At 39.2% G+C, this 122,705-nt stretch overlaps 1 protein-coding gene across 1 annotated transcript; it reads left to right on the forward strand.

The window, feature by feature from the left end:
- Window positions 1-19,650: 19,650 nt before the first annotated feature.
- DLGAP2 (discs, large (Drosophila) homolog-associated protein 2) lies at window positions 19,651-120,812 on the forward strand. Its single transcript, XM_010566733.1, has 11 exons — window positions 19,651-19,711; window positions 35,253-36,322; window positions 51,656-51,867; window positions 67,939-68,086; window positions 71,677-71,896; window positions 90,431-90,780; window positions 101,579-101,664; window positions 102,902-103,317; window positions 111,562-111,653; window positions 116,097-116,249; window positions 118,600-120,812. The coding sequence occupies exons 2-11, from the start codon at window positions 35,321-35,323 to the stop codon at window positions 118,816-118,818; spliced, it is 2,898 nt and encodes a 965-aa protein (XP_010565035.1). The 5' UTR covers window positions 19,651-19,711; window positions 35,253-35,320; the 3' UTR covers window positions 118,819-120,812.
- Window positions 120,813-122,705: the final 1,893 nt, after the last annotated feature.

A 122,705-nucleotide genomic window follows, 5' to 3' on the forward strand; every position in this document is an offset into this window, starting at 1 on the left:
TTTTTCTTTCTTTTTTTTTCAGAAAGTTAACTGCAATTGTGAATTTTAAGTCATCTCTCTTTGAAAGACTAGGGCTTGAGAGCCTTGACATGCACTGGAAAGCATGGCTGGTGGTGCTAACCTGTCTCTTGAAAATTGAGAATAGGATATTGAACTCAGTGTTGTGTATTAAAATGAAATATTTATCACAAGAAATTTAAGGAAAAGGATGCTGAAAGGTCAAATTTTCCATTATGGTCTAGCAGCAGAAAGGACAGCACAAATCTTCAGAGAATAGCTGAGGTAAAAATATTACTTTATTCTTAACCTTGCCGTGTGGACTCTTAATTTATTTCAGCAAACTGTGTCCTATCGCTGTTCAACCCCTCAGCCCCATTGACATTCACCTACAAGAGCAATGCTTCACAATTCCTACTTATTGTTTTTCCTTTCGTTACTTCTTCCACACTTGTAGGTGCGCTTTTTTGCATGCTCAAAAGCAGTTCTGTGAAAGTAAAATCTTTGCAGAAGGAATTGGCATGTAGCTTTTTCCATTCTCTGATTCATTGTAAACAGGTGATTTCCTTTTAAAAAAAGCGTGAATCTTCCACTCATTCCTACCTGATAAAAGTTAAAACTTTTCTGCAACTTCCAGGTGCCCTATCTGCAGCCTATGGTCTGGGTAAAACTGGAAATATATTTTTTGCAGCTTTCTGGTTGCTCAGCCATACATAGCTTAAGCCTTCATATTTTGTAATCATTTCAGACTTTCAGTCAATGCTGTGTTTGACTCCTGTCCATCCTTTCCTTGCATTTTGGTCATTGTCATCAACTCATATTTGGTTTTAGGAATGAAGGAGCCCCTCACCGTGAAGAAAGAGGTCTTTTATCATGAGATTCTCTTCTAGTAACTAAAGCAATGTTCTCCTTCTCTTGGGTTTCCCTTCACATATTTCTATACCTTACAGAGCACGATTAACCTTTTTTTTTTTCATTTTGCCTTTAAGGCTTTGTAATTTGCCTTGTCCTTGTTGCTGTTATCCATAGAGACGTAACACCCCAAGTCTGGCATCTTGTCCTTTTTGCACTAAACACTCTACAAATGCAGAAAATCAGCTCCCTGCTACAAACATATCACTCTCCAAATATAAGACTCAGAGAGAGACAGGAGACGGTATGCACTGCAAACAGAGTGATGTTCAGAAAGCAAAAAAACAAGTTCCAGTTTTTTTAGTACGGTGCAGCCTGTATGAATCATGAAGAGAAGTTATCAATAGGAAACAGTAGGGAAAAGAGAGTACTAAAATGAAGAAATGAAAAGGAGAGATGAATAAAAAAAGGTTTGTAAATTGACCACATTTCATCTCATTTAGGTTTTATTTTGATGCACAGTGATGGAAAGTTGGACGTTAACATTTTGTTACAGCAGAAATAGGCCCCAAATAAGTAGTGACTCAGATTAAGGGATACTCTGAAAAATACTCTGAGATCTAAGAAAGCAGCAATAGAAAAGACCTATTATTTGTCTGGTGAGTCATTTCTAATGCAGAATATTATCTCCATAATATATTTTTCCATTGTCTTAGTTACTTGGAAAACAATTTAAACAAATTTTTAAGTTTTGAAAAGCTGTCTTCTGGGCTTTGTTTTATGTTGTTTTGTTGTTCTCACAAAGTTGGCTTTGCCTAGACAAAATAAGAGGGTTGGCATATCTGAAGACAGAAGTCTCAGGACTCCAGCAATGTAGTAAACTAAATCCTATTTTTATTGCTAATGATTAAAAGCAGAAAAACAAAAAGCAGGTGGTAGCACCACCTACTGCAACTTTGTAACCCACACAGAGCCACCAAAATTCACATTAATTCAGCAAGCAGAAGTCATTGCCAATTGAAAAAAAAATGATAGGTTTGTTTTGGCCAAAAGTGTTATTTTATATACCAGGTAGAATATTGATACTAAAAGATATGTGAAACTTAAAAATAATGGGAAAAATACCCCCCCACTTTTCTGTAAGTTTTTAAAAAGTTACATTTTTACCTTCAGATTTTTAACTGATTATTGAGTTGGAAAGTCTTTCCAATTGTCTTCAGTTAGACTTTTAATAATTAAGGGGGAAGGGTAATACCCAGTCTTCAAGCAGTTATCTAGACAAATAAAATAGAACATAAAAATAACACCGTCTGTTCCATTCATCAAACTAGATTCAGTTATACATACTTCTTTCATGTCCTAGATGCCAGACTGTCCATTTGCATTTAGTTCTTGACTCTGGGGAAGGAGATGGACACCATTGCATTGTCTTGTGGTACAGGGATATTATTATTTTGAGTAGAGGTAAACTGATGTCTCACTCAAGCACTGAGTTATCAGTCATCAGATTCTGTTGATTAATATCTAAAGAATTATTTAAAGCTTCTTTGGTTTTCAAAATTACACTTTTAAAAGATGTCCTCACTTGGATTCAGCATTATTCTCCACCTTCTTTTTATAGGAATATTTTTTTTCTGTTTCCTTTCAGAAAAAACTCTGCTTTTTTTTTTTTTTGTTTTCCTAGGAGGGGATTTTTCTTCCCTTTTTTTTCCAACACAACACATTTTTTAGCCAAGTAAAAGGTGTAACTGGACCTCGGGATTAAAATTTACTTCATGCAGGGTATTGAAATTCTGTTTAATTCTTACTCAACAAAAAAATCCCCAAATTTTAAATTCTTCAGCCAGAAGAATTCTACTAGATTGGGTAGTTCCCACGGTGAGCCTGTTTCAGAGTGGCAAATGCTGCCTGGCTGGGTCTCCAGGCTGCAGCCATGCTCCTAAGGAACAGAGGGAGGGATCCAAGGGAAAAATGAATTTGTTTCCCCTGCTGAGTTCTGGTGAAGCTTTGTTGGGATCAAAACATCTTCATAAAACATCTTGACTCCAGTGAACAGGAGCCAGAAAATGCTGTATATTTTTCTGAGCAGCACTGGTGTTAGCAAGATTTCTTTTAGGTTTTGCCATGAAGGCTTCGCTTTATGCAAGTGCTTGATTGGTGTGAACTATTTCATCTGCTCATGAACTGTCTTTTACCTGTCTTATACCATATGCTATACTTTTAAAATACTTTTCAAACAAATGTTGGCCTTTCACCCATTTCCACAAATCCAGACAAAATAATATTCCATTTAATTTTGCTGGTATTAACATTTTTCTCACCAGTGGTATGTGCATAAGCAACTGTTGTAATAAACGTACTGAATTTTGGAGTATATTGATATATCGTGCTCTTGGACATTCAGAATAATGAACCAGATGTAAGATTAATGGAAAGAAACAATGCAGTATTCATAGCTGATGAGAAAATCTTGAACATGTTTAGATAAATAATCTCTGATATAAAAAATGTAGTTTAAATGCCAGGGAATTTTAATTACTTACAGTTTAATGAGGAAATTAATTAAGGCACAGCACAAGTACAGAGTAAGAATGCCTGTTGCTTTTCTCAGCAGATAATTGGTAGCTTTGAAATACTGAGAAAAGCCAAGCTTGAGACATACAAGGCTGTTATAGGGCCTATTATTTCACGTAGAGGTGAGTTGTGGGCACATATTGAAAAGAAAGTTAACTTCATAAAGGAACCACCAAGAAGAATCTGGAGCCATAAGAAGAATGATACATGCTTAAAAAAAAGTAATCTAAGAGGGCAGTCAGTCCCAGCAATCAAAGTAGGCGAGACATGTAATTAGGATGATTAAAGATCCTTCCCATTATCTTCTGAGAGGTTACCCCCCTATTTTTTGACTTCATAGCCATGGAAAATGGAGAAGATTGAACAAAATATGTAATTTCTTAATGTGAATTATCAACAATAGGAGAACTATATTCTTGGCTAAAAAAATTTGGGCTAGTTGTGGGAAAGGCTGTTAGGATCTGGGAGACTGTAACAGCGTCACATATATAGTCCTATAGTGGGATGTCTTAAACATTTCAGACAGGAAGGCTTCTAGTAATCTGTTATCATTGTGACACTCCTGCTTAGTATGCTGGCTAGAGATTTTTCCAGTTTGCACTTGGCAAGCAGGCAGTAGGTTTCTACCACCATACGTGTAAAATTTATGTCTGATAATCCGATGAATCATGACGTAAGGAAGTTTTATGTTTCAGTCTGATGTTTTCCTTTCTATAGATGTATCATATTCCTCCTAATTATGGTCAAATGGATAGAAGAAAGGCAAGAAGAGTGGAAGCAGCCAAGGGAAGCATCAGTGGCTACTTGTGAAAGATTCCCAGAGATTCTTTCAGGGAGGTTATAACACACTACAGAATATAAACAGCAAAATAAAAAATCTACAGCACTTTTCATAACTACAGACTGAAACATTGAAATTACTTTTATTCATACTTCCACATGTGCTGTTTAGTCTTAGATGCATCTCCAGGGGAAGTCTGATTCCTGTAAATGGAAATAAATATATATGCCAATTAATGATAGCTTTTGGATTCAATATATATTGACAATGCAGTCCTACATTGCCACTCCATTTACATGTCCATTTATTTACTATTAGTAGTAGGTTAGTGAGTTCTTTCCCAGAAGTCTTACTTGTATATTGTCACAATATTTATTTGCCAGTTACATGAATTGAGTCATTATCTATGCAAGAGCTATCTATTTCTTCCTACTTACAGCACCCAAATGTTTGTTTCTTCGTTGCTTTTATTAACTTTTCTAATGCTGTTGCTCATCCTTGAAGTTATTGTTTTTCATTAAAAAAGACCAGGATGAAAAATTCTACGGCTGTAATGTTTCCAAGCTACATCAGGCTGTCCTAACTTTCATTTGAGAGCCTTGCTGTCCCAGATTGTGCACTTTCTTCATGAACTATTTGCAATAGTAATAATTCTTCTGCTGAGTATTAGAAACACTAATGCTATCATACTACTAGGAGTAACTAGTAGATTAAGTCTAGTATTAATTAGTTAATTAAATCTAGCATTGTAGCATCAGGAAATCATGAGCTGATCGATGCACACATATAGAGATGTTGTAAATTTAGAAGACTAGTATTTATAATCCATAATCTCAAAATGAGCAAACAACAGGAGAAATTACTACATTTCATTTCTTGTTGCATGACTACAACACGCAGACTGAGCAGCAATTTACAGATAGCATGTTAGTTCTGTGTTTGGGAGTTCTTTTAATGGAGTTTTGCTCATTATTTATAACTTTTAATTGGAGTTTTGAGAAGAAGACTGTTGTTGCCAAGTGAGAAACCAGACAAAGGAAAACAGCTGGGGATGTTTTAGAGGCTCCTCGGTCTACTTGGGGCTGGTTCCGTGTGTCCAGAACAGTAGTAGCATAATTTAGCAAATGGCAAAGCAAGCCCTGTCATGCTGTCCTGGGCAACATTATCCATGGACATATTTACACTGCCATCAAGTGTGATCTCCATTAATTAGTTCTCAGGTTAGTTGATGTAGTTAGCTCCAGTACTGATGGCAACAAAGCTGCTGCTGTTCAGGCTTCAGTGAAGGTTTTACCAGGACCCTGTCTATATTCTTGGTGGCTAAAGCCTGAGTTGCTATTGCTTAGCAACTGGTGATTTCTGACCAGATTAAAGTTACACATGCTGTAATCATTCTTAATAGAAAGGCATATGATATCGAGCAAATGTGTGTATGTCTATGAGAACAGAGGGCTGAAGATTGATGTAAGCAGTTAATCAGCATGTGGAAGATGGAAAACTACAGAAGTGAGCTTGATAGCATAGGGGGCCCTGCCTTCACTACCTAGATGATGCAGTAGAATTCGGGGGGGGGGTGGGGGGGGATTTGAGTGTAACATTTAGTGTCTTTTTGTACCAGTGAAAGCACTCCAACAAAATATGTTCTGTTGCATTTCTTTAAAAGGTGGCAAGTTTTAGTCACTGATAATCCCCCTTTTATCCATAAATCTGAAAACTTTAGTGAAGTTCCCTCGAGAAAAAAAAACCTTCTCCCTTCCTTTTACGAAATAAGCTGTAAAATAATATCCTCATATTTTTGCATTTGGGTGGTGCAAATGATAGTAGTTTCAAAGTAAGTGTGGAGGATATTCAAACAGGTACTGGTCTTATTTGGAGGATTGAACATGTGCTTTGGACCAATCTGAACAGAAAACAGTTTTTCACTATCTCAGGACTTGTCAGGATTGCAAGTTTTCGGAACTGAACAAAACCGTGTGGTGGGTTGACCCCAGCCAGCAGCCAAACACCCACACAGCTGCCTTCTCACTCCCCTCTCCCACGGGACAGGGAGAAAATAGAAGGAAGATGAGAAGACTCGTGGACCAAGATAATGGCAGTTTAACAGAGAAAGCAAGAGCTGCATGTGCAAGCAAAGAAAACAGAGGAATTCATTGACTACCTCCAATCAGCAGGCGGGTGTCCAGCCACTCCCTGGGAAGCAGGGACTCAGCACCCATAACGAATTCATGGGAAGACAAATGCTATAACCACAAACATCCCCCTTTCCTCCTCCTCTCTGTGGACTGGCTTGAAGAAATCTAGCTCCATCCCAGCCAGACCCAGCAGAAACTGAAACTTTGCTTTTTTTTCTTTTTTCTTTTTTTTAATGAAAGGCTAAAGAGGTGTATGGCTGATGGTGGCAATATGAGAAACCCAAACACAGTCTTCTGCTTTTTCTATTCTACTTGACATTACTTGATTTTTGGCATGCTGAATCAGCCTCCGTCTTAATGAATATTTTCTCATTTAAATTAATTTAAATAGCTCCAACAGAGCAAACTAGGAAAGATCAAGGCCAGAACATCAAGATACTTTACGTGCTTGATCAGAGTGTGAGGGATTTGCTTTCTAACCCCAAACCTGACCCAGATAAAGTAACAGCTGACAGCTGCTTCTCCTAGGCTGAATCAACATCAAAATTAGCAAGTTCTTCTAAGGCAGATTTCCTTCTCTCTTTGACTGGAAGAGGAAACCTTCATCAAAATTGATACCTTCCTGCAAAAAAACTTAGGTCTCAATGAATTGAAATTTTCTAAGAACAGAAGAAAAAGAAAAGCAACAACAACAAAAAACCAGCTTTATTTATCCACCAAGGAGTAAGTCATGTAAAAATTCCTCAGGAAATCCAAAAGGAAGGGATGCATACAATAAGGCATGTTCAGAGGTTATGTTTTGAGTAAGAAATTGCAGTTGTGTGTACAGCACAGAGTACAGCCATCAGTGCTCCCATAGGTGATCATCCACACTGATGTCCTGTGTGAGATGATTCCACATATAAGAACTGAGGGCGCAGCGGCCAACTTTTACCCATTAAATGCTTTCAATGCTAGCAGCTGAAGGCTAGAAAGTCATTGATATATGCTGCTTATCAGGATGATATCTTTGTGCTGTATTTAGTTTTAGCTGCCACTTTCACACAGGCATGTTCTTCCTGCTATGTGTAAATACATAGTGTGTTTTCAGTGCCTTTGCCATTTTCCTTTGGTCTGACTCAAAATGAAGTTTAACCAACTGAAGGTCCTGTGTGAACAGACTGCATAATTCAACTCAAATTAGCTTTTTGCTCAGAGTCCAGAGAATGACTACAAAAAGTTATATTACTTTCAAAATAAAGTCATTAGTAATCATTAAAGCAGCAGTCAAATGCAGACGGCGTTACAGCTGCATAAAAAAATGGAACTGGAAGTCAAACATTACTACTAATCACTACCATTGTCCTGAAAGAGCAGAAATTAAGCACTGATTTAAACTCATTTTAAATCCCATTACTGGGAGACCAAATTGCTAAAAATGTGAAAGCCTTACTCATGGATTTCTGTAGAACAAAACCAGCTTTGCATTCTGAAACACTCACAAATGTCCTTAAGAGGTACCAGAATGACAACCTAGGAACAATATCCAATTGCATGGGTGAATAATGGGTGCGTGGAGGCAAGATTCCCATTACTGTCTTGCTGATGTGACTTGACTGATGGGGTGAGAAGCTGACAGGTTATTTTATTCCCCTTGCCCTTTCATGCTGAGACAACAAAAGAGAGGTGAAAGTTTTGTAGTGATGGACACCTCTCCTGTGGGAATTGACAGAATTTGCTAATTCATTTTCAGCCAATGAGTTTGTCACTACTAGCCTGGGCTTGATTTGAGCAGTGCATCAGAAATGAAAATCTCAATATTCCATTTGCAGCTCTCTGGCCTTTCTGGTGGCCCTATTTATGGCCTTGAATAAACAAAGGTATAGAGAAGCAAAATGGGCCCAACAGTAATAATTTGTTTTCCATTTGTAATGTGAGCTTGAAGATTCTTATACAAGCCTTTCTCCTCCCTCCCCTGAAAATGCAGCCGTGGCTGAAATACTGCACAACCCTGTGTAACATCCCAGCAAACAGCAAATGTTTATGGACGTCCTAAACAGTTAGTAAAGTAAGACTGTGGAAAAAACAGATTGCAATTGAAAGATACTGTGTTCGAGGTAATGATACTGCCCAAATGTAACTGTAAATTCAATGTTGTGTTAGTTCCCTCTATATTTTGTGTCTGTGATTACCAGATCAAAGTGAGGGCCCTGCCGCACCACTGGGTTGCTGTAGCTTAGCAAGTGATCATGTGTCTGCTGAGCCTTGGTAACTGAACTTGTTTACACCATTATACTATTAGCAAATATGAGCTAAGTCCAGGTTCTTTTACCCCCAGGCTATGGCTTAACTAATTCAACTTACCTTACAGGCAGATGGATAGTTACACCAATGGAGCTGATATGCTTAGGCACATTAAACCATCAAAATTTGATCAGGTATCTAAGCAGTTATTATTAAACACTTTTTTTTGTTGAATTTGTCAGCTGTGTGCATTGCTCCTAAGAACAAGCTGGATGTATTCCTGACCATGCCAGAGCAGGAAAAGGCTGGCCTGATATCTGTCCAAAGTACCTTTGGTGTATTCCAGGTACAGGAGTAGAAAGAGCCCACATGCATAATGTCAGTGACCTTGGCTCTACATGGGTATTTGCCCACGTACAGACCTCAATGAGAAGTTCTTCCAGTGAACAAGGTCTGGAAACTATTTTACTTGTGTAGCCCAAGTAGGATTAGTAACACCTAAATTTGAAAGAATTTAGGCTCTCCCCCTCCCAGTGTAGCAGCTACAAACATAAATGCAGATAGCGAGGTGACCTGAACAGATAGCATCTTTGCCGAGAGAGCAAATATTGGTGTTCAGTTTCTCAATTCCTTTTTAACTAATCGTGACAATCTGGATTAATGTCATTTTGCTTTAAGCCCTCAACTGAGGAACAGAGGTGAAGAGCCCAGCCCCCAGCACTCCCCTTAGTCCCTGGAGGGGTGGGCTGGACATGACCAATCCGGAGCTGCCCGCTCCTCTCCATTAACAGTAGAAGACAAGGGTGCCCAGGCTCCAAAGTGCTTCAGTGAAAAGCCTGTGCTTGGGAAATGAAATGAAAAATTCATCTCTTTTGGTGAGATCAGTCCAGCGAACTTCAGGATTTGGAACTGGCCAAGCATTTGCACACCTTTTTGCAACATCCTAAATATTGATTCTGCTCACCCTGCAATGCACAACTTATCAGTTTGTGTGGCCAGTGAAACTGGAAAGCAGAGAATTGATTCTCCCTCACCTCCATTGCTGTTTGTTTCATAGGGAAAGTCCAAATAACCCAGCAGCCGCACAGGTTGTAGTTGAATGTCAAAACCAACAAGCAGAAAGGTCCACCTCAGCCCTGGTGTAAATTGGTTTTAAAATGTAACGTCGATGTGTCTGTGTATCCTAAGCAATCACAGAAATACGTGCAATATATTACATGGTTTCTAGAGCAACCAGAGAGGACCTGAGGAGGGTTGTACCCACTGTGCAGAGTGCTAAACAAATGCATTAGTGAGAAAGCTCTCTGCGGTGAGGTAGCTGGCAGAAGCCTTTTCTTTGTAAAGCACAACCTTCCTGAAGCTGAAATTGTTTATAGGCCAGTTCCAAACTAATTTCTTCTTTAAGTAAAAATTCAGGGAAAAAAAAAAAAATTTTCAGTTGTTGAAACACCCTGTTTTGACATTTTTAGAAATGTCAGTTTTCCAGCTTGAACATGCGTTCCTTCAGATCTCTTTTAACTTGTGAAAAAGGACAAAACTATATGGAATTATTGTGAAAATATAGAAGTTTCTTTCATTTTAGACTCTCACTTAACAATTTTATTAATTTTTAGTTAATTCTAAGTTGGTACTTTTTAATTTGTAGTTGAAAATTGCTATGGGAAGGGAAAACAGTTTCTTTGCTGTTTCTAATTACTTGCATTCCTTCATTAAAGACCTTGTGGTATAAATAACTCAGTAGAGCACATAGTTGAGAATACACATGCATGCACAAAATCTTCAGGTGAGCTTTAACCTGTAACGTATTTCTTGCACCTCAGTAGTATTACGGCTGAAGTTGGAAAAGGAGGAGGAAGAAAAGAAAGGAAAGACTAGTTGGGGAGGGTTTTAGAGAAAAAGAAGAAAAAATAAAGCAGATCTCTGAAGGAGATGGAAAAAAAAGAGGGATATGGAACAAGGGAACTGGTTAAAGCTGCTCCAGACCTGTGATTCTTTCTAGGAAGAAACCTTGTTGTGGTTATTGCTATTTTTGAGAGGGGAAAATGGCTCATTTAAAAGGTACTGTCATTCCATATCTGCTTAAATTGCCAAAAGGAAGCTACGTATTATATTTTATGTAATCATATTTACTAAATAAAAAAAGCCATCAGCTGTCAATCATACCACCCCAGCATTTAAGTGTTCACAGAAATCCTCACGAAAATTGGCTTGTGTAGGAATGAATATATTTGAGCTCTCCTTCCAACCTTTCACATACAGAAACACCCATACGCATCCTGTCTCTGGTAATATGGAGCTTCATCATCTAATGTCAAAAGGCCTTATTGAGGGTTTTCACGGCTGCAGCTACTAATAGCTAATTTCAGATTTCAGTGGAACTGCTGACTTTGCCCTCACATCCCAGCAGGGTCAAAGGTTTTTCATGCTAAATGTCTCCTACCATGGTAGTTCAGTGTAACAAATGCAGTTGGTCTCTAATGTTAAAGGACTTATTTACTGGACATTTGAAAGACGGGGAGAGTGCTCAGACCTTTTGGCCTACCGTAAAACAAAGCTGTAAAAACAGAATTACATGACCAGCTAGTAATAATTGTTGTAGATCTGATTGTGGTTTTTACCAAACAGTAAAGTAAATATAGTGTGAGCATATCTAGTTTTAACCTGAAAATGGAAAGGTTACAAAACCCGTTTTCTGTCAAACATAGTTTAACATTAGAGATCTAGCACATTTTTAAGGAGAGTCTTAAAGAAATGCTTTTCCTCAAAGTGCATTTGAAATATATTGAAAAGACTAATTTCATCTACAGTTTATTTTTTCTAAGTGTCTGTCCCATTTTCCATGCATATGCAGAAGACAGAAAGAAGATCATTAAATATCTACACACATCCAGTAAGGCAAAGATCCTGTGTTTTCTCTTCACAAACCAGGGAAAATGTCCAGGGACATTTTCTGTGTACTTTTAGGAGAGGAGTAAGCCAAGTTTTCTGACTTCTATACTCCTCTCACTACTGGACTTTGTCCTACGCTTTGTCCTAGCATTATTCCTCACTTTGGTCTCTTGTAAGTATGTTTTCATGTAGTTTCTTCAGGTATTTTAATAGACTCAGTAAGCATTTTGCTTCTCTGACACCACAGTTAAGCCTTTGCAGCTGTGCAAAATCATTCTAACTGTGTTTCTGACCTGCATTTTCTGTTTACTCTCTGCCAAGGCCCGAGATAGCTTTCTTGGACCTCCTCAGGTGTCCACTGTGGAGGGAGCTGCAAGTTCGTCCAAGAGCTGTCACAGCAGGTGGAAGATGAATGCGTACAAAAGGCAGTTGTTGCATTTTACCTGGGGGGAGGAAAAACGATGGATTCTGAAGAGCTGTAGGAGAGGAGAACTAAAGGTTTTTCTAGGGTATCCAGAAGTCTTGGACTCACAGAATAAGGGTCATTATTCACAATAATTAGCTAATATATTCTTTAATAGTCCCACTTTTTAATATAGCAGATTTGGGATTCCTCTCACAGCTCCTGAAAAGCAATAAAAGGTAAATGGCTCATTCAGGAGCTTGACACAATCATTCAGCTGTGAAAAATCGAGGAAGAAAGGGCTTTTAGGAATTTCCTAGGCTGTTTGAAGCACACGATCACACAGAGCCATGTCTGAACACAATGGGTTATCACTGGCTCACTCTTTTTGCTTGCAGTCATTTGTTAGTTTTGATAAGGAGTGATCGAGTTATTTAACTGAATTAGTCATTTAAATTCTAGAATGACTGAGAAGTGAATCTGCTTTAACACTCCATAGCATTAGCCAGCACCTTTTTACATTTATTCCTTGAAGAGGGGCAGGGAAGAGGAACTTGCAGATCTCTGGGGTAAAAGGAATAAGGCAGCTCAGAAAGGCTTCCAAGGAGCATAAATGAGCCTGGCTGGCTCAGAAAAGGCTGCTGTGTGGAACCAAAGTCTTTCAGGGTGATCACCACAATATTGCTAAGGCAACCCGTGTTTTGTGGATGACTTTTAGCTGCCAAAAGCTGGGAGGCGGGAGTTGGTGCTGCCAAGACCAAGATGACCCCTGACAGCTCCTGTGATCCCCTGTAATATATTTCATTTTACGCTTTTTCCAAGATAGGACCTGAGGGATGCAGCCAGCTTCCTCTCCTTCATTTAATAGGCTGTGTGCCTGGCTACTCTCTCTGACAGCTGAAGCCTGGTTTCACAGTCCTGCTATCTGGATCTATGCTATATAAGAGTGGACAGGCTGGATAAAAGCAAGAGACCAGGAATTCCTCAATCCTGCTCTTTGGCAGGTGACGAGGGTGATTGTTTAGTTTTAGCAGTCTTGGTAGTAACCTGAGCTAAGTAAAATGCTGGGATTCTTCAATATTTATTAGAGTAATATATAAGAGAAATGTGTTTATGATTGGAAAGCCAAACAAACTGTCTCTCTTGGGCACAACTTAATATGAATAATGAATTCTCTGAGTTATGAAATGGGCAGATGAAAATATAAAAAAAATAGAAAAAAAAGCAGAGAACATCATCATGCCACTGGAAAAACCCATTCCTAAAGCCATTTGAATTTCTGGCTGCTGCGTCTGGAAATGAGAAAGCGGAGTAACAAAAATGTACAGAGAAGAGTGAGAAGGATGATGAAAGATTTAAAACAGCTTTTCCATAATAAAATAAACAGATTGATTCCTCCATTTGGAAAAGAGAGGACTGAGGCAGGGATATGGTAGAAGTCTACACAATTATAAATGATATAGACATAGCGAATAGGGATCGATGATCCATTATTTTTCACAGCCAAAGAACTAGGGCCACCTAATTGAATTATCAGGCATCCTGATAAACAAACAAAAAGGAAATTATTTTTCAAATAATGCATAATTAAATTGCGAGGTGCATTGGCACAGGATGCGGTAGAGGCTATCAGTATAAATGGGCTCAAAGAAGATTAGATGAATTCATAGAGGATAGATCCATTGGTGGCTATTAAAAACAATGGTCTAGATAAAACTTCCATCTCAGGAAGTCCCTTAAGTGCTGATTGCTGGAAGTTGGAAAGGTATTCTAAGCAATCTAAGTATTTGCCGTTTCCAGCAGCATCCACTTTGGGCCAGTGCTGGAGCCAACATACTGGGATGAACACATCTTTGCCGGATCCATCTGGAACACTTTCATGTGTGTGTGTGTGTGTGAGAAAAAATAAGAACAAAAAAAAAAGAGAGGGCGTGATGAGAAAAACAAAAGCAACTTATTTAAAAATGACTTCCTCTTTTCACACAGGCCTCTTGCAAAGGAAACCTCAATAACCTTAAATCTCCTACTATCATCCTTAATTTTTACTTCAATCAGAATTTTCCCAGCCCTGCTGTGCTTATGTATTTTTGTTGCTTACCAGCATGCTATCAAAACAACGGACAAGAATATTGTATTTGACAATACTGCCACCTGGGCTACATCTGTAGTAGTAAATTAAACACTACCAGGACAAAGGCCCAACAAATAGGAATTTGATTTTTTAGAATGTTGGTTAGAGAGGTCCCTGTCTTAGTTTTAAGCTTGGCCGACTAATTTTCACTGTCCCAAATAATTCCCAGGCTTGACTAGAGAGTTAGCATGGGCAACGGACCATTCCCAATAACATTTTGGATGGAGCCAGCCTGTTCTTGAAGATATGGCTAGACCACACCGGTTGGCCTCATGGCCAGAGAATGGGCCTTCACCATGCCTAATTTACTATATAGATGTTGTAATATTGATTGGATATAACCTCTTGGAGATTGCATGAGAAAAGAAATAGGTTTGCCACAAGTGATTTTGGCCGATTAGCTTTGGTCATTTCCCTTAGGTCAGGATCAGCCTAATGACAGTTCTCAGTGATACACACCTTGTAGCAGACTGGGGATATCTTTGGCTAGGGTCAAAGGCCACCTGCAAGAAATGCTTTAATCGGATCGCAGGCTAGTGGACTTTGAGGTACAGGAGATATCTCTTCTAGATCTCTAAGTATCTCTAGGCTGGAAGAGGCTATTTGGTTTTCTCAGATCATGGAGTAATATGGTGAGAGTCCTGTATTCATACTCCGGACACATTTTATGCTCTGTAATTATGTGATCAAATGAAGTTGCACCTGCTGTTTAATCCAGACATTTTAAGGCCCATGTTTTCTTTCATCTGTTGTCAAAGTTAATATGCCAGGTGCTACATAAGACAGAACTAAAAGAACAACAGCTACCAACGGGAGCTTACAGGCCAAAAGAAAAGCACACATAGAAAAAAATCGGTGGGAGATCCAGAACAGGCCAATAATAAATAAATTAAAATCCAATGAACTGAGAAGTTCAATATCAGTTGTAGTTCAGTCTCACTCTTGTATTGTGATGGAGAAGGAAGTTAATTGATTGTAAGTCTTGCTGATGCGAGCCTTTTAAAGTATGCGAGCAACAAGTCCACTGAGACTGGGGCCTATTTTGTGGATGGAGAGGTTATGGAAGAACTATGATTAGGAGATGGAAACAACATGTCTCATTATTAAGGGCAGAATGAATGCATAAAAAATGAGGGCCAACATAGAGGCACATCTTGGTGCAAGACTTTGCAGGTGAAGAAAGGGAATTTAAACTGATACGTCAGGCTCAGAGAGTAGATCAAAAGGTTAAAACTGAGATGATAAAATTTGAAGGATGGGTAAAGTGATTATCGAACTGAGAAGAAGCAGTGATATCAGATGTTTTCTGTGCAGTGACTGTCAAAATCTCACTTAGACCATGGGCAGACAGGAACAGGATAGAAGACAGCATGTGTCCATTAGCTCATACAGAAACTTCACTGCCGTGACCCAGAACACAAAGAAACAACCTACTGACCCGCAATCCAGTACCAAGTGCAACTCAGGCAAGATTCAGAATTAACCCTTAAGAGACTCTTATCTCTCCTTTGGTTTGCAGTCTTCTACAGTGGTTTAATATTTCATCCAGTGGCAAATCCATTCTGTTCTGCCTAATTTCTGACTCCTTAGCGCTCGTAAAGTCCATTTTCCACGGCTGCAGAATCACTCAATGTCCATGATTAACTCTGGCTATCTAAGTTGTATTTAAGCTGTATCACCTTATCACACAATGACATTTCAAGGCCCTTTACACAGGATGCTTGTTCATTGAATACTGTGGTATCTAGTGCTGATCAAAAAACCAGCACTTCCTTCCCAAGGTAACGTCTCCTTAGCAGGGTAAGCAACAGCACAAGGCAGGGCGCGCTCCTGACAGACATCAGCCTGTTCTGAGGACAAAAGCTGTGCCGTGCCAGCTTGATCTCGGGTGCTGGCCCATGTCATTTCCCACTCTACATGTAGTAGCTTCAGGGTTGAATGAGCCGTCTGGATCTGTCAAGCTGGTTCCAGCTCAGCAATGTCTCCTGACGTTTTCAAGCTTAAGTCTGGAGAACTTCGGCTGTGAAAGGTTCCTATCACAGTCTTGAGTGTCGTCTGTGCTGCGTTGCACTGGAATGGATGACAGATCCATCACATTTTTAAAAAAGAAAATGAGATACTAGATGTAAATGACAGTTTGTGCTCTCCTATTTATGCAGATCACAGCAACATTTTACTATACATTCAGCTTTCACAGGAGCAGACATCTCTGCACTTTTAAAGCCTATCATTTTTTTGTCACTATTTTGAGCCCTGTTGAGTGAAGACTTCTCCTATTTTTTAGTTTCAGTTTCAGAGGCAGGTTTTTGCTTTCTGTTTAGACCAGTCTGTGATGCAGTAGTTTGTATACTGAGAAGGGATTTTAACTAGTAATTGTGTCCCTTGTCTGTGGACTGTGTGTTCCGTACATTGTTTAAAACCTTAAATTGTAAATAATCCTATTTTCTTAATCTCATCTTTGTTTGCCCATCAAACATTCCATGCTAAGACTACCATTTGTAGAACGTTGTGTAGAACATTCTACCAGTAGGCCCACCTTGAGCAAAGGGCAGGCTGAAATACTATGGATATATGAAATAGAGGAGATGAATGACATAAAATGATTGCATGCATTTTATGACACTTGAATTTCAGCATACACGACAATTCTGCCATAATCTGCCTGACTTGATTACCATGAGATATGAAGGTTGCTGCTGTGCTCATGAATGAAGGATATGCTTTTCATTTCTATGGTTAATAATAAACCCAGTAATTTCTAGGAAAAATGTAAACTGAATAAACAAAGACCATGTATGTCTTTTGCTGAAGGAGTAATATGACTTTGAAGTACAGTTCAACCTCACACAAAGATTGTCTTCATAATACTGCAAGAGCCACTGAGACTTTAGATTAATTCATGCTTCATAAGTGCAGAATACAAAAACTGAATCTCTTCAAGGGCTGAAGGAACTGAGAGTAGCCTTTTGAAAAGACAGTCTAAACAATGAATTAGTGATGTGAATAGGTATAGTCATAAAATATAAAGAAATAAGAAGTCCTTATGCTTAGGAAGTAAACTAATCACTAAGAGCTACTCATATCCCTCATACAGATTCATAAAACTAAGGGAATCACAAAGGAATTCTAAGTTCCTTTGAAACATTTGCAATTGACCCTATTCAAAACAGAATACAGCTCTTTTGCAGGATGGAAATTCTAACTTTTTTGTGCTCTCTGTAGGCTCTTCTAGACAACAGGCTCACTGATGCTAACAAATGTATTCATATAGGACAGCTATGAGAAGGAAATGAATTTGAATCCTAATTCTTTTGGATAATTGAGGCAGAAAGAAATTAACTGAATTGTCCAAATTTGCACAGGAATTCTATCGGCAAAGTCAGAATCTGACTTATGGATCCCATTCCTTGACCTTTCCCTTTCATTTTAAAAGGAAATTTATTTTCTTCTTTTTTTCTAAAACACACCAAACCCATAAACATTTAGTCCAGTTTAGCCTACCCCTACAATTTTAGTCTAGTTTTGGGCAGAGCTTGTGAGAATAATGCTGACTTCTTGCAAGGGAGGAATAATGTTATGCATTTTATTTTCTTTGGATCATTCTGTAAGTGTTTCTGAATATATGTACATGATATAACTTTGGAATAAATTAATTGCTTCTTTTTCAAAAATATAAACCCACTATTTCAATGTAAAGCTCCTTTATTATGAAGTTAACAGTAAGATCTCCTAGTTACTTACCTGAATGTAAAGGATCCTTCAGAATATTTTTGTTATAACTTTTATTTGATTCGTTAGTCCTGTGCAGCCAAATTAGAGGACAGGCGTATGAGTTATACAACATAGGCAGAGCATGTGAACAAAGTCTCCATGGAAACTGCCTAATTTGTGCTTTTATTTAATTAAAGTTGTCCATTATCTCTCCAAATGAAATTTAATTTAAATTCATATGCCAGTCATTTTTTAAATTGTGTATGAGTTTTTATCCGCCACTTAAAGAGATCTCTAGTAGGCTGTATTTTAGCAGAGTGAGTTTATTTAACAGTTGAGTTTATACACAAGACGTTTATTTGACAGCTCAGCTTATCCAACATTCTTAACATCCTTGGGACTTATTTTCTATGCTGTATCTGTGCTCTACTGCCCATTATTATCAATTGTATATTCTTGACCTCACGAATTGTCAAAACCAGGAACAATTGTTTGAGAGTTGGATACTTCCAATGAGTATCTATGAGCATGTTCACTCATTTTGTTTGCTGTGAGATAATTGGGAAAAAAATCTTAGTACAAATAAAAAGTGCAACCAAGACCAAGAAATATACAAAATGCATGTATTCGTTAAATGGAGTATTGAAACAGGCAAAGCAGTGTGTCTGTTGTAAGCTGAACCACAATACGGGGATTGAGGTACTCTTCAGAAAAGTCTGAGCTGGATCAAACTTACAGCAATATCTGCCTGAGGATATGAGGAGCATGAACTGATGTGAGTTATTTAGAAGTCATCAGTCCTCGGTTGTGCACTACAGAAACATGATCTGCAATACCTGATTTTGTCTTTCTCTGAAGAATTGCTGGTTGAACTCATAGTGGGAGGCTATGGAGTACTCCATTCTTTTGCTGTTCTTTTGAGGTGTCTGTGCTTGTAACACACACAGATGGTAAGAAAGAGTACAGTGAAAGGCTGTATATACTCAAACAACTTCCACTCAGCTGAGACACCAGCAAATGTGGATAATAGGGCAAAAACATTAAAAAAAAAAATTAAAAGCTAGTATTGCGTACTTACATGAAACACTTTACTGTGATATTTTGTATCCTAATCTACATATTCTCAAGCCAATCTTGCACCTTAAGGAAGTGTTACTGACCCAATTTTCCATATGTGGCTCCATGTTAGAAATACTTGAGCTAGGTACCAGGTGCAAATGAATTTGTATGCCAGCATGACAAGAGCGCAATGCAGTGGCAACCAGCTGCAATTCTGAAAGTGATATAGGCAGGGTAGCTGAGAGCTGCACTCCGGCCATTCAGCAGGTTTCTGTGTACCTCACTGCATTCATACAGCATAGACATGTCATCTGAGCTTAAGTACTTTTCCAGAACTAAAGGAGTTGTCTCTGGCACAAAAGTAAATGTTATTGATAGAAGAAACTCACCATCACAGCATTGTCAGAGTTCAGAACTGCAGAATTAAAATGGTTGTGAATAAAAGGAAAAGAAAGCGGCCTGAGAATCATGAGTGGCATTATTATCATCAGAGGTGGGAAGTGCCAAAGGTACAACTGGAGGACTGACAATAATGATTCTTCCTGGAATAAATACATTAAGGCTAAACGGCAGTAGAATTCAATGTGACTAAACAAAGCTGAAAAGAACAATGTAAAAGATGTTAAAAAAAAGAAGGCATTTATGAATATTATGACACTAGTGATGTGAAAACGTCTGGCAAAATTAAAAAAAATAAAATGGAAGAACACTAGTACAACTGGCAAAGAGGAGTAGATACTGCACGTAATAGCACCTCAACAGCTTCACGGTATCAGAGATACTGAATGGTAATAGGTATCACGGAGTGGATTTAAAAACTAGAGGAGGGTGTATGTCTGGGTATACCAAATTATCAGAGTTGTTAAATAGCTACTTTGTTTCTGTCTTTTCAGAAGAAGAGGGTGGCGATCTGCTCAAGTCGGGCTTCAGTTTTCCAGGGACGCCAGAGGAGGAGCTAGGTACAGACACCATCTCTCAGATAACTCGTACTGCTTGTACATCCAGGGGCTGAGTGCAGCCGTGGGGGCGAGGAGGCAGGAGGCTGCTCTGGGGCACAGCCTTTCTCCGGCCGCAAAGCCCACGGCAGGCATGGCACCAGGCCGTGGTAATGAGAGCTGCCAAAAAACTCTCAGTCCAGGCCTCCCGGGAATTTCTCACCTGCTCTATAAGGTTAGAGAATCAAAAGCAGAAAAACATCAGGTTTGGGTAACATCCAGGCAACCGAGAATTCAAAAGAAGGTGTTCGAGGAAATTATCAACTTTCCTGCCTTTGTCTTTTTCTTTTTGTCTTATCCCTTAGAGGACATAATAATTGCAGAAAGAGTTTTCAATGTTACCTTTTAAACGTAAAAAAAATAACAGAAGCAAGAAGACATGAGAAACTCATAGAACTCATTTCATGTGTGAAATCTTGATACCTCTGTCTCACAAAGCTAGTAGTAAAATGTCCCACTGGCTTCAGCGTAACCAGATTTATACTTTTTAGATTGTGCAAAATTGAGTTTCTCTTCCCGGAATTTCATATTCAGATTGTCACTGTTTTATGTGAAATCCATCAAAATTTTGATTTATGTGTGATTACTTCATGTGGTTATTTTTGGAAGAGAAATATAGAAAGTGGTTTCTGTGTGTTTGCTAGTTAAAGCTCCCTTTATTCAAAGTGAGCATACTTACATTTCAGAAGTTAGTGTAACAATAATTTTTCTTCTTTTCTGCATATGCTTACATTAATACATTGCAACAGTTTATTTTGTGTTATTAGGATATGTCCTGGTTTCAGCTGGGATAGAGTGAACTGTCTTCCTAGTAGCTGGTACAGTGCTATGTTTTGAGTTCAGTATGTGAAGAATGTTGATAACACTGATGTTTTCAGTTGTTGCTCAGTAGTGTTTAGACTAGAGTCAAGGATTTTTCAGCTTCTCGTGCCCAGCCAGGGCACCTGACCCAAACTGGCCAACAGTGTATTCCATACCATGTGATGTCCCATCTAGTTTAGGAACTAGGAAGTGGGGGGCAGGGATTCGCTGCTCGGGAACTGGCTGGGTGTCGGTCGGCAGGGGGTGAGCAATTGCCCTGCGCATCATTTGTACATTCCAATCCTTTATTACTACTGTTGTCATTTTATTAGTGTTATCATTATCATTATTAGTTTCTTCTTTTCTGTTCTATTAAACCGTTCTTATCTCAACCCAGGAGTTTTACTTCTTTTCCTGATTTTCTCCCCCATCCCACTGGATGGGGGGGAGTGAGTGAGCGGCTGCGTGGTGCTTAGTTGCTGGCTGGGGGTAAACCACGACAGGAAATTTTTTTATTTGACAAGAATATTATAAACTCTCACCCTGACCTTATTGTTGCACACTGATAGGAAGATAAATCATAGTTGCTATATTAAGGAAAAAAAAAAACCCAAACAGTTTGAACAAGGAACATGAATTCAGGCAGTGGATGGCATTATGTTTAAATAATCTCTTAGAACAGGATTTTCTAAAACAAGTAGTGTTGCCACTCAGTTACACTTAAGTCAGGGATTTCCCTAAATATTCAGTGTAGAAATATATGTATTGGACTAGTTTGTCCACTAAATATTAAAAAACAAGTAAAAAAAAAGCTATGGGGTAAGTTCCAAAGATTGGACAGGAGGATGTGTTAAGGAAGACACTGAAGAACCTTCAGGCAGTTTCTGCTTTAATTAAAATAGTGTAAGAGGGAAGACACGGTTAAATATGAGGCTCCCTAGGAATCTCACGAGTGAATCCTATGGAGGAATCATGGAATGAGCACATCTCTCAGCCTTCTTGGACATCTGGGGTTTTTTTCACCCTGCTGCCCCACTTCACAGCACACAGGAAGGAGTTCAGATGCCCCGGGATAGAGTTCATCTCATCTAACAGTTGGAAAGTAATTCAGATGTAGGTGTCTAAACTGTGGGTAGCTGGACTTCCTTTAGAGTCAATGAAGAGTGATAGACTTTTCTAGGTCATAGCAGTTTTGGCCTACTTTAGAAGCTTAACCTAGGGTGAGATGAATCATGCCCTAGGAGTATGTCAGAATTGTTCTCCTTCCCATTTGGTTGAGAAAGAACTGCAGGATTTCTGAAGCCAGAGTAAATGATGTATAAGTAAGTCAATAGTATTAAATGTCAGGAGTCTACAGGAGTAAGGACCCTCATATGAAACAGGCAATCAAAGATTAACACAAAGATATGCGCTAGACTGATCAATCATACAGCACCCTGATTAGGAAGAAGATGGGGGATTAGTCAACAGAAATGAGGAACTAGAAAGTAAAAAACAAGAATAAAATCACAACCAGACTACAAAGAAACTAAGCTGCTTTCAAAAACTTCAGCTATTTATGGCCAGAGGACTAGAAAAAAAAAATAAGCTAAAAGCAAGGAAAGATCTGTCCTTGCTCCTAAATTTTGGGTGCCTATTGGAGTCCTCTGAAAGTAAGTACCAAAGATCACTAGGCAACGAATGGAGAGAGGTGGATGGCTTTAATATTTTGAGAAGGAAATCCTGTCCTCCTGACTTAGTTGCCAAACTGTAGATGGCCAAAATGGGTTGACTGGATACCATCAGTAATGTAAAACCATATGATGTCCCATTCTCCCTTAGAGAGAATCACTTTAAACCAAGAAGGAGCATACTATGGAAGATAGAAATTAGGAAGACGTTTATAAAAGTTTTGAGATAGTCAGTGAAGTTCAGTGTAGACAAGCTCTGTAGTTACAGCTGTGCTCATGATTAATGCCTCTACAGACAGCTGGGACATATCTGTCTGTCTGTCCCCTGGTGTTGTGTTCCATTACTTGAAGATTTGAGTTCAAATCCATGGACTGAACATAACATTAGTGAAAAAGCTACAAACTATTAAATCTTTCTCAATTGTCATTTTTTCTTGCTGTTGCACATGTATAAAGTTAAATATTCATTGGAGAGAAATCTGAATCTGGGTAGATACTCTAATCACTGGGCTATGGTGATGAGCTCTCTCTGTGTATATATATACCACAATGACTATGTAATTATTTTGTATGAACAGCCTCAGTCTAAAGGAATGCTACAGGCATTCATTCCTGAAAAAGACACAGGAAGGGCTTTTCTTGAGAAGTAAAATAATTGCCCCAAGTCAAGGCAGAGTAGAGATGATGATATCCTTTAAGGTAGCTCTAACTGCAGGGTCATTCATTATTCTAGACTCTCGTACCTGCTCACTGTCCCAAGGAGCTTCAAGTTACAATCTCTCTGGTACTGAAAAATCTCTGGCTCCAGGCCCTTATTTGTAAAATGGGTTTAATATTTCCTAGTGAGGTTTCAGAGCTTTGGTGGGGATTAATTAATGTTTGCACAGTATCTCACCAGAATGAAAATGCTGAATAGTCACTAAAGAATATTAATACAATGATCCACTGCTTTAATTGGGAAAAGGTATCAGGGGATGGGACTGATCTCAACTCTTTTACATTATTGATTCTATAAAAGACCTCATTAGTTAAAACAGGCAGAAATGCAATAGATTCCTTCAAAAAAAGCTTATCCAAGCATTCATAGTCTGTCCTCAAGAGCAATATTTCATAGCTTTTCCATTACCATTTATTTGTTAACAGAGTTCAGGGTGATAAGTATTGTCATGGTTACAAGAGTCACACTCACACCAAAAGCTCCTATTTTGTTCACTAGGAATATCTCAAATAACCTGATAAAGGTAGCAGGGTGTGGTGGTAGGAGCAGGAGATCAGACATGCATGATCTTAGGCAGCTCACTCTAAGCCTCATGGAAACTGGAATTCTTCCAATTCCAAGCTTACTTCTAGCTGGTGGTTATAAAATCTGAACAATGTTAATGTATGAGAAAATAAACATTTGATGAAACTACTCTTTTCTATGCAAACTGGAAACTTCTCACAGTCTTATTTACTTTAGGCATGCATAGGGTAAAGCAACAATTTGCTTTGTGCATCAAAACCAAATAGTACAATCTTAATAAGAAACATATGCAAAATATGCCATCTTTAAATGGCATTCAAGTAGTAAATGAAACACGTGAACAGGGAAGATGGGATGAACTTTTCTTTAAACATAGATTTTAATATGTAGTACATGTACAGAGTAAAGGGGGAAAAATAGATTACTGAAAAATTATTTCAAATCCTTTTTATAGGTAAGGAAAACATTTATTTTAGACAAGTTTGACACAGCTTCTAATGTTAAGCAAAGAAAAAGAACTCACACTAAAGGCTTTTGTTTCAGTAAATTACTGTTTTCTCTTCAGGAAAGGATATTGAGTTGATGTTAAAAAAAAAAAGGTTAAAACCTATAAAACAGGTTGCAGTTACTAATAATGCTGTTAACCTGCCCCACTTGCAAAGTAAACTGTAAGGGAGTTTAAGGGCAGGTTACAAAACTGCATTTTTATTTCACAGTTGTTGCAGTTGTGCTTTTGATTAATTGGTACGGTTCAAGTGTCAGACAGTAACTCATGGTTATTCAATCACTGTTGATTGCATGATCATGCCTTTGGGACCTTCTGTGTTGAAAGGAAGAAAGGATGTAGCCATTCTTGAAATTAAAAAAAAAGGCCTGACTTTCCCGTCTGTCTGTCTTTCTACCTAATTATTCAGCCTTCTTCAGTGCAGTCAGTGTCTGAACACTTTGCACTTTTCATGGGTTTTAGCTTCATACAACAGGCACGACAGGAAATTTTCCCAAGGACAGACAAGGGGTTGGCAGTGGGCGCTTGGCTCTCCTCTGTGCCAGCTCCATGCCTCGGTCCACCTTCCCCCAGAGCATCCAGGGACGGTTAAATAGCTGTAGACTTTGACTGGAGCTGGTGGGACTTCAGTCAGACACAGAATAAACTGCTACAGTGACACTGTAATTAGCAGGCACAGTAACAAATACTTTATTTTAAATTCTTAGATGGGCATTATCCCAGAGGCTGAATGTTTTCCGTGCGTTCTGACACTAGCCCTCAGAGGTACAGCAGTTACTTTTATTCTTGTGCTATGGGGAACTGAGGTAGGGAGTCTACAAGAGATATTCACGAAGGTTAACTTGAACCCAGCAAGGCAAGATCAAGCCTCTCAGTGGCCACTGTCATCACTTCCCATGGCCTTATCCTGGACCACACAAAAAATTTGTGGCTGGACAGGAAATCTTGACTGCAGATTTCCCAAGTTAATCCTCTATGCACAGGACTATCTTCCTTCCATATAATAAAAATATGTAGACACGTGGTTTGGTATGGAGAGATAAAAGTCTTTTTAAACTTACAGGAGGTTTTTAAATACCAGATGCCCTGGTATGTCTGTGTGTCACCATCTTACTTGCTTATTTTGACTAGCTGAACAGATACTGCAAAAGATAACCTTTTTTTTTAAGATTCTGTCATACCTCTAAATAATTCTACTTCAAATCCTTCCTTTTCCTGTACCCATAAACTGTAGTATAGAAGTTTACTGATGTGATAATCGAGACCACAGAAGATGTTAATGAAATAATGGGGAATGTTTTTCAGAAAATAAATTTTGAATTTTAAATTCCTTTTAGTTATGCTTTCAGTCATAGGACAAAATCATATCATATGGCCTGAGCATCATATAGAAGCATGTTAACTATCCTGCTTTTTAATTATAGGCTGTTGGCACCAAACACTTACTAAAAATTAAACACCTCCTAATGTCAGATAACTCTGCAAAAATCCCATTAGGCCCAAGGTCAATTCACAAACAGGAGAAGATATTTGTAAGGATGTAAAATTGATCAAATAGGTTAGTTGTTATTATTTATTCATCCATTTCTACTACAGACTACAAGGGGTTTACACATTCGCTACTTTGCCAAGAAGCAAATATTTTTGTTCTAAATGATTTGTGCATTCTGACAGGGCTATCCAGCTGAGGAGGCTTGTAAATTCAGTTCCAGAGGGAATACCTTTTTTTTCCAAATTGGGAAGCTTCATCCCATTGTTAGACCACATCTGGACTACTGTTTCCAATGTCTGCACTGGAACGAATGAAAGACCTTCCTGAGGAAAAGAGAGAGAGAGAAGAAGTGGGGAGAAGGTGAAACAGCTTGAGTGAAGTTTCACACTTGGGATGTGGGGTGTTAGCACAGGAGGGACATTTTTTCTCCCTCATGCCCCTCTGACCTCTGTAACACCTGGGTGCACAGTTGATCCACATTTTCTTTCCCATAGAGAGTGCAACGGCTGCAATGGAGACGGGAGACTGACTTATCTGGCTGCTTCGCCATGCCTGCCTTCTTCACTGTGTGTCTTCACTGTATTTTCTCCTTTCAATAGGATAAAATGTGCAGCCTTTTACATGTATTCCCGTGACGGGCAGCTTAAATGATGTGCTCTCTGTTTCCTCAGAAAAAAGTTACTGTGCTTTACCTCCACATTCATTATAGGCTGCTTAGGCTCTATGGAGGGCAGGACAATTCGTATTGGCACAGCCAGGGTGGTGGGGATACTTACAGCGTGGAGGTACACGACCACGGCTGTCTCTCACAGTGCTGGCCACATAGGTCGCTGATTCAGTCTGTCTTCCTAAGGGGATTTGCACTAGTGTAACTAGGGCAGCAGGCTAAACACCAGCAAATACTGCTAATACAGTTCAGACTTTCACTGGTGAGTTCAGTTGTCCCCTTTCATTGTGAATTTCTTGTGCAATTCTGTTCAGTTTTTTCCATCTTTTTACAAAGTCACTTCTCTTCATAAATAATCAGACGGCAGCATATTAAGATGCCCTGTCTCAACCTTGCCAAGGGTGTGGGTACTCACGCCACCACCTCGTCCCAGGAGCAGGGTTCACGGTTTGACCCTTCACTGCCGCATGGAAAATCTGGGTGCTCATGGTTGCGGGAAAATGCAATTAATATTTGCAATGTTTCTCATGGACCCAAACCAGAGCTCAGCCAGGCAGAAAAGAGATGGCACCCTGATTTGAAAAATTCCCAGTCTGAAGGATATGGAAAGAGGGAGATTTTCTGCCTGTTGCTATGGCAACAGGTTTAAAAGGGAACTTGTCACCAGGCTGCTGTTTCTTCCTGCACCCCATAGGAAAATCAGGAGGAGACCTCCTCCGTCTCAGTGGGTTGAGCTGAGCAGAAAAGTTCACAATACAATGACAAAGCAGCAAGAGGCAGCGCCAAGGGTGTACAGCTGAGCAGATAATGATGAACTCCAAAAAGTGAAAGAAATAATTGTTTTGGGTCAGACCAAGGCTGAAACTCTGAAATTTTTGGTGAATCAAAAGGCTGCAAAGAACTGATGCTGAAGCAAACAGAAAATCGAGTCATTTTCTTCAGTTCTGACAATTTAAAAGCTATATTGAATGTTTTTTTAAAAAAAGTAAAGGGGATTTTCAAATAGTAAGGTATTTTAAATTGAACGGTCGTATGTTCTGTGGCAATAATTAATGCTTGTGAAAATTAATGCTCAGATTATTTCTTTCCCAGAAGAGCACTCTATAAAATAAGTAAAATCTTTAAAATATATCTATGTTTTAAAGAAATAATAAAAGGCAATTTAGAAGGAATGTATGATAAATAGTTTTGCTTAGATATAGAAACATTAGTTCTTGCAGTCTCCTCAGTATTACAGAGGATGGTAAACTTCCTTCATGATATGTCATCATAACTAAAGGGCAAATTCAGAAGAATTCCAGAAACACTAAGCAAAAAAAAAAAAATCATTCAAGGAGAAAGTTCATCAATATCAGCATTATTTCTTTTGTTTGATATTCATTTAAGAGTCAATTATAAGTATTTCTTATTAGAAAAGAAACCTTGGAGAGTTTGTAGTTCCATTCAGCTGAATAGTTGGTCCAAGTGGTTTGGATCTATGGGATTAAATCTTAGCCCCTGCACTATCAATGGCAGTATTTCAGCAGAGCTGGTTTCACCCTTTCGTGCCATCATCTTTCTGGCTGGGGACCCATCCAGACTTCTAACACATTTATTCCAATCCAGCATGAATTGTGCTTTCTGTAAAACACAGCCCTGATTAGAGGTGATCCTCCTCAAGTGACACCAGGATTCATAGGTGAACTGACCAAGAGCTTTTCTGAGCAAATGTTTAGAACTAACCCCAACCTCAGTGAGGTTAATGGGAGATTTGTCATTGCCATCAATGGGACAAGGATTTCCCTTTTACTTCTAGAGTCGTGTGTAGATTTCTGCGTATATCTTTGAGCTGTACAACCCGATTACTTTGGCTTTCTTTAATTGCTGAGAAAATTGTTGCAGTTTTAATGACACCAGGGGAAACTGATTGTCTCCTGCATTTGACCTAGTAACTGCAAGCAGCAAAATCTTCTCCTTTAGGAAAAGTCCATAAAGCCAGGCACAATAAGGAACAAAAGAAGTTTAATGGTGTTGGGCTTGCTTTTCTGGTCTGTATTTGGAAGCATTATAACCAATTTTCTTATAACCATTTGTTCAATGATATTCACTTAGTGAAGCCCCGGTTGACTCCTTACAGCTGTATTTCTCCAGAAGAAAGCTTACATGTTAGTTAATTTAGGTCAATCTAATCCTGATACTTTATATTTTTTTCAAAAGCTTCACTGATCATACAGATTCTGTGGCAAAATATTAGTCATAAGTCATTTTGTGGACTTATATCTGTCACAGAACTGTTGAAAAGGTGAATAGTGGCAACGTACTTCAAACTTGAAAAGCACTGTGAAGGTCTGTGTGCTACATAACAATCAATAATAGGACATCGTACACTGCAAGTCAATGGAAATTTTTGCACCGTCCTGAGGACTCCCTGCATCCCTCCACTCCAAACTCTGGAGCCTCTTGCAAATCCTATATTGCCTCTCATGGATTTCTGTCCTGTCCTTTGTCATGGTATGGGCACGATATTGTGCCTCTCATCCTCCCCATACAGTCCACGTGCCCATTCTTCCACGCATAAGATGTGGGATGTCATCATCCCTCAAATCCTGTTTCCACATTTCTCCTTTTTCACATATGGCACGCCCTGTTCTCCATGCCGTGCAGTCAGTGTTGTAACCCTGCTTTAACAGGGTCCTGGTCACAGCTTTCCCCAGTGATCACAATGCTCTGTGCTTTTCTTCCTCCCAGTATACTGGGCTATGTGTCCCCTGAAATTCAGTACTCCCACCTCCCACCCAGCCACCTCAGAGGTCCCATTCTCACTCATCAACGGTTATTCTGCACTCCTTCTACAATATACCCTTTTCTCTGATCATGCTTATTTATCTCAGACATAAATCCCTTGGGATGTTGGATTGCCAGTCTACTAATCTCTGTTTGAAAGATGGATGGAGCTGAAGTCAGAGAATTGTGCTGAACAACATGATTGGGTGCCATCAAATATTTGTTCCACCTGCAGACATCTGCGTCAGTGCTCAAAACTGTGACTGTACTGAATAAATGGCAGCGCTCCATGTGCTCCTTACTTCTCCCTCTGGGTTTTCTGACTTTGCTCCAAATTGGTTTGTTCTGGTCACTGATGCTGTTTTAGGAAGAGAATTTGCATGTCCATTTTTATCTAAAACGGGAGTTAAAACTGTCTTACCCTCGGTCATTACTTGTCATGTGGTTCCACTGAATTAGCTTGGGCTGTCAAATCATTTTCCATGTTTTAGCATTAGACATGTGCCTCAGATCACTTATATTTATATATTGATGATGTAGTTTTCCGCATCGGAACTTGTCATCCACAGCTTTTGCTGTAGTCAGCAGAGAGAAATATGTACATTAAGGGTGGTATTCATCTGACGTTTTTTAGATATGTACTTCAGGCTGAGATGAATCATGCCAGTTTCTCACGCTCCAAAATAAAACCATGTCCAGGTGGCATATTTGTAACAATCTTTGGCCCATGTTATTCTTGAAATCATATCTATATATTGGTTGGAGGAGTCCTATTTACATAGTATGAAACTATGATGGCAACAGTTTAACTGTATGGACTGATCACATCCTCTCGCTCTGTTTAGTCTGCTAGTAGAAGCACAGCCATACGTGCCTACCACAAGGACCGCTCAGCATCCTGAATAGAGAGGTATTTCATTTTCAGGCTTAAGTGTCAGAACAAGACAGGAATGCACGTGCAGCCCATGGCTAGTGTTTGTTTGACAGCCTCGGGCATTTTGGTGTTTGGCTTTAGGTCCTCAGAACTGCCGACTTCTCTCCTTCGACTGGGTGCATAAAGCACCTTGTTGCAATAGTCCTGAGAGAGCCAATATTACTTATTTTTGAGGAGATGCTACCCCTCAAAGTTTGATATTTCAAGTAAGCAGTGTGAGATGTTAGATAGGAATTCACAGATAGGTGAATGCGCTGCATGCAGTGCACATGCATCCACTCACTATAATGGAAAATACATGTCATCTTCTAAAGCTGGAGGTTAAAGTCAGGTAGTCAGCCAATTTTGCAATTTTATGTAAATTTTATACAAGGTGTTGTGCTACATAAATAGGTTGGAAATCTCATGAGACCACAATAGCAGCTTAAGGCATTTCCAGAATTTCTTCCTTGCACTTGGCAGGTTAGTCACTCTTCTCAATCCCTGGAAATATTCATTTTCAAGGTTAAAATAAAACAGAGAAAAATACTATAAGAAGTTAATGAAGAAACAGTGCTCATCTAAGGCTACTTACTGCAGTCCTTGGGCAGACATATCTCCAGCTAAAACATTTTATTTATGCATTTTAATATTTATTATATACTTATTTGATTAATGTATTTGTTTTTACACTATTTAATATTTGTATTAGTTATAGGTTAGACTGTGGGTATATTTTATTCATAATACATTGCAGCACCAATTGAACTGAGTGAAACAGCACAATGCAGCAGTCTGGTTTTCTACACCACATCTTTTTGAAAGCTAGATTAGGTATCTCTTTTCAGCAATGCATTTTCCTGGTTACACTACGCAAAAGAGCTGTTTCTTCTCCAACGAAAACAGCACAAATGTTTCAGATGGGTAAGCAGTTTACCAAGGGGCTTATAAGGTTAAAGCAATTTAAATTAATGTCTCAATAGAAAAAGAAGTGCTTTGTGAAAAAATAAATAAATAAATCAGTATAAGCAAAAATCAGGCACCATTTAGTAGTTCCAGGACTTATTATTATGCTCCAAAAGCTTGCTTTCAATACGTAACACACAGAAAGATTTGTACAAAAAGATTTGTGGAGACAAGCACTCCTTTTGAATGTCAAAGAGGTTTCCAGTATTTTTACATTGATTCTCTTTAGCAAAGAGCAGTGTTCCAGGAACTCTAGAGATGCACAGCCCTTATTTTTCATTGCTTAAAGGTTTTTAGCCCTTTTGCCTGAGAACATTAATGCTAATTCTAATTCATTATTTCAAACAATATTCTTGGTCCTTGAACCTCTCTTTCTTCCCTGGATGCTGACTGGCACAAGAAAGAAGCTTGACTGCTCTAGAAATTGTGGCCAGTCCCTGAAGACAGGCAAACTAACATCTGCTTGGAGTAAGAGAGCAACTCTTTCAGCATCAGAAAGTCCAAAAGCGGGAAAAGACATGACATAGCTGGGAAAGAGTTGAAATATACAGGAAGGGATGCAGAAGTCCTTCCATCTGTCAAGGTTAAAGATTGACTTATATCTGTACAGTAGTCTTGGAAAAGAAGAGCTTTAAGGGATTTTCAGGATTTTGGAATTACTGGATTCTCTCTGACATAACAGCCTATGTCTTGGTCTAGGTGCCCCCACAGTCTTTATGTATTATCTGACTATCCACTGAAGTCAACAGAAAGATTCCATTTTGCTCTGATGAAACCTAAAAAAGCCACCATTCTTGTGCTTACATATAATATATTTTTTCTCTGTTCCTATTCCTCTGTCTGCTTGGGGCTACGTTTATTTGTTCTTCTGTCTCCCTTCAGTTCTTTGGTCCTGATGGTGGCACTTTCTTTAAGGGACTAGACATTAGTATGCTCAATTACTTTTATATTTTTAGAGTGATTGCCCTAAGAAAACATAGGAACGGCTGCGGGGGGGGGAGGAAGCTTATATTTTATTCTAGATATCATTATCTTCAAGACATGGACTAAAATTCCAGCCCAATCTGTCATTATTGGATAAAACTGGCATTCTTTTGTTATACCAAAATCTTAAATTTCTTTTTAAAGGATTGAAAAAAAAAAAATACTGTATCTTTATGAAATTTTATGAATCAGCTGAGCTGTGGACATTGACCATAGACACAATTTTAGCCCCTTGCAAATGCTAGAAAAGCGTGTTAGCTTAATTGAATTTCAAGCTAGCACATTTTTCTTTGCATTTCTGGCAGGCTAAGAGCTAGCACATGGTTAATTACATTGGTCTGGTACCACACAGTAATTCATTCAGCCATAGCTCAACTCTTTCTTCAAGCCCTGAAACAGGCCTCCTGAACAAAGTTGACTGAATAATACAAAGCACAGATGATCTGATAAATTTATATATTATAATGCAAAATTTTGAAGATTTTCAGAGGGTTTGTAAGAAGAAGTAATGGTGCCTAGGACATTGAACAGGGTTGATGTCCCAAGCAGACCCCAAACCTAATTGGGGTGATAAATTTAGATGACGCACGTGTAAGTAATTTGGGACTTTATCTAGTATCAGTTACTGTCTATGGCAGATTTAAGACGGGAAAATTACTTTTGGAAAATGCCACCTTCTTAATTCAGTTTTTAACTATTTTGTTTATGATTATTAAATGCCTACAGCAGTTTCTAACTACTGTGTTTCAAACAAAAAAATTCAGACATTCCATGAGGCACATAAAATGCTATAAGGCTGTGAAAGCAACATACAGAAAATTGTATTTTTCTATAGTTGCACTGAGCTAGAATCATAGAGACTCTTGAGGGATGGAAACGCTGTTGTTAGATTATCCTTTGCAGTGCAATCAAATCATGATGTCTCATATTCCTGGGGATGCAACAGGATGAAAATGTTTGAAGCCTTTTAGGCTATGTTTAATGCTGTGTGAGACCTAAAGAAATCACCAGGGACTAGCAGTTCTGTGCTAGGGAACTCATTTAAATGAGTTTCTTATTCCTGTCTAACTCTTTCTTTCGTTCTGGATCTCTGCCGTGCCCTTCCTCTTTTTTTCTAAATGCATTGGTGAGATACAGCACAAGAGTTATCTCCATTCATAGATGTGCAAGATTGTGACGAAAAGGCTTGGGGTTGACTCATCGTGCTGTCAGTTTGACGGAAAAGCCTCCTTCCACCTCCTTCTGGCTCATACCACTGTGAAAGCGAAAATCAGCAAATCCACAAGCACTTTGGAAGATGTTGCCTGTATTCCAGTTTCTTTTGCTGTAAAAGGAGAACAGTGCCTTCCACATCTCACAGGATTGTAAAAACTAACGCAGTAATCTCTGTCAGGTGCTTTGGGAACCCTTTATGGGAAGCACAGACTAAGTTCAACACATGGATAATTATTATTCCCCTGATAATGTTTGGTAATATACTGGGTTAAGTACCATTAATTACAGTGCTACTTATGTGGCTGAATCCCAATGCACTGTTATAATTTACTACCTTGTCTATATATAGCTGTACTTTTAATTGGATCATCAAAATTATGTTATTTCAGAGAAAGAGTTATATTTCCTTTTTGTAACTACGTTTATGCAGGGTATTATAACCTAAATAGTACAACAGACTGAGTAATCAACAGTAATAAGTTTTTATTTTAATATGAAAATAGCCAAGAATTAAGTAAAAGAAACTGTTATAAAAACAAAATAGAAGCAAAAAAGGATATATGCACATACACATCAGTTTCACACCATCATAAAGTCTGGAGGTGACATTTGGACCCTTAAATCCATCTTTGACTTTACTGTGGAAGGATTGTGCCTAGGATGAAGGATACTTTATTGTTTATTAGTTTAACGCCACATTCATTTTAAAACATTATGTGGAGCTCTGTTGAAATTAGGATGTAATAAAATTATCTAAGCATCTTCCACTATAGGAAATTTAGAGCATTTAGGTTATGAGATTGTTGATGCTAAAGACTTGCAATAAATTGCATTCTGTACTGACGGCATCATGACATAACGCAACACTTACTAGCTGAATAAAATTAAAGAGATATGACTATTGATCTGTTTCATGACTGTTTCCAGGCATTGGGTTTTCACCAGCAGTGAGAATATGATTTAGGAGAGTTTTGTCATATGCTTAGAAACCCCTTAAATTGCTGTTGGCTACTGTGTTATCTCTACAGGCTGGTCTCCAGTGTCCAGTTCTGTTGTTACATATAACGTGTACGTATTCTCTGGCTTCCATTCTGGTTGAGGCCTTCAACTTCCTTGTATCGGGCACCTGTGCAAGATTATTTAGATTCTTTAGAGAAAATTTCAGAAAGACTGTGCTAAGTGGGTTGTATAAACACTTATGCATCTGTCTGATCCTCTAAAGGATTGTCTTGCATCCTAGATCTTTGTCTGCTTTTGAAATGTTGCTTAAATAAGCTGAAATTGAAGAGGGAAAGTGAATGTGAAAATCAAATTGAAGCATTTCTGGTTTTTAATTTTCTGTTTGTAGCATTTGACAGCTGCAAGAAATTGCGTGAGAGAAAAAAAAATCAAAGGCTTGAGTATCAAAATCTTTGCTTACAAGCTACTCTTATTTAGTAATCATGCTTGTTTAATAACCACAACTTGGAGCACATCATCCATAGGAGCAAATAATCGAGTATATAAAACCCCATAGCTTGTACCTAAAGATATTTGTTTTTATCAGGAATAACATAGAGTTGTTAAATAAATATTTTGTAATTTGGACATAAAAAGGGAAAAACTGCCTAATAGAGGACTTTACATGTATGGGAATAGTGATAATACTTCTGGACTAAGGATAACAGATGTTCAAATAGTATGAAAGGCTTATTCATAAACTGTTTAGTGATATAAAAATTAAGCTTCATTTCAGCATGTTCCTATTCTTTTTCTCTTCGCTGTTTATTATTTATGTTTATGAACAGTGAACTTGGGATCCTGAAACTGAGATTCATTTAAGAAAATGAAGTTCAGTTTGTGATACAAAAGTGTCTCCAGGGAGAAAGGATACATTTAGGTTAAGATATCCGACTGAGAGACCACAGAAATAGAAACTGGACCCATGTAACTTGAATGACTAGCCACAAAGCTTGCAATATGAATTCCAAATATCAAATAATAAACTGAATACTTGAATGTATCCGTTAAAGCTATTTGAGTAAATTTGCTTAATGAATAGCTTCATAAAATTTAGAACTGCTAGCAGACAATTTTGCAAACAGGAAGGAGGCTGCGTTCACTCCATAATTTGCTCGTAGTGAGCAATTTTAACCAGTTTTAAAATGGTGAATGAAATTCCATGAATGGTGAGACTTTCCATCAAGATCATAGAGAAGAAATGTTTAGTTTTGCAATATACTTGGATTTTGCAAGTTAATCTTTTAATCAGACACATAACATCGGTTTTATGTGTTCTCCTGACAGACCAGCAGTACTCATGGTCACCTTCTCAGCACTTCAATGAAGAAAGATACTCTCCTGCTCCGAGGAATATGAAAGGATTATCTGGTAGTCGCAACCAACCACAGTTATGTTCAGCTCATACTTGTGGCTTAGCATCCCCTGAAGATTGTGAACACACCCACGACCATATCCACCATGGGCAGGAGCCAAGGCAATCGTATCTTCTCAGCCCCACGGAGAGTTGCCCGATGGACCACCATCGTTGCTCACCACGCAGCTCCATTCATTCTGAATGCATGATGATGCCCATGGTAATGGGCGATCACATGTCAAGTAGCACTTTCCCCAGAATGCACTACAGTTCACATTACGACTCAAGAGACGACTGCGCCATGTCTCACGGTAACCCTAAGATTAACCGTATTCCTGCAAATCTTTTGGACCAATTTGAGAAACAACTTCCTCTTCACCGGGATGGGTTCCACACTTTACAGTACCAGAGGACCTCAACAGCTGCGGAACAACGCAGTGAGAGCCCAGGAAGAATACGCCATCTTGTTCATTCAGTCCAGAAACTTTTTACTAAATCTCATTCTCTGGAAGGATCATCCAAGGGCAACGTTAATGGAACAAAGGGAGACAGTCGAGGGGACGACCATCATCACGGGCACCATTCCAAGCACGGCAAAAGGAGTAAAAGTAAGGAGCGAAAACCAGAAAGCAAGCATAAATCTGGAATGAGCAGCTGGTGGAGCTCTGATGATAATTTGGACAGTGATAGCACTTACCGAACCCCTAGTGTGGTAAATAGGCACCATGCAGATCATATATCCCATTGCTATCCTGAGGCGCTCCAGGGGCATTTTGGGGATCTCTCACTGAAGACTTCCAAAAGTAACAATGATGTGAAGTGTTCGGCTTGTGAAGGGCTAGCAATGACCCCTGATGGTAAATATATGAAAAGGAGTTCTTGGTCCACGCTTACAGTAAGTCAGGCTAAAGAAGCTTATCGCAAATCATCACTGAACTTAGATAAGCCTCTGGTTCATCAGGAAATCAAACCTTCCTTGAGGCCGTGCCATTACCTTCAGGTAAGAGGAAGATTTTCTTAAGATTTGTAATGCAAAAAGGATCACAGTTTATGCCATAGTCATCGTAAAAAAATACAAGCTTAATCTGTGTGTCTCTCGAAGAAAATCTGTACGGCTCACCTAATGCAAATATTCCATGAAAGTGAGAAAACTCTAGCTTTTGTCTTTGTTCGTAGGGCACAAATTAAAAACTATAAAACTGGTGTGATATAAATTACTTTAAGGTCAGTGGATGTGTTTTCATCTTTGGAGTTCACACTGAACATCTTGATAAAATCCATACATCAGACTAAAAAAGGGGCAGTTCTCCCAGCAGTCCGGGGGCTAGAAATAGTGTTTCAAATACATCTGTGAATGAGTGATTTTAAAAACAGGCTGTGTGGAATCCTATTTTTGCGTTCTTTTATTCCTTTTCTCCAGGTTGTTGTATGTAACAGGCGAATGGTTTTACTGGTGTACTCAATTGCTTTGTCGTGATGATGATTACTCAGAAACTTCCTTTTAGTGATTGGATCATCCAAGATCATATTGAACTGAGCCTCTTTTGAGACCATACTATCAGCTCTCCTTGTTAAAAGTTACATGGGTATCTCAGGGAGATAAATATTTCAGGCCTGGCACTCAGGCTATTTGCACACTTGTTTTCTCTAGCAGCAACCAAGAAGCTCCTACTTTCTCCTACATTTAAACTCATACCTGCTGCTTGCTGCCATTTGCCACCCCAAAAATCATGCTGATGTAGCCATTTATATGCTGCATGATGATCTGGATCTTAAAGTGATAGGGGTTTAAAACATAGCCTCCAAAATACTTTTTTTAGACAATTACATCATTCGCAAGGCCTTGGTCCAGCACAGTCCCATGACAAGTGACATTAGCACATCAGGGTGTACAGAGAACTGCAGTGGCAGCAGAGCAGAAAGGAGGGAGTAGCTGGGAGGATGACTTCTTCAGCTAGCTTTGCCACTGGAAAAAACATAGTATACAAATATTCCCTTAGGTATTTTTACCAAGTGCAGCCTGCAAAGCCTGCATTGTTCTGAGTACCTTCTCTTTTATTTCTTTTTAAGAAACTTCTCTCACATTAACATGGGCAAATCCCCACTCCAGATTTATGTATTTAGAGATTTTCAGTTCCTGTGGGCTCTGGAGAAGCCAGCAAACCCAGACTGGCAACAACCCTTCTACCATGCAGAGCTCTCTCCCCTCTGAGCAATGTGGGTCCGATAGCAATGAGTCACACTTGAAGAGCCAGACTTTTTCAAATGCATATGCAGACATCCAGGATCAATCTTCTCTACTGAAACAGGGAAGGTTCCTCATTGCAGAGAAAGGAAAATAAATTGCAACCCTCATAGCATTACCATGCAAATTGATTCCAATTTAGACTGGCATCTGTGATATTTTATCATATCCGAGTACAGTTCTTTTGTGTGTGAAACAGCCTGCTCTTCCCTGGAAGTTTTTAATCTAACTCAACAAGCCAGAACTGGAAGCGTGTCCTGTGCAGAGACTTCCACTTGTATCTGTGTTCTAAAACCACGTGTACTGCTCCTACATTAGAGTTCAGGTATGGCTAGCTTTTTCCTTACCATGACGTACTTCTACACAGACAGCTCTGGTTCCTCTACATCTCTGCTGAGTTTTGTGCTTTTCTTCTCATTATGTTTCATTGTTTCTTCTTCCCCCCTCTTTACATCTCATTTTTCTTTGCAGAAACCACCAGTTTTTAGCTTCCATAGGCCTTCTCCTTACTCCCAACTTACTTCAGCATCCTCAAGTGAATGTGAAACACTGAGTTCACAAACTAGCTTGGTTACCACCAAGCTTTAGATCAAGCCCAGTGGCAAGCCTAGGGAGCAGCAAAGCACATTTTTTGCAGAGTCATTGTTTTATGTTTCTTGTGAATTGGGATGACTACAGAAAGGAATTTTCCTGTAATTAGGAAGGTTCATCCACTGGTAGGTTCATCCAGCTTAAAATCGAGGAGATGTGAATTTAAATTGTTGCTGCACCAGAGACTTTGTGATCTTTGGTTGTAAGCCCCTTTAAAAATGGCATAGTAGCCATTCTCTGTTCGCAGGCATCCTATAATGGAAATTTAAGACTCAAGTGCTCAGTTACTACCATAAAGAATCTATAGTTGTGTCCAAAGCAATAATACCAGGAATTCTATAACAGGAATATTCTCATTGCAAAATATTAAAATAAAATATACGTTCTGTAGAATCTGAATATTCCATTCTAAGCATAGATATCCTTCAGACTGAGTGGCTGGCTTATTCACTAGCCCAAGGTCAGCAAACAAATTGAAGGGACCCCATTCTGTCAATGTCATAACTAAATGCTTAGTTTTGAAACTTCTACTTTGAGGGATGCTGTGCTGTCATGCTGCGATCATTAAGAACAGAGATATAAGTCCCATTATTAGCTCTGCCATGAACTTTCTCTCTGACCCAGGAAATGTAATTTGTTAATCACTGCACACTTCAATTACTCTATCTGCAAAACTGAGGAGGGAAATTTAACTTTTCTTATGGCAGTGTAAGAAACATGATTAAATAATGATTGGATAAAAATAATCATTAGGTTCAGAAACTGAGAAAGGTAGAGAAACATGTCAGGATCCCTAACCAGGAGAGTTTACTGCCTTGCTCCAGAATATCTGGCAATGAGAATTCAAGGGATTATGATGTTGATTATGTAGCAGCAGATTTCCTTGAGGTGCACAAGTGAACAGAGTAGCATAAAACCCCAGGACCTTCACAGGATCTCTGTGTTTATAGCATTACAACACATGATATTAAAAGACATTTCTCCTGAGTGATGTCAGCTATGTATTTTTTAATTCTTTTTAAAGCAAAGCTGTGAAATTATATTCCTTCAGTGATCTTATATATGAATACATAAATATACTCCAGAATAATAAAAGATAATTTTCTGTGTTTATATATTAATATTATAAATTTATAATATATATATGGCTTTTATTCTGCTACCTAGTTATATGAGGATGAGGATTCACTGTACCCAACTCACTTTTCTATCTACTGGTCTCCTTCTTGTTATTTTTCTTTCACTGCCTGTATAAAATATTGCTACTTCTGTTTTCCCCTGGAGAGTTTTCGTATACAGAGTCCCAAACTGGAAGACCATGGCAGTGCCTTAGGCCTGGGCTTGAGGCCATGTTTTCTGTGCTGAGTTTCTGGGATTCCATTTTGCCTTCCACAGTTATTACTGAGCTGCTTTTTCCTTAAAACTGAAACTCTGAAGAGTGAACAAAGGAAATTTCTTTCTAAGAAGGGAGCTTCTACCAAATTCACAGATACCTGAAAATAGAAGATGAGAAAAGAGGTTTTGAGGGTGTCTGCACATTATATGCTTAAGTCATGTCCTAGAGTTGAAAGCAGGTATTTCCTTAACCTGGAAAATTTCCAAGCTTAGTCTCTGGCTCCTCTCTTAGGGTCTCACACTCCCTGATCCTCCACAGAAAGCCCTTGCAGCTGGGGGGTGTCCTTGGATGGGGACTGTGCTGTTGTAAGTCCGAGGTGATTCAGTCAACGTGCCTTGTTCCAGCATGGGTGGTCATCTAGCCCTGAATTGGACAGTTTCAGAGAACTAAATTAGTAGAAATAAAGCTGCATAAAATAGTGATTATTTTTCTCATCTAAAGCTCGGTTCAGATTTGCATCACTCCCGCTACAGTGGAGGTGGTGGGAACATGAAGGGAGAAGGGAGAGGGGACCAGTGGAAAGCCCCTTTAGGCTCCAGCTCCTTGTTAAATCAGCTGAGCTGTAACACCAACCAGATGGTCAACTAGCACCGCAAAAGCAGAGAGCAGACATTCGTAACTGTACACTAATAGCATTTATCAGATTCTTGTGAATGATTAGCAACAGCGTTTATGTATGGGCCTTTAATTTCTCTTTTGAATGCAGACAAACTGAGCTAGAAATGCATTTCTGGGCACCAAACACTTCTGTCATCTCACTCAGCAGGCAGAATAGCTCAGGTAGATCACACATGCAGTAAAGTGCCTTTTTGTATAGTTTTAGCTATCATGGCTGCTACCGTTTTCCATGTCATTTTAATTTTAATGTAAAATACGTTAAGAAAAAGATAAATGAGATGTGAGATCTCTTCTGTCTTCATCAGCTGTTTTGGCTAATTAGGTTCAACACATATACAGTGCAATGACTTTGATTAATTTCACTCTGATATGAGTACTAGTGGGGAGTAAAGATTTTCAACAGAAAAAATGGATATGAACTAGATAGCTGTGCTAAAATGATGAATGCAAAAGCGTCGCTTACAGTTTTCAGGACTGAAATACCTGTGAATGCTAGTTAAAGAAAAGTAATTCCTATGATAAAGCCGAAGACAGGCAAGAGCATAGCACTCACCATCACTGAAGTTCTGGAGCACAGTGCTACATGTCACTGATTAATATTCCTCCCTCAGCCATTCAACAGCCTGCGAAGCAGCAAGCAATCAAGGTAAACATACCACAAGGTACAGTGAATGAGTCAACACTAAAAAAGAAAATAGCATGTTGTTCTAAAAATGGCTTCAGCCCACTCCTGTCTTCCTAGTGCATTTAAGTACTAGCGTCATCCATTACAGCAGTGGCACTGCTAAGCATGTGGGTAATAATGTCAGCTGTGTACTCTACAGAATGAAAGAAAAGCACAAGAGTTGGTCTCTTAAAAAAGAAAAAAAGCAGCAGTTTCAACGAGGCTCTTTGCTGGTTTAAGTTATGCCTACATGGAGAAGGCTTTGAGGACAAGCTAGTGGATAAATAGGCATTAAGCCCCCAGTTACATTTTTCCAGGAACTCTTCTGGGGACAGGACAGATTCCCACAAATGAGACTGTTGCCCTCAAGAGATCTGCTACTGCTTTCCACTCTCCCTCTGGTTTGCAAGGATGGATGGATTTGAACTCAATGCACCTTTCTCAGCACTTCATCTTTGTGAAACTAGATTGTATCTGTTTGCTTGACATAAAACCCATATATGAAGTACAGAAACTATATCCAATACTCTACCAAGTGATGCATACAGTGGAGTTAGCCAGAGCTAGCAGAGTTTTGATACTAGCATCCAAATCACTATCACCCACGCTGCCTTCACAATGATTTATGACCAGCCACCACTCCAAAATTACCTGGGTTGTTTCCACCGCAGGCAAAGCTCCTATAGCTAGTAGGGAAGCAGGGTAGTCTGCATCCTGAATCAGCACGGACATGTGCTGTACCATTTTGATTTCTACAGCCCATTACAGCCCCACGAGGATGTGTCAGCTAGCCCTGTGCCCTTGCAGTCAGGAGTGGAGATGTGCAAGAGTGACTGTAATGCCCAGACACTAAGTGAAGTGATGGGACAGTTAATGCCCTGCAGTCCATTCGCAGTGCTAATGTCAGCCTGCAACATCTGGTGCAGCACCTGGGGCCGCTCTGTGGAGTTATTGCCCAGGTCAGGAAGGGTGTAATCCTCCCATACAGAGCAGCAAGCTCAACCACTCTCACTTGTTCCTTATAATGCTCTTTCTACCCATCATACCTCTGAAGTATTGCACTTACGATTTTAAGAACATTAACTAAAAAGGATTTAATAAAGCCAACGCTTCCCTGTATTTACGGAAAGCTGATGGTTTCATGTGTCACAAAACTCCAGAATACTTCTTAAATACCCTTTCCAAGGGAAAAAGAAGGGGGGGGGGGGATAAATACATTCAATCAATGATAGTGTAAAGCTCTGACCAAACAGTTGTCTCAGGTTACTGGTATCTTGAATTACGGTGTTAATCAGTGATACAGCAGCGCACTGCTTCCATGCCCGTGTACTAGGATGCTCATACTGGCTGAAATGAATTGCTGAAGCTTTTTTCCAAACAAGAGTAGAAATATTTCAGAGTTAGTATTTTCTTAAAGCTGCCAAAACAAGTCCCTATTACTGTAGAAATGTCAGAGAGGCCGTGATCCCACTGCCCTTTAATCAGGGGGAATTGTCCTCCTTTATAACATTACTACAGCGTGTTGCCAAATTGTTTTTTAACATTCCCTTCACCGAAGTTGAAAGCTGACCTTTGCAGTTGTTACCCAAAGATGTCACCGGGTCTGAAGAAGTTTTCAGCCACGAGTAACTTATTATTTTATACACTCAGACCAGTTGCATCCGTCAAATGAGACTGCCAGGAACGCGCACGCGGGGCTGTACTGACTGCACACTCTCCTATGCTGCAGGCTTGCTACCTACAGCAGCCCCAGCTCCTCTCCTGAGCAGTCTATACCATTTTTCCTGCAAGGACGTGACTGTAAAAAATGGTGAAGCATTCATAAATGTTGCTTTGTTGTTTGGGGTTTTTTTTCCATCTGGTTTTGGCCATCTTACAGTGCTGTGCTTAAAGCTTGGTTTTTAAAGTGGAATTGCAGGTGCATTTAGATGGCTGAATGTCTATATGGACAAGGTCGCTGGTATTTCTGGTAGGGGAACTGGTCTTTTGAAAAGTGTGCAGATAGTTAAGCATTAACTAGTAGCTAGACAGGAAAAAAATGCCTCATTTCACTCTGTAAGCTAAATAATTAGAGTCAACTGGAGTTAACTGTTCAAAGCTGTCAATCGTTAGTTAAAATGAGAAAAATGGATGAAAGGCAAATATATATATTTTTATATAACCTTTAAAATTATTTATGTGTTAAAGACATGCACTGTTTTTTTCAGTAGTAGCCCTGTAACAAATAGAAAAAAAGGTGATATCATTTCCTGCTTAGGTTAAATAAGACACTGTTTACTACAGGCCATCTTTTGGGTCAGCCCTGTGTGCGCTGCCTTTTAGGTTCTTCTTCCCTATCTAGCCTTGTAATAGCTCTGCAAGGTTTGAGTCCTTGCTACATCTTCAGTCTCTGTGGTTTTAGGTGCATTGTAAGTATGTTGGGAGCACTGCTCCCTTTCTTCTTTTAAGGGCATTTTGGTCTCTGACTCTATACTTCTGTGACCATGAATGGTCTGTGGGGTCTTGCCCCACTCACACAGGTGATGATAAGGTGACGACTCTGAATTTCCCTTAGGTCTGCAGTGGTAAAGGCAAAGATATTTCCAGAGGGACCTACAGGTGATTTGGCTGATAGGTCATGCAATGTTGAGAATCTGGGCTGAAGGCACTGATGATACTTTATTTTCCCATTTTTGAAAGTGGCTAGAAAAGGACAGAATAGTAATCCACTGCAACGCCTGCGTTGTGCCGCTCGGGGCCCCAGCTGCCTGGGGGAGCGTTGGACGTGATGCAGCGAGGCCGCAGGGATGCAGGTGACCCCCCGTGAGCAGGAGCGGGTGCCTCACGCCCTCAGAGAGCCTTGTCTCCCACAGCTTCGTCAGTCACAAAACCCAGGCTGGTTTTCTTCACTGTGCTGTGCAGATAGCTCAGCTCCTTTCGCTCTGCAAATGTGATTCAGGCGATTCAGTCTACCTCTCCCAAAAATACCTGCCAGGAAAACTCATAGTTAGCTTCAGTTGCTGATATTGTGGTCCCCTGGGCCTCGTCTGCTGCCCTGTCAGTCAGGCAGCTCAGCTGGCAGGTATATTCCTGGCTCCCCTTCACGTGTAGTGAGTGACAAGCTGCAATCCAGTTTAGGTCATTAGCCTTTTGATGCTTGGTTTTAGCAGAATTTGCACTGTAATTATATTAATTCACTTTATAGAGAAAGCTGTAAAGGAAAATGCAGCTGTGAGCTGGCCCAAAAAGGCAGAGATAGAAAAACAAACTCTGGGTGCATGACTATTGCAAATTAATTGGCAGAAATGCTGCATTTTGTGGCAAGCATGAAAAGTTCCAAGTTTTGGTCTTTGATGCTTCTGTGGACCTCCATTATTGAAATAATTGCTACCTTATGCTACATCTATGCTATCAAACTGCACAGTGTCAGGATAGTTTCCTTGGCACTGCATCCTGATCCTCTATGCTGTTATGTGGCTCAGCCTGTCTTGGGCATTGTTTTCATCCAAGCCAGCCAGTATTTCCCTAAACAGTTCCTGGGTACAGTTCAGGGCTTAGCACAGGCCAGGGACCGTTCCTGGTAGTGACACACTGGTTTGGAGGCAAAGATTGCTCAATAGCATGGGTGTAGAGTGCTGCAGGCCAGCTGACCTCCAGGCAAGACAGTGGGTCTTCATTTACTAATGTATGCACAGTCCTAGAGTAATCACCATGTAATCACCATTTTCATCCTTCGCTCTCGCTAGTACTGACAATTGTGCAGCAGCACAGCAAGTTGGAGCAACTCGCCAGTTCAGCTGAAAACTTATCTTTGCTTATCTTTATTATTGTTGGTAGGGTACTTTTCCAGGCAGCACTCTAAGTCACCTTACCATTACTAGCATTGCTTGAAAAGCTGAATATTGCTTCAGGAAAGCCTGCCCCACTAAAGCTGATGGTAGTATGATTTTAAAGCAGCTGAAGCTGACCACGAAGCAGCATCCTGGGTCACTTACCAAAGGAAATATGCAGCCAACTGGTTTCTTGGTTGAATCCCTACTGTTTTCGTGTCTTAGATTGAGAGGCTATATGTACCTAGGTTCTCATTTAAGTACAGGCCAAGCCCTCCCTTCGGTCCAAGCTCATCTCATATCAATGTTCTGGCACAAGATCTCCGTGAGCTCCAGGCTTAGCAGGCTAAAATCACTTATAGCGTGGACAAGCCCACCACTACCTCGCTCCACCATGTCAAAACGGCACAGAGTCCAGAGGGTCCCAGAGAGACCCCGCAACGTTAATGCAGCCTTGCTTGGAACTACACATGAAAATCTAAGATCAGGCAGTAAATAATGCTGGTACTGGTTTGCCTATTCGAACATCTCCCAGCTGGAATATTATGTTTGTGTTCTGTGATCTGCATGGGTGTCCAGTCCATTCCCAACTCCCAAATTCCTGAACACAAGTTGTTTTCAACCTAGTGTAAAGCATATATTGTTTGGGATCTATGTGATTTTCTTCCTCTTCCTGTGATACTATGGCTGTTCATAGCAAAGCCTGGACAGAATGCCTGGCAAGGCGAAGATGCCTCTTGCTTTCTCAGATTAGCTCCTTCCTTGATGGACAGGGTCAACAGACTTTCGGGGAATGCTGCAAGAACTCTCTGTGCTTCTGAGCTGTCAAGCAGTTCAGGGACTAGGGGGGTGGCATGTGGAAATTAAAGCTAATTAGGAGGATTGGCATTGTTAGTGGTGAGGAGGAGTCCCTGGCATATTTCGTAGAGATTTTTGAATGGCTTCATTGTATAATTCATATTCTTTGAACAATGAATCAGCTCATGAAAAAAAAACCCCAAACCACAGAAAAAAACGAGTTAAAAATGTGTGCTGAGAATGTTGTTGAGGTGTAGACACAAGGTTAGCTACTGAGGAAACAAAGATTTATTTTCAGATGCTGCACTCTTCCCTCCTGAAAAAAGCTAGACCAATAGGGTCTAGAGTCCACAGCCAGTAAACAGGGGAATGTCATTAGTATCATTAACTTAAGAAGAAATTCTAGTAACTGGTCAGTATTCCTTCTTTAGAAAACTTTTTGAAAACACAGGAGGTCCAGCTCCCACCTCCCATTATAATATCAAGGAAACTTTCTACCATGCTAAAAAGCATATCTGCCTGCCTTGTAAGATTGGCATCTACTTTCATCTACTTGCAGCTGTGCACAAAGGCTGTTTTTCTGAAGCTCCTTGTAGGAGTGATTTAAGAGAAAATCTCTTACCTACACTTTAGATTGTGTCCTTCTGGGTTTTTTTTGGGGGGGGGGGGGGGGTGGGGTCATCTTCTTGATCAGGGTGAGAAAGGATAAAATTACAAAAATTGCATATATACTACATAGTGTTTCATGTCTTATCCTTCTTCATATCATCTGTAGTCTGAATTCATGCACAGACAGCTTCTGTTTCTAGTAATATGTGAAATTTATATTACTAAAATAAGATTTAGGTCATAATGAATATTTCAGTGCATTTTACATCTGCATGCTAATTAAATTTCACAGGACTCCTATGAGGTAGGTAATCCTCACCTTTGAGAATGAGAAATATGAAGAAGTGATAGTCAGCTCCCTCAGCTGAAGCCATATATTTAGAAGTGTTTCATTTTAGATAGTAAAGTGATATGCCAGATTTTCAGCAGATCAGCACTTTAGTGGTGGAACACCTTTAAAATTCTGGGAGCTGGGAGCAAATGCCATAGAAGTGGGCAACAGGAGCAGATCTGTTTTGAAATGCCACTGGCTGTTGCCAGTTTGACTTCTTTAGCTAAATCCTAAACTGAAATAAAAAAACTTGAATTAACAGTGGTCAAAGTCCAGAAGAATGAACATTTCATTGGTTCTTCCAGTTTTGACATCAGTATTTCTTAGATACAAGGTTGGGTATTCACACTGCTAGCACTGGTTCCTGAATGGGAGCCTAGATTACCTGTCTCTGATTAGATATAAGGAAGAGCTTTTTCCCCCCTAAGTGTGGTCAAACATTGGAACAGGTTCCTGAGAGAGGTTGTGGAGTGTCCATCTTTGTAAAGATTCAAAACCCAGCCGGCCACAGTCCTGGGCAACCCACTGTATCTGTCCATGCTTTAGGCAGGAGGCTGGACTAGAGACCTCCAGAGTCCCCTCCAACCTCAGTGATTCCATGATTCCTGGTTTGTTCCCGAGGTTTGGTGAATTCATCCCTGTTTTCCCTGACAACATGCTGTTGCTTACATGCAGAATCTGTGTGATCTGAGAATCAGGGGACAGACTTACTGCCGAAGTCCAGTAAGGGGTGCGAAATCCGTTTCTTCTGACAGGTCTAATCTGAGCACAACCAAGACACCCAACAGGGAGGACTTCTAACAAAACACAAGGATAGTGACTTTTCTTCTAAAACAAGGAAATTCGTCTTCATAGTAACAACGTTTCTAGAATACCCACTGTGAAGATGTGAATTCAGTTTCTTTCTTAGCCTGTACAAGGTCAAACCCCCCATCTTCTCAATTCCCCAAACTGCATTCTGAGCAGCAGGCTGTAAAGCAGTTTGGAGCAAAGGCACCTCTTTCTTTGTTAAGATGCTCCGCAAGTTTTATCCAAACACCCTTTCACATAAAATTCCTGCGAGTGTTTGGCCCAGGGACTCTAACTAAGCTCCCTCATTCCAGGTAAGTGCCTGGATCACGAGGCTGCAACACACCCGTTCTTGTACGTGAAGTCCTTCTTTCCTAACCAGCCCTCCCCAGGCAATCTGTGAGTGTTCCATGAAAGGGCCATGAGTTACAAAAAGAGGAGGAGTGCATGCCAGTTTATTTATCAGCCCTAAGTCTTCTCCTTCCCCAGCAGGCCAACTGTTATGGAATTGAAGGTGAGCAGTAACGTCTCCCACTTCCACATTATGGAAGGAAAGAATAAGGCTGCTTAGTTCTATGAAAAAAAATCTGAATTTGTTTTTCAGAAGGTGGTTTTAGGCTGTGAATGGGAAATGAAAGAAGGGCCTTTCTATTGCCTGTAATCAGATACACTAAACCCAAGAAAGGAGAAGCATTTGAGATTTTTCCTCATGCTTTGCATCTTGGTTGCTAACTAAAGGGACCTTTTGGTTCCTTTTGGATGCTACTCTGAAGGAGCTAACTCTCCTAAATGCCTTTTATGGGGAATTTAGGGTCCTACCTAAGGTTCTGGAGTTCACTCTCAGGATCAGCTCCATAAACTGTAGTAAGTTTTAGGTACCGGGTGCTTTAATAAAATTGGCTCTTAGTGACTAATGTAAGATATCACACTGAATCAGTAGCAGAACAATTAAAAGATACCAAATTTCCTGAACCTGGCTGTGTTCCTCACAACAACAGTGCATTAAATTTGTGAAAGAGACTCATCATTCTCTGTAATAGTTATAACCAAATCAGCAGCCGGTGACAAAATGAAATGAAAAGATCCAGACCTTGTCGGCTCGTTGTTCTTACAAAAGGAAATTCATATGGTAATATGCAGTCTCTCTCCTCTGTGGATAGAAACTGCATATACAAGGATTCATGTTAACATCTAGAACAGGACGAAGGCCTTTTTAGACATTATAAATATCAGTACTCATCACTATATGCAAGTAGATAATTAGGGTAATTATTCCCAATTAGCAGCTGCAAGGCCTGCAGATGGGAATTTCAGGGGCTGGTAACTATTGTAAGAAAGCATTTCTGCAAGCTGCAAAGCCCTTTTCATGTTTTGGAAAATACACATTTAATGACCCTCATACATGCTGTTAAATATTTTTGTTAATATTTCAAAATAAAATTCTTTCCTGCACTGGTATAATACTTCTGCTTTTCTTTAAAGTTATGTTGGGGTCCGAGATGGCCTGGATTGGGAAAGATTTTTCCAAGTATTTAACCTATCAGCTAAAGTAAATGATGAACCAGGCCGAAATGGGACTCAAAATTTGCTTTTATTCTTAGTCCATGAGGAAAAACAATGTCAAGGGCCCTTTCGTTGGCTTTTTAAGACAGCATAAGGACTCCAGCTGTTTTCCTAGGCTCTGCATGAAACCTTCTGAGAGAACACATTGTCAACCTTGCTTGCCAGGCTCCAGAAGCATTTTCCCTGTGTTCATTGTATTCTGCTCCTTTGAATGGCTCCAGGGCAAAAAAATACACATATTTTAATTGTGAATAATTTTTTTTCAACTACAAAGGCTTCTGTGATAGCCAACGAGTTGCCCTGATTAGAAAGGGATTCTTGGTACATTTGTATGTACCCTGAGTATATCACAGGCACAAATGGAGCAGGGCTTCTTCAGTTTTTAGCTTTTATATGAATTCACTGAATTCAGAAAGCAAAAGAAATGTAATCAGCAAAAATAGTAAGGCACGTGACTGTAACATTTGTCCTCATGAAGCTCCTTATCACAGTGAAGAAACTTAATTTTTTAGATACATTACTGTAAAAAATCAGTCATTCCTATCTTTTAAAGTAAGACTTCAACTTCAATCAACAAATAAGCCTGTGTTTACTCATTTAAATCCAGTCCTTATCTAGTTATTTGAACACGGAATTTCAGACAAAGTTGAGAAACTAATCATTTTTTACATTTGAGTAAGTAAAAGGTTATTGATCAATGTCTTTTTCAACTTTCTATTTAATTATCTTCAAGCTAAAATGAAGGAAAGAAATTTCAAGCCAAAATAATTATTCTATTAAAAAGTTATGAGGTTTTTGAAAAAAGAATATTAAGACTGAACATAATAATTCAGCTTTAGTACAGAAAATTGAACAGTATAGCTTGCAGTGGGCCCATGAAGATGCCAAAAAATGCTTTTTCAGCATTTTGAATTTGGTTTTAGCTATGCTGACATACAAGTAATAAAGAAGATTTAAAAGTTAGAGTATGTTTGTATGATATCAATTCATTTTTCTTAATATAGCTCTCTCATTCAGATTTTTACAGTTAATAGCGTTGCCAGCTGTAGATGAAAAAAAAAGCTTAAGAAAATATATTTATTTTGTATATTTTAGGAGTCTGGCTGTTACAAGTATCACTACCTGTAAATACCTTTTAGGTTTCCTAGGATCTCAAAAAACCTTCCTCCAACTTTAATCTCGTACATACTAGGGCTTAGGAAAGAAATGAGGATGATGTATCACATTTACAGGCTTCACGTTTGGGAATATTTTTCATGCTGCCTTTCCAATCACCATTCAAAGTTGAATAATATCAAAAGTTTGTTTCTTTGCATGATCTAACCCATATTTCTTTTAGATTCATGCTCTGTCCTATTACTTCATATAAGAATATAACTCATAATTTTTTTCTCTGATATTTGTCTCTAACATTTTTCTGATCTGTGTTATCTGTTTCATCTCTTTTTATCTGACTTCATCTTCAGTCTCTCTTTTTTCTCTCCTGAGCTTGTTTCTTTAACTTAATGTCTTTATTTTCACTTGTTCACCCCCTTTAAAAACTTTGTTTCCCCCTTAATCCCTTTTTGGGACTCAAAGCACCAGATCTGTTCGCCTGGTGTGTGGCTAATTTGTGTATCTTGAAAGGGCAGTAAAGATGACAGGCAGATCATTAGTTGTTTAAACCCAATCTCCAAGACTTCTGAAACCACTGGGAACGTTTGCTTCAGCTCCGCAGTGAACTCTGTCTGAAGAAGGTCTCAAATATGTTTGACTTGAAAGTCTTCATTAGACATCTGGCTTTGCAGAAACTCCTTAATATAGGTTTAACTGGAAGTTCAGATTTGTAGTATATTGGTAAATAATGCCATTGTACTGTTTAATATATATGAAGTCATTATGTTGATAAAGGATTTGATGCTGCCAAATGCATCAGCCCTCGTCCACTGATGTACTCTATCACATCCTTCATTTTAACCATGAGTCATTATAATGGATTTCAGAGAGTTGCTTATATCCTTTCAGTTAAGTAAATGCTTAAGTGTGTTTCTGGATTAGGACCAGAGGACTCAGCACCTTGGAAGATTAAACAAAAAGCAAAGAATCAGCAATACTGGCAGCAACAGGCTTGCTGGGTTTATCTGTAAGTCTTAAAACTAGGCTGATTTCACTTTGGATTGGAAAATCTACTCCTGCTCAATTCTCTGCCAATTTGTGGTGCGGTGAGATATCCATCCACCAGATGTGGATTATCTGACTACCAATCTTACTATTTGAAAAACCACCTCAACTGCATGAAAGCAGCCCCGACCAAACGTATTAATAATTAAGTGGCTACGTTCCTGATATGTTACAGCCTCTATGAACTACTTTGCAGTTTCTAAATAAGAAAAAAGATAAATTGCCACATTTGCTTTTTTTTCAGAGAAGTTTGCCCTAAATCAGAATCCTATCCATTTATGCAAAAATCATAGCTTAGTTTAACTTAAATACTTCATTCACCTTCCTGAAAAGCAGCCAAAGCTCCATATAAGGAGAGTTGGTAAAAAACTCTGGTGCTCAGCTTTCAGTGAGTTTTAGGTCTGAGACATCTGATCAACTTACTGTTTATCAGCTGAAAATCTGTGTGTAAACTTTTAAGAGGTTAAGCTAAGCTACTTCCTGCAATTTAGAGCATGTCTACAGATAGATACTGCAGCTCAGCTCACAAACCGTGACTTGATTGTTCCTTAGGTTCCAACATTTATAAACTGAAAATTTCCAATCTTGAAGTTGGAATTAAAATCATTTGGGGACCTTTGATATTTCTTTCTAAGCGGTCTGTTTCTGAAGAATAAAAAAATCATGACTTGTCTTTGTAAAATGAAAAATTGAAGGAAGTATTTAAATAGCTGAAAAGAATTATACACATTTCGCGTGTGTGTTTTATGGTCTTCATTAGGTACCTCAGGATGAATGGGGAGGATACCCAGCTGGTGGGAAAGACGAAGAGATCCCCTGCAGAAGAATGAGAAGTGGGAGCTATATTAAGGCCATGGGAGATGAAGAAAGTGGAGACTCTGATACTAGCCCCAAGACATCACCAAAATTAACGGTTCGACCAGAGTCATTATTAAAATCCATTGGACAAAGACCACTGGGAGATCATCAAAAGTAAGTTTCACTATACCTTGTTATACACCTTTCTGAAAGTTGCCATGACCTGGGTAATTTTTCTTTGTGTCTTACTGGTAGTGGCCAGTATCCATGAGAAAATATGATACTGTAGTTAAAAAGCTAACTTTTGTGTCTTTGTTTTAAATTAGCTACAGTTTCTTATGATTACTGGATGAAAAACTGCCATCCTCCTCCATCATGTAAAAAAACCTGCTACTTCAAAAGAGTTTGTAACATTTACTGAAGCAAATATATCCATATATTTATCAAAAGTTTAAAATTCTGACTATTTCTTTTCTAGAAGGATTGTTTTGTTATAAGTCTTTGTTATTTCATTGTTTTCTCTGAAATAGAAAACACACTCTATTCTATACTAGGCATAATAACAAATATATAATTGTATCATATGTTTGGCATCTTCCACCTTTTTTATCAGTACAATGCTTTATGTATCAGCTAAACTGAATCATACTTATGTAAACATATTGTGGAGGGTTTTGTTTGGGTTTTTTTTCATTCATACTACCTACAATATGGCCTATTAAATAACTAAAGCAAATTTTAAAACTATAGGAAAACATGCAGTTATATATGTTTTCCAATAGATCTTTATATTTCTCTCCTTTTTATTCTTTCAATATATTGTTTTATAACTAAATTGTAAGTATACTTCTGAAGACAGTTTCAAAGTGTTAGCCTGATTTCAAATCTGCAGCTTCTATTAATGTGACTGGGTGTTTTTCATGGCTCAGAAAATTGATCTTTTTGCCTGGGAGAAATATATAAAATGAAGAAATTAAGAGTGAAACCTTTGATCAAAGGTTGTTTATTGTTCTGTAGGTAATACCATGCATAGTATACCACAGTGACTCACCTTTTCATAAAATAAAATAAAACAAAACAAAAAGCTTAGGCAAAAAATCCTTTTGGCTTAATTAAATTGAATTAGTTAGCTTGCAATCTGGAAGAAAACCATCGACTTTCACTATTACTGAAGAGAACAGTTTAGAACTCTGTTGTTTCAGATAGCTTTCTCACACATCTCTGTAGGCTCAATTCAGATGCACAAAGGTGTCCGTACCATAAGCTGCTGTAAGATTTCTGAGATACCATGAAAAAAGACTGACAGGTCTCCGCTCTTGACTGGCAACTAAAATCCAGGCAGGATACCTGGCATCTCAAAGGGTGCCAGAGACCTATGTTTAGGCAACTGAGCCAAATTCTGAATGTGAATCTGAAGGATTTGCTAGAATATTAGGTCCAATGATGAAATTTGCTGGCAGCCCTGTACCTAGCTGATTTCCAAAGATGAAGAGATGAGCTCTTAATGACAGTGGTTGAAAGCAACATTTGAATTTTTGATGTCCTCAGTCATTGTATCTGGGCTGAAGTTTGGGCTTGAGGCATGCTGGCTACATTGACTGATTCAGTCCAAATTTATGAAAGTCCCTGAGAAACAAAGAAGGTGGTTAATTTTGAGCTTGTGAGTACTTATCAGGGGGAGTAGAGGTCTTTCAGGCTGAGGAGCCCATAATTTCTCAGCCATGGTGGAGACATATGTTGTAAATTCTTCAGTCCTGGATTTTTTAGTAAATGGCTCTGAAAGCTGTGGGTCCTGAAAAGGGTGATAATCCTCGTGGGATAAGATGTGCTAAGGAAGGGTGAACTAATGTCTGTGGCTTGTTAAGAGTGACCCTTCTGAACGCAACAGGGAAAGAGGAGATAGTTGACTTTCTTAGACTTCCCCACATCAACTGGCTGTCTTCCTGCTGGTAAATCAAACATTTCCAGAACACAGACCTGAGAACGGAAACCTGACCATGTACACTGAGAAGGTTTTGGAGTGGTCCCTGGCAAACTTGTTGCCTGGGTCTATTAGCGCTGTCCCAGCCACTGCCTGGCCATGTTCGGGGCATTGGTGTAGGCCAGGGATCATTCCCAGGAGGCAGTTTGGATGCAGCCATCCTGTTTTGGAGGGTATGCCATATCCATTCTAGTAACGCAAACAAAAACCTTCTCTCAGAGACAGTTCTAACTTTCCAAGTACTTAGACCAAATAAAATGTATTCTATTCTGTTCTTCGTTTTCGGCTACAGTTCGGTCTCCCACAAGTGAATGTAGATAACAGTACAGATTTTCCAGCAAGTGGCAGGTCTCAGTGCCTGCCCTAGACCCCTACAGCTTATAAACAGATCCAGACAGCATCTAGACACACGTATTCAAACAAAGAATGTGTTTCAAGAAAAAAGTCTTTCTGATCTGTTGAATCCTGAAGGCAGGTGTTTATTAGTAGGTCAGTACCAAATGTTGTGTCTTCTGTCAGTTTTCTATGTATTGCAAATGCACTGCTCAAAATATAATTGATTAAAACACGAGTCTGGATGCTGATGCAGTATGCTGCGGTTGACAGCTGTGCCTGTTCATGGTCCCAAAGGATTTAATGGCATAGTTACCACTAACTGCAGTCAGAAAAGGAGGAAGCTTTTTGTAATACTGTGAAATATTATTAGGGGCTCTGTCGAGAATTTGTCGCAAACACTGCACTAAGAATAATTGAGCAGCCAGGCTGCTGCTGACAGATATCTTTTAAATCCTCAGTTTTGCCTTAAACTGAGGGGCAGCACCTTGAATCTGCCAGCCTAACATACACATTTTTTTCCAGTGAACCTCAGGCAGAAATGTGACAACTATTCTGGTTCTTGTATGTCTGTCTTACAAAAATCTGCAAATTTCAGCAGTCCTAAAGCAGACAGAGAATTTCTCGTCTCACAGGAATACAAAGTGCTGATCCTAAACCTGGGGTTTCACCACAAGGCATCTCCTCCCAGTATGTCCCTGTCTCCGTGTCACTGTGGTTACCTTTTATGTCTGGCAGATTTCTGTGATGGATATGGCAATGGATGATGGTTATGGAGCCTTCCTTCCTCCTCCGGCACAGCTCAGTGATCCCCATGGCATGCCGAGTACCCTTTGTACTGCTGATCACGCTGCTGAGCCAGAAGCCAAGGTTTTGAACAGCATTCCTGCAGGTGTAGCAGGGCTGAAGAGCATTTCTGGCATGTATTAAGAGAAATTATGTAATTCAAGATGTCAGCTCCATTAGCTGGCTTTTTAGCTTGTTTACTAGGATGGAGGCAGCTAATGCACAGGAATAAAATGGGTCTTATACTCCCTTAGTCCTCTGCTTGGGTGACAGGATAGCTCAGAACTGGGGTCTGACAGAGCACCAGTAAACCTGTAATAAAAACTGAATATTGATAGTTTTGGCGGTATATAAACATGCATTGGCTGCAAAACTTATGTAGGTGGGTTTCATAAGAATAAGCCTAGTTTTCTATCGCTATCCTGAATGGGATAAAATGAAAATTAGAAAAGCCTTCACTTAACCTTCAACAGACCTTTGACATGTGTGCATGTTTCTCCTCTGAGTTTTATCAGGCATCTTTGCAAGGAGTTTTTTCCCATTTAAATTCTGTTTCTACTTTGACAAAAGTAAGCCCCTATTTTGTTGTTTTGTGTTGCTCAAAGATTCAGCAAATTGAACATTAAAAATTCATAAACAATAAAAATGCATATTTGTATCTGAATAAATGTTTTTATTTAACAACATACAAATAGGTATATGTAACTGATTTAACAGAAACATAAAAATTCTGAAATAATTTCCTTTCAGTTACTGTTGGAAAGGAGTATATTTTATTCCAAGTGGGAATAAAAAAGAAAAAAAACCTGCTGGTTTATGCAGGTGGCAGAAGCAGGGCATATATGCAACCACTGCCATCTGATCACCACCTCTGTCAAACTGCTAGCACAGCCAGCATGACCACCAGCCCGCTTTCAGGCTAGGCCACCCAGCTCTCTTCTAGACAGTGCCCAGGCATGCTTCAGGGACTAACCCTGGCGCATGCAGCCACCCTCTCTATAGGATAAGAAAGTTTAACCATACAGGTCAGTTGGCTGAAGGGTCAGGTAATGGACCTAGCTTATTTCTGAGTATAGCCATAGCCTAAGTGACTCAAATTTTGCTGGATTTTTCAAAAATTAAATGTCTAGATTACTCACTGAAGATAAATGCATTTCAGCTCTTCATTTCTGTTTCAAACAACTGAATAGTATGTTGCACTACTTAGTCCTATAACATCAAGTCGAAGGCCAGTGTAATTTATTATTATTATGAAATTGCATTTGAGTGAAATATAATGCAATAAGGCTTGCTGTGGTGGAGACAGGATACGTATTTGAATCTGCTTCCTTTCCAACTTCTTGCTTCCTTGGAGCAGTGCCAGCAATCCCATTTATTGTGGAAATTATCTTGACTCCCAGTAGTCCTAGGAGAAAAAAAAAACGTTAAACTTTTTAAAATTATTTTTTAATTTTACATTATGATTAGACATACCAAATAATTTGGATGTCAGTTTTTGTATCCTATGAACAAATATAGGGTCTGGGGAGGTGAAATGCAAGCCTTTTCAATTCAGTCCATTGTTTTCTGCCATGCTGTGATGCTACTGGGGATGGGGTTAAACTGTGCTGGAAGGTAGTTTGCGGAAGGTAACTTGTAGAAGGTAGGTAGCATGCTGTTAGGAATTTTCAGTTACAGTAAAGGTCAAAACAGCTGAACATTTTATGGAACTTGTAGCTGAAACAAAGAGAATGTCTGTCCTAAATAAGTTTTATGCAATCCTGGAAGACAGAATGACCCACATGATTTGTAAGGGTATCCTTCCAACCTAGTAAATATCTTTTCTCTGTATTTGTGACAAAAACAAGCAAAGCTGAGAGATGGAAGCATCAGAGACACTGGGATCCAGAAAGGAAAGCTGAAAAGAAAACAAGAATTTGGGACTATGTGATGGAAAAACAATTCTATGACTGAAGATAATATTCCAGTTGTTTGATGATTCTCAGGAATCTTTTTCTCTCAGGAAAATCTCTTTCAGGAAAAGAGTACTTAATATACTGATCATGTAAATGAACAGGATAGCACTGTAGAGATGGCAAGTTCCATTTTCAGTATCTCCTTTTTGAAGTGTTGTGAAAGACTCTGAAAGCTGTCTAACCATTTAGTCAAAAGGGATATCAGCAGCATTCAGCCCAAAGTTAACACACTGTATTTGAAGATCATCCTGGTATCACTCACGCAAATGAATAGTCGTGCTGTGCTGAAGTTTTCCATTATGCTCTGAAGTGACTCATGGGAAACTAGATGCTGCAAACATGAAGATGAAATAGGTTAAGGTACAATATAAAATAAAATCAGTGACAGCAATGTGTACTTTTGTTTTGTGAACCTCTAATGGCAGACTTTACTGTGGCCGCTGGTAGTCCAGATACCTTAGGCTGATGGGTGAGCAGACAGGTAGCAGATGGGAACAGATAGGTAGTTCAAAAGTGTAGTGTTTCAATGAGGAAGGAAATCTGCCATAGCACAAATTATTTGGTGGACTACCACAGTACAGTACCAGTGGTACTTTGATTTGTCTTGGCTATATTCTCCATGTAACCCTCTGCCAGGTTTTGGCCCCTGTATGGAAGTCAGTGTCTCAAACTCTGAGTCATGGTCACAGAGAAAGCAGCCATGCCTCCCTCAGATGTTTAACACCATTGCATCGGATGTTATTAAAGCCCATAGCACACTTGAAGAGCACCATACATGTCCATATTTCAGCCACTCTTCTTCACAGTCTGATATCTCAAGGCAAACCCCACTTCATTCAGTATTTTAAGATAATATGCCTAAGAAAGACCTGAAATGGTTGACATGTTTTCTGGGCTTATGGTAAACCAGATCAAAGCAGTGATCTGAGTTAAAAATCACCTTTCCCTGCTCTTCCCCTTTTCAGAGTGAGAGATTGCATTTTTCTGTGGCCATACTAACTTACACTGACTTAAAGAATATCTGCACTATGACCCAAGGCATGTCCACATGTTCTGGTCTGCAGACTCTATTATGGCAACAAAAACTTAGCCAAAGCACACAGTAAGGGGGTTAAACTGCAACAAGAAGATCTGACAGCACTTAATGGCCAGAGTCCTTGGCTCAGCAGGAATCATGGAACAGCACAGGCTCCTCTAATATATGTGGGAAATCTCCATTAAAAAAAAATTCTTACCATTTGTGCTAACCATAGCATACTGTCATGGTTTAACCCCAGCCAGCAGCTCAGCCCCACGCAGCCGCTCACTCACTTCCCCCTCACCAATGGGATGGGGGAGAAAATCGGAAGAGTAAAAGTGAGAAAACTCCTGGGTTGAGACAAAGGCGGCTTAATAGGTAAAGCAAAAGCCACACACACAAGGAAAGCAAAACCAGGAATCCATTCACCGCTTCCCATGGGCGGGCAGGTGTTCAGCCATCTCCAGGAAAGCAGGGCCCCACCACACGTAACCGTTACTTGGGAAGACAAACGCCATCACTCCGAATATCCCCCCCTTCCTCCTTCTTCCCCCAGCTTTATATGCTGAGCATGACGTCCTATGGTCTGGAATATCCCTTGGGTCAGTCGGGGTCAGCTGTCCCAGCTGTGTCCTTCCCAGCTCCTTGTGCCCCCCCAGCCTCCTCGCTGGTGGGGTGGGGTGAGGAGCAGAGAAGGCCTTGGCTCTGTGTGAGCACTGCTCAGCAGTAACGAAAACATCCCTGTGTCATCAACACTGTTTCCAGCACAAATCCAAAACACAGCCCCATACCGGCTGTTATGAAGAAAATGAACTCTATCCCAGCCAAAACCAGCACATACACTTACAACATGAGAGTGAAAACCAAATGAGAAGTTTGGAAGCACTGCATGAGACCAAACCTCTCTCTTTTTATCCATTTTTGCCCATGACGGTGCCAACGCCATATCATTTAGTGATGGACAAATTTGTGGGTATTTCTCCTAGAGAAATACCACTTTGGTAAGTACACAGGAAGAAGTCTTGATATTGCAGGCTGTAGGTAAGTGTGCACGTGTGGAGGAGTGGGTGTGCTGCCAAAACGTCATAGATTGAGAGTTTAAGCACAGCTTCCTTGCTAGAGAAATTAATGTCCTATTTCAATGCTCTCCATTGCTGCACACCAGTGATGCAAGCCTTCATTAATTTTGAAGGGTAAACTTCAATTCACCATTAACTCTTCTGCATGTTTAAATTAGCAATGGTTTTGAAGCCGTTCCTGAGAAATATTTTCAATAGAAGAGATGGGAAAAATGACTGGAAAAGTAACTCTCATCTTTTATATGCTTTTTATTTATCTTTGTTTTTTCCTCAATCTTCTGACTCTAAAAAGCCTCATTACACACTTCATTAGCAGCTTTCTGAGGCCCTATAGTGTAGTAGCATCTACTCAGAGTCTCTGAGGGGTGAAATTGGAGATTTACTGAGGAGAGTTTGAGGGCTAATTACAAAGCCTTATCAACTAATAATGCAATCAGTGGGCCACTGGCACAGTGATAGTGTTCGCTGCTGCAGTCAATAAGATCTGGGTTAGATTAGTCCACAGGGTTAAGAGGGAATGCTGATGAAGGGCAGCTAGTCATCTGGCTACCTAGGAAGTATCTTTTACGGGGTCAGAAGACGGTCCCCATCCTTTCTTCCTTTGCAGAATAATAGGAAATGCTCTGAAGCACTGTTAGGCACCTTGTTCCCTTAGAAGTAGCATAGTGTGAAACCCAGGGAGTAATTGAGCCCAGATCTCCTGCCTCATTGTAGCAAATACCAGCTTTATGTTGTAGGGCTGCAATGTATTACCCTCGATTAGGGATGGAAGGGGGATCCTAAGGCTCTGAACAAAGTGCAGAGTCTTCTCAGGAATAAAACAGGCTTTTGTCAGAAAGATGCAATTATGTGATGGATCACAGTGAAAATGCGGTAAGATTCAGGCCAGTGTCACAAGCACAGATACTGAGATCCAAGAGAAAATATGTTTCTGGTGCTTATTCCTTCCTGCTTTCAACAAATATGTTAGTTTTACTTTTCATTTGAAAAGGATCAAGAGCTACTTTTCTCATTTCTTTAGTCTTTAATAAAAACTAAATGAGACTATAAATTATGTGTGTAGAAACACTTCTCTTCTTCAAGCAAGTTTTTGAAAATTAAGATGCTTTTGGTTAAAAAGCAGGAATCCTGTATATATTTTCACTTTTCCAAATTTGACTCCATTTTTTCCCCAGAAATTACATAGTCTCATTAATATCTTCAACTTCAGCATGAGAAGGTGACTTATGTGCTTCAGACCTATTGGCTTTAATGGACTGTATGGTCTGTAGTCTACATTTGTTCTGCCTAATTATGATTTTTTGCATGTGTACATGTATATATACCAAAAGCAAATAAAAGAAAAAAAAAAGTGAGATAGCTTCCTGAAGAAAATGGTCAATATTCCATAAAGGGATTTAGGAACATACATCCAACATCTGAGTTCTGCTTAGGTCCTCAGAACCATTTACTGAACTGCTACATGATGCTTTAAATGCCTCTAACTTTTTGCCGTAACATCTGCCTGAGTTTTGTTGTTGCTGACCAGTTCTCTGCCTACTCTCCAGGGCAAGCTCAAAATAGGATATTGGAACAGGACTTTTAGGATTAGCTGTATGTGCACATCTGTCACCTCTTACAAACAAGAACTCTGAGTTTAGACTTCGCACATCAGACTTCTTTTAATATATGCACATTCTGCGTGATTTGGAGTACAGGCTTGATTGAGCCTACATCGTCTCTATCTTTGCAAGGAGTGATCAAACCACCAGACTGTTTAACTATTCCGGATGATTTCCTCTCATTCTCTTCTGGTTCATGTTGTACAAAATCCCTAAAGACTTACTGATGAGAAAGGTTCTTTCCTACCAGTGATTAGTAGGAATTTCATAAGGACGGGAGCACCAGTCTCCACCTCTTTCCTAACATATTCCTGTAATAAAGCAAATGTTCAATATCTTTCAGGCACCTTTTAAAAAAAAGGCTATGGGTCAATGATGAAAAATATAGGCGTCTTAAAAATTTAATTTGGCCCAAATTCTCATATCTATCACTGATCAAAGAGAAGCTCCAGTATGGCAAAGACTAGAAAAGAAATTCTTCTCTACAGATAAATTCACCAGATTTATATGTACTTTCAGGTTTTTCTGAAGAACCAGACTAACTGTGCTATTCCGAAGGGAGAATCAGACTTAATGTCTATACTCTGAGTTCTCCAATGGGCTGCATGCAGGCACATCTGTGCCCCTTTGCAGAGCTCTATTGACTTCAGCAGGGATCCAGAGAGACACAGTATGACTCGCAGCTGCTATACAATGGCACTGCTAGCTGAGGTTAATCATTAGATTCTGGTCGATGAGTTATTTCATGTACCTACAGAGACATAGTTAAGATAGATCCAGATAGAGAAATGAATATCCATTGAAATGCAAATCTCTCAATAAAATAGATTTTGATAACTTATGCTACCTTGCTAATCCTAATGCACCTCCCTTTTCGGTGCCCAAGATGAATCCTTTTACAAATTTTATCTTTTTGTCCCAGAATGATACTTCTGAATTGCATATACTGATTTAAACAGAAGTGATTGTACTTTCTTTAATGTTCCCATTCATTCTCAGATTTTTGGACAAATGCAGGCATGATCATGAAAATAAAAAGGTATGATTTTAGAATATTACAATTCTAAAAATTAATTTGATGGAAAATGGACTTTCTTTATATCTGATGCTCCCTTAATAAACCTGATAGACCCATTCAGAGTCAGAAGGTGACTTTCTTGCTGCAACTTTTAGAGGCCCAGGAAGATTTTAATTCACTTTTGGTACCTTCTTGACCCAGGGTGCAGTGCTGGCTGAATATTTGACAGAGAACAGGTACTCTGGGGAGTGATCACTATTTTGAATGTGAGTAGATCAAGGAATGACCTTGGCAAGTGTACAACATTTGCTGCAATGTTGGCATCATGTTCATACTTTTTTAAGCAATGCTATTAGGTTTATAACAAACTACATGATCTCAATCACTTATTAGAAAATAAAATACAGACAGTAAAAAAAAAAAAGGCAGTGTGACAGAATTCCCTTTCTCAGGACTTGTACACCCCATGTTCCCACTAAGGTCGTCTTGACTTTCAAGTACTGCTGCTCAGGAATCTGAATTTGTAGGGAGAAGTTAGGGGATTTCTTCGTTTTGTTTTGACCCTGGCTTAGCTATAAACTGTAAAACCATGTCAGCTTCTAAATCTGGCATTTCAAGGTGTCCTAAAAGTGAAGCCATGTTGTTTTACTATCATACATACTTTTTCACCAAAGGACAAAAAGCTTTTTCTTCTGCAGATGATGCGATGATTGCATAAGTCACAGTACAACACTGCGTGTTGTAATTCTAGCTTACAGTAATACTTGTCATACAGCAACAAGAGACTTCAGGAAACACACCGCAAGCCATCCTGGGTGTTCATCAGCATCTGAACTCAGTGATGACAAAGCATGGGCTGAGTGCTGCACAAAGCGATAGACTTCAAACGAGTGGTGCAAGGTGCTGTGGCACAGACCGCAGCGGGAATGCCTCAAATCCCCCAGCACTGTATGCTGAAGTCGTTGGGCTGCTTCAGACACTATCTGTGGTCATATAAACTTTCCAAAAGTTATAGAAAACAATGGAATGCAGGAAAAAAAAAAAACAATGTTAACTATTTACTGTCTATAAAGTAAAGTAAGCATCTTACTCCTTTTACAAATACACAGTGAGTAGAGGAGGAAATAGATGGCTAAATAATAGATAGCTAAAGATGAGGAAATAAGAGTCCTTCCCTTATGATTAGTTAATGCTTGATTGCAGCTATCGGATTAGCTTACATGATTGTTCCTTTCATTCTTCTAAATAGCTCTCTAGTTTTACAAGTCTTCTGTTACAAAGGCGTAAGCGGGGAAAAGATAAGGAGATGTAGATGTGCTCTTCCCTCTCCTGAAATCTCTTGACAAATGTTATCTAATGCTTTTTGATTACAATATAAGTAAATTTAAACTTCTTCCTACATTTTTACTGTACTGAGTCGTGTTAAGGATGGCTACAAGACATGGCAAAACACAGAAGGGTATTTGTTTTCTGGACTCAAAAGAGTAAAAAAAAAACTATACTTTTTTGTTTGGTTTTGGTTTTTTTTTTTGGTGCATCTTGTTGCTTATAAGGCTAAAGTAACAGCTATTTTTCAGCAGTTATTTTCCCCCATTCTGCTCTTAAATTTCATTCTTGGTGAGATGTGGTCAAGAACTGTTAGTTTGTACAAGAAGGAGAAGAGTTTGTGCTTTTGTGGCAGCCAGTGTCCCCAGTGAGGGAGTACGATTAGATGGCTGTAGCAGGGGTGAGCTGGACTCTGCTGAGAGACAGAGGTGTTGAGTCCTTGGGAAACCTGCGGGGGACAGAAGTAGGATAAGTGGCCCAGTGCTGGCTTCTGTGATGGTGTTTAGGAAGATCTTGAGCAGGACAACTGTGAGCTGGGAATTAAGAGGATTTTAGGGAGCAGTAAGGGATTAGGATCTGGGTTGGTCAAGAATGAAGGAGAGCTGTATTTGGGCCATTTGGTAAATGCAGGTTCTGGGGCTGGAGGTAGGGGCAGCTTTCAGATAGGAGCAGCAGGGAGTATGAGGTTTGGATACAGAGACCTGAGTTTTTGCAGACTAGAAGAATGCAAGAAAAAGGAGGCAGTGATGCAAGATTCTTAGAAACTGCTAAGCAGGGACTCTTTTTTGGACTGCTGCCTCTTCCCTTATTCTTTATCTATTTTTTGCTGTTAGAATATGGAGCCTAACCTCTTTCCCATTCACTCTATATCGGGGTGGCATGCTATCCCAGGTATGCTATCAGATATACTGTCCCAGATAAGCATGCCATGCTATAGCTCACTTTATGTGGCTATAATACAGTATTTCATCCTCCCTGAATACACTCAGACAATCTGCTGAGTGCTGAAAGTGCTGTTGCAAATTTAGCTGTCTTCACTGGGAGTTCTAAAGCTTCCTTTCTAGAGTAGAGGTTCTCAAGAGCTGCAAGGTCATTACATGGGACTGCCTTATTCCCAAAAGTTTCTCTAGGCTTTGAGCCTTGCTTGCAGCTAAGATACTTCTCATTAAATTTAAGACCTCTTCCTAGCTGCCCTGGACTTCCTCTGAAGCCAATGGAAAAGGCAAAGGAACCCTTGAGGACAAGAAAAGCTTTTAACAGGGAATCCATCCCTAAGATCTTCTCTCTTTGGAAAAGCAAGTGGGAAGAGAACTGACATACCAATTTAATTTTTCCTATTAGTCTCATCCTTTTCCTTCTTTTCCATAGTACCAAACTTTAGAGTCACCTCCTTGATGTTAGTGTGTGTATTTGTTTGTGGTGCTGGAGATGAACTGTCAAACCATCCCATGTGCTCATGCTTGTCTTGCCCTTCTTCAGTGATCAGCTGAGATATAAGATCATCTACTACAGAGCATAAAAGAAAACTATTTTCTTTTATCAAAGTGATAAAGCTGTGGTGTTTTGGAAATGAAGGTCAAGAATTTTGCTCCTAAGATTATAGACAGAGTGGATGTCATTAAAAAGCCAGCTTTTACCAATGTCACATGTGATGTGTGTTTTGTAGCATTGTTGACAAGCATGAAAGTTCCTTGAGCAACAGATAATGACATTTGAGAGCAACTGTCCCATGCAACTTTTGGATCTATGGTGTTTTGGTTCTGGATCATGTTTATAGCAAGGTCATCATTTTTACCATGCATTTACACATTTATTCTAGACGATAACTTTGAGTGTATATCTTAGAAATGAAAACTAATAATTTCTTTTTATCAGGAAGATTTCAAAGTATTAATCAAAGGGATGTGAAATTGCTTTTACAGCCTAATATATGTAACAGTTATTTTGCTACAGTCCTATGAATCAATTGCTCTCCTCTAATAAATGAAAAATTATTTAACTATCAGGTAATGTCCAAACTCATCCATCAAAACTCAGCTGCTTAGCAGTACCATGGAATACTGGGCTTCTTTCCCTAAGAAAGTATTGCTGTAGATATTGTTGATTGTATTTAATGAGAGCAATAACTCACAAGGAACCGGAATGTGCATAATGAAATACTAGGTTGTTGAGCATTACTTAGCAAAGGAGACAGTTATTAGGAGCCAGTTTAAATTAATTAATTATTAAGTAGTTTATAAAATAATTGATAATTTATAATTTCATTCTATTGCTTCTACCTTTTCTTAATGTGGCCCATGCTTTAATGAAGAAACCTCAAACCATCTCTTTCACAAACTGTTTGTGAACTCAGAATCCCAGATTTTGCCACCTGATGACAAGCAGAAGGTCCAGAGGGGACTCATCTATCTGTTTTGAAAAATATTAAATTAACAATACCGGACAGATTTAATAAAGCATATGCAAAGAATCAGAATGACACAAAGCCGGTGACAGTCATCAGCCTGCTGCCTATAGAGGAAAGGAGGTTTAGTTACATCCAGCAACTAAATATAGATAGGGAGACTCTACACCACTTCACCAAATCTATTATATTTGTCTTCATACCTATAGGAACAAAAAAGTGCTGCTACAGTTCTTGTTTTCATCATCTAAAACCAAATTAGACCCACTACCAGACAGCTATCTTAATCTGCAAATCACTTGGACTGTAATGACTTAATTAACCTCTGATCACATGCCCGCATCAATCTCATACATTTTCATTTTGGTTTTAGCAGTTATAGCATAGGTTCTGCATAGTTCACCTCCATCGTGAGGTTACAGAGGTATTCCACAGAAGACACTGAATGAAGACAGGAAGAAAAAAATGGGCTTTCTCCAGGGAAATTTCTTAAGAATTCAAAAAAGTGCCCCCCTTGCACCAATATGAGAACAAAACCTGTCCTTTTTTACTGAAGAAGAAGGAGGCAGTGGCACCCTGTCTTAGAGGAGCAGATAGCCCAGGCCCAGCCATTGGCAGATGCTCTGAGGAAGCAAAGCCATGCCTATGTTGACCCTAAGATGGCCAAGTCAGGGAGAACACATGGAAGTGCTTGAGATCAGATCTCCCAAGTATAAGGTCAGGAGGGTCTATAAATCCCATCTGCTCTTGCAGCTTGTGATGTGAGGGCACCCTGGGTCATCACATGTCCGGCATCAAAGGACATGGCTACACAGGGAGATGGAGCTCAACACTATTTGCTTCTCTAGTCAGAGCCATGATAAAAGGTCTGAGATTCTTCCCTGAGTGCTCCTCAGGGATTGCATCCAGCCCAAACTCAGGTTGTGACCACTCAGTGAGGAAGGCTGAGTCCTTCCTCAAGCACCTGACTATGGTCACGCTCAGTGTTTGATAAATGTGGTCTAAGAAACAAGGTCCTGGGTTGTGCCTCATTTTGCACCAGGAGTTGAACCTATGGCTTTCTCATCCACTAAGTGGTCTGGTCCTTCCAGAGAGGAAACTTACCCTTTCACAGGGAAATTCCCGACAGCTGGGGCATGTGTCACAGCCACGCTGGACTGAGTAACTCTGCCAGCTTAGCTTGAAATAACTGTACTGCCAATATTGACAGACGTTCAACTGGCACAAATCTATTGTTCCCAGAAACTGTATTTTTGTTAAAGCTACCTTTAAGGAATGAATATAAAAACTACCTGTTTACCACATGAAACCCAACATTTTCTGAAACATTAATTAATTTATGCACTGATGTGTAGGTGTGAGTGTCACGTGACTTCCAAAATCTTATTTTCAGAGGTTCTGAGAACTCTGGTAAACCTTGTTTCTGACTTTCATTTTTTTAAATTTTGTATTCATAGCAAAGTACTGTTCTTTTCTTAGGCTTATGTATTTTCCTGGAATGATAGATAATCATTATATTTAACATAAAACATGGAGACTGTCGTGGTTTAACGCCAGCCAGCAACTAAGCACCACGCAGCAGCTCACTCACTCCCCCACCACCCAGTGGGATGGGGGAGAAAATCAGGGAAAAGAAGTAAAACTCGTGGGTTGAGATAAGAACTGTTTAATAGAACAGAAAAGAAGACACTAATAATGATAATGATAACACTAATAAAATGACAAGAGCAATACTAAAAGGATTGGAATGTACAAATGATGTGCAGTGCAATTGCTCACCACCTGCCAATCGACACCCAGTTAGTCCCCGAGCGGCGATCCCCCTGCCCCCATTCCCCCCCAGTTTATATACTGGGCATGACGTCACACGGTATGGAATACTCCATTGGCCAGTTTGGGTCAGGTGCCCTGGCTGTGTCCTGTGCCAGCTTCTTGTGCCCCTCCAGCTTTCTCGCTGGCTGGGCATGAGAAGCTGAAAAATCCTTGACTATAGTCTAAACACTACTGAGCAACAACTGAAAACATCAGTGTGTTATCAACATTCTTCACATACTGAACTCAAAACATAGCACTGTACCAGCTACTAGGAAGACAGTTAACTACATCCCAGCTGAAACCAGGACAAAGACTAACATACCCTTGTAGTGGAAGCATACTGGAAGGAGCTCAGTGTGGTGTTAAGGTCCCAGTCCTCTAAACTGGGAGATGTGTTGTAAGAAAAGCATTTCTAGAGCTTTGTGGAGTTGCTCTGAGTACCTTATCAATCTATTTTTTTAGCTGAACATGGGATATTTTGATCTTTCATAAAAATATATCAGTCCTTTGAAGATAAAAGGTCTCTTGATGCCTAAGACCCTGATGAAAACCAGATGACAAGTAGCAGATTTCATCTATGAAGATTTTTAGTTACTTTGGTTTGTGCTTTAGCTCTGGTTCTTGTTCCTGTTGACCTAGACATTTCCTTTTAGTAAAGTTCAACACTAATAGCCAGGAGGCTTGATGATGTTTAAATACAGCAAAGACTTAAAATTTCATATCACCTAGGTTAGCAGAACTGCAGACAGATTCTCTGCTTGTGCTAAGGTGTTTGACTACAACAGATCTATGATGCTTTATGTAGAGAGAGGTTTGGACCCTGGGGAATGGATTTTGTGAGTCTCATACAAATTACTGTCTTTAGTGTCCTAATTGATTCCATCTGTAGTTTTACACCCTTTCCTTTTTTCTTCCTCTTTCCTTTGTAGTCAGAGCTACCTTCAAACTGCAAGTGACGTGCCTGGGGGTCACAACCTGGATCCCTCTGCAAACTACAATTCCCCAAAGTTTCGCTCAAGGAATCAGAGCTATATGAGAGCAGTGAGCACGCTCAGTCAGGCCAGCTGTGTTAGTCAGGTGGGAAATTCTTGTTATAACTTTTCTTATAGGATAATCACAGATGCGAGAGTTGTTACTAGTGGATGGTTTTAGTTTCTTTTTGAATTAACATCAAACTGAGGATGTGCATTGTCAATGTAATTCAGTTCTAAGGAATGCAACCCTTGTTCAAAATTTCAAGAAAAATACTGAATGGTAGAAGCAAAGGGACACTATTGCACATGATATTTTCCATTTATTTTTCATTAAAAATACAAATACTGGTATTTTCATTTTCAGTCTATATTAAATATTTAAATGTTAAGAAGATTCAGACTGAGCATAAGGGGCACAGTCCTACAATACTCATCCTCTGAAAATATCTACTCTGATTTCAGTAAATGTGGGTTGCCAGATTAAGATATAGATTGATATAATTATGCTTCAAAGGACCAGTGACTCATCTCCAAACTCAATCCCTCACTCTTCTTGGGTGAAAGAATAAGTCCCATCAATTATTCTACGTATGGGGACTTCTGAAAAGAGACATTTTTCCACCCTGCTGGTTTTATGTTGGTTAGTTAGTACTAATTCATGTTGAAGTGAGATCTGAATCAGGCCTGAAGTGCAAGCAGCCTTATGAAGTATGTGCATGTTCTGTTTAGCAGAGGACTTTACGTAACATTTCCAATGTTTCTAATGTTCATTGGTCCTGACATTTCTTCCCTGTGTTGCTTCATGACAGATGGACCCTGCCCTCTTCTCAGACATGTCTTACTTTATTTGTCTTTGACCATTTAGTGAGGCACCTAAGAGTACAGTAGCTAATTATGCACAATGGTTATGTTAAAAAAAAATCTTTTTTAAGCAATTTTATATTCATTCATGTTCAATTTGTATTGCATGGCTATTCAGGCCTGGATTCAACTCATCTAACTTGAGGCTTTTAACTAAGGCAACAACTAAAGCTTCCTCTGTAGTTAATGGAGTGAAAGAGTTTCTTCCAGGACAATGCACATCCCAAGTGGGCTGAGAGCCCTCTGGAAATGCTTGTCAGTCTCCACTGACTGTAGAGAGTTGGGAGGGACTAGTTGCCTGACTAATGCCCTTCAGCCAAATTCCTTAATTTATGTGGGATAAAGCTAAGTATAATCTTGCATAGCACACATCAGAATTAGAAACAGACAGTCATTTTCAAAACCTTTCATTATTTTTCATGGCTCCCTTGTGAAACCTCTCCCCATCATTCTCATGCCTTGGTTTTCATTACCCTGGTTTGGTTATTTTCTATTTTTATTACACTCTGGTTTTGAGAAACTTTCACAAGAATTAGATCCCGAGTTCCAAGCAAGTGCTGTTGGCTGTCACCTAACAATGCTATAATATAGAGCTATTCTAACATCTTCTGCCTCTTTGACCATGTCTGTGCGTGGAGATTTTCACTGAGCTGTCCATAATGTCTAATTGGTTTCAGCAGTAGTTAAAATTCTTCATTCCAATGTGCATTACCTGGAAAGATGTCCACAGTAGATTTCATTTGCAGGTAGATTGCTCAATTGGCCAGATTAACTAAACCTGCTGGATATAGTTCCTTACTTTCTTTTTCAGTTTTCACTAACCTATGTAATTTGTGTCAGCTACATACTTCTACCTCACAGTCCAGCTGTTTCCAGACCAGTAATAAATGCATTTAATGGGTACTACACAAAGTAAATGTGTTAAAATAACAAGTTCTGAACCTTTGCCGTTTCTGGTTCTTTCTCCATGACACCATCATCTTCTTGTCCCATCTACATAATAGCAGTTTGTATGATTTGTGGTATTTTTAATGCCTTTTTTGTGAGATACTTCCTTTTTCACTCTTGACCAAGGGTGGAGTCAAGAAAGATGCTGGGTTCCATGGTTTACATTTTTAGCTTAAGTTTTAAAACCTTTATTTTTCTATTGTCAATGACCTTGGTTTGAAAGAAGTGGTTAGTACTTAAACTGTTTACGGATTACATTACCATAAATTTCCTGATCAATGATGTACGCAAAGTATTTCAGAGTAAGATTTTTTTTTTAATCTTTTCAAGATTGCATTAGTCTACTTAACTTTATTAGAAGCAAATTTTATGAAGGGTAATGTAATTCCTTTCAGAAGAGATTTAGTAGCCAAAATGTCTTACATGAAATTAAAATATCAGTTATTCATTATCATCAGAAGTTCCGTATGAAAATTCCATTTACTTAATCAAAATCCTAAAACATTTGAAACATTTGCACTCATTCTGTTTCCATAATGAATAATGTTCTAGGAACAGTAATAATGAAAAATGCACTTAGCAGCTGTATAGAAAAAGTAATATCAACTGGATGTGCACTTTAGTGACGCTACGAATTTTACTTGGTGTTTATACTGATTTTGATTACTAGCACTCTCGTTTTAAAAAAATTATTATCAGGAGGACATATCAGGAGGTCATGCATTTGCCTGTCCAGTGTTAACTTCCTATCTGATTTTGGATAAATATAATTGGAATTATTCAGGTACATTTATAGGTAGTTAGGGCTGACTTCAGAGATCCTGTTAAAAATTATGTGGGTAGAATTTAGGCACTCATCTTCAAAACTGCAATACACGGTTCCCTCCCAAGAGGTTCCCTAAGCCTGGCCAGCCTGCCTAAACCCTGTTTATCATGAAAGCGTCCTAAAAATGTACAGTTTTGCATCATGCCCAACCTGTAGGGCAGGGTCAGCAGGTAGATGCTGCGGGGAGCTGGAGGGTGGTGCTGAAATCCCCCAACCTGGTCAGGGATGCAGGTAGGCACACCGAGGCTGAGCTGCCAGGCAGAGTTCCTCAGCACACCTGGTGGCACAAGTATCAGGCTTAAAATAATGCTGCTGAAGAAAAGGCAGCAGTAGTGGCTGCACCTCGTTTTTCCATGGGAGTTGAATGGCTAACCCAGATAACCAGGGAATTAATTCAGTTTAGGGCTCTTCTCAGCTAAAGGTGGTCCGAGCATTACTTTCTCATCTGACCACTTTTCAGTCTATTTCAGACCATGGTTATTCTTTCACATGCTTCACTGGACACAACTCTAGATGCAATATTGCTCAAACCTTTCAGAAGCATCACCTCCTCTGAACTTAACACATCTTCAAGTATGAGATACCTCCTTGAGCCCCTTTACAGTGAGAAGAAGATAACAACCTGCCACACAGGCTAAATGTCCATGAGTAGTAACTTTGCTGATAAGTGAAGAACAAAGGCAATCCACCCTCACCTTCTGAGGGCTAATATTAGTATAGCTGATTTCTGTTCTATCCTGGCAGAACATGGATTTATTTCAGCGCAGAGTGATCTTGTTGGTTACCATTAAATCATGTATTTACAATCCTCTAAATATGCCAAAAGATACTGAACGTAAAATTAATTGTATGGCATGTGTGATGTGCTTACTATATACATATAAACAGCTGATGTAAGTTAAAAAAAAAAGTGTATGTGATCAGAAGGGATTACTACATTTTAACTATTTGCTAAAACAGTTCTTCATCAATGTACAGGTGTCCATTTGAGATGTTGAGGCCGTGATGATCACAAAAAAGCAAGTCAAAAATCAAATGCATTGTTGTTGTTTATTCAGATGAGTGAAGCAGAGGTTAATGGGCAATTTGAATCGGTGTGTGAATCAGTGTTTAGTGAAGTTGAAGCTCAGGCAATGGATGCCCTTGACCTCCCTGGATGTTTCCGAACAAGAAGCCACAGTTACTTGCGTGCCATTCAGGCAGGCTATTCCCAAGATGATGAATGTATACCTGCGATGGCATCTTCCAACATCACCTCAACTATCAGGTCAACAACAGGTAAGAAAATCTACACTGACCCTTCCACTGTTCTGCATGTAAAAATATATCGTCTTGTTTTGTAAAAGGGCATTTTGACACTGGAAACAATTTCCGTGTGTAGTGGTAATATTTGACACCAGTATTCTTAGGTTTGTAATACTGTACCGTTGTGGCTACAGCTTGGAATAAACTCCTTCTAGGGAGAATCCTGCAAGCATAATATAATGGACCTGGACTTTTGACCTCCATTTCCCATACATACAGTTATCCAGGTGCAAATATAAAAATGCAAGTGCAAATGGTATCATTTAGATACTGTTAGACATTTAGGTATTTTTATCTATCACATAATTGATCTTCTAAAGGAGATCAGTTGCACTGACTTTAATTTAGATCCTTAAAGTACCAAAAGAAAAAGAGAAGCAAGATTTTAAATATTTGGTTTAAACACTTACAGGCAATTAACAGGGAATTAATTACTTACTTTTAGAAAAGGTGTAACCAGCTGTATCTATACACTGAATCATAAATGTTATGGCAACCTTCACACATCTGCTATTACTCATCAGTAACCATTAGCATTCATTGTTATACCGTTCACTTTTAGGATCTTTTAACATTCTTTTCACTTTCTTTTCTCTTATTAGTTGCTTAGCAAAGATGATAGCTTTATTCATTTTAGAATGTTAACATTTAGTACTGGTAGAGAAAAGATTGCACAGATAGCAGTTGCATAATTAAAATGAAATCTATAACAAATATGTGTTCTTTGTTAAGTGATCCAAATTCACTTTTATGTTTCCAAATATGTTAATGTCAGTTCCTAATTATGATATTGTCCTTGCCACATACTATTAAATTGCAGTGCAGGCTACCCATCTACAAAAGGTAAAAACAGAGCTCAAAATGTATAATGCAAAAATACTTTTAAAATTATTTGCTTGACACATCTGTTGTATAACAGAACAGTGGGAGCTTAGAAAGGAAGTAAGCTGAGGTTGAATAACATAAATTTGCATTCCAGAAGGAGCATAAAATGTTATTTTATCTTAAGCATAGTATTTTAATTGCTATATATAACTTTGTGTAAAACCAGAAGTTGTGGCGTACAGTGCCACCTCTAGGGCCGTTTCTGTCCTTTGTTTAATAGAGATGCTATCATGATATAAAATGAGAATTTACTGCTACCCGAGAGACTAATTTTCATCTTTGTCATATAGTATTGTGTTATTATTATGAAGAAACTTTCCATGGCAAAAGACACAACTAAATATCTATTTTGGTATCTGACTCCAGGTACTGAATTGGAATACTTTCAGAATTACTTTGGCTACCAAGTTGATTGGTTTTAACCTAAGCTGTCTTGAGTTTATATGCTAGATAAGCCCAAAATTCTCACTGAAAAGAATTTATTTTTTTTTCTCTAGAGCATCAAAGCTGAATAATAGAATATGTTTGAGAAAATAACCAGGTTAGGCAGTAAATATGGTTGCATCCCAGTGTTTCCATACTTATGAAAAATGTTTTGCATTCATTAGCAGTCTGCCGGTTAAATACTATGGTTTTGAAAACTTTAAGCTTTGTTTCACACGTGGCTTCTCCCTCATCTCGGAAATGATTTATCAGGTGGATTTTCTTGCCCAAATATGTAATCCTTCTGCTTTGTTGTGGTGAGGTGATATTGATGTTGTGGAGAAAAAAGATGATTTGAGATGTTTTCCTGAGCCAAAACTATTTCCAAGCCTATGGGCTGTATACAGTTCTGAACGTCGTTCTGTACTCAAAATATTATCTCTGTACCACTGAGCAAGTTTGTCCTCAGCTTCTATGTAAGATAAATATTCAAATTAGAAATATTTATCTGATTTGCAAGAAGAGAAAGGATTGTGTGATTCACTATTAATTGAAAATTTCAGTTGCCAAATAAGTTCTCATTTTTAAAACCCTAGGGGTAACTCTTCCATATTTCTCTCTTCAGCCCCTGTCAGTTTGGAGGGAGATGCTTCATTTCCTATCATTCCTATAATTAAAAAAAAAAAACAAAAAACAACCTTACTTCTTCAGCCATCTCTGAAAATTGTAAAAGAAGCAGTTGCCTGAAATGTGAAAATGGTGTTGGCAGATATTTGACATTTATACGGGCTTCATTCAAATAAATGTCAAAAAGGTCGAAGTTTCACATCAGCCTTCAGTTCCAGTTCAGCCTTTTGATTTCTTAGGAAAATTACATTACATTAATTCCTTTTTTGCTTCTGATGTAACAAACTCTTCTTGGCAGAGAAACTAAAGCAATTTCTTAGAAAATTAACGGGCATTGCAATTTAATTATTACTTGAAATTTTAGTGATATAGGTCATGACTGCCTCTTATCGATGTTGTAAAGCAATTAAATCATAACACACAGGCTTAGCTAAAAATTAATTCATGTAACTAAAAATATAAATCTAAAATAAAAAATGTAATATCTGATCTATGAATTCAATTACAAAAGTATAGGATATATATTTACAGCATGCAGTTTCCTAAAATGTTCCTAGATGCATTAGCAGCTTTCAGAAGGCAGGAAGGTTGCAACTATAATGAACATCATGCGGGACATTATTAATGGACTCTGTTAACAGGGTTTTCTAACAGATGGAAAATGAGCTACCAGTGACTAGCTCTTCTTAAATGTATTCAGCTTCACAGAGAAAGCCCAATGGTTCATCAGTAATATCTATGGTACTAATGAACACATAACTTTTGCAGGGACCCAAGTAGTTTAATTATTTGCGGGACCAGGCTTCTCCACCTCTGATGGAGACTGTGTGGCAAGACACGGGGCACTACCTGCCGCCCCAGGTGTAAACGAATGAGACAGAAGTGACAAGGCAGAGGAGGCGGCCGGCATTGCTGGCACGCTGTAAGCTAGGCCCGGACTCGGTGACCCCTGCTAAGACTCGTATTTCATCGTGGTTAGGGCATTTCTAGCCATCCCATTTCATTTTGTAAAGAGATGGTGAACCCAGTAACGAATGCTCCTGTTAAAAGCCCTGAATGACAGCATACGCGTTCTGTCGGAACTGACTCCAGTTGCAGCTGTCAGATGCACAGCTGAGAAAATACAGCTCCAGCTGCTGCTGCCTCCCACCTTGTCCCTCCGGCTCAGACAACATGTAATTTCCTGAACGGGAAGTCACGGAGTGCAGTAGTCATCCTAACGACTACCGCCTCACATCTCCGCTACTCTTGCAAGCATCGCTTCACTTTCCAGGAAGAGTTCATAAAATCTGGGTCCCTTTCCCAGGCAGCACCAGGTCGGCTCCCTGTCGTCTAAGCACGTCCGGACGGATACGCGCGACGGTGTCAGCTTGGAAGGCTCCTTCCCGGTAACGTCGGGGTAGCGCGGCAGAGTGCTGCGGGGAGGGACGGCAGCTCCCCGAGGGACGGGAGCTGTGTCACCGCCAGCCCCGCGCATAGCGAGCCCCGCCTGGACGGTCCTGTTGGGAAACAGGCTGGGAGCTGTGCCGCGGTAACACGTTATCCCACCTGCAATACCCGCGTTCTCTTACCGAAAAGTAATTCAGATACCCTGGTACAACACTGGATTGTACCACGAAAACAGAACCAACGAGGAGGGCTGGAAGGTACTAACGACTCTCGCCCTTGTTTCCCCTTTGCCTGAGAAGGTCAACTTCTTTTTGTTACATGTCCTATATGCAGGCAGAGCCCTGTATATGACTTATTCCATATGTTATAGAATATTTCAGGATGTTTCCTCACAGGTTTTTTTCCTACTGATGTTGTGGGGGTTTTACTGTGAATGCAGAAATCCTGGATTGCAATGACACTGGAGGTAGTAGTTAGGATGGTCTGTTGTGAAGCAGAAGAACATGTTAAAATCCCTTCTCTGAGACAGAAAGTAATTTGGTATTTGCACCTTTAGCCATCCAGGATAACCTGAACGCAGGCTTATCACCTGTTGAGATGTGGGGGGGCACACTCAGTTTCTCCTGATGGCATTATTATACGTTGTATAAAACACTTTCACCTTTATTGAGAGGGACACTGCTGCTCTAGCCCGCTGCTTAGGACACTCACCCATCAGGTGGGATATGTGCTCAGTGAATATTGCTTTTATATGCAAATTGAAGCAGCTAAAGCAGAAAAGACTAGATATCCTATAAGGAGGAACTGAAGCATTCCAGTCAGAGGTACGAAATCCTTCTCCAGCAACAAGCACCAAGTGAATGGCCTCGGTTAAGTTCTTCAGCTTTTAGGCCGATGAGTAAAAGGGAGCATCATTTTCAGTTTCTTAAAACTACTTCACATTTTCCTCTAACCCAAGTTTTTTGGCTACAACTGTATTTTTTGATAAATGGATTAATGACAGAAAAAATCCACCCGGCTAAGGACTTCAGCACAATGGGGATTGGGTCACGGTACATAAAGGCATCCTGGATTTCTGTTCTATGTTAAGTGTCAGTCCAAGATCATTGCTCCCGCTTCAGGGATTTCCAGCTCATCTTGAGAGAAACTTAGCATGAAGCACTGCTGATTTCAGGGAATATAGCTACTAGCCTTAAGTGGCCAGTACACTGCATTACAATGATTCCATTTTTCTAGAAAACGTAGCATAATGCAAACCTGTCAGATCAGTTGTATATGCACCTCCTTTTATCTAATTTGTAGTAGGTAGCTCTACTAAACTCATGCTTACTAAAGAGTCCACTGAAAAAGATGAGAAGTGGGGAACTGTCTTTTGTCCATTTTACTTTTCTCAGCCAGTAGGACTCTGCCTGGCAATGAGTAAACTTCAGAGAATTCCACATTTACTGAACTATTGAGCACTAATTCCAAACCCAATTAATTCAAACAAGGTCACATTGCATGAGGGAGTTTTCAATTACAGCTCATAGGATTACTCAGAATGCCTGAGGAATTGCAGATTTCCTTTCTCCTGACTTAAAGCTATTTTCAGCTTTCCATTTTTTAAAGAAGGGCCTACGTAGGGTGAATGTTTAGAGCACATGTTTGATATTTAGCCACAAAACTCTCATTGCCAGTAAACAGATTGCATGGTCACGTACCTACAAACATTAAAGCATGAGAATATGATATTTCATCAAGAAGTTGTACTGTTCCACAGCACAGCTACCCCTGCAGACACCAAAAAAACTGATTCTCTGGTTGCTGTCTGAACACTAAAGACATTAGTTATTCTTTGGGGTTTTGGTTTTAGGTTTGTTTGGGTTTTTTTCAAAGATATGAGGATACCAAGGGCAGGCAAATGTTTAAGTCATGGTGCTACTACATATGGAGCTAGTGGAGTTCAGTGAAGGGTCACTAAGAAGACAAAGGGTCTTGAGCATTTCTCCCATGAGGAAAGGATAAGACAGCTGGGACTGTTCAGCCTGGAGAAGAGAAGGCTCAGAGGGGATTATATAAATGTATATAAATATAAAAACCGGAAAAACACACACCTAAATTCCTAAAAGAAAAATGTTTTACGATCAATAAATGTGTGATTTTCTTTTATTTCCTCAAGAATGAGATACTTCATCCAGGTGGCTGCTTGGATCTTCTTAATACAAGGCACTATGGCTAGGAAAACCCAGCCAAACAGGGGAAAACCTATGCATGAAGTAACATCTCCACAATTTGTGTTCTTTCTTTAGAAATAGATGTTGAGTCTTAGAGGTTTTTACTGGTATCCATTGCTAAGTAATAGCTAGCAGTGGTATCCACAACAGGTATGTTTAAAACCACAAAACCTTAAGCCCAAATAAGATATAGAAGGCTGTTTTCTCAATTATAATTTGCCTATTGACTTTGCTTAGTTACTGTTGGGGCTCCACGGAATTATCTGGCACTCTGACTCCCTGCAGGAAACATACCATATATCTGTGGGAGCACTTGGGGATCCCGAGTTAATGCTTTGATGCTGTGCCAACTTGTGCGCCTATACTGTGAGAATAAATCTTATACTAACTAAACGATGAGCCCAGTTCTACACTTGGATACGCACACATCATTTTCATTGCTCTGGGTGTATCTGGGGGGAATAATTAGTCTTTAATTCTTTTAAATATATTGAAGTTCTGCTGCTATGCTGACACTGCTGTTAAATAGCAGCTCTGCGTGGTGGAAGTGGCCCAGGGAGTCACTGGGATGAAGGTGACACAAGCCCTTTGGTTCGAGGAGTTCAACAGAGGATGGCCAAGGGGCCATTGCAACTGTTTGTAAGTCTGGGATTCCCTGAGATGGAGTAAGGCTGTGCAAATTGGGGCTGCCTGGCCGCCTGGCCTCTTCAGGCTGATGAGGCATGAAAACAGTTGGAGCAGTAGCCAGGAGCTTTTCATAATTTTCATTCTCCTTGGTACAGATGATCTGCAGAGGCAAAGATAAAAAATGAAGTCGCTGCCTTCAATCTATGGTTAGTTTAAAAAAATGTGTAATGAGTGTTTCTTCCTTGCTCCTGCTGTTCTGTGCTTGACATAATTCCTCCGTAACCTATTAGATTTGCCAGACAGCTGGTTCTTTCTTTATTAAAAAGAACACCCATGCTCCCTCCCCTGGCAGAATTTGGCTTCAAAGCTGTTCTGTGGGATCAGTTTTCACAGAGTTTTCTCACCTTTGTTTCCTGTATGATATATGGGGTTGGGGGGAAGAATGTATAAGAAAGAAAAAAAAAAAATCATGCAAGGAAGATGATTCACTGTTCAGTGTTTGAAGCCTTCCTGACATGATAGAAGCTAACAGAGGTAAATCTCAGCCCAGCTGTTTAGCCTGAGGTTGCCAGAGGGTTTTGTCCTCAGGTGGGTCTGTGCAGCTGGGGGAAGTTCGCAGGGTGGGTGAGCCTGGAAGCACCAGTTCATCGTGCTTCCTTGTGCTTCTAGTAAAAAAGAAGGCAGGACCCCTCTCCTGCCAGTGCTTCTCCTTCTGTGTTCCTCTGTGAATGAAAAAAAACCTCTAAGGAGCCTTCTCAGAGGCTCTGCATGTATTTTTGTTGAAGGTATATGTACGTCAGGAGCCATAATGATGACATGTGCACTGGAACTACAATGCTTGCTGTGCTGGGTATACAGACATCATTTTAATTGCATTCTGACACTAATTTTTACTAGCTCGTGTGTAATATTTCATCCATCAGGGCCTCAGTCCATCAGTTAATGTAACTGAGCATAACTCTTGAAATTGAACCAATTTTGCTTGCTAACAAATTGCCCCTTAGCTTTGTTATGCTTTCAGTGCAACAGGGGGGTGAGCTCTGTTCCGCTCTAGCTTCTTTACAACAAAAAGAATTCTTCCAAAAACCAGCATGTGCAGCCACAAAGGAGTTCCTCTCCTGTGGGTCCCAGCAAAGGCACAGGGGCCAATAGAGGGTATGTGTGAGGAAAGAGATCTGCACTTCAAAATAACAATAAACTCCTTTACAGCAGGGCAGGTCTTGCTTCCATAGGGACCCTTCCATTTCCAGAATGTCCATTGGCTAGTAAATCTCTTTCCAAAAAAATGTATTATCAGGCATTTAAGGAGGCAAGTTCAGGTGCTTTTGCTACTGTTCTGCCTCATGGCAAGGACATTTTGATTAATGCTCGCCACTCACAAATGTACTTTTCCCGAGGGACATTATTTCTAACTTGCAAAATTGCCTTTTCCAGGAGAACAGAATGCTAGTGGGCAGCTGCCACCCAAATCCTTCCCAATAACAGAGGCATCTGAAGGTAGAGACAAAGCAAGTTCTTCACTGTTTAAATAAAGCCATATCTGTGTTTCAGTGGAGAGGCACAGAAGTAGGAGAAAAACTTTTATAGTTACCTTTAGTTTTAATTCCAGCAAATGCTCTCTTTTGTTAATATAAAAACCCTCTTGGGATGCTTGCACATCTCCGCCAGCTTCTCAGCAGCTCCCAACCTCTATTTTCACTTCCCTGAAATGGAGTTTCATCAAGATAAGCTTGTACTTAAGTCTCCATTTCTGTTTCAGGAATTTTATTCAGACTCAGATCTACCCTAGAAGGACAGCTGGTAAACCTGATACTTAAAACACACTTGAAAGATTTTTTTCCAGATGATCAGAGAAAATAAAGATGCCAGAATTGGTGACATTCCTAGGGCATAACCAGACAGAATTAGCCTTGGCCAGACAGGTTACTTGAAGGTTCTGGGATTTGCCTCCAGATCAAATCATCTAAACACAGATGCTTTCGTGCCAACTAGTTGTCTAAGTTCCCATGACAATAAATTCAGATTAATTCAAAGATAATATCAAGAATGTATCAATGAGTCATGAGTTTTACATGAATTTCTTTACCTTTGGGGATAATTCTGTGTCCAAAAAAATACATATATTTCCACTTCTGTCTCCTTCCCCAATCAAAAAAAAAACCAACCATAAAAAATTCAGTCATAAAAATTCATCTCACCTAATATGTATATCTAAAATGTAGGTGTCAAAGGCAGTCACATTAATGTCCTATTATAGTCAATGAAATGTGATTTATCTCCTTTAGGACTGGTATCTGTTATGAAGGAATTTGTCCTCTGGACATCCCTATTTCTCTCTGTTGCCTATAAAAATGGTCTACAATGATAGCATAGTATACCTAGCTAACTTTTATAAATCTGAGGTAAAAGTCAGGCCTATTCAAATTTCATTATAGGGTGAAACCAAAGATTACATTCTGGTCCCACTGAAGACAAGGATAACTGAGAGAGCCATGCTCTGACTTACAGGGTCGAAAGCTCAAAAGAGATGAGAGCTCAGAGAGAGCTCATCATTTGCTGCCCCTAAATGTAGGGCTGGCAGCCTGCAAGTAGCTTTCTGAGCGCTGGTTTTGACACTGATGCTGACTCCATCTGCACCTTGGGTAAAATGATTTCTTGATTTGACTATTGCCTGTACCATTACCAATCTCGGAAGTGCACTCTGAGACTATGTCCGGACCTGAAGCTCTCTGTGGATTAAAAGAATGATTTAAAGGTATTAAATTCTCTTTAATTAAAATATTTTGCAATCATTTAAATTCTTTAATGTAGGACCATTATCATAATACACTGTTAAAATTATACCGTTGTGCAACACTTCCTTAAGATTAACTGAGGAAACTGTTTTTCTTGTCCTATTCAGTTTGGAATTCCTTACTGTAAGTTAACAAAAATCACAAGCTGCACATAAGAACAAGAATAGAAAATGTACAAACAAAACCAATGATAAGCCTACATAATATGTCTGTGAGTGGGTTTAGGAGGCTGATGGAAATTATTTGACTTAGGTGATAAGGGTATGTGGGAGGTCAAGAAAAGATCTTTTAAGTACAGAATTACAGCAATATTGGTTTGATTCTACCGGAAAACATTTTCAAATTTTCTGTTTTATTTCAATGTGAAAAGAGTAGCCCAGTAAGAGTGACTCTTAGCTTTTGGAGCTCTTTTTTCTCTTTGTCTCTTACCATTTGATGATGTGACAAATGCAATCTGTGTTCCTGCAAAGCTGCACATACATTCTGTAAATGAAATAGAGCATAGTGAAAGGTACATTTTTCCTTCCTGCAACCAAAAAACTGAGGTGGTGTTTCTTAATGCAACTTCAGTATTTTAGAGGCACATAGGAACTGTTTAGAAGAGCAAAACAGCTGTCAGCTCTTTGCCTTCCCATCTACAGGATGCTGGTTAGGCTATAATTTCTCGCTAATTAACAGAGCTAAAATAGAACCCTCTGTAACTAGTCCATCAGCAATCCATGAGGTTTGTGTTGCCCACATCTCTTTTAACTTTGGCAAAGGCTTACAGTTTCTGATCTTGATGTCTTGTTTGATTTGCATTTCTGTTTTGAGACTAACATTAATTACACTGTCAAAACAGATTTTATCGTTTATGTAACATGGCCTGCCTACAGACCTAAGTTTCCTCAATATAGAGGTAACAACTTACGCACCGAATGACTTGATTACAGCAATTCCTTTTATACTGTTCTCCTCCTGGGAGATTGTAGTGTGTACTTAGACCCCAGCTTTTTCCAAATTTAGTGGCCACACTCCCACATAATTGTTAGTTTCCTGTACAAAATCAGATAGATGTGCAGAACTTAAGCCTAGAAGGATCTACTCTGAATACTGAGTCTAACCTGATGCACACACAGATATTTTTTAGAAAAAACAGCCAGTAATTTTGCCTTACCCCAGTAAATTTTGATTGAGGTTATGTGTCATGCTAATGATTTCAGTCTTTTTTCACAAGTGTTATATAGATTATGTTTAGCAGAAAGATGTCAAAAACAGATGCTGCTTAAAAAACAGCATTTTTTATGGGACTCATATGACAGCAGTGTCTCAATGGCATGCTATTTCAAAAAAACTCTTTTAAAAAAGTTGTATGTAAAAGGCACACATCTTGCCTGTGCCAATAATATGTTATGATAATGGTCCAGATCCTGAGTTTGTGTGAATTGGTCTGATTCCACTGACTTCAATATCAACAACTTCAGTGGGATTAACAGCACGGTCTAGTCCAGTGCCTAAAACTGTGCAATCAAATTAAAAACTACAGAAATACAGAGGGTTTGCTTTTTTAATACTTCTGTGGAGCTGCGAAGGGACCTTGGGCCAAGCTATTGCTAGCTGCTATGTAGGAGCTCCAGCAGAAAAGCTCAAGGAGCAGGAAATTAGGACTTGGTCATTAATGCAGGCAAATTCCACGCAAGCTTGCTTCAACAACCAGCTCACAGGGGATGTGAAGCAGAGGAGATGAAGCTCCCACCTTTCCAATGAACACAGGTAACAGAAGACAGGAGAGGTTATGTCCTGGTGCATACCAGAGTCCTACCAGTGCTGTCACAGGGACAGAGCTTTTAGCTGGAGTTTCTCTCACCCCTTTAGGCATCTTAAAAGTAGATGTCCTGATCTGAGCTGGTTGTCCTTGATTCTCTTTATGGTTGATGAAGAAAAGTAGGCACCTGTGTAGGATGATTCATTTCCTGGTAAAATAAGCATCTAAGATGGGTGAGAAATGCCCACAGTATTCCTTATTTTTCTCCCAGTAATTCTAAAAGAGATCAGACAACTGCCTTAGACTTGGATGACTGGTTTTTAAGTGACTAATGTGGGGTGAGATGGATTCCCATGAATAGATCTCAAATACCATCTTGAAGGTATGATATAATTCACTGTTACTAAAAGACCTTACTTAAAAAACTGGCAGAGGATAAATGCAGCGTTTTGCCCCCATGGACTACGGCAACATGAGACTATCAATTAACATCTGACTTTAGGGTGTAACAAACATCCAGGTTTACCTAAACATAATACATATAAAATGACCCATCAGGAAAAAGGGTTAAGAAGTTATAGATACCTACCACCCAGACAACGCTTTGGGTTATGAAGTTTAAATAAAATGCAGCCCGTCATATAAACTGTGCTGATAAAACTCATTTGGGTGTAAGCAGTCTTTCCAAGAAAATCTCACACAAAAACATCACTGTGAATATATCACTGTTTCTTACTGCTTAGTCTGGAAAGCAAGAAGCAGGGTTCTTTTCATGGATATCCAAGCTCAGAAAGATTCTCTCTACTGAGAAACTGCCTGGTCCCTTTACTGTCTAAGATTCATTGGGAAGGGCTGAATGAGAAAAGAGAAGACGCAGGAAGGTAGGTTAATAGCATAAGTATCTCTCTGATTGTGTTTGAGGGAAATCGATCCAAGATTCGATTAAAATAATTAACCTAATTTAAAACAAAATTCTGTCTTGAATTTCAAGCACAGTATGACTGTTTTTAATGACTATTTTTCAAGGTTTGAATATCGTTACAGTTCAAAAAACTGCTCTCATTACCTTACAAATGGAGAAAGCCCTCAGAAATGACAGGTTCTTTCACTAGCAGAGCAGCAAGGAAAGGTGTGGACCTATCCAGGGAGCAGCAAAGAAAAGGGCTGGAGGAGCCCGGACTGTATGAGAATGCAATGTGTCTTCCTCACCTGCCCTACACTCGCGTACAGCTGATGTTTCAATTTAAGTGCAAAGTAGGTGTGTTTGAGAAGTACTTTGAAGGACTTGCATTTACATTCAGTTAGCACTGCCTATGGTCAGGTAATGGAGCAAAACGTTTTTTTTTCTATGCAGAGTCTGAGCACATACTACTCCAGTATTGAAAAGAAAAAGTAGACCCCAAATCTCCGGTTTAGGTCTTTGAGGTGGCCACTGATGGCACACATCGAAAACAGCAGATTGGATCCAAACAGAATAATTTACCTTAACCTTTTCCCCTCATTCTAGCTGATCACTTTTTCTTAATTGAGTAGCCAGAGGCTACACATGTCAGATCTAAGCATTTCTAAATCATCTTGTTATGAATGAACTTTAAAGGTATTACTGATCCAAGAAGGAAACCCCTTTCTAACATTTCAGAATTTTACTTTAGGAAAAGCCAGATTTGCTTTGTAAAAATTAAACTGGCCTGTTTGACACTACAGTCTCCTTTTAATTATGTTTGGCATTGGAGACCAGAGTATAATGGAAGTTGGCAAGAGGCATATATAAAAAGATGTGTCCAACATCCTGTCTTTTAAATAGGGACTTGTATTCTTATTTTTGACATCCATGGCTTGCTAGAAAAATCATCAGAGTTCATTCTTTTTGTGGGAAATAAAGTCTTTTAGTGGCTGAGATTTTTTTTCTCAAAAGTCCTCTTTGATTTCTTAATGGTCTTTTAATGTCCATCATTCTTTGTTTTGAGAAGTAACTGTTATGCATCCATCCATACATTTTTATTTTAAGAGTAGCTCAAAGGTCCTGATGACCATGATGGAGCATAGTGAAGAGATTTCAGGGCATTTCAAGGACAGCCATGTTAGCTGGGACCGTAAAAACCCTTGGCTAGAACAGTTTTCATGATGGTCAAAAAACTATACCAATAACTGAGTGCCCTTTTTATACAGGACTGGATTTAATTGTGGCCTTTCATTATGACAAGGTCTCTTTTTCCTCTTCTGAAATGGTTTCAGGGTTAGCATTCACCATCCCTGTGCAAAGCAGAAGATCTAGCGTCAGCATGGGAGTCTGCACCGTGTTTCTCTCGGTCCTGTGGTCCCTCAGAGAACCCTGCCTGCCTGCGGCAACATTCCCCCCGGGAGCTCTGCCTCCAGGGCAGCTCCGCGCTCCCTGCAGAGTCATTATCCTCCTTCCGAATAAACCTCCTTACAAAACAGAAAATCCAGTTTACTCCTGCTGTGTGTCATAAGGGACAACCGTTGCCTTTAATTGATGGTGCTTCCATGTAAATTCATCATCCAGTTAACTTTGTGATCTCAGCCTAAGTAATGTTATTTTGACTAAGTGCTTAGTGAGTATATTGATTTGTGAAAACCCCTCAGGTGACTCTATCTTGCAAATGGACCAACAGCAGTGATTTATTAAAAGGCTGCCTTTTGCAAGGTGTTCTGAATGTCACCTACGGCCACTGATATTCCATCAAATATATCACGTCTCTCCTTCTGCCTTTTGTCTTGTGAATCTCTATGGACAACCTGAAGTTATACCTAAATTGAATTATTTTAATCATTTTATTTCTAGGACGAACTGTGTTGGCCCTGCAGTATGAGCAGAGTAACTGACATTTCTATGACTGTAGCAACAGTAACCTTAAGCAAGTTTAGTCAAATGCAGTGTAGATTAAGAGGGATATTCTTCTAGGCATATCAATTAAATAAATAAAAAAAAATCCTGATAGTTATGCATTATCAGGAAACTTTCTTTGGATTTCTATTGTATGTGTTCAAACCATCGAATTGCCAGTTCTCCAGTGCTGGGATTGTCTTCCTGATTACTCTGCAGTATTGCCATAATGCCTGATACCCTGGTTCTGACTGGTGCTTCCCAGCCAGGATCACAAAGCACATAAGAGAAATTAATGCGGTTTACGGAACAGGTCACTTGTAGCCACCTCTGGGCCAATTCAGCCCTGATAGGCCATCTTGTATATGTGGGGGTCATCTGGCAGTTAAGGTGTCAAATGTAAGTAAGTCATGTGTCAGGAGAAGATAACTGGAGCTGTCATAAATGGGCTCTGCAGTCTTTACATAAAGGCAATGACCCTTACAAAACCGAATTGATGTGTTACACTTTTTCCTACCCGAGTGACAAAGTAATGCATGTTATGCTGCATTGCTACCTGCTCCTTTCTCCTAAACAATTTATACCTGGTTTTCATCATTGTTTAGTCTAGCCCACTATGAAGCACAGAACCATTTTGACTTCTCTCCTTTTCTGGAACAATGTCCTTCCTTAAAGGAAAATCCAGTGGAGCCAATTGCACATGTTTATGTTGAAGTGGGGCAAGTACCTGAACAGTTAATACTTTGATCCAAATGGAAGTCTGAAATACCCATACATTTTAGGATTAGAACAGGTTTTTACCATTTTTATAATTTTTGGTTGATCATCATAAGCTAACAGATGGAGAGAGACTGTATCCTATAAGCAGAAAAAAAATATTTTTCCTGCTTTATTAAAAAAGGCAAAAAATAAATTCAGCTTTCTATATTAAGATAGCCTTTGAATACAACTGGAAGGAAACTTTTAGCTTCTTTTTCATAATTCCTTCTGTGTTTAATTTAAACATTAAAAAGATAGATTTACCGCTTGTGCCATCTACTTTCTTTTTCTTTGCATTTCAGAGCAGCTATAGATTTTACAAGTTGATTAACAGCATGGCAGAAGGCTGTTTCTTTTACTTTGCTTGAGTCTCATTGCTCAGCAGCAGGACTGGTGCAAGAAATAATCAGGAGGGCCCGGCACACTAAAACTACTCCAAAAACTGAAGAAATCAGAAATCGTTGGTCATCTTCTACGAGCCACAGAAACAACAGAGGATTCTGCAGGATTGATGTTTTATAGGTCAAAACACAAAACACATCTCTGATTCTGCTGAAGCCCACAACTTAAATCAGTCTAAAGTCGTACTGGATGGAGTTACTTGGGCACTGTCCTTGGCCAGCGCTGGGTACCCAGCACCAGCCCTCCCTGCGGGGACGGCAAAACCTACCTACCACAGCTCTGGAGTTTGTAGAATGATAGATCAAAAAATGGGGAAGATATGAAGCAGCGCTGAGGAAGTTTTACATGCTTACTTTGGGCTAATAACCACTAAGGCCAATAAAATTTGTAAAGCAGCAAATGATGCAAAGCTGACAGGAGCTCCTGTCCATTAGCATAAGAAGGGGATCATAAATGAAAAGGAAGTTCATTTTCTGTTAGAAAAAGGCAATGTTTCTTCCTGTATATAATACGTGGTATGTACGACTGCTAGGGCCTAGAATTAGACACGATTGATAGAAAAAGACATAACAGGAACATTCACAGATGTAATAATTAATGGAAAAATAATTTGAAAGTGACATAAAATTTCCTGGTTCACACCTTAAGCCAATACTTATTTATCAGAGACCTAAGCATGAACAGTAAACTATGGATTACAGGGTTCCTTTTCTCATTTAACAAGCCCCTAATCCATCATGTAGTCATCTCTTAAGTCAACAACACATACCAAGTTTATCTAAGACAAGTCTTGGTCACATTATTCATCTAAGTTATCCCATTTACTTCACTAGAACCGCTTGAGTGATTAAAGCAAATAGAATTGGGTGGCAAGATTTGCCTCACAAATTCACGCCTCCATCCTCTTACCTGATTTTGTTACAGTCTCCAATTAGTCCCAGATTTCTGTGGCTCTGAAACTGTTGTTCCAGATATGAACTCATTAAATGTGTAGAGATGGATTTTTTTATTGCCTGCTCAATATTTGATCTCTGTGACTGTAGCTTAGAAGTTAATCGGATTTCTTCCTGCCATATTTCACTGTATATATGTAGCCAGTTTCTCACGAACTTTCAGTCGTTCTCCTGTTTTCTTCTCCTTGTTGAACATCTGTGGGTTTTTTAATTCCTGTTCAGAGCTCATGATCAAATGCTTGCCAGCATACTGCAGTAACTGTAATACTTGGTGGCTTTAAGACATGTCACTCCACCGAAACAATCAGACATTTCCAGAATAAAATATTCAATCCTAGGGAAAAAAAAAAAAAAGGAAAAAAAAAAAAAAAAGCAAGTGACTGTTTTGGTTTTGCCACAAGGAGAATTTTTCAGTTTTAGAAATGTAAATGAAGATTAAGTTAGCTATGAAGGGTTGCAACAGAAGTTTAACATTTATATTCATTAGACAGAGAACTGATCTGCTGCCTGAGTAGTAGGGATATACTTGCTTGTGATGTTTCATTATCACATTTACCATATGTTTCATTATCCACTGCTATTCTTTTGTGGGAAGGCAGACGGTAAAAACCAGTAAATTAGTTATAATGGTGATAACCTGTCTTATGTTACAGGTAAAAATAGCTTCCTCTTCTGGATTTCACTCACCCTGTTTCACCCCATTGTCTCTATTTCTAATGTTTTCCAGCACTTTGAACACTTGCACCTACATTTGCAGGGTGAAAGGTGGGGGAGCAGTATTATGGCAACTCCCTTAGTGGAAACATTCCCTGGAGCCACTGCTTGAGCTTATAAGACATTGTCTTAATTTTCAAGCTTTACAGCCTCTCCCTTCTTGCGTGAACTTTCTGTATTCCCTAAAGCATCTGAAAAATGTTGGGTTTTTCTTTCTTCTTAGCTGCTGGTTACAAAACTGACAGGAGATAAGATTGGTGATAGGATAACAAAACAGCACTTCAAAAAAAGCACACAGTCTCGGAATCTGAAGAGCATGTTTCCACATGTTTCACTCTGTTAGAGCAATTTAGCTCAGAGCAAGACTCTCCTTAAATCTCTACCAAAATTGAGCAGCATCAGTAGTAATTCAAAACGTGCTTCAAATGGAGGTTTTTCACTTTCTAGCTCTGCCTCACTTTTATTTATGATCACCCTTTTATTTAGGATTACCAAAAATCAAAATTTAACACTATTTTTTTCTCTGGGCTCACTTTTCCCATAGGCTAGCCTGGCACTACAGGCTCAGCAGTCCCAGGTATGAGCAAGTTCCTAAACTGGTCTCTTCTCTCCAGAGAGCTGCAACATAACCTCATATCAAAAAGCACGATGGGAGAGGCCCTCTTTCTGACTTCATTGCTCATCAGCCCATATTTGTATAATGGGAAGAGGAGCTCTTGTAGGATCCTTTTTGGACTCAAGTAACCCCAATTCCAAGGTTTCCTGAGTCACTGTTGCAATGTCCAATGCATTTAACAACACCAGAAAAAGGCAAACCATTCTCCTGGTCTTTGCATGTATGCATTATGCTATTTCTGCATTATTGATATGGGAAAACACAATAATTTTCTTTATCTTCCTGCAACTATACAAGAAATGAATTGGACTTGATTTTCCTGTACAAGAATACGGAAAGCTATATTATGATGCATTTTTGTATCAGTTGCTAATTTTATGAATTATGATGATATGTGCTTTGGGGAAAAAAACAATTCCATAACAGAAATGCTCTTATTAGTACCTAAAAAGTATAGTGGGCTTAGCCAATTAGAAAATTCAGCTGTGTGATATTAATGACTAAATATCTATCTCTATGAAATCTCTAAAATTTTGTAAGGAAGCAGTATGGGCACAATTCTGCATCTGTAGAGCTTTCTTGGGTGTTTTACTCAGCCTTTTGCTGCAAGACAGAATCTATGTTAAACCAGCCTCAGACCTGCTCTGCTCATCAGACCAAAACTCTTAGTTCTGCTTATATATATCCAGGTCTCCCAGTGTTTTAGACCCATTTTTACATTTATATTTCCATATTCTCTGCATTTAAGTATATCCTCCTTCAATGCGTGTTCTAAGGATTTAAGGTTTACTGCAGGATAATAGATAAAAAGCCAGTGCTTTTGGTATTACTTGTAGTTTTTGCTTGTTGTCCAAGTATCTAGTAGCTTTGCATATATTGTAACAGTTTTTGAGTGCCTGGAATTTCCTTTTATTCACTGTATTGTGGATATTTTAAAACATATGCTTCTTGTGTAAGTAGCCAGTCTTGCCTAATTCCAGCCAGTACAACCTGGAAGTATTTTTAAAAGTTAACATGTGGCATACTGTAAAGTAGAAGTTTCTGAATAATATTTTGTTCCAGTATATTGATGCTACTTTCTTAACACACTGAGAGCCCACAGTTCAGATGATAACAAGAGGAAAAAAAAAAAAAATCATCCTTTATTTCTCTTATCAGCTTTACCCCATGTGGAAACAACCTCAGAAGCCCCAGTGTGTACCTACCCAGCACAGGTCTTAACACACACAAATCCTCACTAACCCTTTTTCATCTTCACCGTAATCTGGGACTCCGATTTCCACCCCTTGCTTCCTGGTTGAAACAAAATGTTGCTGTGGATACCCATCTGACTCTGAGAGACACTTTCAGCTATTTTTTGAGGTTCAAAAAGAGCGCTATGTTGCACCATCTTCATTAGCATAATCTTAATGTTAAGGTGATTTCTGTTGTGAAGTTGCCATCAGATTAATCTTGATTTCGCTTTTTTTTTTTTTTTTCCTCTTTTTTTTTTTTTTTTTTTAATTCTTTCCATAGCTGTAACTTACACCAGTTACAAAAAAACACCACCACCGGTACCCCCTCGTACCACTTCCAAGCCACTGATCTCAGTCACAGCACAGAGCAGCACAGAATCCACCCAGGACGCATATCATGACAGCCGGACTCAGAGGATTTCCCCGTGGCCGCAGGACGGGCGAGGGATGTACAACTCCACCGACAGTTTGGACAGTAACAAGGCCATGAATCTCGCCTTGGAAACCGCAGCTGCGCAACGCCACGCGTCCGAGAGCCAGAGCACCTCGATACGAACCAGCGACAAGGCCATTTTAGTGACAAAAGCAGAGGAGTTTCTTAAGAGTCGACGTTCCTCTATAGGGATCCAGGTAGCCTATCATTAACATCTGCTCTGTGATGAATTGCTTGCCTTCTTTCTGTAAATAGCATAGAATGAGTCATTCAGCTTCACTGGCTCTAATAATCTAACAAACAACCCCTGGCTGCTTAGCGTTAATTGTAATTCACATCATGGCAACATGGCTGTGCAGAAAAGTCTTCGGCTAATATGCTGTACCTGGAAGAAAATGAATGAATAAATCTCTAGGGAGGTTCCCTGTCATTAACACTTGATATGAAAATTATACTGCAGAGCTACAGGTGAACAGCATGTTCATCTCCTTCCCTCCATGAATTCACAGTCCTTTTTATAGAATTACACCAGCTTTAAAATGCTTGACTATTTTTTCCATTATCTTTCTCTTTTGACCTTGGAAAATGTGTAATGCTTCTGGATCTTCAAGTTATTCAACCTAAAAAAGCCCCCCGCTCCCCGCCCTTATTTTTAGTTGTGCTGGGAAGAAAGTACCAAGGAAGAGAAAGAAATGTGCTGGTGTAGATACAGCATAATTATAGATGGCGAGTAATGAAATAACATTAATAAGCACAGACTTTGAGCATTCCTCCATTTTTCCACAAAAAAATGGAATATTTATTTTGCCTGACAAAATGTCTGTCAGGCTGTGGAAACCTCAGTTATGTTGTGTTGTTTCAGGTGAATGAAATAAGACGATTCCAAATGCAAATTCTGAACTCTATTCCTTCTACTAAATGGGAAGCTCTATAGATAGCAATGGCCATTTGTTTAAATCTCTAGGAAATACCAAGTACTAATAAAAATCGGAAAGTTGAACTTGCAAAGAATGCAAAGCCCTTTGAGACACAGGAGTAGAGGAAAATTTAGGCTTCTGTTCTGCTGTTACTTAGACACACATATAATTTTTAAGTATGTGAATATTCCCTTTTACATCACTAGGTTCATTTCTGTTCTTAAAAAATCTCTCCTCTGGCCAGACCAACTATAGAGGAAATGCCATGTATTTTGGCATAGTTACAGGTATCGTGGAGACAGCAACATAGAGCTTGAGAAGGTAATAGTCCATGTAACAAAGCCCAGTGAGTGACTGTTCATCTACTAGGAAGTGTATTATTTTCTTTTAAAAGTAGTAATTCCATTTCCATTAATTTCAAAATACAATCAGAGAAAAGTATTTGGGTTAAGCATGTCACAGCTACTGATTTAACTTCGCTGTTTAACATCTTAGTGTGGTATAATTTTGCTGTTCCACAACGTATTAGACTAATGGGAAGGCATAGGCTTTGCCAGCAAGCTGCTTGTCCATTTCTCGACATAAAAGTATTTGCTTCTGCTCCTTTAGATGCAGAAGAGTAGAATGTAATTTAACAGCAATGGTAAAATATTCAGATGGCTACTTTTCAAATGTTTTACAAATTAATTAGCGTATCCTAAATTGTTCAGAGAAGGGGCTTAGCAGATAACGGTGGAAAGCTCAAAGGAGCAGCAAGTTATTTTTGGTACCTTTTAGCCCCTAACCTGAAATTTACTCTTCAGAAAGGAATAGTATCTAGTGTTGTTCTTATCTCTTCTTTACAGCAGCTGTGCACAGTGGTATTTAACAACGTTAGTGTCTTGCTTCAGTCAGTCCTGGTATTTCAGCAATTAATTCTGAAACTTTGATTCTATCACTTGATCCTGTTTCTTACTGCAGGTGATGACCAGTACTTTTCACTGGGCTCTGACCCTTCTTGGTATCTGGTGTGTTTAATAATATGTGTTTATAATCCACAAAAACATCTGTGCAATGATTTCCATGGAGGCAGCAGATCTTCTGTAGCAACTTGTCATGTGATGCTTGGCCCATAATAGTGGTCCTCAAGCGTACACACTGAAAAAGCCAAATACTGTTTGCAACAGCAGGTCTTGGAAGGATGAGCTGTTTGTTATCTTTTGAGAAGTACAAACTGCTTGGTTGTACCATTTGGCATTAGATAAGGTTGAAACTGCAAAATTACCCTCAACACAGTATCCTGAGAACACATTTTAGTTGTTTGTGGTTTTTTCTGCAGTAAGTTTCAAACTTCACATTAGTGTGAAAAATACCTTCCTGCAGCATTTCTAAGCTGAAAATGGATTTTCTTGTATTTCTGTTGCCAGGTTTATAAGGAATAAAAACAGAGGGTGAAATATTCTTATTGCAAACTACATAAATAGTAATTTATGCCCCCAAAATACAGTCGAAGTATTTAATTTCTTTTAGACTTCTGCATCAAAGCACCTTAGAAAAGGATGGGTTTTATTTGCATATTTCCTTGATTGACTAAATGACTTGTTTTCTCATTAGCATGCCATGCCAGAGTAATGCATTGAATTTGCATTTATTTGCATTAATTAATTTGCTATCAGGATGGTTAATTTGTGCATTTTTTTAATGTTTCATTCCTTTAACACATTGGCGTGAGAATGCTTGCCAACAGAGCTTCATACAGGAGCAGAGAGGCGCAAAGATAAAGAATGACCAGCGATGCTTCTGCATGTGGAACTAGTGTGGACCCAGCCTAGGGCTCCCATGTCTTTGAGTATACTTCATTTGTGTAGCGTACATGTAAAGAACAGAAGTCCTTTTTAAAAGTCCTGGCGTACCAGGCACGTGCCATAGGATTGGTATTCTCATGCATGGGGAGCCTGAGCTCTTAGGGGAGCATCGGACTTACTATGAAGAGCAGTAGCACCCTGTCTGCAGGCACAGATACGGTAACCCATCTCACGGTATGTTAGCCCTGTCCCAGAGGGGAATTTTGAACAAAAAAAGCTTCAGAAACAAAGCTTTTCCAGAAAATAGCTGTTGGGTGGGTTGGGTTTTTTTCACTGTCATATTTAAATCAAGAGGAATATTGTCAGATGTATCGGTAGGCACTGGAAAAAAATGTTGATTCCTAAATTCAAACAAATTGCTAAATACTGATTCTGAGATAAAAATTTAGTCAGCATTCATAAGAATATATATATATATATATATATAAAAGAATAAAAGTTCAGTAATACAGTAATGTAGCTACTAAGCTATAGTCTTCATGTCTGTCTTCTATCATGATGGAAGAAGACTAATCAAAGTATTTGGATTAAAATGGAGGGTAGAGATTGTCTAGAGTAAAACAACCACTAAGTCAAGAACAAGGTTATTGCTAATATATTTTCAGGGATCTTCCTTGCTCTTTTACACACCCTTGTATATATGTGAATGATTAACATTCAAAAACTGCTCTAGTTGTAAATCATTTCGTATTAAAAGCATTTGGATTGTAAAATACATGAGAAAAGATGTCAAGAAGTTGCTCCTTATTTATTTCAAGTATTTCAAAACATGCAGTCCTTTGTTTCCTCTCTATTTAAAAGACATCAAGGCATCTCAAAATGAACAGAAACCCCAGAATTAGAAGAGATGGAAACAAATGTTGTAAGTGTGGAGGCTGATTCATGAGAGTATTTTTGGAGAAGAGCACTAATTGTAGCGTAGAGAATGGACTCTGTCATCTTCATTTATTGTCAGGAGAACATGCTTCAAAATATCTCGGGTTTTTTTTAATCTCCAGAATCTTCATTAAACAAATAGTTCCTATAAATCGAAAGCTGTATTCAGGAGGATTAGTGCAATAACTCACCTGCTTAATTTTTTGTGTCAAAAGGGGATCTTCTGCATAATATTTATATATATATATTTAATTAAATTATTAACATTGTATTGTAAAAACTTTGTTCAAGAAACGCTGCAGTCTCAAACTGGAATTTCCCTTTAAGGCAAAGCATTTTGTACCCACATGGCATACTCTACTTGGATAAGCATTTACATTTTCTTTGTATAGTTTAGGTTATACCATCCTTGTCAGTGCTCTACTTCATTGTATACATAGCAATCAAAAGAAATATTCGCAGGGATTACACTGGTCTTTGGATCATAAGTCATCCAAAGTTTTAGAGGTAAGCATTGTTCGTTCTCCTCTTAAAATCACTGTCGGACTCGGCTTTTGTGAGAGAAGCGTGTGAAGTCCTTGGCCTGCAGAAGTCAGTGAAAATTTTGATAACGTTTCCATGGTACAGAGGCTATAACCTGGCCTTTAGAGTTGAGAGACAGAGAAAGAGAGATGAATCAGAATTCACAGGCTTAGCTGGTTAGCAGAGTTCCCAGCCAGTGCTTGCATTTTGACCTCCTCACTTGTCAAAAAGCTTAGCAGTTGGAATTGTAGATAAAACAAAGCTATGGTTCTTTTAAAGCCATCTAATTTTTACTCCTTTCACAAATTACTCTTGTTCCTTTTCTTAACTGCCATCTAACATAACGAACCATTCAAAGCGGGGAAGACACAGATTGCTGCCTCGCAGAATATTTGTTGGTTCAGAACAATTTGACACCGCATTAAATGCACCAAAAAAGTTATGAGCAGACACTGCTGTGTGCATTATTTTGGTGTTGCTATCTCACGTTAGCTTGACATGAATCCTGTTTCTAAACTCTGGCATGCCTTTTTAGCAAAAAGTGCTTTCTTAAAAGACCAGCAGAAGTTTTCAACCCATGGTAGGATATTCCTGTGGTAATTAGCACTTAGTGTGCCACATAACGTATTTGAGTAGTCCAGATGTTCTGCAGGGAAGTAGTGGAGTAACAAGATGGAGCCCTGTGATGAGGCACAAAAAATCATTCAAGCATGAAAGTGTACGTTTAGTTTGGTGGGTTTCTAAAAATTATTTTGAAAGAGTATATGTTTTTTGGCTGATAAAATATTCCATCAGTTAAGGAAAGCAGTAGCAGTTAGTACTGTAGTTTTATTTGAAGTATTTTTCCTACTTTGAAGTCACTGCATACAAGTGAGATCTCCCTGTACCTAAGAATGGTTAGCTGCATTCACAATTACATGTACTTGATCTAGTGTCAAATGTAGTGTTTTCTTCCCTTTTTTACTCGTTATCACTGAGAAGCCTATGCAAGAGAGGAAAGGTGAATTATTTCCCTTCCTGTGCATCATCAGAGAGATTATTAAATTCTAATTATAGAACAAATTGGTTCCAGCAGTGAAAACCCATTGAGGGCAGTGAAGTTGCATGGGGAGAGATAATGTGGCCTGAAGGACTCTTATTACTGATGCTTACCAGAAAGAAGCGAAAGACACCAGGTTAAAATCTGTTTTCCTATGCATTGAATATATTAACTTCAAGCCTCCCTTAGAGACAGTATGCATAGAAGCTTAGACTGGAATTTTTAGGACACTACAACATTATGTTGCAGTGCTTATGTTTAAGAGCAGAATAATACTTTAATACAGAAATAAAGGTTGCTTTTAAACGGTTAAAATTTTCAGCTAAAAAAGCTTAGTAAATACTTGCAAGGAATAATTTAGTCAGTTCATGCATCCTTTTCTAGAATGAGTGCCTATAAACAAACCAAGATTGATTATAACAAGCAAGTTATTTGCAATAGTGATTTGCATTTATTCAAAAAATTTTGTATAAGTACAATTTACTTGTGGATCATTAATTACCAAGTCAATGCCAGTATCTGATACTTAGTTTTCAAATTTTGAGCTGGATTGGTCAGCAGTGACTGATCACAGAGAGGATTCATAGTATTGTCTGCTCCTTGTATTGGCAGCAAAAAATGCAGAGGGGAGTGTTATGTCTTTGTGAAAGGTAAGACAAATAAGATAGAAATAATCTCAAAATGCACCATTACATTTAGTATTAACATTATTAGCCTTATAGGCATACTATAAGCCCATAAAACAACATTTTTCACGGCAAGAAGTGCCAACTTTTTAAAGAAGTTTTAGTTCTTTGTTTGCAAGGAGAGAGGACGATGACCTGCTATATTAGATCTACTCCGCTTCTTTCTTCTGCTTTTGGTCAGTGTCTGGCTATTTTTTTGTTTCCTCTTCTGTGTGAGACTCTTTCATAACCAGATAGACATATAATTTGTCATATTATTTTGCTTTACTGAGATTGTGGGCCAATTTGCAAATATTAAGGCTTTTAGAAGTCATGCAAGTATTAAAACAATAATGAATCATGGAGAATAACAACAGATTTATTAAGACTTATTTAAGCTTCAGGAGCCACACAATCAAACTGAACATATTACTTTTTCTCCTCTGCTCATTTGAATCTAGCCTGGCCAATCTGATTAAATCCAAAGAGTTTCCTGCTGTCTTCTGGCAGGAGTCTTTATAATACCTGTCATTCAGAAATGCAATTTGTTTGTTTCTTTGTGAGTGCAAATCATTTTGTTATTTCCCACTTTTAGTTGTGTTGTCATTTGCCTCCATTTTCCAGATCTATTTTTTTGTTGGTTGTTATAATATTTGCAATCCTAGATTGCGCACACACACAAAAAAAAAAGGCATTCTCCTGCTGTTACAAGGCACAGTGAGGAAATGAAAGCATTAAAATATGAAGGCAATCATCAGGTCATTTAGTCAGTGTCAGCCTTGGCAAGCTGGAGGGAAGGATAATTTGGCAAGACTTTATATTTAGAGGTAACTAATGTCATTTTTATTTTGATACCTGGGCCATCATTTTCCTGATAATTTTGTTTTGAATAAAATTTTAGAGCAAATTACTTCATTTATGCCTGCATTTATTGCATATTGGATAAATTATTCAGGATATACTTCTAGGTGAAATACCAATAAGAAAGCACTTGAAAGCAGGTAGATGAAAAAGACTTCTTCTCAATGTGTTGCATCAGTTGAAAGATACCAGCCCATCCAAAATATAAAAGGGAAATCTACCTCCACACATGAGAAACAGTTCAGAAGAAGACATGCTGTCTGTGACTAAACCAAACAATGTAGTTGGCAAAAACAGATATGCTTTTGATACGCAATATGGAAGAAAAGCATGTGTTGCCAGTCTGCCTGCTTTGTTCCAACAACATTAATTGGCCAAACTGATGTTCTCCGTAGGGACCTTTCCTTTTTTATAGCTTTAGACCATCATGTTTCCAACAGCCCTATGTGTGAGCTGCTGAGACATCCTCATGGAAGGCAAAAATCTCTTCTCTGTGCATTGACCGTTGCTCACCTCCACAGTGTTACTAGCTGTATGTTAGCCCAGCAAGTATGATACCATTGACCTTCCTTAGCCTATTCCCATGTCTAGCAATCTGGCCTCCACTTCATCCCCCAGGACTCATTCAGTAGGTTCCAAGGAGGCTAGGATGTAGAAATGGCCATCCTAAGGATATCACTCTATGAGAGAAGTGCGGTGCTTTAGAAGGAACTGAAGGCAAAGACTGACACATGGGAAGATGTCAGCTTGGCTTCTTTAGTCTGGCTTCGGCTCAGGTCTGGTCTGGGACACAAAGTCGTGTCCCTCCACGCTGAGCCATGTGAGTGAGCAGAAGGCCCTGATGAATCCTGTGTTCTCATCTGCTCAGCTTCATCAGCCTGGCCACGCACAAACCTCTTTGCCCTTGTCAAACCTTCAGGCTTGTAATGCTGTGGAGCCTATGCCTGCATCACTGACACCATCATCTGCAGCTGCAGTTCATCTGAACAAGTTCAAGGATCTTGATCAACAATCCCACAGGTGATAGTAATGATGTTGCTCCTTTCCTTGGACCCAGTCCAATAGAATCGTAGAACACAATAGAATCACAGAATGGTTTGGGTTGGAAGGAACCTTAAAGATCATCTTGTTCCAACCCCCCTGCCATGGGCAGGGACACCTTCCACTAGACCAGGTTGCTCAAAGCCCCATCCAACCTGGCCTGAACACTTCCAGGGAGGGGACATCCACAACTTCTCTGGGCAACCTGTTCCTGTGTCTCACCACCTTCACGGTAAAGAATTTCTTCCTAACATCTGACCTAAATATACCCTCTCTCAGTTTAAAACCATTAGCCCTTGTCCTACCACTATATTCCCTAATAAAGAGTCCCTCCCCATCTTTTCTGTAGGCACTCTTGGAAAATGCATGAAACTGTGTTCCCATAACCTGACATCAGCACTACCAGATATCTGACTATCTTTGCTAAGTCTGTAAGGCCAGGATGAAATCCACTAATATTCCCTGGTAATTACCTGTCTCCTGCCTGTTCACTACCAAGACAATAGACTGGAAATGCTCAGGAGATCAGATTTCCTATATCACTATCACCTACTACCTGCATCTTCTGAACATAGGAAGAAATCTTGATTTTGAGAACATGGTCTTAAGCATCCCTCCAGTGTCACTTTCCAAACTACCAAGAGCTTTCTGTTCTTTAATAACAGAAATGAGAGTCTCCTTTGTAACTCGCTTCCTCCAACAAGTGCTTTATAGTGACTCTATCTCAGATCAAGATAACTTCTCTGGCTTTTTCACAGGTGTTACATGATATATCAGATATGGCTTGGAAGGCCATGGTCTGCAGCTTTAACAAGATCTTCCAATTTTCTTACCTCCAGTAGGAGACGAAATCCCTAGTTGAAGACATTCCCTTTGATGGCACTATTTATTGTAGTTTGAACTCAGTAAGTTCCTAAATTATGTGTTTTAATTCTGACTCTGGTTGCTTTGGGGATGAAGCCTAGTACTGTAGCTCTTAGCAACAGTTTAGACTTCCTGACCACTCCAGATGTTGCTATGGATTTCAACATCAAAAGGCTTCCTCCAGAAAATGTTTCCCCGCCTTGGACATCATCTTTCTGCTAGCATTCATACAGGCACACCCAAGAGCCGCAGTCTAAGCATTTTGTGTTATTTGCTCTTATTCACTACCTACCATCTGTTCTCCCTTTGAGAATAAGTTGACTTTGCTTTTCCAAACATGTCTATGCATATTTGCCTGAGCTCTCATCACTGTAGTCAAGTGTAACTTGCCTCTCTGCTCCTCCCCAACAGGCTAGATGAGTATCTCATTCTTGGCCCAGTTAATTGATTTCTGCTCACCTGTCTCTAATGAAGATGTTTTATATGCAGCTTTTCTCACATCCCCGAAAGGGCTAGGTGAGTGCCTGGTCCCTTACTTAGACTTGAAATTATTATTCAAGACTCTTTTTGACCTTTCTGTGCTATAAATAAGGGTGTCTTTCCTGATAGATCTCTCTTGCGCTAAGAAACTGGACCTTATGGCTGTTCTACTTATAGCAATGTTCTTTCAGGAGAGGGTGACCTCCAATTACAGCTTAAGCTTCTCACCCATCTTGCAGCCAAGACCCACCTTAACTAAGAAACCAGCTTGCCTGTTTTTTGGTTGGTTGTTGTGGGGATTTTTTTCCCCAATCTGCCTACCTCTGTGGTTGAGGCTTTTTTTCACTGCCAACATCAAGAGGGATCTTTCTTTTTATACTGACAACCCCAAATCCTGGAGACTGTTACCAAGTCTGCTATCTTAGTTCTCTCAATGCGCTGCCCGTCCAAGTGAATATAGCCAGCTTCCATGCAACTGCCAAGGTGGAAACAGACAGCAGCGCACGCTTTCCCTAGACTTCATGCAGAATAAGTGCAATTACTGGGAAATGTGTCTTTCCTGACAGTTGCCACACTGATACCTGGAGCTTTTGGCAAACCTGTGCCTGATGCTATGCTGTACAGTTCAAGCACGCCATTAACGTTTACTAAAGGGTTCCTGCACTAGCTGTTTTCATGAGCTTCTCCAAGACCCACACCCAGGTAAATATGAATGTGTACTGATTACTGGCTGGAATTCCCTTCCGTACAAATGTACATGGAGCTATGGCTTGAAGATGGAAAAACAAGTTGCCAGCAACTGGCTTCTTCAAGAAGTATAGTCCACATGTACATTCACTTCCCACCCTCCTTCCCCCTTCTCTCTGGATCCTTCCAGAAACCTGGTGGGATCAGGTCTGTACAGCTAAGAGACAACTGTAAAGGCTATTGGGCTCCTTCCAGAGGTGCCTGTGACTGCTGCAAGGGGACAAGTTATCTTGTCTTCATCATAGGATATACTCTTTCAATTCACACATGGAGTATACGTATTGAAAAACTGGTTGCTGATATTATTTTTTTGGTTTAGCAGTGAAAATATCATTCAAAAGGAAAAGCCAGTTCTACTCTTTTTCTTTTTTCCTAACTCCCCCTTGATTCAGTATAATTTGCATACTGCAGCACTCGCTATGTCTGTGTCAAAGACTTGGGGGTGGTGTGGTGGTGGGGAGTGTTACATAAAATCCCACAGAAACTTGCAAAAGCAATGTGGTCTCAGTTATGAAGAAAACTACTGTGAATATATTTCGGTAAGTGTATTTCAGATGGGAATACTATAAAAAGTGCATAAATTACTTGCTTGATATAGCATTTTCAGAACCATGTTATTAAAAAAAGTGACATATGGCATTCTGCTGTATCCTTCACATCATTTAAATGGTTCTGTATTTGTCAATGTAGTTGTCGATAAAATTTCATTGCAGCATTTCTTTTTATCACTTGCAAGTTTATCGGGCTACTTGAGATTTTATTTTATTTTGTAAATCAAGGACTATAATGAGACTGTTTTATAATAATATAAAAAGGGGCTATCCTGTGGATTCCTCATTCTAAGAACAGCTCTTCCAGACCAAGCTTACTCACTGCTTCCACTGAACTGAGTAATTGCATCTGCTTAGGTTTGAAATAGGGAATTACATAGCAGAACAGAAGTACTTGTGCAAAGCTTTATAAAACATAGTACCAAAGCAACGATACCAGGCTGAACACCTATTTCATTTATTTTACTGTGCTAGGTGTTTCTTAGCAGTAAGAACGGAAATATATAATTAATTTTGAATGAGTGCAAGTAGAAATAGTGCTGAGTTGTCGGTGCTTGCTCTGCAGATGTATCTTTTGTGTTGAATTAGGTGGAAACAGCAACTGATTCTGATACTGAAAGCAGAGGCCTACGGGAATACCACTCTGTTGGAGTACAAGTGGAAGATGAAAAACGGTAATTCAAGCATGTACAAAAATCTGTAGTCTTTCATAACACAATGCACATTTGTAAACAGAGTTAATAACAAACATCTGGCAAGTGCTGCCCCTAAGTAATTCACAAAGCTGAATTTCTTATATGCATGCTGGTCATTTGGTAAAATTTGTAGAGATTACTTAGCAGTTGCTTAATATGTAGTTACCTTTCCAGTTTCTAATTGGAGGGAAGAAAGTGAAAATTTTAAATTGAAGTAGTGGATTAATATAGTTTCATTATTGGCAGAACAAATACAGAGCATTGTATATTGGAATACTCTTCCTTCGATAGGACCCTTTATGCTGATCCAGGTTTTCCCAGTCCACACAGGGGGATATAATGGTTAAGATGCAACCCATGGTACCTTTATCCTGAACTAGAATCAGCTTTTACACTTGTTCAGTCCTCCTCTAGCTTTGTAAAACTGCAGGTCAATGTACTAACCCACAGGTTATTGCTGGCAGGCACTGTCTGTTAGGTACTGGACTGGGACCATTATCTCATTTCACGGCAGCTGTCAGACAATATCTGGCCACTAATTGCCTTTTACCATCATTGACTAGAAGTAATCTGAAACGATAGGCTCAGATGTGAAAAGATTTCACAAATAATCTTTGCTTCTCTACCTAACTTTTTAACATAAAGCTTTTCTAAAATATCATTATTTGGTGGCATATCACAATAGAAAATCAACATTTAATGGCCATCCCATAAGGCATGTAAAAAATACCATGGTCTTAAACCTGCTGCTACTATTTTTCTTTTATTAAAGGATTCTCAACAGTCCTAACTTAGCAGATTTTCAGATTTTATCTAATTACAATTCTTAATATTTGAATTTTTTTTATGCATGTACTTTACAGACTTCTATGAGGAGATGTAACCCTGCAGTTCTGCTAGCTATTTCCAGTTCATTTAGTAATGAAACATGGTATTTTTTAGTATGAGAATAAATCAATATTTGCTTCCAGCGATAATTTAAATTATTTTCTTTTGTATCTTTGCTCAGATCAATGACGCCACTATGCATTTTGGTTTCCCTCTCTGTTGTTACCCACTGTCTTATTTTAGTCAGATATGCACAAAGAAAAAAAAGTAACATGAAGTCCAGGGAGAAAACCAGAATCCATTCACTGAGACATTATTCTGTGCCTCTGTACAATCACATATGTATTTATATGGCTTAATCTCTTTTCTTTCTTCCCTCTTCACCAAGACACGGACGATTCAAGCGCTCAAACAGTGTAACAGCAGCTGTCCAGGCTGACCTGGAGCTGGAGGGCTTTCCAGGACACATCACCATGGAGGACAAGGGACTTCAGTTTGGCTCGTCGTTCCAGCAGCACTCGGAGCCCAGCACGCCCACCCAATACAGCGCAGTGAGAACTGTACGGACACAGGGACTGTTCAGTTACAGAGAAGATTATAGGACCCCAGTTGACACCTCAAACCTTCCACCACCAGAACCCTGGCTAGAGCCAGCCATTGAGACAGTAGAGACTGGTCGAATGTCTCCTTGTCGACGGGACGGATCTTGGTTTATGAAGTTGCTACATACTGAAACTAAGAGAATGGAAGGATGGTGTAAAGAAATGGAAAGAGAAGCAGAAGAAAATGATCTTTCTGAAGAAAGTAAGAACATTTAAGTATCTTTTCTTATAGATGTCTGCTAAAATAAGGAATCTGTTAGGATAGAGTTGTGGTCTGTAGTTTCTCCTTACTCATTTTGTAGTACCAAAGACACTCTGCAGAACCATTAGATACAAGACCTCTGTCCTGCAACTGACTGTGCGAGTTGGCATTTCCCAGAGTAAGGTTTTGTAGAAGTAGTTGAGGACCCAACTCTAGAGTCAAGCGCAGGATGACAGCCTGGTATTAGATGTGGCTCAAATGGTGCAATAGCTCCATCCACAGCTCCAACTCTGACACATTCTTCCCCCTCACTTCTATGGCTCCAATGCTTGACGCTTTGCCAGAGCATGCAAGGTGGTCCTATGTGAACATCTTTTTGCCATTTTCCTGAAACCTGAGAATTTGCATCTTATTAATGAACAGTCATTTTTTAAATGTTTTCATTCCTTTACAGGCACAAAGTGTCTGTTGGAAGAACAGAAAGGAGTAGGCAAGAACAATAGTTAAAGCACTTCTGCAGTTACACCAGCATATGCACTATTAGATAGTTCAGCTGCATGTTCTTGTTACAATTTTGTCAAGAATCATTATTATTCTCTCACGTCCTGTGGACAACTTGAAAGGAGTGATGGGATAAAGTGAAAAATAATGTAGACTATTTTGGAACAAGATCCAAGCCAGCACTAATGATAGTAATATATCAAAGTGGTCCTAGCACTCAGTAGCCAGCTCCCCGTGATTCCCTCTGAGGTCAATTATCCTTGTTCTTCAGGCTCAGTTTTATAAATATTTCAATCCCTGCCAATCTGAATTATTGTCTCAGCCGAGATTTTCTCAGATCACAAATTAGTTCATATTAAGTTTTCTTAGGAGCATCTTTTCCAGCACTCTCACAAATCTCACCATCGCCTCTGAATACTCTTTCCTCATCCTCTTCTTTCCCCCTCAATGAGCTCTGCTATGATCTACCCTCAGGTCTTGGGCCAGGCCTGCCTGGTGACTAAAAGGCCAATTTCTATTTATTTCTTGCACTGACCTTTTCAAAAGAAAGAATGTCTATGTTTTTACCTCATCTTTTTTTATGTTACTGTCATATCTCTCCACTATATTGTGCACAAGTCTGCCAAGTAACAACATAGGATTTGGGGTGGGGAAGAGCATAAGGCTGTTTTTCTTCCTTCAGAGCTTTCTGGAGTGTAGGGTTTTGTCCTTATTTTCATCATGGCAGAGCTGAGCTGAGAATTTTCCCTTTGCACTGATACTGTGAAGACTTTAATACCCTCCTAGGGGCTGTTAAAGTTTGAATAATAAAATATTTTTCTTGGCTTAGCCTGTGTGAGGATTTCCAAGTTTTCTTTCATAATGGTTATTTTTTTTAATACTTTTTACCGTATATGTCTTATTTTTCAATTCCCCAAATCTTTGCACTACTGAATACTGACATTTCTCTGCCATCATTAAGCATCCCAAAGCACCTGCTTCCAAGGTTGCCTGTTAGTGGTGTGGGTATGCCAGTGCTTACGATCTGAAGCAGAAGTTCAAAGAGCAAGACTTCAATCTCCTTGGAAAGAGAAAAATTATTGGGGAGCAAAGGGGAGAAACCCATGAGGAGTTACCCCTCTACTTTCCCTAGCAGGCCAGCGAGGAGTCTGCAGGTGAGGGCTGGACTTTTCCTACCTCCTCTCTCTGCAAGCTCTTCCTTGTGCACAGCCCTAATCAAATCTGCAACCACATGAAATGAGCAGTGGAAATATTCTCGCGTCAGTACTCCTTTCTCACTCGGAGACACGGATAGGGAGTCAGCGGTGTTATTCTCTGGAATATAAAGCTGTGTACTGTGTTAGGAAAACTTGGAGGAGCTGATTTTAGCTGACTACCCATTCCCTCCCACCATGTGAAGCTGTGCTCTTGCAGTCCCGAAATACTGTGAAACACCTTGCCGCACAGGGAAACGGCAATTAGGAAGATAGTTTTCATTAAATTGTACAGAGGACATGAAGACAAATTGGACTTCAGTGGTTTTTAATAATATTTGGAGTTTGTGACACCATTTTAACCTGGAACATTTCACTCAGAAAACAAAACAGAATATCAGGATTTTATGTTTCCCCATTTGCAGAGTGACTTTACTCTGTAAGAGAAAAAGAAAGAGCAATTCCCTGATACAAAGTTGCTAAAACACAACTGAAACTGACCCTTGAAATCCCCTTTTTAAACTAACCAAAATGGGTTAATTGCTTGTGTTTGAGGGAACATTTTGACCTCCCTAATAGGTTAGAGAAATTATTATGGAATAGATCTATATAGCGTATGCAAAATCAGATGTTTGTCTTCAGCTGATTGACAAAAGTGACACCCAGACTTCCAATTTTCCATTTTATGTGACTCATTTCAAGAGATCTTCCTCAAATATGTCTAAATTACATTATTTTTGAAACGGTATCCCTTCAGCTACTATAGCTTACATCAAGTAAAAGGAAGATATCAAAGAATTCTTTTCTCTGAGGGAATGAGCTTCATAGCATTTTAAAATTTCAGTGTGAATAATTTTTTTCCTGTTGAGTCTTTGACACATTTTGTATCCCAGTTTGAGCTATGGAGGTTGAAAGGTATGTATCCACAAGAACTAGAGTTTAATGATATCCCAGCATGAAAGGTATCTTGACATATTTAAGCATTTGGCAGTTCCCTGAAGAAAATATAGGCAAATGGAGGAGCCAGAAGAAAAACCTGAATATGTTTTTCCATCTTCCAGCAGGAGCTATTATTCCCAAAACACTTCACAGCAAAGTTTGCGCATTCAAACTGTCATTGTTAGTGCTGAATCATTTATTTTTGGCCTGGGTATATTAATTGTACCTGAAGACCAAATACAGCTTTGCATCTCATAGGAGAAGGCTGTGTTTATGATACCATTTCTATTTTGTTTTAATCACAGGAAGAGTTAAAATAGAACTGCATTTTAGAAAACAATTTCATTTTCTGCGTTAACACAATAGCCCTGAGATCACAGAAAGCTGTCTGATTGCTGTATTGATTTTTTCTTTCACTGTAGCTTTTCTCCCATAATGTTGTTTTAAGAACTTCCCTCATCAGGTCTTAGAAAGGGAGAAGATAATCACTGCAGCAAAAATAACCTCTCTTCACAGAATTTATTTATTTGGTCAGTTGCCACAAATTGTATTTTGGAGTCTCTGCAAAGTTCATATATTGTTCGCGGGGGCAGTTATTTGTGTTCTCAGTGTTTATTATAACATATATAGATAGGTATATAAAATATATATGTGGCTGTAACTGTTCCCAGGGTAAGTCATCCGATCATTTGCACTAGCAGGGTGCCTTCAAGCAAAGATATGTGTTTCTCAAGGGTGCTGACTGGAGTTTCAGTTTTACACCCTGAAAATTGTGTTTGGCTATTACCGGTGTGTAGGTGATGACAAGAAAAACACTTTCAATTGTCACAAAGCTATTGAAGACCAAGAGGGCCAGGACTCTGCCGCCCGCGAGCTCTGTGATGGGAGCAAGGAGACCAGCGCGGGGAGGGGGAGAGCAGGCGCTGCCCACGGCTTGCAGGCAAGGTCTGGCAGAGGGAGGCAGAAGACATTCGGGGCTTCTGAATCCCACATGCTTGGCCACTGGAAAATTCCACTACGCAAGTCAAATGGAGAGCAGCCACACGGGGTTTACTCTCATATAAAAATCCTAAGATAGGTGCAAAAAAATTCACTGTAGGATAAACTATGCCAGCAAAAAGGTGGTGTCGCTGGTATCTTTTGCATCGTGGTTAGGAGCTCTGCTGGCAGGGCTACATAGTGAAGTGATCTCTAGTGGGGGAAAAAAGGCATTAGAGAGAGCGAGAGCTCAAAATATCACCCTATTCTCCCCTTAGCCCTTCATTCCATGGATCCTTACTAATCTTCTGGCTGGTATTTCCACAGTACTGCGTGGGCTTTACTAACATGGCCGAAGAGTAACAGAAAACATAGAGTTAAATCTCCCATACTTTGGGAAAAAAAAAAAAAAAAGAAAAAAAACCCAGAAACCCTCACAACCAATTTATTTTAGTATATTCATCAATTAATCATCCATAAAAGCTTTCTTAGGTGTTTGACCAAATATGGGTTATCCTTTAACCAAAGAGAAATTACTGACATAATTTCCTAATGCTTTTCACAAACCTATCCTTCAGGAACTGCTGAAATTTACATTTGGGATGTTATGAATGACTACAGAATGTCTTAATTGCCCTGAAACCAGTCTTTAAAGTCAATAAAAGACAGTCCCATAGTGTGGAACCCAAGAATTCCTCCTAGCATTTGTATTGTTCTGCTCAAATTTTCTCCTCTTCGAACTCAGCTCCACTGAGGTAAAAAACAAATTTGGACCGAGTCCCACTTGGTGCACAAGAATCCCATACCTACCCTCCAGAGCACTGCCAACTGGGAGCTGTGCTGTCCTAAAATGTCACCTCACTCTGAACAGAATACATTTATTATTACGCCTACCTGCTGTGTTGATAGTGAAAAAGACATATTTCTGAAGATTACTAATTTAGGTTTAGAGATCAGACAAATACCATGCCCTGCTTTGAGTTACGAGGATGAACTGAATGCCAGTTTCAATATTTTTCCCAGGCATATCTTCTCAGATTGTTTGTGGAGCAATTTATTTATGAGTATAGAAAAAAAATGGAACTATCAGATGGAATGAAAATTTAAATTAAAACACATCATTTAAATAAACAGTAATGAATGCCAGAAGCAGATTGATTGTTAGTAGTTTCTCATTGCTGGTGCGGCAGTGGCACAATTGAGCAAAGCTTTTAACCTGTCAAGAATGGAGTTACAGCATCAGACTATAATCTCAGTTTCATCAATATAGATCCGACTTTTCCCCCTCGACCTTTGTGATATGAAACCATCTTCAATTGCAAGATTTTGTAGCATTGCTCAAGCAATACAACACATATATATTACTTGCAATTTTGTAATATGCTTATTGTGGGGAAAAGACTCCATTGTGTTAATTGTGCATGTTGTATACAGGCAATTTACACAATCTCTATCCAGGGTATAAATCTTGAGTCTGCTTCTACTGAAGTCATGGTCAGGGTTTTGTATGTCTTCAGAGTAGAAGCCATACAGGACCACCCAACAAAAATAGAGTGCGTCATACGCTTCAGGGAGCAGAATTAAGGTTGCGTGACTCTTTCCTGACATTCAAGTAAATACAACATTATCTTAATGGAGGGAGGTATATGGATTATATGAAAATTATATATATTTATGTGTGTTGGTAGATTTTATCATCATTTATTTTCAGGCAAAATCTTCTAAGCATCACCAAACATCTCAATCTCTCCAGTCTCTAACATTCATCATTCTTTCATGGAGATAATCAATCTGCACTCATCAGAATAATTCCCCAATGCATGAAATTAATAACAAGGCTTTGGCTGTCTATTAATATTGTGCTAAAGATTATGAGTTGAAGTGTTTTAATACTTTAATTTAATTACAGCAAAGCAGAGTAGCATGAATATGAGAGATCAAACTTCTATGTTTTATTACGTCTGATTTACTTATTGAAATGGAAATAGAGTTAGATCTTTAGTAAACAGTAGGGCTGTAATTATACATGTGTATTCACCACTGTGACTCAGTGACACACGTGAGTAGCCCAGAGCCACTGTCTTACATCCCCAACAGATGTGTATCACACCAAAAGGCTGCATTGCCAGTGCCTAAGTCTTGTCTGGTCTGACTGGGCTTTAAACCACCAATGCTTGTTGACGTGATCCTTCTGGATAATGAAGATAAATGTTTGTTTAATACGGGGTTGGGGTAACTGTGAGATTCACTAGAAAATATCAGTCTGCATTTCTGCAGTAGGACTAAAACCAATGCCCTTACTCAAGCTGTATATTTGAGCCATGAACTATAAAATTCAGCAGAGGAAACTGAAACTGAACTTTACTCACTAGGAGACAAGCACTACAGCCTACAGAATCATCCTCACTCTCTTTCTGCCCAGTGAACAGCTGAACATAGAATGGAATAGGCGATGTCAGGGACCTGCTACAGCACAGTTCCCCATCCTGGCAAAGAAGGGACTCTGACCTGATGACACTGCGAGTTTGTCTTATGTCCTGAGCTACCGAGCACCAAGGGAAAAGAAGGATACAAGGCTGTTTGCCGCTTAAGTCTTTGCCTTTATTAAAAATGCTGAAAACCAAATTAAAGCAATTTGTTTCAGATCAAGTGAAACATTTCTCTTTTTTTAGTTTTTTTTGTATGTTTTTTCAGGTTTTAACACCCAAAACATTGCTTTCCATGTGCCAATAACTCCTTAGAGGAAAGCGAGGGTTTTGGTGATCAAAAACCCCAAACCAATTAAAATGCTTTATTTCATTTGGCCAACAAAACAAAAACAAAACCCCAGTGAATTACTCATGCAGCCCTTGAACCACTTAACCCTTTCACAAATGGGTGCCACACGGGACTGATGAATTATGCATACTGCTGTTTAATTCAGTGTTGTGGCGCAGCTGTACTGTTCGCCTAACAGAAAATGGAGCAGAATTTGAGAACCCCAGCTCTACATATTAACACATGCTTTTAAAATTACAGAGTTTGTGTGTTTCCACAACTGGAGCCTAAAACTTTCAAATTATCTCTCACTGCTGTTTGTGATTAAGCAGATGTTTCACTGGTCTAGAGAAAGCAGAATTAAAATGTGATACCTACTACCAAGATACTGTTTTCACATGCCATTCAGTCCCCTCCTATACCTATTCTAAATAACAACAATATGTTAAGCCCTGCCAGAGTTTAATGTTTTCTATGTCACAGGCTGCAGATCGGTTCTTCTGTGCTATTGTAGCTTCATTCCACCCCCTGCATCCTGTTTGAATTATCAATTTGCTTTCCTCAAATTGAATTAAAAGATGTCAGAGTAATTCCTGTCTCATCCCTACCCCTACCTCTATGTTCACCCTAAATATTATTTAAAGATCTGGAAATTCTCCAGGTAAAATCAATCTTCCGTTGAAACCACAGCTTATAATGCTTTTTAAAGTGTTGCTTTTTCAGCATAGAGATGGATGTGGAGGAAAGGAAGTGTAGGAAGGAGGTGTAGGAAGGAAAGTATATTGCTACCTACCAAAGTATGGTATTTATCCCAGCAAATGTGGGAGTCCAGGAGAAGTTAGTTTCCTAGGCATTCCAGTCAATAGAAAGAAATAGGCATCTCCAGGAAAAGATTCAGTTCATCTAAAAATAAGTGCCTAACACAGCTGAGCTGGTGAGCTCAGATTACTGATTATAGAGCATCCAGAAGTTTTGATTTAGATGGATGACTCTTGGAACCAAAGTCAAGTAAAATGAATTTGGTCCCTTTCCCAAGTGCTTATGCACACTGTAAATGGCAAGTACACTGACAGTGGGGAAAGCTCAGCGAACCATGGGGGCTGATCATGATTCAGCAAAGTCCTGGAGCACCCGCTTATGTCCCACTTGGACTGAAGCTCCTGTGCTTAGGACTTTGTGTGTTTCCCTGGGTAGGCAACCTGTAACTCCCAGTGGGGGTACCAAGCCATGTGTCACAGACATGATTCCTCTAAGGATCTCATCCTTATGGTAGGAGTATCTTATGTTACAGTTTAATGTATTAACCTTGCCCCCAGAACAGACAGGGTAAAGAGACCTCACCCAGGGATCATCCACACAACGCAGTGAAGTCATTCACGACTGCAGAACCAGAAGATATTATCTAAGGTACAGGCAAAGCTGCCTTTGACATCAGAGGCAACAGGCACCTAACTGGTCCTTGAGGCAAGATGATTTCAACAGCTTTCAATTCACATGAGCAAATGTAAATGTGGGGGGAAGGGGCTGTCATTTACTTTGAAATTAAAGACTGTTCTTAAAAGCATATGTATGTATGCCCACTTCAGGAAGATGTCTATATTCCCTTGGTTTTTTCTACTTCCTTAAGCAAACACAGTGTTAGCTGTTCTGAGTTATTAATATATCATTTGTTATTTCCAAAGGGTAAGTTGTCACAGAGCTTTCCTGTACCTCCGTCTTTTTCAAAAATATTTTAGGTATATAATCACAAGCAACAAAAACAAATATTTACTTCCCTTATAAAATAAACAGTAATTTTAGCTACATATTTTTTGAGCTGGATTTTGCATGTACTGCCAAAAGACATCTATTGGTAATAACCTGTGTGTATGCTTAGTCCTAGGTAAGATCCGAAGTGCTGTTGGAAGTGCTCAGCTCCTCATGTCTCAGAAATTCCAGCAATTTTATTGGCTTTGTCAGCAAAATCTGGTAAGTCACAATGTCTGGCCATTCTTGAAGAGTTTAAGGCTGTTCATCCATAGATATTCCACAAAATGTAACTTTAAATTTTAGAATATAGTATTTTTACTTCAAAGGCAACAACAGAAACAAGTGTAGTATATCCAAACAGTAGCATTCTGAAATGTCATTTTCATGTCTCACATTTTATCTTACTGCTCATTTTTTTTCTTTTTTTAACTTAATCCTTAAGTATGGTGTTAGTACATTTTTTTGTCAAAGCAAACATGTAATTTCAGTAATTTCAGTCTGGCTGTGTTTTGTCTTTTCTTTTTTTGATGTCTTTATTAAAGAAAAAAAAATGAGAAGGGAACAAATGCAAGTTTTCTGAGACATAATATTATGGCTTATTTTTGTAATACCCTAAAATAGTAACTACATTTCTCGTAAGAAAGGAGAAATTTTTCACATTACAGTAAATGGAGAATGGTAAAATAGCAGAATAGCAGAAAATACGTGATCCAGCTTTCTACGTACCTGAAAATAGGACTGATCTTGGAAATGGGAATATACATAATGTTCATAAAATTGGGTTTCATAATTTGCATTGCCAATTATATATAAGATTTCCTAGGGCTAAAGGAACAGATGCAGTATATGACTTATGAAAGTCACTGCTATTGTTCTGGAAGTTCATTAGAGACTAATTCAATTCTAAATGTTATCTTCATTAATATGACAGCAGCCATCAGTGGTACAAACATTGTGGCAAGATGGCACTAATCAATAGAAGAACGTAATTCTTCTAGCTACAGCTAGTGGTAGAATACCTTTCATTGACTCACTCGAAAATCAAGTGTATCTTTCACCTTTTGACTGCCCCTACACCTCATATATTAGAAGTGCTGAATTGTATTGCGTACATAACAGCAGATTTGACCTCTATGTCTGGTTAGATACATTTCTTTACTTGTTAGTATTTGCCACATAACTTTTTAAGGCAAAACATCCATTCTGCAGAGACCTACTTGCTACTTTCTGTCCATAAAGTTAAGCATCCAGAATTCCTGAAACTGCAATCAAATATTACTGAGAAAGTCATGCCAAAAATGTCCTACCTTCTGATAGAAAATGATAAGATATATGGTCCTCATTAGGAAAGAATCCAATTATCCACTTCAAAGACTCTGTCAAAACAAGAATTTTAATAGCTGTTACAGAATGACAGAGGAAATATGCAAACCCAGGCAAGCAGGAGATGACCACGTTTGTAATATCAAATACATCATATGTGCTCCCTATCTAGTCATTTTTTTCATAGCAAAAGGAGGAAATCTTCATCAATGTCTAAAAGTTTCTCACTGCAAATTTCAAAGTGCCCTCCATTACCTGATTGATTAAGCTATGCAAACTAAGATTTGGAGAGCCTAACCTCCACTCCACTTCATTTATCTTCAAGTGGGTCCAGCACTTGTGCTCGAGAGCATTGCTGTGATAACAAGTGCAGCTCCTGCTCAGCACAGCCGTCAGCTGTTTGGAAGCATGAACAATTCATTACTGCAAAAGCAATAGGAGCACAAGAAGAAATCTACAGCTTTGCAGAAAACACGACCAAAAAACTGGCAAGATTTTATTTCTCTCCTTCTTATTTGGATAATAAACCTTTGAACTCCATAACAGCAGCTTTATCCCACTCTGAAGATTTAGGCTTTGAATATTCTTCAGCTTCATTAAATCAGCAATGGGCTCTGCAGAAAGCAGCAACTGCAGAACTGGACTTTTAGCTCATTCATGTTTTGAGGCTTTTCTTACTATGCCTAAGGATAGAGTTTGTTGTTAAATCATCACTTAGCGCATATCCACAGCAGGCTTTCCATATGCTCCTAAGGCAGCATCTTGGTGCCCCACGGGAACGCTTCCAGATAGCAGCCAGTTAGTGCGTTCCCCCACTCGAAAACATCTCGCACTTTCAGGGTGACCACACAGCAGTTTCTCTAACAGTGTTCAACGGCAATAAGCATAAATGTAGGACAAAGAGCAACTGTGTTTACTTCTGCCAATTTGAAATGCAGCAAGGGTTTAGGAAGAGGAATATACTTACTCAAACTGAAATTTAACCCAGGAAACTCACCCATCACCTATGGACTCTTCTAAAGAGTCATGGGAACTTCAAGGGACACATTTGATTATGCTTGGGGTTAAGATCGCTTACCAAAGCCTCTCACTTAGGGTAAATTCATAAAAATGCAAGCTTCGATGAAGTTTTTTTAAAGAATCTGGGTGGCTATCTCCTACAGTGTACTGTTCCCACTAACTGCTAGAAAAAAAACATCACTGATTAATAACTACTCCCTTCTGCATTATTCACGTTATCTCTTGTAACACCCTGTTTTTTCTTTGAAATGTCCTCCTCTATACTCTCTAGTCAGCACAGATCCTGCTCAGCTCGTGAAATCATCGCTCAGCATGTCATGGTTGCAGGCAAAAGCAGAATGGCTCGAGCACCGGCTAGGTGCTTGCTTTAGGCTTCCTTCAGAAGAAGGGCTGCAAAGCTGAATTCCAAATAAGATGCAAATAAATGAGCAGCTTCCGAGAAGAAACAGGTTTAAGCCAATCTTTTCAAAACTTCGTTAGCTGTAATAGTAATCATTTGCGCTAGCATTTATCCGTTGGCAGTGGATCCATAAGTGATAGCAGCAGGAGGCAGCCCTCTTGTGTCCAGCCAACGCACCGCACGCTCCTCTGCAAGCAGCCGCGCTGGAGGCTGCGATCGTCCCAAACACGATGAGCAGAGTGGGGCAAACAAAGGTACAGAAGAGCAATTAGCCTTGATTCAGAACGCATTTCAATGAGTGGCATCATTTTATGGCTGTTTAGAGGAAACTGGGGAGAGGGACTGAGGAGACCAGGCTGGAGAGAAAAGACTGCAATCTAAGATATATTGCTGTGGGACCGTCCTGACAAATTTCACACAGGGAGTCGGTTCCTGAAGACTGACATGTTGACCTCTGTAGGGTAACTAATGCCACTGGCATAATTTTTAAATGGTTTTTGAGTAAACTGAGATCTACCCAATTAAGTAATTTTCAGTGAACACTAATCTGGAGTTGTATCGTGTTTCCCAGAAGTCCATTATAATTTATACGGCCAGTTCTGTTAAGTCCCTGAAGCTCCCTATGAAAAGGAGACTTTCTTCTATTGAAGAAGACTTCTAAGTGGATAGGCTTTTAGGCTGGTTCTTGGCCCAGATTCCCAAACGAGTTTAGGTATGGGTGACAGTACATGTCATGCCCAGCTCCAGGCACTCAGCTCCCACAGTGACATCTGCAAACCCAAGTTGGAGTAGCAATTCCTAGTTTAAGACCCCTAGAAATGTGCGATTCAAGGGAGGAATTCAATAGAAATGCTGACTTATCTCCCAGTATTTAGGCAACTATGTGGGGTTGTGTTTAATATCTAAAATGCCTTTGTCCACTAGGTTTGTAAAAGATGGAGCACGGAGCCTTGCTTCAGCAATACCACCAGTGTTTCTAACATAGTAAACTAGTCATTACAGCTTTTGTCCAGGAAGGGGGGCATCCAGAGTCCCTTTGCCCTGGTTTTGACTCCATCTCTCCCAGCTCCATTCTGTAGACCATCTTAATGGCTGGAAGGGAAGAGACATTTCTCCATCATCTTTGCAGAGGTGTTTACCAATTAAGCCCCATTTCATTAAAGTGACAAAGCTGTCTTCTTGAACTAGTACCAATGCTCATAGAGCATAGGGTTAAGAGTCTGCATACCACCTTCTAATGTAATTTTTATCCAGCATTGCCATCAGGTTAATAGTCAAATGGAGGGTCATCTTGCTAATCGTTACTACCAATGTTTGCTCCATTAAGTCTTGTGCACGTAGCTCCACTTAATTGCAGTACCTGGGGGTAGTGCCTTCCCAGCCGCTGAGCGTGATTCAACTCTCTGGAGAGCAAATTCCTACCAACTGCATCAAAACTTTATACCTTACATATACATTTGAAAATGCAAGACAATGTAAACATTGACTTCAGCATAAGCTGACAACTCCTTCGTGGTGTTGTTTTGCCTTCTAATCAGCTATCGTGAATGTAATTTTTAACCAGAAAGACTCCAGGCTGGCTAGAATATGAACCACGTTCCCCTTCCCTTTAATAATCAGCAGGCAGAGGCTGTCAGCTTGTTCCTTTTTAGAAATGCAGGTCAGCACAGCATATGGTGCTAAGGAACTTCCCGTGCCGCATGGATTCGGGAAGGCTCGCATATGACATCCAACTCATTCATGTTTGGGTTGCGTAGGAGGCACAACTTTCCAGTCACAGCTCCCAGCTGTAAAGCGCGCATAGCCTTAGCACTGAGCAGCACTGTAGTGATGTAATCTGGCGCAATGCCTTTCCTGCCTCAAAGCACATTGTTGAAAGCCTCCTGGTCTATTCATATTCTCTCCTTTGTGCGTGACAGGACCCGAGTGCCATGCCGAGACCAACTTCCCAGGACCTAGCAGGTTTCTGGGACTTATTGCAGCTCTCAATTGAAGACGTCAGCATGAAGTTTGATGAACTGCACCAGTTGAAACTCAATGAATGGAAAATAATAGAATCACCTGAAAGGAAGGTAAGCAGACCGTGGACAATACCATTTACTCCCCATTTGCAGTCTTGCGGTCTCCTTGTGTTAAATACAATAGTGAAACACGATAAGTTTCTAACCCTAGAAAGTATATAGTTGGCATGGCTCAATTTATACAGGAAAACCTTCATCAGATGTGAGGGTTTTTTTCTTTTTAACAAAGTTGAGCTGAATTGTATAACAAATAAAATGTTTTTTTCTGAGTTAGTCCACTCCATAACACTTTTGTTCAAATTATTTGGATTCACATTCTAAAGGCTAGAACTGAAATATGTTCTGATTCATTCAGACTAAGGACAATAGCCCGAGAATTCAATCAAGGTAAACTCAGCACTTTGCCACATTTTGGGCAGCTCAAACTTGAGCACCAACAGCGTTCAATCCTGCCTGCACGACACAACTGATACTAGAACAGGAGTGAGATAAAAGCATGCGGCAAAACATAGCTCAGATCAAACTAAAGCTTGGCCCACAAAAGTTGGGGGGAACAAAGAGTATTCCTGGCAAACTGCCTGCACCTCTGCCCTGCAACTCCACCACCTGGGAGACACCCCAGCCACGACACTTACAAACCAAAGGTGGCAAATTGCCCACAAAAGCAATGTATTTCTGAAACTGCCTTTCCCCTTTCTAGAGCTCCATCCCTCACCTTAACTATCTCACTGTCCTTGCTGATTATTATATCAGTCAGATGAAGACAGCATTTGGTTTGAGTCAGTACTGTTGGCCTCAGGTGAATACTTGTTTGGTTTGGGAGGAATTAGGAGGCATTTTGACAACTCTTTCATTTCTTCATGCTCCTCTTGGATTTTAATTTTCAGCCAACTGGTTGGTGGATGGTGAGTTTGCAACTCTTGCTTACTAGTGACAACTGGAAGTAAGAAATTATTATCATGACAGCAACAGTGATGTTCCTAAGAGGGAAATAACTAAAAGTGGAAAAAAAAAAAAAAAAAAAAAGATGGGACAACAGGAATGGAGCCCCTATGTTCCTGGCTGAAAACAGGAAATAGAGAAAATAAAGACTGGAAGAGCTGGCTGTCATGGGGAATAGCATCTTAGGCTGCTGCACTGTTCCTGTTGAGTTGAGAATGTAGAACTATGTTCTTAAATAACCGTAGTTATTTAGGCTTGGCTAATGCATTTTGGTAGTAGACTCAGAATTAGTTTTAAAAAAAAAGACCAAGCGATGAAGAGTCTGTGAACCATAGGTGCATCAGTTCGATTTTTGTATTATTTGAATCCTGCTGTGCATCATATTAACTGTGTTCTCCATAAGGAACAGCCCATACTCTGGACTATTACTATTACTATATGAAGTGATATGGCAGAAAGATCGATCATAGTAACACTACTATACATATGAAGTTGTGGAGTCTCCGTCTTTGGGGCTATTCAGTCTAGTATTAAATATGATGTTGAAAAACCTGCTTTAACTTCCAAGTTGCATCTAATTTCAAGTGGGCTTTGAACGGGGGTTGTATGAAATCACCTCCAGAGGTCCTTTCCAACCTAAACTATTGTGTGATTCTGTGATTCTACACGATCTTTTTAAGGCCCTTATATGATATTTCACAGTCTCTAAATGGAGTAAAATACCAATTTCATACTTCAAAACAGTTCTTGATTTAAAACCTGCAGAGCAATTTACAGCTACTTTCATACCAAAATCTACTGACTCTCACTTTATAATCTGATAATTCTTCAATATAATTTTCTTTAAAATCATCCAGGCTGGCAAGCAGAACAATTAGCCCTATGTTCTCCCTCTGGTTGGTGCTTGCATGTTTCCATTTAGCAATTCATGGAGGAGACTAAACTAATAGACATGTATACACAGCTGCTATCTCATATCCAGCTGAGGCTAAACTCAGTATGATTAATTTAATTAAAAATCCTGTCCTGCTAATCTTAGACAGTCTATTCACTTGATCAGACCACACAGATGCGCTGAATTCTTATTGGAGAGCCAGTGTGTGTTTCTGTTTATAATGAATGTAATAATGTGTCAGCTAAAAGTAAACAAATTCGTATGAAAGTGAGGTACGCAGATTGCATGTTCAGGATACCTGCAAGGACAGTAGAAGGAAGCGTAGTCTTTTTTAAGGCATAGGACTGCAGAATTTGTAATGGTTGCTGAAACAACAGGGTTTTGTCAGTGTCCCTAGTGTGGATAGCTATTCATGTAATCCAGTAGCCAGCTGACTGGAGAGCACAAATTGAGCATGCTTGATGTACGTAACCAGTATTTTGCATTTCATGTCTTCGATTTGCATGCTCTGCTGACAGAACCTTCCGCACGCAGTTCACCCTCAGTTTTAATACCCTATTGCAGGAAGAAAGAAAGGTTCCTCCTCCTGTACCAAAGAAGCCCCCAAAAGGAAAATTCCCTATCACAAGAGAAAAATCTCTGGACCTACCCGACAGACAGCGACAAGAAGCTAGAAGACGGCTAATGGCTGCTAAAAGAGCAGCCTCTTTCCGGCAGAATTCAGCCACAGAGCGTGCAGACAGCATCGAGATATATATCCCAGAGGCTCAAACCCGGCTTTAAAGACAGAATGCTGCAGAGTTCCTTTTTTAAACAAAATGCTTGTACAGTTTGTCACTTACCTGGTAATTTTTGTCTCATTCTCTCCACTAAATATGCCCTTGCTGTTGTGTTCTTTGTGCCATAAGCACAGTGGAATGCTTTTGATTTCCTCAGAATTTGCTGAGCTCACCGCAAGAACAACTTCTTTTTGTATTTATTGTCTGACTTACTATCAGCTACAATGGATAGGGCTTGTCGAGACCTGACTTATCCAATATATTCTCAGAGGACAACAAGAAACACCTCTTGAGATGGAACCCAGCTTACTTTTTTTGTTATTTATATTTTTATAAAATGTGTGATAATTAGGGATAAGAATAACAAACTATAAATGGGTGCATCTCACCATTCACTAGAGGCATTAGCTAATCCAAGTAGAAGGTGCTACAAATGTAAAGAGCAGGAAAGAAAGAACCCATTTATCTCTCTGACCTCCAGTTTCTTTTCCTAGAACCCAGCTAACATATTTACCCATGCGCTCTGCCACTCTTCTCATCTTTGTTACTGCAAAATAACATTAGGCCTCTCATGTCATGTCAAGTTTCTGGAGATGAACAGGGATATCCAGCCACTAAAACTCCAAAGTTCATCAGAAACCAAGAAGCATTCAAGTCTGGTGGTGGTGGTGGGAATGCCCACTGAGAAACGTTTGCTGTTAGCAGTATAACGACACTCTGAAACCTAAGCAAAATTATAATGCAAGAGGACTTGAGTGATGGGTGAAAGGAAAACGGAAGCCTTAAAAAGTTAGATCTTCTGTAGCAAGATGTGTAAAGAAAAAGTTATACTCGCTCCTTTGGAACACTCATTGCATTTTTAACAGTTCTTTTACGTGTTAACATTTATTTTATAAACCTTCTCTCTTTCATTTCAAGAGCTGTGCTACATGTAATATTTCAAACTCTCAAAATGTTATATCAATTGAGTTTCCAGGGTATCCTTGAGAAAAAAAAAAAAAATCTTGCTTGTTTAAAATGCCAGTTGTGATGTTGTAAACAGTTTAAGAAATATGAATGTGAGTGGTAAGTATATCTAAGTTTAAATGGTTATGTTAAGGTAAAGGTGAACTGTGGTTTACAGTTGTATTTTTTTTTTTAGAACTATTTTTCTATGCAGTATCATTTATGGCAAGAATAAGCTTCTTGCTTGCTTCAGACATTAAAAAAAAACATGACTCGAGATAAATGATTTCCAGCCATGGAATATAAGGAAAATAATATATTTTCAAGCCTCGCATTGTCAGAAGAGAGAAGTGGTAACTACCACAGTCAAGAGGCTTTAATTTTAAACAAATTAAGACAGAATTATTCCACTTCACCTACCTTCCAGAGCCAACTGAGCAACCCAGCACTTAGAAGTCTTCAGGTGAAGACGCAATAAGATGAGTAACCTACAGCCCCCGATTCCAAGGTTTGAATCCTACTGAACACTACTTTAGGTCAAAACAGTCTGAACCCAGTGAGACAGACAGCCCCAACTACTGCATCCCCTGTTTACCTGCTTTAACAAATGCAATGTATTTAGCCATAGGCAGAACAGCTATTTAATTATACTCAAGCACTTTGGTTCTTCACCTGATGAGCACTTTAAATCCGAATCCCACCCACCCTGCAGCCTGATGGATGACTGAAAACATGAGGTATCATAGGTTATGCAGATCTCACATTGCTTCAAATCTGATTTCTTTTGGGTTTTTTTTTGTTTTTCTTTTTCCTTCTCTTTTTCCTACAGTGTGTAGTATTAAGCATGAGTTCTGTCTTTGGAGCACAGCTGATAAAGCATGTTTAGCTTCAAGATAGGCATCCTAAGAGATGAAGCTTTGAGAAGTTTCTGTGAGGAGAAAACCCTGTAAATTGAGCCTGATATCTGGTATATACTTTACCAAGTAGCCTTAAACTTTATTTGGAAGCAAAAACGAAGACGAATGTATATCCTTCAAAAATGCAAAAAAAAAAAAAAAAAAAAAAAAAAAAAAAGAATAAATCCCAGAAATATTCTTCTATAGATGAAAACATTATATTTCCCATCCCTCGTGTTTTCAAGGCATTTTCTATTAAGGAAAGAGCTGAATCCTAGGTAGTGTACAATATTGATGCTACTTCCTATATTTGTTGTACTATTTTAAATAGAAATGTACCTGCAGACACTGGCATCTTTAGTCTTGAAAACTTGTATCTTATTTAAAGTGGAGCTGCTATTTAGAAATATCAACACAAAACTAAAGCCAGTGTCTTTCCTAGAATTAAGAAATTTAAAACAGACACACAACCCCTATACATATATATATATATATACACACACATGGCAGCTGATACATTTTATCTAATTTTCCTGTACACTTCAAGGAGAAATCACACTTGACTTACTCGCCTGAAAACGCCCACCTGCAGCAACAGGTCATGCGATTAAGACAAGTTGTATTTGGTCCTGCCGGTAATCAGACTGTATAAAGACAAATGGTAAAAACAACAGATTACAGATAAGCATAGATCCCAGCTGACCTAATAATGCTGTCTTGGAGCCATCTGTATAAGTCTTTAATTTTAAAAACATTTATTGATAGGTTTTTAGTATGTTAAAATTTTATTTGATGTTCTCAGGCAAAAATAGGCCTGCATGAATGATGCCAACCCTGTATTTTACATTTCCCATGCCATTATGAGAAAATGTTCAATAGAGGCTTTGGATATCTATGATTTCTGTTTGTTCCACCTTTGTTCCAAAAAAAAGAAAAAAAAAAAAGAAAGAATCAAAAGTAATCTAGATGCCTACTGAAAAACCTGATAATATGTTATCTGTGCATGTTACATTTCAAAGTGCAATATATTAAATTACTGTACAGGTAACATTCTATCATTAAAGGCAAATAAGCCATTTCTATTTACATATTGTACATCTGGTTAGTTTAGAAGAATAACATTATGCTTATCATACTTGTGTTGCAAATAAATCAAAATCAAATTGCTTCAGTCCCTGACATGAGAGACACAGCATGTGGTATTTTAATAAACATACAAACAGATCAATTGTAATCCGACCCCACGTCATAAAAATAAAATTCAGTTACAAAACCAGTGTAGGAGGAACATAAATAAACATAAAGATAGAAAGTGGAGTGCTTTCTACTTAGAGACTTCATGGTGTAGACCCACATGGAACAGCTGGATATAGCAAAATAATCTAGTGTTTAATTAAATACTAATTGGACTAATATTTATTTTAAGAGATGAAAATTATAGAAAGTCTCTGTTCATTTCTTCATTGCCTGTAAGACACAAGTATAATAAACAGAATTCTGAAAATTTAAATAAAGAAAAAGACCTGACTGGTAAAACTGTTGATATTTGCCATACTTATTTTTGCTTTGTATATTTTTTTAGATTTGAAATTCTTTGTAAATTGGTGAAGTACATTATGAAGTGTTTTATTATTTCCTGTCGAGCTGATTAGAATGGCCTTTGGCAGCGTGCAAATACTAATAACATTGTACAGTTTAATACCAAAAAATGACATTTTAATTCATGCTTAAACCTTGTCACGATTTGAGATCCATCAGGAAGGAATTAAAGCGTGCATAGGAAGGTGTGTGGATTTCATATATATATATATATATAAAAAATACATTTCATACAATGGAGATTATTTGTTTTAAAATAAGCCCATGTCCTGCTGTATCAGTCAGTTAGTATTCCAGTTCCACCTTCTCCAGCGCTGCAATAGTATGAGGCGAGGGACCGTTGGGTCACCGGGTGGTTTTGCAGGGAGAAGAACGAACCGCTACGCCATGACGTGCCGTAGGCGACCTGCCGTCTCCTCGGGCCCTCGGGAGGCTCCGGGCCCCGTGGCAC

Source organism: Haliaeetus leucocephalus, unplaced genomic scaffold (assembly GCF_000737465.1).
Source record: "Haliaeetus leucocephalus isolate CR32 unplaced genomic scaffold, Haliaeetus_leucocephalus-4.0 Scaffold217, whole genome shotgun sequence".
NCBI classification, from domain to species: domain Eukaryota; kingdom Metazoa; phylum Chordata; class Aves; order Accipitriformes; family Accipitridae; genus Haliaeetus; species Haliaeetus leucocephalus.

Bases quoted from the DNA above. Each gene is read 5' to 3' on its own strand.
- DLGAP2 (XM_010566733.1), top strand. From the start codon at position 35,321: ATGAAAGGATTATCTGGTAGTCGCAACCAACCACAGTTATGTTCAGCT. The intron at 36,323-51,655 runs GTAAGAGGAAGA...GGTCTTCATTAG, and splicing joins GGCCGTGCCATTACCTTCAG to GTACCTCAGGATGAATGGGG. The intron at 116,250-118,599 runs GTAAGCAGACCG...ACCCTATTGCAG, and splicing joins TAGAATCACCTGAAAGGAAG to GAAGAAAGAAAGGTTCCTCC.